Below are 144,179 nucleotides of genomic sequence, written 5' to 3' on the forward strand. Positions count from 1 at the left end.
CTATTCATATATTAATTATTATTTAAATAGCATTATTTGAAAAAGTATTTTTTTAAATATATAAATATAAAATAAAAATAATACATTTTGAGTTTTTAAATGCTCACCGCCCTCTTCCATCACTGGTAAGCTATTTTACCCTTTTCATTTCACAATATTGAGCCACAGTGGGTAAAATATACTAAATATGTCACTAAATAAATACTTTATTTATAAATAAATCACATCTGTAAAATATTTTAGATTAAGCAGATTTTGTTTTAAAAAATGAGAGGCGGTGATTTTTTGCAGTTCGCTGAAAAACCTCTAAAAGTAAAAGCAACATTTTTCAAACCTAAAAGTGTTTTCGTTTGAAAACAAGTTGCCATTACCGATATTGCCTCATAACCTCCTTGTAAAAAATATTTTTGAAACAACCAAACAATCTGGTTTTAATTTTAAAATCATAAAAATGTAAATGTATTAAATGTAAATGGTCCTTTAAAACAAACTGATGTCATGCAGGATTTTTTTTTTTTATGAACAATCCAATTTAGTATACTAGCCTCCCTTTTGAAAAGTTTGAAATATGTTCAAAACGGTTCACTGGGCGAAAGATTATGACGTGCTCATGATAATTGATTTAATGAATCTATTTCGAATTCATTTACAGGTCAGTTGTTAAGACCATGTGTTGGCTGACATTTAAATCTTATTTTAAGGGCGTCCATTTCATTTTTGAAACATGCAGGAAATATAACCTATAGCCTAACATTTGTCGTTTCTTCATAAATCTCATCCCTCGAAGAATGATCAACGCAAAATAATTCTGAATATATTTTTTATTATGTGAGCCTGAGATATTTTAATTGACCAGTGGAGTAAATGTTTTTGAATTTTATTCATGAAGTTGTTCTGTGCGCTTTAGAAAAGGCGAAAAGGGTCAGTTGTTCTTTCTAACCTCTTGGCATTGTTGGTTTTATACTCATGGCATAGCGGCGTCTCTCCGTCTGTGTATGTCACCAATTCAAGACTGGCCACGTAAATATGTGTCTAAAGGTTAGATATCCTCTGAAGAGGAACAATTCATCCACAATGGAGAGACTTCCCATCTCACCACCGTTGTCAGGACAACCCGAGCGGTATCCGAGCCCATAATAAGTTTCAGTTCAAAGCCGGTGACTTACCTCTTTACAACACTCTCATGTCTCTTCCTTCCTTCTCTTTGACTGCTCATTCTGAGACCTAAGGCTCGAGCCCTTGTCCAAATAAGCTATTGACAAAAGTGTTGGTTTTCGGAGACGCTGCAGAGGGACACTGTTTTTATATTATAGCTGATTCTGTTACAACAAGGTCGAATATAGCCTTAATAACTTCTTAAAATAGGTTAGATTAAGATCAAATATCAAATGTAATTAGGTTCCTGTGACCACTGCATGTGTAGGATTCGAATTAAAAATAATTTTCAGATGGCAATTTGCAATTAGTGTTAGCCTACTCTTTTAAAGGTGTTCTATTTAACACAGCTCAAAACGTGGCTTTACAATTTTGTGAAATTGTAAAAATAACTCCCACAGCTTGACACAAGAGACCGAAATAAAGACATTTTCGTTAAATATTTCATTTATAAAGATCACGTTTTATGCAGCTGTGCAATTTGGTGATGAACAAAATATAGGCTATAGCCTATAAAAACGAGGACGAAGTCAACACTTCGTTTTGCAGGTCACCATAACGCAATCGCGCGCACTGCAGTAATCTGCACCCAAACCGGTGATATATTTGAAACCTTTTTCACTGATGTGCATGCTGTAGAAGGAAAGACCGCGTTATAGTTTATAGTAAAAGCTTCAAATAGAATGAGCTCACAAATGAAACCTCCACTCTGGAAAAATTATTAAATGTCACAGTGAGCGATTTATCGAATCTGTTCATAGGTTTTACAGAAGTAGCTAAATAAGAGAGACCTACACGTTTAACTTATAACTTATTAAATAGATGTGTTAAATACAGAAACTGCATTCAAACCAAATAATGACCTAATAATAAATAATATTGTAATACAGTGTTTTGCATTTCATTCATTCCCCCTCCCCTCACATCCAGCACAGACTATTCCCTCGTAAACGCATAAAACTGGGCGGAGCCACAAGAACCGTCAGCCCTGATTACTCGCGGTGAGTAAACGTTTGATTGGACGAGTGAACAGGATTTGGGAGTTACACAGACCAATGACATTCTTAGATTTGGGAAACGGGGTTACTGTCGTGAGGGGGCGTGGGGTGCCCTGGAGAGACCCCAGAGATAAGCGCAGTCAGGAGCGCAAAAACACTCAGTTGGATACACGACGCACAGAGAACCTGCGCAACCGCAACTAGTTTCACTTTGGCGCACTAATTGTACCGATGTACAAATTGTATACATTTTTTGCAGCTTTTCCATCGTGTCAAAAGGATTTATTTGATTTGACTATAACTTCATCACTTGGTATGAGTTTTAGTTATAGCCGTATTACGAGCAATTAACAGCCACTCATTGTATTTATATCCTACTTTTGTTTTCCTTTTTAAACGCGGGTGTAGTCGCATCTTGTAATCAAAAACCGTGGTGATGTTACTGGATGCCGGCCACCAAATCTCTGGTTTAGGGGTTGGCACGTTCACAAGGCATCACTCGGCTGTGAGCGAGACGCAGGACAGAGATATGAGTTTCATGGAATCGGCACACATGGGCGCGTTCAAACTGAACCACCCCGATTTGTCCCCGGGCCAGAGCGCAGCTTTTGCGCCCCAAGCAACCAGCTATTCCGCGGCCGCTCTTGGAGCGCATGCGGCGGCACACGCTGCCTCGTATGCCAGTTCCACGTTTAACTCCACCAGGGAGTTTCTCTTGCGCAGCCGAGGCTTTGGGGATTCGACTCCGGGCAGCGGACAACACCCCATCTTCAGCTCCGCAGCAGGGCCTCTCCATCACTCTCACCCGGAAAGTCAGGGTCACCTACTTTTCCCTGGAATCCACGAGCAGCACGGGTCCCACCACGGCTCTCCAAACATGCTGAACGGGCGCCTTGGATTACCCGGTGAGGTTTTCGGGCGAACGGAGCAGTATCACCAAGTGCCCAATGCACGGGCCGATCCTTACGGTCAGTATGGCCTAAATATGGGTATGAACATGGCGCACCACCCCGGCGCATTCTTCCGCTACATGCGACAACAGTGCATCAAACAAGAGCTCATTTGTAAATGGATCGACCCGGAGCTTGGTGACCCAAAAAAATGCTGCAGCAAAACTTACAGCACCATGCACGACCTGGTCACGCATGTGTCCACGGAGCATATCGGCGGCCCAGAACAGTGTAACCACGTCTGCTTTTGGGAGGACTGTCCACGGGAGAGCAAGCCATTCAAGGCAAAATACAAACTGGTGAATCATATCCGAGTGCACACGGGAGAGAAACCATTCGCGTGCCCCTTCCCGGGATGTGGCAAGGTGTTCGCGCGCTCAGAGAATCTCAAAATACACAAACGGACACATACAGGTGATTATTTAGTGAAGTTCTTTTAAACATGGCTTTTTATTGAATCGCGCAGTACTTGAGTTTAAATGGCCATTTCAGTCTCAAAGCTAGAACTTTAACCTTGTTCTTCAGTAAAACTCGTTTTGCATACGTTTGTTACGAACTGGTGTCTCAACAATAGCAAGACAAGTTAGTTTAAGATATGAAATCCTATAGTGATGTTTTATAATTAAAAACGGATGCTTCTGTAAGTATGAATTGCTCTTGAATTTGAATGCGTAAATAGCTACGATTGCGCCATCACCCCTTTTGCAGCATCAGCCCACTTTTCTGAGAGGGTAGGCTACTTGTAGTGGCATTCACTGACTCTGTATGTAAAGTTCTAACCAGTGTGGTAAAACATACATCTAAATAGAAAATATTTTGTCTTTCAGGAGAAAAACCGTTCCAGTGTGATTTCGACGGCTGTGACAGACGTTTCGCCAACAGCAGTGACCGGAAGAAGCACATGCACGTTCACACGTCTGACAAGCCATATCTGTGCAAACTGTGCGACAAGTCTTACACTCATCCCAGCTCCTTAAGGAAACACATGAAGGTGAGAATTCAAACCACATGACAGATATTCTCTGTTCTCCAATCTATTACCGTGCACGTCATGGTTTAGTCAGAATGAACTGATTCTAAGTTTTTTTATTCCCTTTGTAGGTTCACGACGATCAAGTTCCAGTGGCCGACTCCTCTCCTGCCGGAAGCTCCGGGTACGAGTCCTCCACTCCCTCCAGCTTGATCTCTCCGTGTTCAGAAACGCACAGCACCATGTCGCCGGACTCTGCCGCGCTCAACAGCAGCGGTCACGGCAGCTTAGCGTCCAATTTTAGCGAGTGGTACGTTTAAGGACTCCGCCAAGAACTGCATATAAAAGAAAATATTATTTGTAAATAATAAATGAGGGTTTATGTTCTCAGCATGTCGAAGATTCAGTGTTGCACTGTGACTCAAGAAAAAGTATTATGTGACTAAAATGAAGGCTGTTTTCTTATATGAAAAATAAAATTTCCTTTGGTAATTTGCCAAAGACGAATGATGGATGTATTTTTCTGACTGTATAAATGTTTTACAGTAAGGTCGTGTCAAGTTACGATGTTTGAATACAATATTCCTGTCATTAGAATATAGAGTATTTGACGTTACATGATTGTCTTACCATAAAAGTATTAACGGGGATCCTAAGTGCCGAAGTCAAATGTTGTGCGTTAAAATGGACACAATTATGTGAATGTATGTTATTGTAAGAATTATTTCCATGTATGTTACAGATATCTGGAAATCATCCACTTCGAATAATTTTGAGAAAAGCCTCTTGTTTTTAAATTATGGTAGCCTATACTTGATTAAAAATACTAAATATTTATGAAAAACTCCTCGACTAAAATGTGTACAGAATTGTTACCTTTAAAGTGTTTGTACATTGTTATTCAGTTCAAGATGTAAATTCTTGCGATAACTAATGCCAAACCGTAAAATGAAGGAAAATATATAAAGACAATAAAAGGAAACAAAAAATAAAACCAAATGTTTCATTCGTTAATTCACAGACCCAGACTTTTCTCCTCTGTAGTGGACATTATTTTTGAGTGACTTTCTCTGAGATCTTTCATCACGTCACAGCACATAATTCAGGGCTTTTCAGAGATAACAAATGTTTGGAGGTTTGACTATGACCACGCCCTCTCCTTATTCTTTAAAAATGTCTGACGTCTATGATCAAATTTAACGCTCTGCATATGATAATATTTTATTATAATTTAAATCTGACTCATTTTTAAATTAATTGTAATAATATTTCTGTTAACATATGAAATATTAGATATTATTATGAAAATCTTGCCAGTTATTACTCCCATTATTACACTTGAAGATTCAGAAGCCAAGTGCCATCTGAAATTTTCTTCTAAAATTAGCATTTTTTCCCAGGCTCTCATGTGTAGGTTCAGAACATAAATAACTGACCATAAATATAGGAGCCTGAAAAAAAAAAGGAAAATTTTGAAGAAAATTTCAGATGGCACTTAGAGGCAGTTTGCATATGAACTCTTCACTTTTTTTTTTCTTTTCATGCTGCCCCACGAACACATTAATATGCAAATTAGATATGGTGTAGCCTGTAGATACAATGTATATAATGGGAAAAACTCTTATGGCCATTTTACACACATACTGCATAAAGCAAAATAGTACATCAAATCTTTCATAACATAGTTGAGAATCATCTTTGTACAAAGTTTGGTATAAAACAAAAATCCTGAAACCTAAAAATGTATTGGTGATTTAAAAAAAAAAGAAAGAAAAAAAAACATTGTTTTTGCCTATTCATGTCATTTAATTTATTTATTTGTTTGTTTATTGATTTATTAATTAAATTGAGTCCTGGTGTCATCTACAGAGGACAGCATAACATTTGCATACAATATCATTCTTCAAAGTTGTTATTTTTCCATTTTTTCTTATGCTCTAAAAATTGTAATGACATGAACAAATACTAAATTCACAAAAAAAAAATAAAAAAAAAAAAATAAATAAAAAAAAAAAAAAAAAAAAAAAAAAAAAAAAATTCCCCCAGGAGGATATGATACGAACAACTGTGATTCAAAATGACATAATGACCTATATATTATTCTTTGCGGTTATCTTTGGCTGTTTTTTTCCCCGCATCATACTAGCTAGACTACATTCACAAACACAAATGGTCTGAAAGTCCTCATACAAAAGTTTCAGGGAGTATAGCTGTATGATTGCCATTACATCTTCAACAAAATAGAAATTAGAAATACACTGTTATTGTCACCATCATTTGCAGCATTGGTTTTCTGGATGTTTACTTTCAGGAAAATGTTTCAATAAAAAACAAATAAATAAAAATTATAATGTGATGAATAATTGTACCTCCTTAATAGTTTAATCTGTTCCAAATTGAAAACATTTTAATACAAAATAGCCTACATGCCAAATAAAATAAATAAATTACCAAATAAATTAATAAAAAAATAAATACAAAAAAACTTTAACAACTGCCACCCATTTTAGTAAAATATTTAAAATAATGTTTAATGCATAGTCATAATTTAGAGATTCGTGCAGATGCAATAGAAAAGCCTTCAAGGTCACGGTTTTTCTCAGCAGCCTGTCGTGTCCCCCCGTCTCGGTCTCTGACACATCTGAGCACATCTGATTGGTCGAGAGGGCAAACACCCCCAAACTCTGTGTATTACGTCATAAGAGCGCGCCGCCCTACTCTCGGCAGCTGCGGTTATCATGGCGGCTTACAGAAGCGCTGCAGGTTTTCAAAGAGTTCTGCATGCTGTTAAGGTGAGCTTTTGATATTTTAAATCGCTTCTTGCAGGAAAATAATTCATTCAACGAATCTGCTGATTTGTGAGAATTGTAAACAAAGCATTGATTTGTTATCAGACCAAGCGCTCTGACTTGTCTTAAAAGATCCGCAAGAATGTTCACTTGACTCATCACGACACACGGACAGTTTGATTGATTCGTAACTGTCAAGTATTATTTATGAAACATCACTTGGTCCTTATAAGTGTATGGTGTGTCCTTCATTGTTGTCGTTGAAGAAATCACGACCAGATGTCTTTATCACTGATGATTGTGAACTCATGTCAATGTCAAAATGATTTCATGAAGAGTTTAGCAGATGCAGCTGTGCTGGACGTATTTAAAGACGTTTTGTCTGTGCAGAGAATATGTATTGAATATTTCATTAAAAGATTCCTAATAGCAACAACTTTGAAAACAGTTTATATTTTTGATTGGATCTAGTTTCCACTTTTGTCAAGGACAATCAGTCAGTCAGATAGTTTTTGCTGATTCAAACTGTAAATCACAAACCTTCATTGTCCATTTTGAGTCGTTATAAACCATGTTCTAATAGTAGATTTCATATGAATTAAACACAAATGCCATTTAGACAGTTTTATTACTGACTATATATATATGTATATATGTCTATATATGTGTGTGTGTATATATGTATGTCAAAAGTTGTATTTGTTAACATTAATTAATGCACTGTGACGTGAACAAACAACAAACAACTGTATTTTTATTAACTAACAAAGTTTAATAAATACTGTATCAAATGTATTGCTCATAGTTAATGTTAGTTAATACATCAGTGTCAACAAATGAAAACTTATTGTAAAGTGTTACCCTCGAAAACTATGTCTTGCCTGATAGAGAAAAATATCTAGTTGACAAAACCGCTAAATTATAAAATTTAAAAATTAGTCAGAAGAGTTTAGTAACCTTATGTTAAGTGACATAAGCAAACAGACAAGCTTTATCCACTAAAACATTTATTTAGCTTTCAGTTTCAGTCGCCAATTCAAGTAAAAACCAAATATATATATATATATATATATAATCTGTGTTGATGGTGGTGTCTTTCATGTTTCGTTACTGTACCTGAACACTATGCTAGTGGTCCTATAACACTGTCACTTGTTTTGAATGAAGTTATAAACCAGAGGTACCCAAACGTTTTACTATGAAGGGACAAACGGTTGTGGGTTGAGAGTAAATTCCCCATTATATCCATTTATATTCTACTAAAATATAAAATGTATAATTTTTGTAAAATCAAATTCACTTATATTTTTTACATTTCAATGCAAAAGGTAGATGGAGAATAAATAAAAATAACCAAATAAATACATAAATCCCAAAATGATTAATTAGACAAGAAGAAATGCTTCAATTGGATGTTTCTCCAATGGCAAAGGTCATCAAGTGTCACCGTTGGTCTGCTGGTCCTGGTTTGGACGCCTCTGTTTCATTCAGTCAGTGGTGGTGACAGAATCGTCTCTCTGTGTTTTAGCATGTCTGTTTTAGCAAGCAGAGGTGCGGTGTTATAATCTGCCGGTACTCTACAGTATATGACCCAACTGAGAAGGTAAGTCTGTTTATAAGAGTGTTTGATATTGATTGATGTTTCACTTTTCTTTACTTGTGCATTCTTGTTTCCTTTCCTACATCTTAGTGCATGAACACTACTGTGGTTCTATGCAGTTGTTGTCTGTCAGTTTGTATGATAGGACCCAAATGAGATCTTGGGTAAGAAAAAACTAACTAAAAAAACTTTGTACAGTATCAACTATCTTTTATGTCAGTTGAAATGTCCTTTGGGATGAATGAGGAAACCGTTGATTTCTATACATAAATGCCATATTAGCAGTGATTACTTGACTGCATTTGAAACCTAGTTATTCAAATGGACACTATTGGTCAAAAGACTTTTGCAATGTTTTTAAAAAAAGTATTTTTTTGTGCACTATAGTTGCATTTATTTGATCAAAACTACAATTAAAACAGTAATATTGTGAAATATTTCATTTTCTACAGCCATTACTCCAGTATCATGTCACATGATCCTTCAAAATCGTTATAGTACACTGATTATTTTTATTTTTTTGCATATTTATTTATTATTTTGCACTTTTTCTCCAGCAAAAATGCCCTAAATTATAATCATAATTTATAATTTTACACACATTCTATTTTAAATAAATTATTATTTTTATTTTATTAAAGGATCAGGAAAAATGTATCAGTCTCAAAAAAAAAATGTTGAGCAGCAAAAACAAAAGCAATGTTTTCAACATTGATAACAAGAAACTTTATTAATAATTGAGCACTGACACCAAAGATTTCTGAGGGATCACATGATACAGAAGACTGGACCAGTGGCTACTGAAAATTCAGGAACCGTAATAAATGACATCTTAACATATATTCACACTGAAAACAGTAATAATATTTCCCAATATTAGTGTATTTTAATCATATAAATACATCCTTGGTCAGCAGAAGAAACTTCTTTCAAAAAAATAAATTCTTTTGACTGATGGTGTATAAATATTTGTGTCAACAGTAATCTTTACAAGCTCATTTAATTTATCATTAGTGTTAGATTTTTCAACACAATTGTTGACCGTTAGAAAACTCTATCATAGATATCTATGCTTCCTGCAACCATAGGCTGCAAACTGTTGCAGCATTTCCAATAAAAATGAATGGTTTGGTTAGTGATGGTGATGAGTAGTCAAGATGATGGACATGTTGATGTGTCTGGAGCAGTAGAATGAGGTATCTACACATAGATATCCATACAAGAAATAAGGAAGCCTATTATTTGACACACACCCCGTATATCAAGGTCAAGATTCTCTTTGCATACTCTCTCAGCCTCTACACTCCCAAAAGCCTGTTGCATCCATGAAGCTTTGATGTTTTATTCTCCCACAATCAGCCTTTGCCTGGAGCTGTGTGTGTGTGTGTGTGTTTGTGTTTGTGTTGTGAGATTGGGGGTGTAGCAATATGAGCAAATGGGGAAATATGCTTTGAGTTTAAGAATGTGTTCTTGTATACACATGGCCCTAGGCTCATCTTGACACATGGTTTATAGGCAGACACTTCCTTCAGTTTTTCCATAAATTGTTTACACGTGGCAGACAACATTAGCAAAGCTTAATGCTTTGATCTTTAAGGCACACTTACATCCACCGTAACAGTCACAATCATCTAGATCTCCTTCGTTTTAAACTTGTGTATGTTTATAACACTTCATGGAATAGATAACTGTAGTTTAGTATATAAGTATATATAAATACCTGATACGGGTTTAATTATGATCATTATGTATATTCAGTTCTGCACTTAGAACTTGATCTCAAAGGTCTTTATCTCTTCTCTCTGTCTTCTGTCATCTAAAAAGCAGTGTGTGTTGTAAAGCTTTCACTTACAGCTAAATGAGTTGAGCTTTAGTGAGTGTTAGAGACACACACTGTGGACAAAACAAATGTCTTAATCGCCCTGTTCCCTTTTCCTTTCCACAGACCTTTGATAAAATCCTCATTGCAAACAGAGGCGAGATCGCCTGCAGGGTGAGTGAGTGTGTGTGTTCTTCACCAGGACGTTCCTTTCAGTGTGTTTAAGGCAAAACATTAGATTTGTCTTAAGGCCATTTTCATTTTAAATCAGGATGAAGTCCTAGATGTATATGTAACATTCGGTACATTTTTGCTACTATGAAATGAAAAACATTCATATTCATTCTTTGTTTCCATTCATAGGTGATTAAAACATGTAAGAAGATGGGCATCAAGACAGTCGCAGTTCACAGCGATGTGGACTCCAGTGCGGTAAGAGAAATGAATATTCAGATGTACTCTAAAAAAGGACAAAAACATTGAGGTTCAAAAGTCTGAAAGCACATTGATTGAAAAACTAATTTAAAGTTGAAAATCATTCACTTGTTAATTCTCACTAATTAAGACTCACTCGTATTTTGCTGAAAGGTAAAGAACCGCCATCATGTCATTTCAGTAGGACTCAGCAGATTTTACTTTCTTACCAGGAAGCAGTTTAGAATTTTGGCCATAAGAGTTTCTGATGTAAGAGTTTATTCATTGGTTGTCATTATGTTTGAAACTATTCTGTTCTTATAATGAAATTATCCTTTGGTGCTGTAATGGCATAAAAAATAAAAAGCAAAAGTTTTTGACATTTCAGACATATTTAATATATAATATATGTATGTGTGTATACAGTATATGTATATATAAAATATGCACACACCCATATACACATACCCTCATGTTGTTTCATAGCTGTATGTCCTATATGTTCTGAAGAATGCTGGTAAACTAAAAATTGGTTACCATTTATTTTCCATAGAGGCAAAAAAAAAGGTCAAACAGGTTTGGGATTTCTTGGAAGTGTTAACTATTAATTTTTTTTAATCTTCTTATTAAAATTGGTATGCTGTTAATATCATTTAATTAAAATTCTTGTATTAAATGAGAAAAATGCAAACTAGAAACATAATTTCCTTTTGGCCCCACTGTATATTATGTTTGATAATTCATTAAAAACTTCCACATATCAAAGCAGAGATTGTTATTACAACAGCTCGTATATACTGTACATCAAGACTGTGAAGCATTTGAAATGAGAAATAGATTGGGTGAAGCAGGTTAGTCATCTGGAGGCAGTCTAGAACTAATATCTAAATTAGACCCCACTACACTTTTACAAGCATTGCAAGATAAACCAAAGCTTTTGCTCCTGTCGCCTTTATCTTTCCATGGAGTGTAATCCTCTGTTGCCATGATTGATAGCTGTCAGTTTTCACCCCCTCCTATTCCATATGCATGAGAGTTTGATAGAGGCAGTGTTTTAAACTCAGCTCGTCCCCCTGCTGTGTTCTGTGCTGGATTGTGGGAATGATGGGGAGAGTGGGGGGAGGTTAGAGGTGGGGATCTTTCGCATTTGATTTGCAGCTTCCAAAGAGCATCTAAATGAAGATGTTTAAACAGAGCAGTGGGGGTAAGCTGGACTCTGTGTGGGGAAACAAATTGACATTAGAAGTCCATATACTGACCCCGGGATTGATGTGTTGAAATATTTCACAAACACACTCCTAATGCAGACTCTTTCTTTCAGCTCGACTTTTATATTTCCTAATGTCATTTTCTGAAACATCATGAAAGATAAATGTATTTATTTAGTAATTTAGCATTTACATTAAAGTGTTCCATTAAAAGCAAACAGGACCCACAGGCTGTCTCACGTACCCTCTAGTTAACAGGGTCGGTGCTGACAGAAAAAGAAGTTTATTAGGCTTCTGAAACAAATGGCAGGGAGCCGTCAAGTTATGCGCTGCATTAAAAGGCTCAGACAGCATACTCATTAAACTCAGTGTCAGTGAAAACACATCTAGATTTGTCTGTGCGATTCAAAACCAAGTGAGTTTATTTTAATTCATTTTATTTAATTTTAAGAAATTGTTTTGGTAGGTGATCCTTAAAGTTAGATGTTGCTGTGTTTGTCTGCGTCTGTCCTTTGGGCTCATTTGAGTGTCTTGCAAACTCCTCCACCTCTGTTTGCGTCACCCTCGTTAAACGTGAGGGAAAACGACTTTGTGTCTCCCTTTTTACACATGTGTGGAAAACATTAGCAGAGAAGCAGCAGTTGGCTAGCGAGTCTGTTTCAAGCCTCCCCTGTTGCTGCAGTTGTCAGTATTAATGCTTTCCCGTTGTGAAGTCTGTCACTCTGTCAGCTCAGTTGCTTCACATAAATCATAAGCAAACCAGTTTTTCAGACAGTTCAAAAAACGCAATGTGACATAAGGATTTCAACAATTTTCCTGTGTGTTTTTGTTCCCCCAGGTTCATGTGAAGATGGCTGACGAGGCTGTGTGTGTTGGCCCTGCCCCTACAAATAAAAGTTACCTGAACATGGATGCTATCATGAACGCCATCAAGCAGACTGGAGCTCAAGCTGTGAGTGTGTGTGTGTGTGTGTTTATGTGTAAGGTCAAACACAGGGGACTTAAGCACAGTTGAAGCCTAATCCATGTTGGTGTAAACAAGGTCATATATTATTAACACGGTGCCCTGGACAGTGTTATTATCTGTAAACGGAGTTGATGCAGTGAAGCTGTTAAATGTTGCTTGTATAGCATGAATTGTATGGATGCATGTAGGTAAATATTTTTTTTCTCTTTCTCTCACTTATAGGTTCATCCTGGCTATGGATTCCTGTCTGAAAATAAGCAGTTTGCCAAGAGACTGGTGAGTTTGCATTTTCCCTGAAAGAGAAAGAAATGTGGATAGTTAAAGAAAAGAAATATTTAAATGAGTTTGTGTTCGAAGTTGGGGGCAGAGTAGCCCCTTCACTTATTGTTCTACATTGGCCAGTGTCCCTCCCTCACACACACACACACACACACACACACACACACACACACACACAGTTTTTGTAATTAACAGCTCGGACCCCCCAGTAGTAATTTAATTAAAGGTGTGAGTTGTAAGGTGAGAAGATTATTTGCAACCCAAATGAAGGCAGAAAGGCCAAAAGGGTAATTTGATAAAGAGACTCATTCCACATTCACATTCGTTTCTTTTCTTTTTTTTTAAGGACAGTGCTGTATCTCTTAGAATTTAACCAGTTCTGATTGTATAAGTCCATTTACGTGATACTGAGTGAATTTACATTACCATTCAATAGTTTGGGGTCATACGATTTTTTTAATATCTCTAAAAGAAGTCTTTTCAGCTTACCAAGGCTGCATTTATTTGTGAAATATTACTATTATTTAAAATAACTGTTTTCTATTTGATTATATGCTAAAATGTATTTCATTCCTGTGATGCAAGGCTGTGTTTTCAGCAGTCACTCCAGTGATCCTTCAGAAATCATTTTAATATGCTGATTTGCTGCTCAACAAAAAATTCTTATTGATATCAGTTTTAATATCAGTATTTTTGGAGAAACCATGATACATTTTTCCATTTTATATTAATACATGATTATTTGATGAGTAGAAAGTTCAAAAGATTATTTGAAATAAATCTTTAGTAACATTATAAATGTCTTTACTGTCACTTTTGAGCAGATTAATGCAAGCTTTCAGAGTAAAGGTATTTCTTCCAAAAAAAAAAAAAAAAAAAATTGTACTGAGCCCAAACCTTTGAATGGTAGTGTAGGTGGTTGATCTGATTTTGTTATAATTCAGATCAAATCAACTGATTCATTAAAAAATGCTTGATTCTAAAAGTACGATTCATTTAAGAATTAGCCATTGCAAAGTCTCTCGTAATCCCTCATGGAAAGCTAGGGTGGATGTGGAGAATTTCGGAGGGTTTCTTATTAAAAAAAAAAACTGTTGTATGGCTTCAGAAGACTTTCATAAATAATGCTATGGACTTCTTTTGGGGGGTAAAAGAACATACAGAATATTATTCAAAAAATGTTTATTATGTTTTTCATGGAAGAAAGTAAAACTATTTTAAAACAACATTACAATGTACAAATGTTTAATAGAATTAATTTTTTTGGGTGAACTATCCCTTTAACCCTGTGCCCCAAAATAATTAAGCCAAGCTCTCCAGTACTGACAAGTGCATGTGCCAACATCCAGCTGTGCCTTAGTGTTGCCATGGCAACTAAACTCCAGCTACCATCTTTTTTTAACCCTTCAATCGATTCTGACTAAATAAGGACATGCTTGGTGTCACGGCAGGTCTCAAACACACACAGAGAGTTCGCATGGGGCCGTCACTCTCTTTTTTTTTTGATCTAGATATTTTCACTTTTTTTAGGATTCCAGATTTCTTCTGCCAGATATCTTCTTTTTGCTTGGTTTGCTGCATTGTAGAACAGAGAAAAGATGAACAAACAGAATTTTAGAATAGAGATGAGTGAAGACAACATGACTCTCTTTTTTTTTTTCTCTCTCGTTTCCTTGTTACTTTTGTCCACAGTAGTCAATCATGGTTATTTATTGTACAATATACACATCTCTGGTGCGTGTATCATGCGTTACGTGTCTTACTCTCTTTAGTGTAGTACGACGTGAGACTCTCCTGGCAGAGTTTCCGGCAGCAGCGCTGATGTGCTGCTAGATCTCCTTTGATATAAATCACATTCAGGCAGGAGGGAAACACACATGGGGCGTTGTCACAGCAACGGAGGGCTCACGTTGATAGGTTGCCTAGAAGTAGTTTCAGATAAAATTTTCAGCTAAAAATCTAAAATAAATGAGCTTTTTTGGTGCGGTTTCGAAGGCTTTTGGTAGAACATCATACTGGTAATCAACAGAGCCCGTTAAAAATTCATCAGCATGTCAGAAGTGTTAAATATTAAGCAGTCAGGGACCTGAATCAGCTCAGCTGAACCCAGATTTGTTTCATGTCTCTTCAAGGTTGTCGACTGCATTGATGTAAAGGACACCTTTTGATTTGACTGTTATCCTGCAGTGAATGAGACACAAACTACTTCTTTTTTCTTTTTAAAATCTACATCGACTTTATGAGGAAATTCTGCCTAGCAACTAATGAATAGAAGCCTTTTAGAGTTCTTTGGTGTGTTTGTTTTTTTTTCTATAATTTTTTGTTTTATTTTTCATTTTTGGCATTTTTGTTTTTGTTTTGTTTTTTATTTATAGTTTAATGTTTTTTGGTTTTGTTTTGGAGCTATGCATCTACTCCAGGAAATGCTTTCCAACTCATGTTTATTGATGTGATGTTTGATGTTATAGCAGAACTCTACTATAAATGAAAATATACTGAAAGTTGAAGTATGGAATTTCTGCATCACTAAGGGCACCAACCAATCCTTTGCTAAGTGTTGCATTGGTTGCATGGGCCGGAATGGACTGTGACTTTGCAAAATGTATTATCTGTTATTTTTCTTCAAAGCAGTTTTTAAATTAGGCAGATTTGAGGTTAATATTTTCCACAGCCAACCAAGGAGAATAAAGAAATTTGGCTACGTCCAAATATGCATATTTCCCTATATATTCCCTACAAACAACAGTATATGAAAAGAGTAGTATTCCTAAACATAAGGCCAAAAGCACCCAGTGACCTACTTATTTCCTGTAAGATACTGACGTGTGGATCCAGTGAATAGTTGGCAACTTATGCTGTAGGTCGCATGACAATGACACGACAGATGTAGTATTGCCAGATTAAATTCATACGACATTCTTGTATACTATCGAATGGATTTTTTAACATTTAAGAAGTACTTATTCAAAAGAGGTAGGTCCTATCTACTCTGAGATTTCAGATACAGCCAGTGAGAATCCTTACTTGACGGCTGATAGCAGTAGTGTAATGAACTAAATAGTTTAGTGTTTTTAAGCATCATTGCTGTGGTACACTTTAGTTGCTATCACGTCTATTGTGGCTTGAATCAATATGTAAATGCACAGACATTGGGAAAAGGGATACCTTTTGTTACTATGATTGCCCTACCAACAACAATTTCAGCTAAATTCGGTTAAAAAACTATTCAAACACAAAATACTTTCATAAAATTACATTTAAAAAGAGCAAAATTTCTTTATATAGAACTTTATTAAGGAACTTTATTTTCTATTTCAGTTTGACTGTCCATAACAGCGTTGTCTCGACCAGTGTTGTGAGTTTAGGATGAATACCTGTTTAACTTGAATAATTGCCAACCCTGGCTAATTGGAAATGCGTGCCTCTAAATACATTTCTGCAACACCGTTATTAAGTTCATTACTGAACGTTTCAAGGCAGAGTGGCACTAAAACGCAGGTTCAAGACATTACCTGGCATATTTTTATCACATTGGTACTGGCACGTATTGATGTGTTTTTATTACGTTGCTTCAGATATGTATTGCGGTGATTCATAATTCCAATATCCGAGGAGTGTTGCTCTATCATGTAGGAAATATCCCCTACACCAAACCCAATGCTAAACCTACCTGATAGCATTAACAAATACAAATCTTTCTTATATGCTGGTTTGAACAGTTTTTTTTGGAACCGTAGTTTCACAGGATTTTTACCCAAGCTCTTCACCTCTCAAGTCGATCTCTATACTGCGTGAGCTATACCGAACAAACCTAATGAATATAAAAACCCATAATATGAAGCTAGATATGCGACGCTAATGTTCAAAAGTATCAGTTTTCAATTGTTGCAGCATGTTAAAATTGTTTTGAATTCATAACATGATATTCCTCAAGTAACTGTGCGAAAATTAGGCTTTATTAATCGAAACTCTGGACCTGCAAATCATACTTTGTGTGAAAAGGAATAAAAGTTGTCAATTTTATAGCCTCTAGTGTTTTTCAACTGGAAACTGCAGCGATTTGTGTGTATAGGTATGTTTTTTCAGTTTTGTAGAAATATATTTAGAGACGCATATTTCCAATGAGCCTGTGTTGATAATGGCAGATGGTAGAGGAGTAAAACATGTCTGAAATAATTGAATCATTTGTTCATGGTTCTGTTTGCTGTTAGTGGCATAGAAATCGCACACTTCACCTTTAAATATGATTCAATTTTGTAGCATTAATACACTTTTAGCTAATAATAAAAGTACTTTCATCTCTTACAAACATATTTTGCTGGATTTAATCCCCCTAGAATTTTACCCTGATCAAATCCCACTAAATTTCCCCCTACATCAGTCCAGAAAAAAAGTGCAAAAATCATCAGATTGTGTGTGGGCTTACAAACAAGACAGAACTGTCATAGATTAGATTAGATTAGATTCAACTTTATTGTCACTGCACATGTAAGGTACAAGGCAGCGAAATGCAGTTAGCATCTAACCAGAAGTGCAATAAGCAGTAAGTACAGAATATACAAAGTCTACAATATGTACAATAACTATACAGATAAGTATTATGGACAAAATTTACAGATTTTAAATACTATCAGCATGATATACAGATAGGTGTACTATGAACATATTATACAGATGAATATGTGAAGTGTATGTACACTATAGGCAGAACTATGAACATATGAACAATTTAAACTATTGCAATGAAAAGTAAAGTGCATAGAAAATATTTCAGTGTGCAATGGATTATTCAGTGTAGACAGTAGTGCAAGTAATAGCAAGTTTGTTGTTTTGCTTGTTGTAAATAAATAAATAAATAAAATTAATGACTTGTGCAGTCAGATGTAGTGATGAAGTGGGGGGAGGAGTCTGTGTGTATGGTGTGGGGGGTGTCAGAGGGCAGAGTTCAGCAAGGAGACAGCTGTAATGAAAAAGCTGTTCCTGGATCTGCTGGTCCTTGTTCGGAGGCTCCTGAAGCGCCTCCCGGAGGGCAGGAGGTTAAACAGTCTATGGTCAGGGTGAGAGGAGTCCTTAAGAATGCTGCGAGCTCGACGTACACAGCGTTCTCCTCTGGATGTCCTCAATAGCAGGAAGTGGTGTCCCTGTGATGCGTTGGGCAGTTTTCACCACCCTCTGCAGTGCTTTGCGGTCAGCCACCGTTGCAGTTCCCATACCAGACTGTGATGCAGCTGGTCAGGATGCTCTCGATCGCACACCGGTAAAAGTTCACCACTATGGCTGAAGACAGCTGGTTCTTCTTCAGTGTTCTGAGGAAGAAGAGGCGTTGGTGAGCCTTCTTGACCAGGCTGGAGGTGTTTGTGGTCCAGGACAGGTCCTCCGAGATGGTGGTTCCCAGGAACTTGAAGCTGGAGACACGTTCAACAACCATCCTGTTAATGTGGATGGGGTCATGCGTGCTTCCTTTCTTCTTCCTGAAGTCCACAATGAGCTCCTTTGTTTTACTGGTGTTAAGGAGCAGGTTATTGTCAGCGCACCATGTGGCCAGGTGCTGTACCTCTTCCCTGTAGGCAGTCTCATCGTTGTCACTGATGAGGCCAATCACCGTGGTGTCATCTGCAAACTTAATGATGGAGTTGGATCCATGCACAGGCTTGCAGTCATGGGTGTAGAGGGAGTAGAGAAATGGGCTCAGCACACAGCCCTGTGGTACGCCAATGTTAAGTGTGATGGTGGAGGAGCAGGTGTGGCCAGACCTAACATGCTGAAGCCTGTTGGTCAGAAAGTCCATGATCCAGTTGCAGAGGGAGGTGTTAATGTCCAGGTCTCCAAGTTTTGTGGTCAGCTTGGAGGGAATGACGGTGTTAAATGCTGAACTGAAGTCAACAAACAACATCCGTACATATGTGTTGTTACTGTCCAGGTGTGTGAGTGCAGAGTGCAGCACTGTGCATACTGCATCCTCTGTGCTCCTGTTTCTGCGGTAGGCAAATTGATGTGGGTCCAGTGTGGGTGGGAGGCAGTCTTTGAGGTGTGCTAGGACCAATCGCTCAAAGCACTTCATAATGATGGGTGTGAGTGCTACAGGGCGGTAGTCATTTAAGCACATCGGGGAGGAGTGTTTCGGTACTGGCACAATGGATGTGGACTTAAAACATGTTGGCACAGTTGCTTGGGTGAGGGACAGGTTGAAAATGTCTGTGAAGACCCCTGCAAGCTGCTCTGCACATGCTCTAAGCACACGTCCAGGAATGCCATCCGGGCCGGCAGCCTTGTGTGCATTGATCCGGCTCAATGCAGTGTGGACATCTGAGGAGGATAGTTTGAGAGGTTGGTGGTCTGCTGAGTGTGTGGTTTTGGTGGCCGTCTCCTTGCTGTCGCTGTTGAAGCGAGCATAAAAGTCATTTAGCTCGTTAAGGAAGGAGACGTCCGTGACCGTTGGAGTGGAGTTGCTTGGCTTGTACTCACTGATGGCCTGGATGCCCTGCCACATGCGTCGGGGGTCAGAGTTGGAAAAGTGTTCCTCTACCTTCAGCTTGTAGCAGTACTTGGCCTTTTTGATGCCCCTTTTCAGGTTAGCCCTGGATTTACTGTAGGCCTGCACGTCATCTGACCTGAAGGCAGTGTTGCGGGCTTTCAGCAGAATTCGCACCTCCTTGTTCATCCATGGCTTCTGATTAGGGTATGTTGTGATCTGTTTTTCTGATGTAACACTGTCAATGGTGGTGTTTGATGTAAGTCAGTACAGAGGAGGTATAGGTATCAATGTCCGTGTGAGAGCCACAGGCAGCCTGAGAAGCAAACATACTCCAGTCCGTGTATGTTGAAACCTGTCCTGAAGTAAAGAGTCTGCTCCAATTGGCCACACTTTGATGGTCCTCACTGATGGCTTCACACGGTTGATGAGGGGTGAATACTTGGGGGTGAGAAACAAAGAAAGGTGATCAGACTGTCCGAGGTGGGGGAGGGGGGTCGCGGTGTAAGCTCCATCAATGTTTGTGTAAACATGATCCAAAGTTTTGTCTCCTCTGGTGTGGCAGGAAACATGCTGGTGAAATTTGGGGAGCACTGTCTTTAATTTGCAGTGATTAAAATCACCCGCGACAATAAAAGCAGCCTCCGGGTGAGCAGTCTGTTGTTTACTAATGGCTGCGTGAAGTTCGTTCAAAGCAAGCTTGGCATTAGCATCCGGTGGAATATAGACTGCAGTTATTATGGTGGAAGTGAACTCCCGCGGCAGATAAAAAGGTCTACATTTAACCATGAGAAACTCTAGGTTAGCTGAGCAGTGTCTCCCAACAATGACAGTGTTCGTACACCAAGCTTTGTTAACATAAATGCACACAATCCACCACCTCTTGTCTTGCCGGAGTCATCTGCTGTTCTATCTGCCCGGAGCGTGTAGCGTCCGGCTAGCTCAATAGCATTATCGGGTACGTCGTTGTGTAGCCATGTTCATATGAAAAAAACAACATTTAAGTCGTCAATACTCTTACTGTGGGTGATGCGAAGTCGTAACTCATCCATTTTGTTCACCAGTGACCGCACATTAGCGAGGAAAAATGCTCGGTAAAGAGAGCCGGAGCGGTGTTAGCTTTAGCTTAGCTCTTAGACCTCCGCGCTTCCCCCCCCACCTTTGTTTACGATCTCGACGCCGCCTGCGAGCACTTCCGCCCGGCCGGGTAGAGTGCGCAGCCTCGGGTGTTCTGGCGATCTCAGGGATGAGTCGAAGATTGGTGATAAAACTGTTGGAAAAGTCCTCACCGATATCCAAAAGCTCCCGTCGGGTGTATGATGTTAAATAAAACAAATTCAACAATAACACACACAAAAAAAACACAAAAACAAATGCAAAAATAATATATATACTTGGTCTTAGTAATGCATCGCTTACAGAAAATAGTAAATGCAATGATTCACACACTTACAGAAAGTGTACAAGCAATTAATTTAAACCATGTGTCAGCCTCATGTTGTTAAGTATTAAGCTATTATAGTTTTTGTTTTAATTGCTTTTAATCCTTTATTGTATTTTTTCCAGACATTTTTGTCCCACTTATCCTATGCTTTTGTTAAAAGTGTCTGCTTTGTGAATAAAGTGGGCCATCCACTGCCTTCTGTGTGTGTGTGGAAATGAAGATGTCATTACATTAGCAGCTGAATAGCAATACCCCCCACATGAATAAGAGTTGAATGAGCCCCCCATCCTGAATAGCTGCCCCCTCTGCCCGACTGTTAGTACAGTTTTACGCAGCACAAACGATTGGCCAGAGCCCCTGGGCATGCGCAAGTTCAGCCTAGAGAGCTCTGTTAGGATTACCTCTACAGCCTCTTTAGCATGTTAAAAGAGAAGCGCTTTTCAATAGCAGAGAGGAGATTGAGTTTGAGTGGAGTGTGCGTGTGTGTGTGTGTGTGTGTGTGTGTGTGTGTGTGTGTGTGTGTTTTCATGCCTTTTCACTCTCTGGATGTTGTCTTGTACAAGATGTTTTCATTATCCTAGTGTTCTCCTGCTCACATACACAGTTGTACACAAGTTCTTGACACTTCTAGAAGCTCACACTCTTTTTACTGTAGTTGTAGCCGGCTTGCTGGTTGTCTGTCCCTTTGAATGTCCCTCATGTGCATTTGTGCATGTGGTACTTATACAAATGAACAGGAGGAGGAGAGAGATTGAGTGACATCTGAAAGGCCCGAGCGTTTTATTGGATTTAATTTTCCAGAACTCTGCAGAGACACTGACAGGGGTTTGAGGGAAAGGTCTCTAGCGTGACTGGGGCCACCATAATTTGTCAGTGTATTTAAACCATGATATTGTGTCCCATTTATGTATTTCATTTCATATGACCCCTTTAGTTTAGTTAACTTTTGTGTATTTAGTTTTTCATTTATTTGTTTTTGTTTTGTTTATTTTGTTCTGTATTGGAGTTCTTTTTGTTTAGTTGAGTTGTTTTTGATGTGTTTTGCAGTGTTTTATTGTAATTTTTTTTTTATTCGTTTAGTGTTTTGTTTTCTGTGTTTGCTATGTTGGGAGGATATTTTTTTGTTATTTTGTTTCAAAGTTCTTTTTGTTTTGGGGTTATTTTTTATTTTGTTCTTTTTTGTTTAGTTTACTCTCCTGTGTTTTTTTTTTTTTTTTTTTTTTTTGCTTTCGATTTCTTTTCTTCTTTTTTATTTTGGTTTGTTTAGTGTGTTTGTGCTGTTTTGTTCAGTTGTTTTTGTTTTAGTGTTTTTGTTTTGTTTTTTTGCTCTGGAGTTCTTTTCTTTGAGATAATAAAACAGTTGTTAGTTGCAACAGTTTGCACACATTTGTTTCAATCAAGCAAATACATTATTTTATATTTTATATTGCATATTATCGTATTTGGCAATAAACAGAAGAGAGAATTGTGAATCTTTTAATTTTTTTGGGCTTGCAGACTTCTGATTCAATGAAAAATAAACTCCCCTATGGTATTTGTCCACTTTATTAGTTTTAGTGATTTGTAATTACTTTAGTTGATAACAGAAGTTGATTTTGTTGACACCTTAGTTTGTTTCTTTTCCCAAGCACTTGTCAAGAACAAACAGATCACTTTTTTGGCCTCATTTAGATTTATCCTTTATCTCATGACACCATGGGTCCGGTTGGAGCTGAAAGAGTCATGGGGTCAAATCCCTCTTTTAATTACAGAGCTCCGTGGGTTCTGCGCGCCTCAGGCATACTATCTGTAGTATATTAGCCAGGAAGCAATAGCCTCCCGATTCTCGAGACTAACAAAGAAAAGAACAGATCTCCTTTTTCCCATGCTTTTTTCTGGCTTCGTTATTTAGTATGTATGTTTCAGCAGGCATTACCTGAAGCTACCTTTCTTTACTTCACCAAAGTTTATACCCCGGGGGTCTTTTTTTTGTGTGTGAAGGGATTTGATTCCCCTGGCAACAAAATTATGGTCGTTTACCTCTTTGAGGATGAGAGATTTAGATTTTCAAAATGCTGTGCATGGCCAGTGCTTATAGTAAATATGTTTTATAAAGGTATGTTTTAAAAAAATAAATGTCAAATGAGTTAACCTGTATCTGCAGACATAATAATATATGGCGACGATAATTTTATAAATAAATTTACAGATTTGCAAATAAATAAGATTTATATTTGTCTACAAAACTAATTTTGAGTATTCTTTTCATAAAATGTAATTTATTCCTGTGACGCAAAGCTGAATTTTCAGGAGCCATTATGCCAGTCTTCAGTGTCACATGATCCTTCAGAAATCATTCTGACATGATTTGCAGCTCAGGAAACATTTATTTTAATTATCAATGTTGAAAACAGTTCTGCTACTTCATATTTTTGTGCAAACTGAGATATACAGTCCAAAAGAACAGCATTTATTTGAAATGTAAAGCATGCGTAGAGCATTGCGTTAGCCTTGCAAAAGGTTGTGGGTTCAATTCCCAGGGAACTCGCATACTGGTAAAAAAATTAAATAAAATGTATAGCCTGAATGCACTGTAAGTCGCTTTGGATAAAAGTGTCTGCTAAATGCATAAATGTAAATGTATAACTGTCTTTAATCTCACATTTGATCAATATAATGCATCCATGCTGAATGAAAGTATACATTTCTTTTAATAATAATAATAAACCTTACTGATTTAAGATCATAAGAGACATACATCAGTCATGCGTGTCCAAACTTTTGACTGGTGCTGTGAAGAAAAGTGGAGTCAGATCATCATTATACACAGCTGTTTGTTATGACCAGAAGAGTACAGCTGGATCACGTAATGTTGCAGGTGTGTTGGGGTTTGATGTGGGAATAAAACCTGTGGGTGTGTATTATGATGTACAGTAAGATTATCTCTGAGTCATGTGAGTTGTGCAGCGTGACGTGACATTTTCTGATGGTTGTCTTAATAGATTTGATGCATGTAGTCATGTGCATCTGCTCAGAATAAATAACTTTGATGACATAAAATATGCCGTATTATGAATTCCTTCTCTACAGGCGGCCGAGGGGGTGTCCTTCATTGGTCCTGACACGCATGCCATCCAGGCCATGGGGGATAAGATCGAGAGCAAACTCATCGCCAAAGCTGCCAAAGTCAACACCATCCCAGGATATGATGGGGTGGTCAAGGTCAGATCAACATTTGGGATGTTTTATTTATTTATCTATTTTTATTTTTGTCCTCAGTCTTTTCCCATCCATTACTTCTCACATACTTATGCGGTTTATCTTTAAAAGCATTTTCACAAACACTTTTTCTTTTGGCCAGCTTCATGATGGGTGCTTTATCAAAACCATTTTCTTTTACTCTTCTAGCTGAGCTAAACAAACAGCTTCTTGATAAAACACAGAAATACAGTACATATGTGGTGTGGATTTTATATATATATAACAAAAAGAAACATGATTATTTACATAAAATACTTTCAAATGTGGAGTGTCACAGAGAAATCTGGGAATATCAGTTTACAGTTTTTGACTGTAAATTGTATAATAATACCAGTTATAAGTTTTTGAAGAGTTTTAATGTTTTTTTCAAGAATTCTCTTCTGCTCACCAAGCCTGTATTTATTTGATCCAAAATACAGCAAAAACAGTAATATTGTGAAAAAAGTTAACTATTTAAAATAACTGCTTTCTATTTGAATATATTTATAAAATGTATTTTATTTCTGTGATCAAAGCTGAATTTTTAGCATTATTACTCCAGTCACATGATCCTTCGGAAATCATTCTAATATTCTGATTTCCTGTTCAAACAACAATTATTATTATTATCAATATTCAAAACAGTTGAGTACAATTTTTTTCTTTTTTTTTTTTTCCTTTTTTTTTCCTTTTTTTTTCTTTTCAGAAAGATCCAAAGATCAGCATTTATCTGAAATAAAAAAGCTTTTGTAACATTATGCACTATACCATTCAAAAATGTGGAATCGGTATCAATTTTTTGGGGAAAGAAATTATTGAAATTAATACTTTTATTTAACAAGGATGCTTTAAATTAAGGATGCACTGATTGACCGGCCATAAATTGGAACCGGACGGTTTTTGCTTAAAATACGCGATCGGCAATCGGCTGGTTTTTCCGGAAGTGCAGCCACGTGCACAGGCTGCATTGTAATCTTTCGCTATCATGTCATTTGTGTGGAAGTATTTCAAAATCTGTGCGCAGGACACGGGCAGCCGTTCAGCACTGGAAGTGCAGAGCTACATGTCTGAGGCACAGATAGCAGGAAGCGAACAGCCTACTGCACAAAATAAGAGCCCCTTTCCTGTGCTCACTGAAGCTGCGCGAGCGTACTGTACCTGTCCGCGCCCTGCACAAGCGTACTAGACAGTGAAGGGATGTTCAGCTAAACTTCTCGCGTGTTGGATGAGAAACGAAAAGGACTAAACTGTGACAAAACCGAAATTTCTTTTTTTATTTTATTTTTTGTAAAGTAGAACTTGCGTACAAGTTTGAAAAGCCAGAAGTAAATGTCAGTTCTGTATATGATTATTTTTATTTTACCTTAAAATTACACTGACTTAATTTGATTTAAAAATCACCTGCTGTAGCAAAATGAAAAAAAGTGTTTCATTCATCCAATTAAAAAAATTTAGGGCAAAAAATGTAAGTAAAATCATATAGATGTGAATCATTACCCTAATTTTTTTTTATTTATTTTTTATTGGATGAATGAAACACTTTGCATTTTTGTTTTATTCTCACCAACATTATTTGATTTTAACATTTTGGAATAATTTATTTATATAGCATACTTTATTTAGTCTCACTGGTAAAGACCTTTTTTATTATTTAAAACCAAATTTAAAAACTAAAACATACTGAATGCTGATTAAGAAACATCTTCTTGAATGTGTGTTGATTGTATTGTTGCCTTTAACTTCACATGGTTACAGTTAATGTTTTCATTTAAGGCCAGTTCTATGTAGTTTCAACCCAATTCAAAAACAAAAGCTAAATGCTGATGTCTGTACCATCTATGTTTGTATTGAATGTAGGCTACTTACCGTTAATTTCAGATGTTTACGGTTATTGTTTTCAATAGCCAAAAGCCAGTTTGGCCTATTAAATACCAAATAAACATCTTGTTTATGTATACTTTCTTTCTTTCTTGTTTGTTGCTTAAAGAAAAAAAAAATCGGAAATTGGAATCGGCCATGAAAAATCATGATCGGTGCATCCCTACTTTAAATTCATCATACGTGATGATAAAGACATTTATAATGTTACAAAATATTTATATTTCAGATAAATGCTGTTCTTTCTATTCTGAACTTTCTATTCAAAGAAAAAAAATTCTCCACTGATTCTCTTCTCAACACAACAACAACAACAACAACAATAATAATAAAAAATGAGTTTTTTGAGCAGCAAATCAGAATATTAGAATGATTTCTGGAGGATCAGGTGACTGGAGTAATGATGCTGGAATACAGCTTTGAAATCACATGAATAAATTACTTTTTAACATATTCAAATAGAAAAGTTATTTTAAATGGTAAAAATATTTAAATATTTTTTACTATTTTTGCTGTACTTTGGCTCAAATAAATTCAGGCTTGGTGATCTTCTTTAAAAATCTTACTGTTCAAATTTTTTTGACTGGAAGTGTATGTTGATTTGTTCTTTTTTACTTCTTAAAACTGTAAAATTAACAGCATTTTACTGTTAAATTACATGAAATATCTGATTCGATCTTTTACACTTTTTCCCCTGTATATAGTACAGGAACTAACCTAGTGTTAACCTATTCATTTTTATTTATTTTAATTTTTTTATTTTTTTACCCTTAGCATTTTTACAATATTTTACTGTTAAAATTACACTCTTTTTTTTACGATGTACAACAGATTGCTGTTTTGAATCAGTATTTCTTTTCATTAAATACTGGAAAAAAAAGTATTACACAGTTTCTACAAACATATTAACTATTTTCAATAACTAATACAAGGATTTTAATTTAATAATAATAAATGTTACCTGGAAAAAAGACTGGAGTAATGATTGCTGAAAATTAAGCTTTGCATCACAAGAATAAATTACATTTTTACTTTATATTCACATAGAACAGTTATTTTAAATTACAATAATATTTAAAAATATTAGTGTTATTACATTTTTTTTTATCAAATAAATGCAACCTTGGTGAGCAGAAGAGACTTCTTTCAAAAACCTTTCAAGTATCTTACGGACCCCACACTTTTTCAACAGTAGTGTGTTATACATATATGTGCTTGGTTGCAAAGCATATAAAAAAGCTCTTAACTACAGTAAAGCTACACATCAGTCCTGTAAAGCGTCTTTAAACTCAACTATCTCATCTCTATTCGTTTTCTCCCTCCCCCCTTCCATCCCCTCCTCTTGCATGCTGTTTAAATGGCTTTTAATGGCCGTGTGTAGTGGCCGTTTTGACACTTCCTGAGCTGATAGGGCTCTATAAAGCAAAGATGTGCCGCATGCCACTCTGATTGTATGGGCATTAGCATCTGTGAACCTCCTCAACGACCCTGATAACATCAGCACACTGATCACAGTCTGACTCTCACACACACGCCAACATCTCTCCTTTAGTCCCTTCTGCTGGATTTCTCACCTTAGCTTAACTTCATTTAATGCTAGTGTAGATCTCTGCTGTTAATGTATTTTGACATCTGGTGAGAAAGAACATTTCAACGGTTGTTTCACTTTCAGTAATTGTTTGTAAACAATTATTTTGTAATTTGTAAATTGTTTAAAGCGATTAAATATAACCTATTGTCACCAAACTTATTATTTATTTTTTAAACAAATTATTTATTTGATATTTTTTTTTTTTTTTTTGCATGCAAAAAACACATAACATAGTAATTGCCCATTGTTTTAGAGTAAATATGACAGTCTTCCAAGCATTTGAAATAATTTTTTTTATTCATTTCTAATATCCAACATTGTTTTTATTATTTTATTTTATTTTATTTTTCACAAGAAAATGGAAAAACTTGTGTCACAGAAATGATACAGTGGGCCTTAACACTCATCAATTTGTAATGTTATTTATACAACAAAGCACATTAAATAATTCCTAGATGAACTTTTCAAATGAATTGCCTTGAAGCATAGTGACACTTATGCTGTTTCAGGTATTATACAAGTATAAGATTTGAATTAGGGTTTCTTCAAGTCACTTCAGTCATTGTTGTCTCAGGTGTTGATTTATTATTATATCAATTAAAACAAACCAGATTCAGCTAATTTATTTTTGTTACACAGTGTTAAAACTTTAAAATCCAATTTCCAATTTTAAACTATTTTTTTTTTTTTTTTTTTACCCTTGTATTAATTTATTTTTTAAAAAGTCCTACTTTTGTAATTGCAGATTATATTGTTGAACTTTTGTCCTAGATCCAAGCTTTTAATTTTGAAACTGAAAATCCGTCATAAAATTATTACATTCAAAATCATAATAGTTGTTATTTAAAAAATGAACTCTGACCCTGAAGTGCTCATAGGTCGAGAAACACACACCAGTCTTTTGGATCATCAATGTGATTTGCTAATCAGGTGACTTTTGGTCAAATCTGAACATTTAACCTTCAATCACAAAAACTGTCTACAGTAGGTAATAAAAACTACTATGCTATGTTGCTCCCCCTGCTGGACAAGATGAGGAACTGAATTATCTTATGTGCTGCCGGCCATAATTCACAAACAGATATGCATTTACTAAGCAAGGTGATGTTTTTTTTTATTATTATTATTTCAGGATGCGGAAGAGGCTGTGAAAATTGCAGGAGAAATTGGTAAGAGTCATTAAAATGTATGACTAATTTTATAGTAGTTTTCATCTATCAAGAATAAGGTGATGTGATAAATCAAACTGAGAATTCGTGTCCGTCTGTTAGGCTACCCTGTCATGATAAAGGCGTCCGCTGGTGGAGGCGGGAAAGGGATGAGGATTGCCTGGAATGATGAGGAAACCAGGTGAGACGTGAGAAAAGCAGATTTAGGGATGTTTTTAAGCAGTTATCAGAACCTGAGACCCTGTGTAATAAGAACTCTAATGTTTTTATTTGAGTAGTTCTAAGCTTTATGAGACTAATTAGTTAATGAATTAAATGAATTGGTTTTAGGTCACTGGTATGAGGAATCAGGAATGGAAACAAACTAAGTGACCAGAGTGTTGTCATTTTTCATTTTGTAATCCACGTTTATATTTAGAAAACTAAGAGACAGACTGTACATATTGCCATTTACAAATCAAGCTCTTAGATTCTCTCTGTGTGTCTCTCTCTGCCTCCCTCCTTATCTTCCTCGGTTCTTGAGACTATTAATAAAAACTTCAGTGGAACATGTTGCTGTTAATTGTGTCTTTTGTTGCCGTAAGCTGACGCCAGGCTTTTGTTTAAGCTTCATGCAATTCAGTGGAGACAGAGACAGAGAGAGAGTGAGAGTCCTCAGGCAAATAGATGCTTATCTGCTAAAGAGGAAGCCTCTTGCCACAAATGTCAAGTTCTCCTACAACAGCCACTTGACCTGAGATCCACACTGTTTAGCCAATTGGAGTAAGATCTGGTAGTTCACAGTCAGTCATTCGTCTCACAGTCATTTCTCTATAACCAGACAGAAATGGTAGTTAATGTTAATAATAATAATAATAATAAAAAAAAACCTAAACTAACAATAAACAGAAGTTAATAATGCACAAGTAGTTGATGAATAATCAAATCTGACTATAAGAACATGCAATTATGTGGATTCTTTTAGGATTCTGAACTAAAAATGTTGATTAATTTTATAAAGCGATGAAGTCTTATGAAGTTTTGATATTTTGTTTCAGGGAAGGCTTTCGTTTTTCCTCTCAGGAAGCAGCATCAAGTTTTGGAGATGACCGTTTACTGATTGAGAAGTTCATAGATAACCCCAGACATATTGAGATTCAGGTATTTATTGGATAATCGCCACCTTACTTGTGTAAACATTAACTTTTTTCTGAATGCTTTTATAGTATTAGAATAGTAGTGTAGTCATCATGTATTTAAAGACTTACATTCAAATGTTGTTTTATTTCCTATTTCAAAATATCATGCCTAGATTCCGCCCAGATTCCACTCTTTCAGCTAGGCTAATGAGAGATCCTCCTTAGAAGCTTTTTCATTAGTCTTGAAAGAATTTAAAAATAAATTTGGGAGCAGAAAGATTTTTTAAATGTTTCTTTTATGCCCCCCAAGACTGCATTTAATTAATCAAAAATATAGTAAAACAACAATAATGTGAAATATTGTTACAATTTAAAATAATTTTTACTGACCACAAACTTTTGAGTGGTAGTGTATCTGCTGGACACATGTAGTTATAAATAGTCTCAGCCTGGCTTATGAATATTAATTAGATTAAAACAGTTCGGCCACCCATAGTCATAACTGATTACTGAAAAGCAATTAAATGGGCACTAGCTGTATTAAGACCAGTTCATTCAGTTTAAATGTGACCCTAAACCACAAAACCAGTCATAAGGGTCAATTAAAAAAAAAAAAAAAAATAAATAAGCTTTCCATTGATCTATGGTTTGTTAGGATAGCGCAATATTTGGCTGAGAAACAACTATTTTAAAATCTGAAATATACTGAGAAAATCACCTTTAAAGTTGTAATAATGAAGTGCTTAGCAATGCACATTACTATTCAAAAATGAAGTTTTGATATATTTACTGTAGAAAATTAACAAAATATCTTCATGGAACATGATCTTTCCTTAATATCCTAATGATTTTTGGCATAAAAGAAAAAACGGTCATTTTCACCCATACAATGTGTTGTTGGCTATTGCCACAAATATATCTGTGCTACTTATGACTGGTTTTGTGGTCCAGAGTCACAAATCGAAATTCATTCTATTGAGTGGCAACTAAAACTAAGCATCTAAAATATAATGATTGTTGCCCAAAATGTGGAATAGAATAGAACAGCGCACAATATAGTAATTTTACATTTCTCATCTTTATAACCGTTTACAATTTAAGTTAATTTTCAGCCACACTTTTGCATGTGTGTGTCTGGTAGACACTTTTATCCAAAGTGACTTACATTGCATACACATTTTTATTAATTCTTGCTTTCCCTGGAAATCGAAACCCATGACCTTGGTGTTGCTAGCGCCATGCTCTAATGTTTGAGCTTCAGGAAAGTCCACAAAATCATTCTGTTTATCTTTGACTAAAGAGCTTTACCTTGAGTTGCACATTCTACTCAACTAATTATCAATAAAACCTCTAGATTCAGTAACATTCCTGTAGCGCAGACAGTAATGCATGGCACTAGCAATGCAAAGGTCATTTGTTTGATTCCCAGAGAATGAATAAATGGATAATGAATGCATAATGGATTTTGTTCTCTACAGAGAACATTTTTCTGAGTGGCCTCATTTTGGATATTTGTGCTAATGGATTCTGTTGTTGTTTGCAGGTGTTGGCAGACAAACACGGCAATGCTCTGTGGTTGAACGAGAGAGAGTGCTCCATCCAGAGAAGAAACCAGAAGGTGGTAGAGGAGGCCCCCAGGTTTGAGCAGTTTTTTTTTCTTTAAATTTGAAGTCAACCTGACAATTACAAGACAGTCATTGCGAAAGAACAGGGAAAAATATGGTATACACATATGACTACACCATGTTTCATAAAAATGAATTTAAAGGGATAGTTCACCCAAAAATTACAATTCTGTCATTAATTACTCACCCTCATGTCGTTCCAAACCTGTAAGACCTCTGTTTGTCTTCGGAACAAATTAAGATATTTTTGATGAAATCTGAAAGCTCTCTGACCCTCACATAGACAGCAAGGTCCAGAAACGTAGTAAGGACATCATTAAAATAATCCAGTTGACATCAGGGGTTCAACCGTAATTTTACGAAGCTACGAAAATACTTTTTGTTTACTTTATTCAACAATTTGTCTCCTCCATGTCACCTTGGCGCCATTTTGGAGAGTATTCACTGAACAGAAACAACGTATGCAACGTATGGATGCATATACGTTCAGATCAAAGTGTAAACACCAAACAATCAGTAATTTATGACAGCATTTTCATTTTTGGGTGAACTATCCCTTTAGTTAAAGGGTTACTTCACCCCAAAATGAAAATTCTGTCATTAATTACTCACCCTTTTGTCGTTTCAAACCTGTAAGACCTTCGTTCATTTTCAGAGCACAAATTAAGATTTTTTTTGATGAAATCCGAGAGCTCTCTGACCCTCACATAGACAGCAAGGGTCCTAATAGATCAAGGTCCAGAAACGTAGCAAGGACATCGGTAAAATAGCTCGTAAAATGCATGTGCGTGTTATGTAAGCAGCAGCACCATGTGCAGGCATCGTTAACATGATGTGGAAGCAGCTGTATGCGTTGTGGTATTCTCCACAATGGCGGCGCACAATTGTCAGCAAAAATTTGAAACACAAAGTAGGCAGTGAATTCTGTTGAGAGCTGTGTGCAGACAGTACACTACCAACCTTATGCAACTACCTAAATTGCTATATGTTTGTGTTTGTATGTCTGGTTAGTACCTTTCTGGACCCAGACACCCGGAGAGCAATGGGAGAGCAGGCTGTGTCTCTGGCCAAAGCAGTGAAATACTCCTCAGCTGGCACTGTGGAGTTTCTTGTCGACTCCAAGAAGAACTTCTACTTCCTGGAGATGAACACACGTCTACAGGTTTGTATGTGCAGGAGTAGGTTTGAAACGCACCATTTTTGCTCTGTTGAGATATGGGTTTTTGAAATTAGGAAAATCACAGCACATACACTAGTATCTAGGAAGTGTAGTATGTCGAACTTCATCATCATTTCACTTGCCACCTCACTAGAACCCAGAGCCACAGAGGACATCAAAGTGTCTATAAAGCTCATTAGTGTGGACCTCCCAAAGGAAAACACGCAGAATGAGGAGGGGTGGCATGGGCAGGAAAAAGGTTTAATATTTCCGCTCAGGGTTAATGACTAGTTGTTAGAGGCGCTGTCTGGTTAACAAGACTCTCGAACACCTATGTTAGTGTTTGAGTGCGTTTGGTGGGAGGTAATTTGTGGCCTTTTAATTCTGGTGATAGATTCCCATTTTTGCATATTTTGGTAAAATGAGATTGATGCAGCATGTAGTTACATTTGTGCGCAGTAATTCATGTTGTGAGTATGTCTTTCTCTCTCAGGTGGAGCATCCCATCACTGAGTGTATCACAGGACTGGATCTGGTGCAGCAGATGATCCGCATTGCAATGGGCTACAAACTCCAGCACAAACAGTCTGACATACCCATAAATGGCTGGGCCATCGAGAGCAGAGTCTATGCTGAGGTAAACCAACAGTTAATACAGTGACTAAAGGTCTTCGTATTTCTGAGATCAGTCATAGGCCAATTGAGTTATTATTGTGCAAAATATAGTTTTAGCAATTTTGTACATTGCTCATTTGTGATTATTATTTTTTTTTTAAATGTATAATTGTTTTTGTCATATGTGAATCTTTTAAATATTCCCTCCCATTCAAATGTTAGAATAAAATAATAATGCTTTTAGAAAAAGAATAATAATGCTTTTAATTAGCAAAAAAAAAAATACTTAAAAAGAGACAAAGACATTTTGTAATGGTACAAAAAAATAATATTTTAAATGAATGCTGTTTTTTAAACTCTCTATTATCAAACATATTCAAATAAAATGTTTCAAAAAACAAAATGTATCAGTTTCCTCAAAACAATTTAGCAGCACAACTGTTTCTAAGATTGATAATGAAAAAAAAATTCTTAAGCAGCAAATCAGCATATTAGAATGATTTCTGAACGGTTTAATTTTTCTGTACTTTTGATTAACTAAATGCAGCCTTGATCATAAGAATAAAATCCTACTGATCCCAAACACTGGAACAGTAGTGTACACAAAGTCAAAAATATTCTATGCACATTATGTGCTTCTCAAAAACATTTGTTTTTAGACGGCTATTTACATTTTTTTGTGCGCTAGTACAAAAAAGAAATTGTACTTGTCTAAATATATATATATATATATATATATATATATATATATATATATATATATATATATATATATATATATATACATCCAAAATAAAATATATATATATATAAAAAAATATATATTAGTGCTGTCAAACGATTAATCACATCCAAAATAAAAGTTTTTGTTTACATAATATATGTGTGTGAACTGTGTATATTTATTATGAATATATAAATACACACACATACAACATATATTTTGAAAATATTTAAATGTATTTACATGTATATATTTATATTCATAATATAATTTATATAATATATAAATATTTTTAATATATAAATCTAACATATTTTTCTTAAATGTATACATGAATGGGTGTGTGTTTATATATACTTAATAAATATACACAGCACACATACATATATTATGTAAACAAAAACTATTATTTTGGATGCGATTAATCACGATTAATTGTTTGACAGTGCTTATATATATATATATATATATATATATATATATATAAGTACTGTCAAACATTTATTGCATCCAAAATAAGTTTTTGTTTACATAATATATTTGTGTACTTTGTATATTTATTATGTATATATAAATACAAACACATGCATGTATATATTTAAGAAAAAGATGTTGTTTAAATGTACAAAAAATTAATATAAAATAAAAAAAATAAAAATACAAAAATATATAAATGTATAAACATTTAAATATTTTCAAGATATATACTGTGTGTGTGTGTATTTCTATATATGTAATATACACCGTACACATACATATTAATAATTAATCATTTGACAGCACTAATTTGTGTGTGTGTATATGTGTGTGTGTGTGTATATTATTGTTAAAAATTATATGTGTGTGTGTGTGTATATATATATGTATATATATATATATATATATATATATATATATATATATATATATATATATAATATAGACATTACCACAGTTCATTCGTTATAGTTTAGAAAATGGTAATAAAATATTACAAACTCAGAGTTAAACTGTGTCAGAACAAATTCATCTTGATGATCTCCGATAACCTTGATAGAAAGGTGTGTAACAAAACATGGCCAGGTCAAAGTGTCAAATCAAATTTTTGCATATATACAAGATACACTTGCATATATATAAATTAATCTTCATACTGATGCATCTATCTGTTCTCTAGCTATCACCCATATCTGGGATTTCAGAGCATTTGTTTGGTACATAGAATAATCTGATGAATCCTGTAAATAACATACCCAGGTGACATTTCACCCCAGAAAAAATAAGGAAAAGCTACATTGTTTTACATTAGCGATCCTAAATTAATTGAATTGACTTTGTGTGCCATTATAATCATGACCATTAAGTTTCAGACATTTGTTTCTATTTTTGGGGTGAAACCTCATGATCTGGACATGTTATTGACAGATTTGCCAACATAATTGTGTATGATCTTCAGTAGCTTTAGATGATGGATTATCCTGCCATATAATGCCATTGAATGCTTTAACGTTCAGTTTTAAGATGATTTTCTGTTATTTTTTAGTTAAAAAATAGATTAGGTGGGATGCATAGCATTTTTACTCCTTCAACAGATCTGCTTAATCCTGGACTCACCTTAATCCGTGTCTAAAGCATGAACTTTAAAGACAGACACTTGACCACTTGTTTCCTGTGTTTTATTTGAGAAGTAATGTTTCCTCTCTTTATCTCTCTATTTTTTTCTAGGATCCATACAAATCATTTGGTCTCCCCTCCATCGGCCGACTGTCACAGTACCAGGAGCCGCTCGACCTGCGCAATGTTAGTACTCAGATCTGTTTGGACAATTTTTTTTTCTGTTTTCTTGTGTGTGAGTGTGTTGTGGAGAATAGGAACATGTTAAATCACAACCAAGCCAGAGTAATGACACTTATTCAAAACATTACATTTTTCTCTGCCTGAGGAAAAGAAGTGTATTTGCTTCACATGAAGTGAACTGTAATTGGTATAATATGAGGTATGTTTGCTTCTTTTTAATCCTTTAAATTTGTATCTATTTCATTTTTTGTTTTATAAGTTAACATGGATATTTATTTACAATGATAATGACATATATTTAAGGATCTAGGTTGCAAGATTGGGGATAATTGTAACATTATATTCTAGTTATTTTGCCATAAAGCCATAAATGTGTTTGTGTGTGAGATTCACACATCAGTCAATAAAGGACAAACAGGAAGACACATCCTCTTCAGTGAAAGATGGCTGCTTTCCGGGAGCTGCTCAGGACAGGATGAGCAAAATGTTTTTATTTCAGAAACACACGCACAGACAAACACGGATGAGGTTTAAATGTCTAAAGAAAGCAAACATCACTGAGGATATTTACAAATGATTCTTTCATTTATAGGCAGGGCCAAAAAGATAACATTGTGTGATGTGTTCAGTGGTTATTTGTAGTTTTGTTCTGCTGATTTTTTTTTTTCTTTAAAGATGATTTTGTTTTGAAAAATCAAATGTAATGCAGTCAGTATGAAAATGATATTTTTTAAATGCGTTTAGTAATACCGCTAAAGCTCTTCATGCAGGCCAGTTCATGCATGATGTTTTTGGGAATTAGATTTTTGAATGATAATTGTTATTTTGCTTTTCTCTTAAAGGTTCGAGTAGACAGTGGAATTGAAGAAGGAAGTGACATCAGTATCTACTATGATCCCATGATTTCGAAGGTAATAGAATAGTAATGTAAGACCATCTTGGCAGTCTCATTTCATTTAAACTGTCAGACTAGTCCACTGATTTATTATTGTTTACATTGGCTAGCTGGTCACATATGGTAAAACACGTGAAGAAGCTCTGAAGAAAATGGAAGAAGCACTTGATAATTATGTCATCAGAGGTACATTGCATAAATAACTTTTAAATGACAAAATCTTTCAAATGCACAACATTTCTTACATTTCCAGTTTTCTCATTCGCACAGGTGTGACCCATAACATTCCTTTACTGAGAGAGATCATTGTTCACCCTCGGTTTGTGTCTGGTGATATCAGCACTAAGTTTCTCCCGGAGGTGTATCCTGATGGGTTCAAAGGTCACATGTTAACAGCAGGAGAGCGACGGGAGCTGCTGGCTACGGCTGCGGCTCTTTATGTAGCAGCACAGCTCCGATCTCAGAAGTTCCTGGGAGATCTGAGGTGAGAGACAGATGGGGCATCTGGATTACACACACCGACACACTTGTCATTTAGTTAAGCGGTCACATTACCATTTCCAAGTTCTCTATGACCATTAGAGGAGTAGTTGACCCAAAAATTATTTTTCTATTTTTACTTTATTTTTATGGGACATTTTGTAAGAAAACATTTTTTACATCAAAAAGAAATGACAGAAAACAAACAAAACAATACAATACACACTTTTTAACAAGTGTGTAAATATATATTTACAAATGTACAATATCTATAATCAATGATTATTTACATTACAGTATTCAATCCATTTCTTCCAGTATTTTAGAAATAAGTCATTTTTAAGTCTCAAAATATGTCAGTTCTTCCATGTTGTATATTTCTTTAAGGATTTCTATCCATTCACTAAGTGAGGGGGTGTCCTGCTTATACCAATGCCTGATAATGCTCTTTTTTACATGCTACACTTAATATATTTACAAGATATAAATCCTCCTTCAACACAATGCCTGTAAAATTTTAAAGATACAATGTTGTGAAATCTCTTGGTATTTTATATCCTACAATCTTTTTAAACTCCAACAAGACCATGTTCCAAAAAGGTAACATTTGTGCAGAATATATGAAGGTGGCCAACATCAAACTGACCACACATCCTCCAGCATACTTGTGGTGTGGATATTACTTTTCATTTTAGGAGTAATGAAAAACCAAATTTTTCCATGCAAACATGAAATGAAAAATGAAAACTCGCCCTCGGGCCATCCAAGATGTTATGAGCTTGTTTGTTCTTTGGAAAAGATTTGGAGAAATTTAGCATTCCTACACTCACTCACCAATGTATCCTCTGTAGTGAATAGGTGCCGTCAGATTGTCCAAGCAGCTTATAAAAACATCAAGTAATCCACACGACTCCAGTCCATTAATTAACATGTGTAGACATTGTAAATGTTCAAACTGCTACTTCTGGGCAAAAATGAGTCCATAATCCATAATAATGCTTCCTCCACAATGACAACACATTGACAACAATCTTAATTTCATGCACACGTGTTGTTCTGCTGCTGCAAGTAGGTAACTGTGTAGCTAGTTCACATAAATGATGATGTTTTGGCAAAATTGTGAGTATAACTAATGGTAGTCTTAGTAGCATCAGAAACTTCGAAACAATTTACAATACTTTGCACCATATGGCATCATGTTTCAAAAGTGTTTATCACATTAGTTACATTGTAACTGTATAGTCAAGCAATTATTGCAAAGGAAAAATAAAAGGATTTTTGAAGGTAACAATATATAACAAAAAATATAAATAGAGTTGTCTGTCAAAAATGGTGAAAAAAGACCAGTTTTGTGTTGGAGAAATGTTGGAAAATGTGTGAAAGGTGTTGAAAGTGCCAGCAAACAAAATCCTTATTGGTTAACCTTTTGTATTGATGAATAATCTAGCAGGATCTTTTTCTCCATCCAGTTCTATTAAACACAGTTCCAAACATCTGCAGCAGTCCAGTATCTCACTGTGTTTGTAAAAGAAAGCTCATGCTTCAGGGGCACCATGTTCTAAATGTCTCCTTATATTTCTGTGTAAATCCCCCCTTCTACTTTTCCAGGCATTAACACACTAACCCAGGTTAAATACAAGGTTCAGACAACACAAACAAAAAGGAAATGCGCTTGGCAGTAATCTGCTTACAGTTGAAGCCCAGCAGGCAAGTGTACAGCACTGGGAATAAACATTTAGTACATTCATCAAACTGCTTTCAAAGTATAACCACAAAACAGAACTTGTATTTAATGTAACAGTTTTTTATTTGTAAATTCATTGGTTGCCGATGTACCCCTCGAACTCGGCTTATGCAACAGTCATAATTATTCTTACATCTGAAAAAGGCGACCAATTTACACTTGAAAAAAAGATGCAGAGAGGCCATCTGTCTAAACATCTCTCCAGCTTCCCCCTCCACTGTCTCTTTCTTTTCTTTTCTTTTTTTTGTGTTCCAAAAGTTATTGGTGGGGGGTGGGCTTTCTCTTTGTAGTGAATGCAGCCCACCACAGTGGAAAAACATTGCATTCCTCCTAATACATTTACTTTAGGTCTCCTAGCTGTCAGTCAAACAGCCGGTAACCAGGTGGCTTGTGTGTGTGCTGGTTGGGGTTTAATTCATCTGTGAAGAAAAGAAACTTTATAGTGTGGTTACAGAGAGATTTGTGATTGACTTAAATAGAGAGAAGGACAGTGTATTTGAAGCACCCATTATGACTAATGATAAACATTCTGCGTCTGTGTGTGTGTTCCAGGGTGTCCGTTGTTCCTGCAGAGAGCAGACAGTGGGAGTTGTGTGTGGAACTTGATAAAGGCGTTCACATGCTGGGAGTGTCTCGGTCTGGAAACAACTATACAGTGAGTGAAATTGTTGAAAATATTACATCTCTTGTCACATCTTAGTAGGAGCTGTGGTGCAAGACTTCATACATTAGCTCATGTGAGTTCTGGGATGTAGTGTCCTGATCCTGTTCCTTCTCTCTCTCTTTCTTCAATAATTTCCTGTCGCCCCTGTCAAAGCCTAAAAATAATAAAATAATTGTCATGTCCCATTTACATCATTATCCTAAGCTAGGGATCAAGCTTTAGGCTTAGACAGGTTCCACACAGTAAGTGGGAAGTCGTGGCCTAATGGTTAGAGAGTCGGACTCCCAATCGAAGGGTTGTGAGTTCGAGTCTCGGGCCGGCAGGAATTGTAGGTGCGGGGAGTGCATGTACAGTTCTCTCTCCACCTTCAACACCATGACTTAGGTGCCCTTGAGCAAGGCATCGAACCCCCAACTGCTCCCTGGGCGCCACAGCATAAAATGGCTGCCCACTGCTCCGGGTGTGTGTTCACAGTGTGTGTGTGTGTGTGTTCACTGCTCTGTGTGTGTGCACCTCAGATGGGTTAAATGCAGAGCACGAATTCTGAGTATGGGTCACCATACTTGGCTGAATGTCACGTCACTTTCACTTTTTTAAACCGTCTGGACCTTATCTTTCCAGTACGACCATTCAAATGTAGATGTGTAAAAAGTGTATTTAAGGTCTTGATTAGTTGTTTTGGTTTTGGTTTGGGTTGGTTTTGTTTTATTTAATTTTTTTTTTATTAGTGTTTGTATATTATATTATTTTACTTTTTATTTCTATCTATTCTCCAAACCACTTGTCCTGTGTATGGTCATGGGAGATTGGCCAGTATTTCTATTTTATCTAATTTAATTACATTTAATTTGAAAGTGCTCTTGCCAGCTTTATTTTATTTCATTTCATTTTAAAGCCATTTTTCTGTGGCTCAGGTGGTTGACTTACAAACTTTTGTGATTCCAATAAGCAAAGATGTCAGATTTCACACAATTTCAACAAATATTGTGCTCATTAAGTCATAACTCAATCTGTTATTCAGTTGATTTCTGTGAGAAGGTATGTTCTCTGCTTCTGTTATAGTACTCCCAGTGAGTGCTTCTGCTCCCTCGCTAATGCCCATGTTCTTTGTGGTGATATTTGCATTGAAATCAATCCCTTGACTCTTGAGTCTAAATCACTTTAGGATCTGTGTGTCTTCCTCTTCTGTTACTGAAAGACCCTCACAGAGCGGCCGCTCTCACACTTTCCCTAAGACGTCACTCACTAACTGTGTGTTTAGACACCTGTGGCCCTTCAGTCAGGGATAAAAGGAGCCTCGGGGGTTCAGGGGCCTCACCTGATCTCTGTGGACCCCTCTCTCTCTTTCTCTTACAGCTGAAGGCTGGATGTGTGTTTCTCTCCCAGAACTGCACATCAAACTGGACCCCCTGCTCCAGAGAGGGCCCTGGAGGTTCCAGTGTCCCAGCATGCTTTGGGAATGGAACTGATTATTCAGAACTGTTGTTTAGACAAGTGTTTGAGGGCTGAGGGTAATCTGTTTGACCAGAGACACTGGTTTAAAGGAAAGACTAACATGAAACCCCCCACCTCCCCTAAAAGGCATCAGGTGGATTTGGGTGCAGAAACTACTGACTGACCTTACATGAGTTCAGAAACTTGCATTTGATTTCTTTGTCTTACTGTATCTTTTTCCTTTTCTCTCACACACAGAGTAACTCCATTATAACATGGACTTTTGTTGTCCTCCATCTAACTCCTACCTTGTGTGTGTGTGTGTGTTTGTTGGTTTAGGTGGAGATCGATGGAGAGAAGGTTGAAGTGTCTGGAGAATGGAACTTGGCCTCAGCATTGCTGCCCCTCACCATCAACGGCAAACACAGGACTCTCCAGGTTTACAAACATGCATATGCATATATAGGGAATAGTTGACTCTGGTCCTTTATTGAAAAGTTATGATGAATTATTGATAAGTAATGCACCTGAGGTGGTAATATTTACACATGCATTTTTGCAACTGTCCAATCACTCCAGCTGTCCAGATGCCACATAAGGGCCAGGGTGATTCTGGCCCACCCAGATTGCTGATCGGTCCACTCAATCAATCAAAGCTGCCAGAATATACCAATGGTGTGGAAATAAAAATGCAAATTAACCACATCTGTTGTGTATACATTGGAAAGTGTATTTTTATAAATGCGTATATACAAGATTTTATTTTTTATTTTTATTTTTTGCTGATCCGCTCACAAGAGTGTGCAGAATTATTATTTGGTTATCGCAAAGATTGACTGTTAAATGTCACGTTTTTATTACTTTCATGCCAAGTGAATGGAGGTAAACAACCACTCTGTTGCACTTGCTTGTATGTAGCACTGTTAATAAATCGATTAGTCGCAAATGCTGATCCTTCTGTCATATTTAGCTTTAGAAAGTTGGATTCTAGTGAATTTTCTTGTTCTAAACAGACTTCTGTCATATGCAGTAAAGTCTGATTCATTCTACCTAACTAGTTTGACCCCTTGTAGTCTTGGAAAGCCTGATTCATTCTGGTGAATTGGTTTGTTCGAATGGTTCTTTTAAATGTCCAAAAACGCATTTGAAGTCCCAATTTCGGATTTTATGTCGTTTTTATTATAATTATTGTCTTAAACTATGAAGTTTTTTTTAAATGTATATTTAGTATAAATGTATTCTTTTGACTTTGATGTTGTAACCCTAATTGGGATTGTTCATTCATTATATATACAGCAAACATTTCTCAACTTGGAGAATATTTGGCCTCGCCACTGATCCAGAGTCAATAATTCAACCTATTAAGCGTCTCTTTGGAGTATTTGTTTCTGATTGTTCAACTGTATTAAATTATTTATTTATTGTCTCTGAATGCAGTGCCTGTTGCGGACAGCGGCTGGAGAAATCACCCTGCAGTATCTGGGCACTTCAGTAAGTCTACAAGCACCTCATAGTAGCATGAACTTTATGTCAGTGGTTCAAGACCCAGATTACAGATGAAGTGATGACCTAGCACAGAAGCACAATGGGTCATATTAATCCAAATGTTTGGTCTTCATAGACCGTTCTACTCTCAGATGTTTTTGTTTGTTATATGTCTGTAGTTCATCCTTAAGTTTTGTTTGGGTGAATTATTCAGTAGTTGCTTTTTTAATTATACAACAATGACTGATGTCACACCGAGTACAAAAAATATAGTTTTAATAATCATTCTTAATCATTAATAATCATTCCCAATTCAGTGGGAATAGTGAAGTCCACACCACAGCTATAATAATAATGACAGAGAAACAATAGCGTTGGAATCACTTTCAGAACATTTTTTTGTAAAGTATTTCATAATAATACATTTAATTTATATAATATTGATAGTAATAATAAAAAAGTATTAATTGGTTATAGTTATTGTTTTTGCCGTGGACATGACTTAACACTACTATATGTTTGTGTTCATGAGCACTCTGTGGTGTTTTTCTGTGCACCTCATGCTGGGTGATATATGCTATATAATGTCGCTCACAAAGCCATGTATCCTGTCTTTACACTCGAGTCGATCTGCCAAACACGCAAACACACAGACTCTCACACTCTGTGTGGTCAAAGCAACGCACAGGTGTCTCAACCCAACTACAAATCAACTCAAGCCATCCCCTCTTTATTTACTCAAAGCCACCTAAACAATCAGCATCAACGTTTCACCAGCTTAAACAAACAAACAGGGTTAAAAACACAGTAACTCTGTAAAAGAAGAGGAAATGCCGGCTTCCAGGCTGCACACGCGTGTGCTTCATGGGGGGTCTCTGCTTCAAAGATCTTCTGAAGGGGTTCGTTTCAAAGTTTTCCTGGGGTCACGGCTATTATGGGATGCCTTCCGTTCATTCTGTGTTAACAGGTCAGTGGGGCTGTGGTCGTCAGCGCTTGTCTGTTTCTCCATCAGGTCCAGCAGAAACCAGAGTTTAACGGTTTCCTCTTGTCAGAAAAGTAATATAGATGTTTCTTCTCAGGAATGCCGCTCAGAAATGCTGTGAGACCATTAGGAGAGCACCTCATGCCGCAAACCGCCTTCCCTAACCTATTTCATGCTGAGTAAAAAGTCCCAGAAACAGTACTTTACAATAATCAAAACTTAAGCTTGATCTTATAGGCTGCATCCCAAATGAGCATATTGTCCATCTTAAATGGCATGCGAGATTAATATTAGTGTGTCCCAAATCACAGTGCATTGAAAACTATGTCAGTGGTGCCTGCATGGTATAATGTTTCTGGTAGATTTTTTTTGACGTGTGCATATTTGCATGCTTTATGGGTTATTGTCACCCACAACCCCTTGCTCTAGAATGGAGTATGATTTCGTGACAGTTTGCTTTACATTTCTTCAGTGTGTGTAGAAAGCCTCCATGTGACAGCTGTGCAGACCTTGTGCATTCTATTAAAATATTCAGGTGCAGTTTCATTACATGTTTTTTTGCAGCACTTCCCATATGTGTGATAGGCTTGTAGGGCACTTCGTGAACCTTGCAGATGAACACCTCATACTGAGATTCATCTGTCCTTTATTATTCCTATACTTTCTTTGAAACTCTTCACTGTTTTGCAGATTGTATTTGGAATAGCCTTAGTCTCCCAAAACAGCAATAGCGTATGGACTGATGGGTTTCTAAAGGGGTTTCTTTTTGGTCATTTTTAAAATCAAAATTTGATTCACAAGTGTACAAGGACTTCAGTGCACTCAGTGCTTTAGCAGTTGAAAAAAGACACTGTCTTGTGGTCTCCACATCATTATGCAGTGCAACTATGTTCAGCTGTGCTGATAATAAGAATGTGTCTTGAATACCAATTCAATAATGATTTCTTAAGGATTATTTAACAGTGTTTTGTATGTTGTAAATAGGGCTTTGCTATCACAGATTACAGATCTGCCGTATCTAAAGACTGCTGTTTAAAATTCATGTTTTTTTTTATTCACCTTTTTACTCAAATTTTTATACTGCTAATATGTCATATGCTCGGGAACATTAAAATAAAATATTCACCATGGATGCATTTAATTGCTCAAAAGTGGAAGAGATTTTAAATAAATGCTAGATGACAACTTTGTTCATGAAAAAAAAAAAACCTGGTTACCTGTTGAACTTTTTTCAATACTGATAATAGGAAATGTTTCTTGAGTAGCAAATCAGCATATTAAAATGATTTCTGAAGGATCATGTGACACTGAAGACTGGAGTAATTATGCTTCAGCCTTGCATGGCAGCAATAAATTATATTTTATAATTAATGTGACCCTGGACCACAAAATATCTTCACGGAACATGATCTTTACTTAACATCCGATTTTTAGCATTAAAGAAAAATCGATAATTTTGACCCATACAATGTATACAATGTACAATTTTCTTTACATACAATATAAAGAAAAAAAATCTGGAAAGTATGTTCATTTACTGTACATGTACTCAATACTTGGTAGGGGCCCCTTTTGCTTTAATTACTGCCTCAATTCGGCATGGCATTGAGGTGATCAGTTTGTGGCACTGCTGAGGTGGGATGGAAGCCCAGGTTTCTTTGACGGTGACCTTCAGCTCATGTGCATTTTTTGGTCTGTTGTTTCTCATTTTCCTCTTGACAGTACTTGATAGATTCTCTATGGGGTTCAGGTCTGGTGAGTTTGCTGGCCAGTCAAGCACACCAACACCATGGTCATTTAACCAACTTTTGGTACTTTTGGCAGTGTGGGCAGGTGCGAAATCTTGCTGGAAAATGAAATCAGCATCTTCAAAAAGCTGGTCAGCAGAAGGAAGAATGAAGTGCTCCAAAATTTCTTGGTAAACGGGTGCAGTGACTTTGGTTTTTACAAAAAACAATAGACCAACACCAGCAGATGACATTGCACCCCAAATCATCACAGACTGTGGAAACTTAACACTGGACTTCAAGCAACTTGGGCTATGAGCTTCTCCACCCTTCCTCCAGACTCTATGACCTTGGTTTCCAAATGAAAAAAAAAAAAACTTGCTCTCATCTGAAAAGAGGACTTTGGACCACTGGGCAACAGTCCAGTTCTTCTTCTCCTTAGCCCAGGTAAGATGACTCCGGAGTGGCTTAACAAGAGGAATACGACAACTGTAGCCAAATTCCTTGACACATCTGTGTGTGGTGGCTCTTGATGCCTTGACCCCAGCCTCAGTCCATTCCTTGTGAAGTTCACTCAAATTCTTGAATCGATTTTGCTAGACAATCCTCATAAGGCTGCGGTTCTCTCGGTTGGTTGTGCATCTTTTTCTTCCACACCTTTTCCTTCTACTCAACTTTCTGTTAACATGCTTGGATACAGCACTCTGTGAACAGCCAGCTTCTTTGGCCATGAATGTTTTTGGCTTACCCTCCTTGTGAAGGGTGTCAATGATTGTCTTCTGGACAACTGTCAGATCAGTAGTCTTCCCCATGATTGTGTAGCCTAGTGAATCAAACTGAGAGACCATTTTGAAGGCCCAGGAAAGCTTTGCAGGTGTTTTGAGTTGATTAGTAGATTGGCGTGCCACCATATTCTAATTTGTTGAGATTGAGAGTGAATTGGTGGGTTTTTGTCAAATGTGAGCCAAAATCACCACAATTAAAAGAACCAAAGACTTAAACTACTTCAGTCTGTGTGCATTGAATTTATTTAATACACAAGTTCCACAATTTGAGTTGAATTACTGAAATAAATGAACTTTTCACCTGTATTACATTAGAAAACATAAAAAAATATATATATTTATAGTTATTTAAGCTAAGTTATTTAAAATAATTAAAACAATTATATTTTACATTATTCCTGTCTTTACTGTATTTTTTGATAAAAAAAACGTAGCTTTGGTAAGCATGGAAAATCAAAAGATTAAAAAAAATCTGTCGTAAATTGGTCATATAATTTGTAAAGATAATTGAAAAATAGTTGAAGTAATTCCAGTCTTTGTCTTTATACATTTTAAATTCAAGTGCACAACTATGTTGTGGTACTTCTCCTAAGCACATGCTGGCAGCCACTAAATAATTCAGTTCTGACTTCACCTTTTTGCTCGGAGATTTAGTGATTTGACCCCGGTCACAGAATCAACACCCTTCATTAGCCCGTCTGACCTGACTGTAGCACAATGATGTAAGGCTTCCTTTGTTGAATTCCTGGAAAGCAGACATATTCCCTTCAGAGAGCTACCCAGTGATTAATGAGTGAGCCACCTTTTCCTTTCTGCTAAATATAGTGCAGAAATGACATCACTAAAATACAAGGGGGTCTTCACAATGACGTGCTGGTTAGGAAGTGCCACTGAGGGTGAGAAACTTGTAGGGTTTGTTTACACTTGTAGTTTTCTCAACAAATTCACAAAAAAAATCCATCCATTTACTCCTTCACTTAGCGTTTACCACCCCATCATTAAAAAAAACAGAACCTAAAGATGTAAAATAAAAGGCACAAGGATACAGCCACAACCTGACTGGACAGCTTTTATGAGGTTTATTTTGAAACCGAGCTAAACATCCAAAACAATGCTGTGTCCTGGGCTAAATGTGTTCGCTGGATGTGTGTACATATGTGGGTATTTTTACCAGCCTATAACCCACAAAGAGCTTATAAAAGAAATCAACACAGTGGCAGAAATGGGCAGAATTGCTGCACAAATGGAGATCCGCTGCAAGGAGACAGCGATGCCTGTACTAAACCGTAATGGCGACGAGTTATGAGTTACAATGTTGAGAAGAAAATGTTTTTAGATCGTTTGAACTGCAATTCAAAATTTGGGAGCAGTAAGATTTTTAATGTTTTTTTTTAAGGAAGTTTCTTATGCTAATCAAGGCTGTATCTGTTGGATCAAAAATACAGAAGAAAACTGTCATTTTGTCAATTTGAAAAAACAGTTTTCTATTCGAATATACTTTAAAATATAATTTATTCCTGTGAAGCAAAGCTGAATTTTCAGCATCATTATCATCTCCAGTCTTCAGTGTAACATGACCCTTCAGAAATCATTAATATGCTGATTTATAATCCATGCTGGAAATGGTTGTGCTGCTTAATATTTTTGGGGAACCTGTGATACTTTTTTTAGGATTCTTTGATACATAAAAAGTTAAAAAGAACAGTGTTATTCAAAATAGAAATTTTTTGTTACAATATACAACAAAGTAAATTTCTTTTTTCTTTCTTTAGAGAAATGTATAAGTGTATTCAGTAGATAGTAAAGACGTATATTGTTAGATAAGATTTCTATTTTGAATAAATGCTGTTCTTTTTACTTATTCTTTAAAGAATCAAAAAAAAAGTATAACAGGTTCCAAAAAATATTACGCAGCACAACAGTTTCAACAATGATAATAAATCAGCATATTAGAATGATTTCTAAAGGATCATGTGACACTGAGTTTTCAGCAGCAATTACTCCAGTCTTCAAAGAAATAAATTAGATTTTAAAGTATATTAAAATAAGGAACCAATATTAGAAATCGCAATAATATTTCACAATATTACTGGTTTTTTTTGTGTTTTTTTTTTATTTTTTTTTATTTAGTAATTTATTTAGTAATATTTAGTAATTTTTTATTACTAAATATTACATCAAAAACCTTACTGATTCCAAACTTTTGAAAAGCAGTGTAGATGTCTTTGGTCCACGTTGCGTTCATGTTTCAGTTGAACTTCACGAGTTTGTTTGGAAGTGGAAAATATGAGCGTCGGTCTGCTTGTTTGGTGTGCACCAAGGTTCAGATGGCAGCATTGGGACCGTCAGAGCATTGAAACTTTTTATATATCATTTATGAAGCTATTTTCCAAGCATTTGAGTTTTGTAATTGATGCTGTGAAAACGGCCCTGGAGGTATGACCCCCCCCCCCCCCCCCCCCATCCTGGTAGTGTCAGTGCCCTGTTCTTTATGTGACTGTATTTAATTAGCTCTTCATTTGCTCTGCACGCTGTTATGAGCTAATGGCTCTCCATTAGTGTCTGTATGGAGAGCAGGGGGCGGATGCTCTTGGCATTCTGCTGCTGCTGTGAGAGGGAGAGAGAGCTTGTGTGTGTTTGCGTTGATAATCATTAAATTGACAAAACTGCTTAACATTCATTGAGCAGTGCAGAGGACCAGGCTTCACTCGTCTGTTAATTGAATTAGACTGGGCAGTGACAGAGCGTTTCATCTGTCTGAGACACAGAGAAAAATAAACTGTTAGCTGCCCAGCATGTGATTGGATGCAGATTTGTGCTGCCATCTAAAGGTGAAGATGGGAAGCTCTGAAGAAAATCGTGAGGTTTTGCATGAGTAAAATGCAATCTCAAACCATTTCTTAGCATTTTTTTTTTTTTTTTTTTTTTTTTTTTTTGAGCTGTGACATTAAAAAAAAAGACCTGGGAACTGGTGAAACGCATGTTATAGTAAAATGAAATGTTGGTGATACTGTTCAGAAGTTTGGAGTCAGTAAGATATATTTTTTAATTTTTTTTTAAGAAACTTAATACTTTTATTCAGAAAATACACATCAAATATATCAAAAATTTATTTTAAATTAAAATACTTTTCTTTTGAAATTTATATTCATCAAAGAATCCTAAAAAAATCTATCAAATTATTATACATTTTCAACATTAGTAATAAAAATAAAAGTTTCTTGAGCAGCAAATCATTGTATTAGAATGATTTATTTGAAGGATCATGTGACACTGAAGACTGGAGTAATGGCTGCTGAAAATTCAGCTTTGCATCACAGCATTAAATTACATTTTACAGTATATTTACATAGAAAATAGTTATTTTAAATTGTAATAATGCTTCACAATATAACTGTTTTTACTGTATTTCGATAAAATAAATACAGCCTTGGTGAACAGAAAAGACCTCTTTCAAAAACATTTTAAAAATCTTACAGCCCCAAACTTTTGGGGTTTCTTGTAAAACTGCATTCAGAATACACTAATAATTTTGAATGGCCATCAATGAAAAGATTCAGTTATAGGATCTAACAATGGGGTCTAATGGGGTCATTATAACCAAATAAACCATCACACATTGTCTGATACATACTACACACTAAAATGACGAGAACTGGTGAAAATCAGCCGTTTCAAACATAAGGATGGCTGATGAGTCTGGAAGCAAGTCATGTTTCAGAAGATTAATTACACTTGTGGAATTACCAAAATTTATGAGATTTTAATAATTGTTTAAAGGTAGTTAAAGCAAGAGAATGAAATCTACATGGGCACAATGCATGAGTACGTTCTGCAGCATTTCCAAGTTTCCAAAAGCCCTGCAAGCAAGTCATTTTTTACATAATTTTCTTGGATGTGCCATCTTTCTAGGCTTCTGTGGTATTATTTAAATGAGCATACAGTGCTGTTATTAAATTATCATTGATCTTGGTCTGAATAAGTTATAATGCGCACTAGACATTATACTGCAAAAAATAAATAAATAAATTCAATCTAAAAGAAAAAATGGGTGAAATGTGTTTGTGTGTGGGTTTGATGGTAGTCTTTTGGAGTGTCTGTCATTCAGTTGGTTGTCTGTATTATCATCGTGTTCTTTCTTTAATTTGAGGTATCTGTTTAACCATTTCTCTGTGTTTCCTGTGTTCAGTTTAAGCTGCGTGTGCTGAGTAAACTGGCAGCATCTCTCAGTAAGCACATGCCAGAGAAGGTTCCAGAAGACACCAGTAGTATCCTCCGCTCTCCCATGCCAGGATCTGTGGTGGCTGTGTCCGTTAAACCAGGAGATAATGTAAGACACTTTCTGGAAATACCGCAAATGCACTGCACAATCAGTAGAACTATAGTTCTCCCCAATTCCCAGTTTAACATGGATTCACATTTAATGAAAGTGAAAAAAGTGAAAGTGACGTGACATACAGCCAAGTATGGTAACCCATACTCGGAATTCGTGCTCTGCATATAACCCATCCAAAGTGCACACACACACACTGTGAACACACACCCGGAGCATTGGGCAGCCATTTATGCTGCGGTGCCCGGGAAGCAGTTGGGGGTTCGGTGCCTTGCTCAAGGGCACCTCAGTCGTGGTATTGAAGGTGGAGAGAGCACTGTACATGCACTCCCCCACACCTACAATTCCTGCCGGCCCGAGACTCGAACTCACAACCCTTGGATTGCAAGTCCGACTCTCTAACCATTAGGCCACAACTTCCCCCGAAAAATTTGGATTGTTCAGAGGTCGCTGGGTAATTCTTTTAAGAAAGCTGATAGTAGTCAAATGCCAGGCACTTAGAAACAAGATGAAAAGGGTTAGCTTGATATTAACAATACACATAGTATGTAAGTACACTTTACCTTGTGTTAGTTCACAGAGTGATAGTTCACTGAGAAATGAAAATGCTGTCGTCATTTAATCATTATCTTCATGCAGCAAAAAAAAAAAAGCATAAAACATATTGCTGATATATAATTTTACATGTTTTCTGAATAATTTTGCTTGAAGAAAAATATTGACTAAAAATGCAGCCTGATATTGTAGCAGATGGACAGTAAAAATGCCCCTTTTATATTAGTTTAAAAAAAAAAATCTGACGAAAATCTGAAATGGCGCATTTCTGCCACCCCCTGGACTGGAGTATAAAGCACTAGATGGCACACAAATATGTATGGACCAATGGCGAAAGTTTGCAGTTTACACTGAAATCTGCCTGGACAATTCTAAAATAAAATTAATTATTATAGGCTTACTATTGTGATTCAGGATAAGGCAAAAACACAGTTTGGAAGATGGATGTATGTTGTACTCACTCATTTTTTAAAGGAATAGTTCCCCCAAAAATGAACATTTCCAGGAAATGTACTGACCCTCAGGCCATCTGAGATCAGAAACACATTTGGAGAAATTAAGCATTCCATTACTTGTCCACCAATGGATCCTTTGCAGTGAATGGTTACCGCCAGAATGAGAGTACAAAACAGCGGATAAAAACATCACTATAATCCAGAGTCTAGTCCATCAGTTAATATCTTGTGAAGTGAAAAGCTATTTTTGTAAGAAACAAACTCATCATTAAAGGTGCTGTATATAAGATTTTGACTACCAAAGCAAAAAAAAAAAAAAAACAAAATGTTTGCACATATTGAAGAAACATGCTGAATTAACATACTTGTTTATCTGAAAAACAAGGCTACAGTCAGTTATTCTCCTTTTGAAAATGTGTGTTCAGGGCTGGCATGTTGATCTTTGTTTTGGTTTGTGAAACCCGCCAGTTGGTGGAAAACAGCGCATTTCATTTCATTCATCGTCAAGTGTGCTCGTTCCTGTTTGTGTCGTCAATCTGGCAACCTGCGTGTGTGTCTGAGGAGGAGGACCGGGTGAAAAAACCTATTGTCCTCATTTTTGAGTCGCTTTGGATTAAAGCGTCTGCTAAATGACTAAATGTAATGTAATATTTTGAATTTTGACTGCAATACCTAGTTCAACCACTCGGTGTCAATCCTACATACAGCACCTTTAAGACGTTTTAACTGTAAATAATTACTTCCAGCTAATTTTAACCAAAAAACATTAACATGGTAAAGCTTTAAATACTGGGTTGTTTTTCGAACTTAAAGGGATAGTTCAACCAAAAATGAAAATTATATCATTAATTACTCACCCTCATGTCGTTCCAAACCCATAAGAGGACATATTAAGATTAAGATATTTTTGATGAAATCCAAGAGCTTTTTGACCCTGCATAGGCAGCAACGACACGTTCAAGGCCCAGAAAGGTAGTAAGGACATCCATAAAATAGTCCATGTGACATCAGTGGTTCAAGCTTAGTTTTATGAAGCTACGAGAATACACAAAAAGTATTCTCGTAGCTTCATAAAATTAAGGTTGAACCCCTGATGTCACATGGACTGTTTTAACAATGTCCTTACTACCTTTCTGGGTCTTGTATGTGTCAGATGCGTTGCTGTCTATTTAGGGTCAGAAAGCTCTCGGATTTCTTCAAAAATATCTTTGTGTTCTGTAGATAAACGAAGGTCTTATGGGATTGGAATGACACAGGGGTGAGTAATTAATGACAGAATTTTCATTTTTGGCTTAACCATCCCTTTAACAATTTAAGCATTTCCAACAAGCCACTTTGTGCAGTTGCTTAAGTGAGTCGTAATGTGCTGTCATTGTGTTAAATTCACCCAAGCAGGTGTTCATTAAATGATCTCCTTTTGTGTTTCACAGAACAAAGAAAGTCATACAGGTTTAAAATGATGTTTAAATGAGGACAGAATTTTCTGTTTCGAATGAACTATTGCTTTAAATAACGTGATTTGCATTAGGATGACATAATTTGTAAAGCTGACAGTGTATGCTGTCAGTATGACAAAATGTCTGCGTGTGTGTGTGCGTGTTGCTGTCAACTTGAATTGAATGTGTCCTGACTCAGTCTCTTAATGACTTATAAAATGCTATATATATATATATATATATATGTAATGATATATATAAAATGCACAGACCGACTGGCTCCGGCTAATACATCTGAGCCCTTCCAGTAAAACATCTCATTCACTCAGCAACGTCACATACACAAGAGCACTGCAATGAAGAGCTCTCACACTGATTAGTCACCACACACACACACACACACAGCAGTGACGTTCACACCACCTGATTTCGGCACTTCTGTATCGATAAGACAGAAATGAGACCTTGTAGATGGAGGGAAACAGCAATTCCTCAGCGCTCGCTTATTTCCATAATCCATTTCCCTAATGGAGAGTTTGATAGATAGAAACAGAGGTTTATTTATTGATTTTGCGCTTGCGTTACAGTGAGCTTTGTGTGTTTGTTAACGGTTACGACTCTTCTAATGCATGCGCCTTTATGAAATTATATTACAGTATTCCCCTGCTCTTTGTGCTGAGGTCGTTTTATGTACTAGACCTGCACGAGTCTATGAAATTAATAAATATATGGAGGGAAGATGCTCTGTGAGTCATGTGCTTCAAGAAGTTATTAGAAAGTATTCATTGTGGAATAGCTGTTGAGGTTTATTCATTCATTGGTGTTCTGAAGTTGCAGAGGGGCAGGAGATCTGTGTGATTGAAGCCATGAAGATGCAGAACAGCATGACCGCAGCAAAGGCAGCCAAGGTGAGCTCACTCACACACATACATAAGTTGATACATAATCCTCCTCGCTACTCTGTGCATCATAAATCGATATGACATAAGAACACACTCTTGCACATAGCTACTTTACAATACCCAACACCATGAGGGAGAGACAGCGAGGGGGGCGGGCCATTATCCACACTTGTATTCTGACCAGACCACTTAGCTACTGTAAAAAGTCTGACTAGAAACCAGATTATGGTTTATGGTTCATTTGATGGTTGGCAGGATATTTTATTGTACTTCATGTCAGGGTTGTTATATATTAACTAAAACCATTAAAAAAAATTTTTTATCGAAAACATTTTTACATATTATTATTTATTTTTTTAGCTAGTTGCCAAGACATTTCTCATTTCTCATCAAACTAATGATAAAAATAAATTTAAAAATCTATAAAAAAAACTATATGACATAAAAAATAAATTAAAACTAAGGTAAAAATGCAAAATATAGAAATATAGCATTAAAAATATTACTGAAAACTCTATAAAGTTCTTTGCACACTTTACAAAAATTCTCGTCCGAAATTTTCGCATGTTAAAAAATAAATATGACCTCGCGTTGTCAATCACGTTTACACACTGCCTCCGAAACTTTCGTCCGTCATAACAAAGAATTCGGATCAGTTTCGATTTTCTGCGTTTTTGCATCCATAGCAAGCATTTTGATGTGAAAGGATGACGAATACGAAAAAAAAAAAAAAAAAAAACAGATTTTGGACTCAAAGACCTTAGTATTATCTCAGTAGTTTGTAGAATCACTAAGTTGTATCCAAAAAGTCTTAAAATTATTAAAATCTAAATATCAATTATAGAAAAAGTATAAATAAATAATTACTTTAAAATTACCCTAAGGGCCCAAATATGGAATATTTATGGAAGCATTAGTTAGTTTAAATAGTTTTTTTCCATTGTTTCTCTGCAAAGCTTCCTGTGTCCAGTGTGTTTGACTGACATTACGGACTTCAACACAAATAACTTTTTCAGATGCAGAAATGTTGGACTTTCCTGATTAAATGTGTGTTAATGTTCAGGTGAAGAGTGTGCACTGTAAAGCTGGAGATACAGTCGGAGAGGGAGATCTACTGGTGGAACTGGAGTAGCAGATCATCTGCACGTCACTGTGGATAAGCACTCAAAGACATTAGAAGAGTAGATGGAACATTCCTCATGGTTTTACTGATTTTTTACATGATCACTATAATGTATCCATCTCCCTGGAATCTAGCTGGATTCCAGTGAAGGGAATGTCAAAACACTTACACTCTCTCGTGCCTTGGGCCTCCGTTGAAGGTGTTTTCATTTCACATGGAACAAACCACAATTTGACATCAGCAACAGTGAATGAGTTTGAACGCATCTTCAAATGCAGTTGACACTCTCTCTGTGAATGTTTTGTATTGCTACAACTCATTTTTAATTATAAGGTTATATTATGCAATGATTTTTCTGCTCCATGATTGTTCAAGCATAATATATATTCACTCTTCATCTACAAATCACCAATCCCACACTCATCTATTTAAGTGTTTTCATAGAACTTGTACCTAATTTCTGTCATCAAATGCATTAAACTCAATTTGTGCTTATTTCTGCACTTAGGTCTGTAGGTGCACTGTTCAAACACTTCATTTGCTTGGGCTTTAATTGTTCAGTCTTTTCCTTTCTTTCTAAAATTGTGAATCCGGAAGGAGTGGACCATTAACAGAAGGAGAAAGCAGATATGATTACTCCAAAACAGACAGCTGTGGTCAGGTTTGGAGGAGGCACTGGTGCTGTGTCCATTTTTTTTTTTTTTTTTTTACCACCGAGACACTTAGATCCACTTTCTGTCTGTACTTGTTTTGAGAAAACATAAAGTGTTATAATAAAAATGGGATTAATGTAAACATTCCAAGTGCTCATGATTGCTTGAAGCCCTAGGCTTGGGTGAAATACATGAAATGCATTACTGAAATGAATGATTTGACTGAATGCTGTGTGGCAGCAGCTATTTCCAGAAGAGAAACAGACGCATAAAACAGTTAAACCAGTTTGATTTGTCTTTTTTTAATGTAGCAACCTTTTTCTCTCACAAGTTTAATAAATGTAAACAAAGTCAGTTGACCAAGAATTTTCCTCAGATTAGGCCACTTTTTTGTATGTTATTATTAGCAGTGTTCGATTGCTGCGAGTTGTGTCCACTGTAACGTGGTTTCCTGTTATTGATGTACAAGACTGTCAAAACCAGAGAGGATTGATTTCACTAAAAAACATACTGCCTGTGAGTGCAAACACATAGTTTGCTGCTTCAATACCACATTTGGTTTGTTAGGAAACAGATTTAGACTTGCTTATTCTCGCAAGTAACATTAATAATAGGATTTTATCTGAAAATACAACATGTAGCAATCATAAAAGTAGTGTGATGTTGCATGTTTTCCATACAAACGGGTTTGTTCTTCACTCTTGCATTGCATTGTTACGCTTGTGCTTCAGAACGATCACAGCTCTGACTGTGGCCTTGAGCTGACGATAAACTCATTACACACGCGAGGACACACTCAGAGACCCCACCCCACCCCACTGACCTTTGACCTTCCTCAGTTGCTCACATTTGAAACCTAAAGGCCAGAATCTTTCCTGTAACCACTGTGAGAGAAACTGCTTCCTCCTTGTTTTATTCAGTACTGTAAAAAATAGAAAAACAAACGCCTTAAACCCGGACAGCACTGCACTGGGTCTTCGGGTAACACTGTTCAATTCTCATCAGTGACTCCTTTCTTGTAAATACGTTGCATGCAGAGATTGAACTGTAAACTAGGCCTCATGGAAGGCCTCACACTGTAGTGACTCGCATGACCAGTTCGCGGTTGCTGTTGCTGGTCTGTCCGCGTGGCTCCTGGGGCCTCAGGTGGTGGCTGAGGAGATGAAGGATGTTGTAAGCACAGTGGTGGTCTGGCAGCGAAGGCTGCCCGTTGCTGGGCTCAGACGAGTCCTGCGGATCTGTCGTGGCACCTGCTGCCAACGGGACGGAGTTTGTGGTGGGGGTTGCGGTGCCCGCCGCGGCCGCTGCAGCCATAGCCATGAGGGAGGATGTGGAGGTGGAGGCTTCACCTTCCGTGCCGGTCGGCCCCATCCGGTGCGTCAGCGGCAGAGAGAAGGTCCGGAATGCAGCACCGGTCTTCTGATGCTCCTCATTGTCTTTGACCTTGTCGTAGTTTAAGACTTTCCACTGCTGATTGACAGCCTGCCAGCGGTTAAAGATGCGAAATACGGAGGGACCTTCGTGGACAATCAAAGCTAAAAGAGAAGGAAAGATGGATTTGCTAAGTGAGGGATAATGTACAGTCAGGCAGTGTCATGAACAAATGGATTCCATTTGCTGAAAGACTTTTTAATGGGTACTTAAAGGAAATAAATACTTTTATTCAGCAAGGGTGCATTCATTTGATCAGTAAAGACATTGCGAATAAATGCTGTTTTTGAGCTTTATATTTGTGCTGAAAACAAGTATCACAGTTTCCACAAAAATAGGAAACAGCACTGTTTTCAACATTGATATTTATAAGAAATGTTTTTTTTTTTTTTTGGCAAGTTAGCATATTCAAATTATTACTGAAGGATCATATGAGTAAAAGCTGCTGCAAATTCAGCTTTGCATTTCAGGAATATATTACATTTTACTTGCAGTATACCCGCGTAGAAAAAAATGCAGCCTTGGTGAACAGACGAAACTTCTTTCAAAAACATTAAAATAATCTTATTAAACTCTCAGTTTGGACAGTAGACTTTTCAAATAACAATTAATGTCTTTTTTTTTTTCACAGAAAAACAATGTAGTGTATTGCATTTTTTTTTTTGATAGGCAACTGGATACTTTAAACTTTAGAGTCCATGATGTGATATGAGAGACATAAAAAGCAGGGCTGGTTTCAGATGTCTGGATAACCCGAATTACCACACTATTTAATGGGAAGATTGACTTATCAGAATCTTGTGTTCACAATACATGGAGTTCTACTTTATTTTATTTAAAAACACTGAGAGTGAATACTTGTAGTTTTACTCAATTACATTTCCCAGGCTAAATAATTACACTTTTTACTCCTCACATTTAATTTAGCTTTCCAAAGTGCATATTTCACAGGTCATCTTGACATTTTACAAGCCAACTGACTTAACATTTAAGTAATACTTAATCACATGCTTATTCAAAATAACTACTTCAGCGAACAGTGCACAATTTTTGTATTTAATTTTGGCATTTCATAACCTCTTGAATCCAGTGTAATTACACTATTAGCAAACAGTGTGTGTCTTGAGGCTACAAGGTTAATACAGACATTTTCCCCACACTTACAGAAAACAGTTTACTTCAGCATTTTAACTGCAACATTTGAAATCTCAGTGACCTCATGGATCATGAAAATTTGCAGTGCACACTGCACAGTGAAGAACAATTGTTTTGGAAAGTGTGAAGGTGTTGTCAGTGTGATTTCTTTGTACTTTTATACCATCTGGCTTGGTTTAACTCACACCATTGTATTTGTTTCTTGAGAGGTCCAAATAGAAAGACAACAGTTATCTGCATTAATATTTTATGTGATACTGGGTTCCCCTCTGAATGTCTCTACTCTTCTTTTTTCACAGGCACCAGACAATTTTTTCCCTCTTTCAATTTTCACTCTCTGAGCTCTTATGACAGTTAAGCTCCCTTTTTTATTTTACAAACCAGCTCTCTGTAAATGTTAGATTACGAAGGCTTGATTCTAGTGGAGTTGAAAGCGATCTCGGATGGCTGTGAAAGGCTAGTGTCCTCCCTAGAGCCCTGAGGTTCTCCTCTAACTCTAGCTGCTCCAGAATCAATGAGACAGACCACTAACCGACGTTATCACTGTACACTGCAGACCACTAAATCAAGCAGTGTGTGAAAAGGTAATATTAACCCACAGTTTTCAATTGACTTTTCTACAAGAGTCTAAACCAAAGCCCCAACGTTGAGAAAACTATACATGCACTGAATTTGTTTCAACATTTATATCACATCAGTCACAGTTGTTCGATTAAATGTGGGGAACAGCGCTAATCCTGGAGTTGATGATGTAGTGGTTACTATTATTAGCTTTATTGGAACAGATAACTGAAGTTTCAGTACACAGGGCAGAATTAATGTATCCACAGTGGCACTTATATGGAGCAAATGTGTACAAGTTGAAATTAGGTTGCGGAGGAGTTTATTAGTGTTTCAGTATCATGAAGATGCCTATTGCTGCTGCAACCTGATTTTCCAGACTCTCTTTCTCTCAGTCACTCTTCCCCAGTTGGACCGCACATCCTCTCATTACAAGGAGAGAATGTGAGACGTGTATTGATTTAACACACACACACATTTTCCTTGAGCTGAGAGGATAGCTGAAGGAAATTCTCAGGGCAAAGCTTGAATTTTTATCAGCAGTTTTTCTGCTGTAGTGTGGGATTTTTTTTTGGCTCCCAACCAGTCCCACAGTGGATGGGAACAGGACTCGGCTGTGAAAAGCCACTTAGCCACCTGTCTCTTCTCTTAGCTTCACTCTAAATTTTGTTCTCGTTCTCCTTTCTTTTTTTTCCCCTTTCCTTTCAGATGAATCTATGTTATGGGAGATGATTTTAAACCAATGACTATAATTAGGAACAAAATTCTGTCATATTTTAATATTAAACCGATCACTGTATGAGCAAGATCTCATCCCACCTAAGCAATATTAAAACAAATCACTAATGGGTGATAAATCATAAATTGCAAATTTGTAATGAGACTCCTTTAAACGCTTATTTATTTATTTATTTATTGCATTCAGGCTTGTAGTCAGCTATGAGGTCACCGGACCTCTGTAAATTTGTCATGTTAAAAAATAACATTTGTTCTCTGAATAACTAATTTGCTGTTTAAAACTCATCTTATGAATGTTTGCATGTATAATTCAGCTTGTACAGTTTGCAAGAATGTTTAGCGTCCGTGGTATGAAAATGTTCGCTGCGAGACACTGGCGGAGTGAACAAGTCTTTAGAGACTTGTGAGTGAGGGTGTGGGTGCAGTTGCCAGATCTAGATATTATAAGCGTTTTTGGACTTGTCTTTTCCACTCAAAGGAATACTCCACTTCCAAAATAAAAATTTCTTGATAATTTACTCACTCCCATGTTATTCAACATGTTCATGTCTTTCTTTCTTCAGTCACAAAGAAATTAAGTTTTTTGAGAAAAAACATTCTGGGATTTTTCTCCATATAATGGACTTTAGTGGTGCTCAACAGACTGAGGTTAAAAATACAGTTTCAGTGCAGCTTCAAAGTGCTCTAAATGATCCCAGCCGAGGAATAAGGGTCTTTTCTAGTGAAATTATTTTCTAAAAAAAATGTACAATTTATATACTTTTTAACCTCAAATGCTCATCTTGTCAAGCTCTGCAATGCATATGCATACTCTGTGAACTCCAGTTCGAAACAGGGTAGGTCAAAAAACAAATTTTCTCCTCCAACTTATTTTCTTCTCCAAAATCGTCCTACTTCGGTGCAGAAGTACCGACCTGGTGTTTACAACGTGATCAGGTAAAAAAGGTCAAATGCCCTATACAAAAAAGGCTAAAACAGCAATGTAGGAATGTTTTTAAAGTTGGAGGAGAAAATGAGATGGGAGTTTTTTGACCTACCCTTAACTGTCTTGAACCGGAGTGCACAGAGTACACTTATGCATCTCAGAGCTACACAAGATGAGCATTTGAGGTTAAAAAGTATATATATATTTTTTTTTAGAAAATAACAGATCGTTTCGCTAGATAAGACTCTTATTCCTCAGCAAGGATCATTTACAGCCCTTTGAAGCTGCACTGAAACTGCATTTTTAACTTTAATGCCAAAAACAGTACCATTTAATACTAGTACACAGATCTGTAGAAGTAGGTTACAGAATGAAATAAAATAGCCTACTCAAATACTAGCCATGAATAATTCTGTTATGTCATTCAGTATAGTTACATTTTCAAAAACATTCATAAGAGCACTAGACAAAGTTATCATCTTTAAAGCAATGATTATTAATGAAAACTAAAACAGTACAGTATATTTATTGTTGCATGATTAATAAACAACTGATAAAATTATTCACCCCTGACATATAGTTAACTATTAACAAATTTTGATGCAATAAATATGGTATAATTTAACAGTGTTCATCCCTCCAAAACAGAGAAAACATCTTTCACAAACATATACATGTCTGTCTCTTTTAAAGTGTTAGTGTATATAATGAGTTGTATTTGTAGGGGTTATTATAGCACAATTCTGATTTTCAAACCCTGGCTATGCCCATGATTACACTGTCACAAGAAGTGACAGATATGGAGATCTAACTTTGTTTGTGAACCCTATTAATATATTACTTTGGATAAAGCAGCTGAACTATCTTAGATGATGACACTCTCCTTACAAAACTTATTGACCATATAAAAACTATATTATATAACTATAATGTTGTTGAAACAAATGTTGGCAGCAAATTTATTGAATCCATGCATTCTAGAAAAATATAAAAGAGGATGGATGGATAGATAACACTTTAATCTCTGTTGTAGCTTGTATTTTTATGTATTTATTGTATTTTTATGAGGAATTTTTAAACTTTGCACTGTGCCACTTCTCTTGGTACTGCCAGCTTAAGATGTATTATATATTTTATAATATTATTTATGCTATATTGTATTACTTATTTGTAACCCCAGACACAATCTGTGGACTTATCTTGCATTTTTCACAATGATTGTTGACGCAAATATGCAGAATTCTGTGAAATAGATTTTAAACTTGGTAAAAAAAAATACTTAAAAAGAGATGATAGTTCAGTTTAATTGTAACTGAAATCATCAGCAATTTTCCAAAATACTTTATAAACACAAACTTTGGATAAAAGCATACATTGATACAAAAGCATACCTTGTGATGCATTGCTTGTAATATTCTTAGAGGACCTGATGCCCCCTCTCTGTCGGGAGGGGAAATAATAAAGGCTAATGCTATTAGTGTTCTCAATGAAACGATCGCCTTTAGGCATTATCTCCATTCTCTCCACCTAATCAGACAGAATGGACTCTTGTTTCCTCTCCTTCCCAGTCTGGCTGCTTATTGAGACAGAGCGATACATCACGGTGAGAAACTCTTGAGGAGCTCTGCCATTGATCTACAGCACACGCACGCACAAACGGATGAGCCACTAAAACAATCCCGACATCACTATTGTTCAGCTCTGTCCCATTCACCTTCTCTCTTTTTTCTTGCAGTAACGCTTACCCAAGATAGCTCTGCTCTGAGAAAACCTCATTATTCCCTCTGAGCCACTATAGAGACGAAACAGTCATTCCACTTCAGGTTCTACAGCTTTGTGATGCCCATTTATACAGCAGGCACTAGGCGGCAGTAATTTTACATTGCAACTGTCATTTGTGGATGACTGCAGTTGTTGACGCTCTTGCTGTAATTTCCATTTGACTTTATGTCTGATCTGTGAGCTGTCTAAACCTCGTACATCACACTAAGGTTTTAGTGCCATGTGTTTTGTCCAATACCTGTGCATTTATTCAGATGGTTACATTCATACATCAGCAGGATAGTTATTATTGGTGAGTATAGTTGTTCATATGCATTTTTGCTTTGAGACAGACTTAAGATGCAGTCACATTAGGAACGGTTAAGCAAGGTTTTGCGAGCAAAAATGTCAGTTTTCTATTATCAATAGATTTTTCAACCAAGGAGCTTTCTTTTGGTCACTGCAGCAAATTTGATAGACCACATAAGCCCGATGCAAAATCTGCATGTGGATCTTTAGCTCTCATGCAAAATTCCAGATTCAAATGATTCCTATTGGATTTTGTTGACAAAAGATGCCTGAACAGTGGTAAATGTGACTGGCTTTAATATATTCACATACTTAAGGGCTTTTTCAAATGTAGGTTCAGTTCAAATCAATAACAGTGTTAAGTTCATCAATCTGCAATTAGTTCAGTTCAGCAACTATAAGCAGTTCTGCAAAAGGCAGCAATGCCATTATTTTGTTCAAGTCAGTTCATTGTTGATTCAGTTCAGTTCAGTACCAGTGGTTTAAGCTCAATTTTTAAGCTACAAGAATGCTTTTTGTGCGCAAAGAAAACAAAAATAACTTTATTTAAAAAAACATTTCTCTTCTGTGTCAGTCTTCGATGCATTTTCACAACAGTCCAATGACGCATGCTTGTGTATTCCTCTGCTTGTAAACAAGACTATTCTCATAGCTTCAGAAAATTAAGTTTGAACCACTGATGTCACATGTCCTTACTACCTTTCTGGGCCTTGAACGTGTCAGTTGTGTTGCTGTCTATGGAGGAGCAGAAAGCTTTTGGATTTCATCAAAAATATCTTAATTTGTGTTCTGAAAATGAACAGAGGTCTTATGGGTTTGGAACGACAAGAGGGTGAATACTTTTTGGCATTTTAAGCATTTAAGCACAATAAGCATCCTGTTGATAAAACCTTGCAAAAGCTGCAGCTGGTCCTGGAATGACGCAATAATAGCTGGCCATAGGGTTCTGGACTGGGCGGTTATCTGAGGTCTTCACTGAGGATCTGTTCTGAGAGCTCATCTCATCAGCGTACAATATGCTGATATGAATGTAATCATTTTAATTCCTGGAAGTAAATCGCTGAATGACATAATTTTGTCAAATTTTGCATGCATGTTTGGAACATTTGCACTACATTCACAGCAGAAAGATGCAAGTGCCATTTAGTGTTGACACTTCGCAAACAAAGCCCAAAGTTTCAAAAGCCTGAAGCACAAAAGTGAGTCAAGTAACACTATTTATTTTGATACAAACACAACCGTGGTTCTGACCCAAAAATACAGTGTGAACAGAATTCATTTTAGCCGAAGTCTGGCTTGGGCCAAGGATTTGAACCAAGTGTGAAGGCAAGTGTGTGACTATCCAATGATCCTGTTCATACCATAGACTATACAAAAACATTGGCATCTTGGCAGTGCATCAATGCGCGTCACACCACAGCCACCTAGCTCGACGGCGGTGACAGCAGCGGCAATCCACCTGTCGCTGGCCACAGCCTTAATTATGCAGAACTTTAAGGCTTAATATAATTTAAACAGATGAGTTATAAAGAAATTCACCCCCCTCACAGTTGTTATGAAGGGCAAAATTAGCTACAGTATATAAACCAAAACCACTTTTTGTACCAGTCTGTAAACACATTTTTTTTCTGTTGTAAATTTGGGCAGTTTAATATGGGGAGTCTATGGGTCTGACTCTCTTTTGGAGCCAGCCTCTAGCGGCCGGTCGATGAATTGCAGTTTTAGTCACTTCCGTGATGGTTTCACGAGAGAGATCGGAAGGTTGCCACACGGTTCATACACAGCTTACATAAGCAGTTTGAATGTGTAAACGTTCTGAATGTATACAAAGTAATAGCTAATGTTAAGGCCCTTTTCTGTTCTTGCAATAGCTGTGAATAATGCCTCTAACAGTGATAATAAATATCAAAAATAGTGACTTCCATAATGCTGGAAAGTCTCATTACAGTTAACATGATGTTATTTGATACAAAGCTCAACAGAGACACAAATTCATCCATTATCCAACAGTGGCTTCGAATTCTTAAGTGTAGAGAAAAGCATTCAGCAGGGACCCAGGCCACAAAACTGATAAAGGCTCCGATGGAAGACAGTTACTGGAATAACTCATACCCCACTGGAATATGTGAAATACACACGTCTAGTGTGTAAGCAGTGTAGACTGGTTATAAAGTAGCACTGTATGATGTAAACAAATTTTTTACAGTGTGATTCCTTTTACCCAGCACAGCTTAACCAAAATATTAAATTCAGGTGTGAGCAAAGAAAATTTAAGTCAATTTCTCTATACAACAAATTTGTTACTCTCGTTTTTAACTGAACATACTCTAAAATGTGACTGACTTCTATATTCTGCAGCTGTGTGAATAGTTCCCTGGTTATTGGCATCTCTAATGAGCCCCTTTCGCACCGGAGGAACCTTTTCATAGTTCCTAGAACTACTGGCGGAAGTACCTGGATGCTTGTGTGTTCGCACTGCAGGAACTTGGAATGATTATTATAGTTCTGGGAACTCCTTTTATGGGAACTAAATTAGCTCATAACTCAGAGTAGGGTCTAAACCCGGGCTATAGGAACTACCACTGACGTAAGTGTAATGTACGTTGATTGGCCGAACGCATGTGCGAAAACACCAGCACCGCCATTTTTAAAAAGCTGGATAAACACACAACAGTTTATTATCCACAGAGCAGTTTAGAGTAGGCTACAAGATGGAAAATAGCGACTCGAGAAATGCAAGTTGCCATAGTAGATTTCATCTCTTAGTCCTCTGATTTGCTCTTAGTGTCGCATACTTCTACGTATACATTTTATCTCCATTATCACGAAACCCAGTATATACATAAAAAACACAGCTCTGATCACGGTGTCCTCCATCTTTTTGTTGTTTACGTTGTTGAATGCTGTGCTAAATTGACGTTGGTGTCCGCCAGGTTACGTCACGTCTGAGCTCCTGTTGGTGGTGCGAATGCAACCAGGAAAATGACCCGACTGGCTAGTTCCTAGAACTTGGTTCCTAGAACTATGCGGTGTGAAAGGGGCTATAGTTTGAGTTATCAGAAAGACAGAGCTAAATGTTTGGACAAAAGAGAACAGAAAAAGAACAAAGTGGGTTAGTTAAAGAACTTAAAGGGTTAGTTCACCCAAAAATGAAAATTAGGCTGCGTTTTACTCACCCCCGAGGCATCCTAGGTGTATATGACTTTCTTCTTTCAGACGAATCCAGTTGGAGTTATATTAAAAACTATCTTTGAACTTTAAAGCTCTACCATTGCAGTCACCGGGTGTTTCATTCCTTCAGTCCAAAAGAAGTGAAATAAAAAGCACCCTTCCATAGAAAAAGTGTCTCACAAGGCTCCGGGGGGTGGGGGTGAACAAAGCTGACCTCATATGTAAGTCCCCCGGAACTGCTTCCGTTTACAACAGTAAGCGCAAACTAGATTCACGTGATTATTACATTTTGAATATGGATATTTTTCTTGCAAAAATACATTGATTCGCTACAGGAGGCCTTTTATTTATGGAAGGGTGCTTTTTATTTCATTTCTTTTGGACTGAAGGAATGCAACACCCCCTGACTGCAATGATAGAGCTTGAAAGCTCAAAGATGATTTTTAATATAACTCCGACTGGATTCGTCTGAAAGAAAGTCTTATACACCTAGGATTCCTCGGGGGTGAGTTAAATGCAGCCTAATTTTCATTTTTGGGTGAACTAACCCTTTAAAATCATCTAGTGTGTGGTCAGCCTTAAGTAAACAGTCTCTCTGAGAGTTTTAAATGTTAAACCTCATTAGCATTTAAAGGAAAATGCTTTGAAAAGAGCTGTTTTTGACAGGATAAAAAAGGTGTTGTTTTATACTACCATTGAGAAATTTTTACCCTAACTATGTTACAGACTTTTCATTAAGATCCTAAAGAATCATATCAACTTGTGGAAAATGGGCATCCGATGAACCCATCTGTTCATCATAAAGTGATAATTTCTCTTCAGAAGACTTGAACTAAACAGCTTGATTCTTATGAATTACTTTTACAATGTTTTTATGTATTTTTTGAAATGCAGACTTTTAATGCATTGACAAAAATATTAAAATATAGTATATTAAAAATATCTTCATTTGTGTTCCAAAAATAAAAAAAAGTCTAATTGGTTTGGAATGACATGAGGGTGAGAAAATGATGACAGAATCTCATTTTTGAGTGAACTAACCCACCATTAATTTCAGATTTCTGTTTTTCTCCCACATAGTTTTTATCTTTGTTGTTCTCTAATACTTCAGGAAAAGCATTAGTGAACTATTTTTTGATAAGTGATGCTCTAGTTTTTGCTGCGGCATTCACAACCTCCCATCTTCCCTGAAAGTGGTTTTGTTACAGCAATCCAACTCTAAGCTGTTCAGCTGATGCTTAATTGAAACACAATTTTATCATTTAATTAGGAGCATATTTCCTCTGAGAGACAAAAAGACAGAGACAATGTGTGTGCGTGTGTTATTTACTGCCTCAATTGTATCCAGATCGTGAGGGAGCAGTGTGTTTTCTCTTATAGCGATCACTCCTTAAGCTGGCCTCATTAGACTCCCTCTCATTGTCTTGCCTTTCCTCCAGAGATCAAACTCAGCATATCCTTGCCTTTAATGCTTTGGACCAGTGACAACATATTACATACCACGGAAAGTCCTAAATATTTGGTCTGTCCATTTCCAAATTACATATCACAATCATTATATCTTTCTCAGAAATGTTTGAACTGCAAACAAGGTGAATTTCAATCAAAAATGCATCCTACTCCCTCTGAAGGGCAAAGCACTTGAAATGAGGGGCCATTACTATCATATGTATCAACCTTCATTTTAAATGGAAATATTAATGTATCACTTTCAGCTGTTAAGATTGTTGTGGAAAATACATCTTTGCATCAAATTTTGGGTCTGTGCAACTCTAATTCTTCTGAAAGTCTATGGGTGCATGAGAATAATTGAGCATTTTAAAATGCATGGTTAAATCATGTAAATTGAAGGCATGATTGTCTGTAAACTCTAATAGCCTTATTAAGAGCCCTTTGTGAAGTAATTCACTTGGAGGCTTGTTCCAAACGAGAGTGAGCAAGTAATGAAAGTACCATTTAGAACAGAGAGCAACAATGGGATACTGGAAGTAAAAAATCCATTATTTTCTCAGTAGAGAAATAGATTTTTCTACATAAAGCTTTCAAGACAGGCAGATCAATATATGGTTTATGCATCTGTTAAGCCCTCACTTATAAGTATTGTTTTAGTTTCATAAAAACATAATTCCAGGCTAATAAATTCTAAAGAAAGAAATCTGACATTTAGAGAACTACAATGAACAAATCAGTTGCTGCTTAATATTTCTGTGGGAGCTGTGACAGCCAGTGTATTGTGACCATTTTGAATCGGAAGTGGCTTTGAATCACATCTATGCAGGAATCAATTTCAAATTTTCAGTCTTTCACTTGCTAGGCATTTTATTCAGTAGATACTGTACATAAAAAGCTGGATATTAAGTGAAATGAAGCAGTTACTCATGGCTCCCTGTGGCTTGCCTGAAAAATACAATCCTCTCAGTTCTGCTTGTACATTCTTCTGTGTTTTAAAAGGAAAGTGGGCTTGTAATTCAACATGTCTTGTTCACTTTCAGCTGGTTCCAACATATGTCGGTTGCCAGGGAGGCCACCATGTACTCAAAGGTTTTTTTTTCTTCCTTCAGACATTGTCTGACACTCTCAGACCGGTAAACAAGCAAACATAAAAAACACAGCATTGGATGACCTACCGATGCACACCAGGTCCATGAAGCCGTACATGGCGTAACAGATCTGGAAGAGCAGGTCCTGCCGTTGCCATTTGGCCGATGGGCTGAGAGAGGACCAGACCAGCCAGGAGATACTGGCTATCAGGAACAGGGAACCCAGAACAGCTGCAGCTATCTGTACTTTCTCTATCACCGTCAAAGAGATGGCCTGCCACTGGAGACACAAAAATGTGAACTAACAGACAGTACAGTACCAGCACCACATTTCAGCACACATGAAAAAAAAACAAGAAGACACTGCTAAACATTTCTACATTAAACAAGTAATATAAGTGACTTATCAGTCAGAATTATAGAGAATGATAATATAAAAAGTTGCACTATGGCTCAAAAGTTTGGGCTCAGTAATTTTTTTTAAATGAATACTTCAGCAAGTATGCATTAAATTGATCAAAAGTGACAGTAAAGACAATAGGTGCATTTCCATTACAGAATTGTGCTAAACTAGGGTGATATTTTATAAATGTCGATAAAAAAGTATTGCGAAATGACGGCGTTTCCATTAACCAATGTTACGTGACTAAAACGAGACTTTTGCCTCTCGTGATAAGTCATGGCAATGGGTTTTGGTGGGATTTTGATGCATTTTGGCTATATTTATTCAAAGGAGGCATATGCCCGTATCTTTACAGAAGCAGCAGAGAGAGCCGCTTCAGAAATGTGCATGGTGTGGCTGGAATAAACACAAGCATTGACTAGAATGGCCGCAATCAGCGGTGATACATATTTTTTCATATATACTACATGTCATGTAGACATTCTTCTAGCTGTCACTGGATCTTGGTATAGAATGACAGATCTAATCATAGGCAAATCAAACAGAGAAAAGCACAACTAAACAAATCTGTGAGTAATTTGTAATTATATGTTTCAACCACAGATGGCAATATAGAGACCAAAGTTCTGTGGTGCACCTTTAAAATAACTAAAACAAAGAAAAAATAGCTTATTTATCATCTGAAGGTCAGATCAAAAGAAAATAAAAAAGACAGAAAGTAAAATCAGTGAGAGCAGAAGCTTTGAACCCAGAGAAGCATATAAACTACTTGAGCTCACACAGTATGAAAAGAATAAGATAAACACACCACTACTGCTCTGAGTATTGTGGTGGTACAATGGCACAGTGATCGGATGGCTATATTCATGGTTCTGAATGACTACCATATTCATATCTCATACATGGTAACCCAAGATGCACTACATGGCCAAAGTCAAGCATACAGTCATGTAATATCCGAAAAATGGGAGATACTATTTTCTTTCCCAACATAACAGTGCTCTCTGCACAAAGCAGGATCCATGAGGAAAAGATTTCCTGACTCTAGTATAGAAGAACTTGGCTGGACTTCACAAAACGCCAACCTGAAATTCACTGAACACCTTTGGGATGACTGTGAGCCAGGCCCCATCATATAAAATCAGTGCCTGACCTCACTGATGCTCTGGTGTCTGAACGAGAGCAATGTTCCCTGCAGCCGCGTTCCACTGCCTAGCCTTGCCAGAAGAGTGGAAGAGAGGACTGATGGCTTATTAATGTCCCTGCTTTTGAAATGAATTGCATGGTTTGCTCAATAAACACATGTGGGTGTCATGTTCAGGTGTCCACACACTTTTGGCCATGCAGTGTACTTCAAAGAATACCAATAATGGACAGAAATGAAACCAACGCTATCACACGACCAATTCGTATGTATTTTACGAGGTGGCTAATTCGTACGACCTCACTCGTACGATTTTGTACCATTTGTCTAGACCCCAGTGACAGGTAGGTTTAGGGGCGGGGTTAGGTGTAGGTCATTCATACAAATTCATACGAATTGTGCAACTTGTAAAATACGTACAATTTAGCACAAATTATATGAATTTGTACGAGTGGGATTGTACAAATTCTTACGAATTAGCCACCTCGTGAAATATGTATGAATTGCTGTGAGATCGCGCTGAATGAAACGTAAACTGTTCCAGTTTCTAATAGGGTTAAAAAAAACTGACTTCATGTGACAATATAATCAATATATGGACATTTAATGTATACACACAGTATTTCACACCTGCGTATGGGTACCTCCAATTTTTTTTTTAAGTAAATAATTTGAGACCTCCTCTGAGACCTTATAACAATGTCTGATTGGGGAACAAATAATTCTTTAGAGCCAATTTTCAATTAACTGATTCTTAAATCACATGTAATGATTCATTGATTCATCAATTCGACTGCAGCAGTTCACAACTCACTGATTCAGTGATCCGGACTGATCAAGTCTCAAATCACTGAATTGGTCTTGTCTGACTCAAAATGAGCCAACCAGGAGTAATATGATCCTCAGAGCTCAAGTATTCAGACTTGTAAAAATTATCAATAATGTCAGACCAAGCTCTAACCTATTTAAACTCTATCCTATCTGTGTAACTGGTGCAATAGACCCCTATAGTAAGACAATCAGGGATATGAAATAAAATAATAAATAATAAGGAACTCATAGATCAGTGCTTTTACTTTTAACACATAAGCCCAGGCAGGCAGTGAGTTACCTGTAGTGGGTTCTTGGTGCTGATGGCGATGACCTGGTATTTGTAGTAGCAGAGTTCACAGCTCCAGGATCCTCTTTCACTAATCCACTTAATAAGACAGGGCTCATGAGTGCAGCGAACAGAACCACTACAGCGACACGGGCTTAGCAGCTCTCCCTGCAAGACACAACACATGCTTACATTAGCAGAAGCTAATCTCCCCCGAAATGATCCCGAAACCACTGTACATAAACACCCAGCTCAATGATAAATAAGATAAGATACAAAACATTCCTTACAATCTGAATAAATGTGAGTGTATGAATACTTGTTTCCAGTATGAGATTAAAACAAAACGTTGATTGCGACTTTTAATGTCAAAATTTTGACCTTTTTCTTGCAATTTTGTAAAAAAGGTCAAAATGGCGAGATATAAACGTGCAATTCTGAGAAAAAATTCAGAATTCTAAGATATAAACTCAGAATTCAGACTTTTTCTTACAGTATTAACCTTTTTTTCTCTAAATTCTGAATTAACATATTGCAGTTTAGAAAATTTTAATTTCATGCTCACTTAAAGATATGGAAGCTTGTTTCCACCACAGAAAAAAAAAATAAAAAAGGGAATTTTGACTTTTCATCTCACAGTTCTTTTTCTTCTCAAAATTCTCAAAATTGCATGTTTATATCTCATAGTTCTTATTTCATGTCTTGCGTTTCTGACTTTTTGTCTTTTTGTGAGAAAAAGGTTATAAGCAATTTTATTTCAATTAAAGATTCAAAATCTTTAAGTGAGGATGAAATTAAAAATTTCTAAATGTTTGCTATTGATCTTGTGCATATGATTTGTGCATATGTTTCCTTTAGTTTCTTTCTTTTCTGACCCTCTTGGAATTTCTCCATTTACTGACCTTGTAATTTTTAATGGTGACATATGCAGGACTCCAATCATTTCATTTTCTTAAACCCCGCCCCTGCAAACTTACGCTCATCTCAAAATCCAACCAACCAATGTACAGAACCAAATCCCCACCCTTTTTCAATAATCCATTATACTCTGTCGTAAATCACAGTGTGGAAGAAATAAAGTTCACCTTACAGATTTTGATCACCTTAAAGATTTTCATCACATTTACAAAATAAAGTATTTTTAAAGGAAATTCACACCACTGGGAGTTAAAAAAAAGTTCACCTTACAGATTTTGATTGTTTTTAAGTTTGTCAATTCGCTGAGCTGGCCAACAGAAAGCTGCTTGGCTTGAAAGTGATTTCTGTGTGAGTTGTGCTTTATACGGCTACACTACTGAAAAATCACAGTGGACTTTCTTTAATCGCTATTTAAAAATGTATTTAAAATATTTATTAAGGTAAGTTTTTTATTTTTATTTTATTTTACAAATATATTGAATTATAAATTCATAAATATTAAATTTTTGGAGAGTCTTACCAGGTGACATTTCACAACCTAAGCTAACCTTGCTTTGTCACAACACAAAAGGTCAAATTGTCTGATATTTCCTGGCAAGTTTTTTCAAATAATAAGCAGTGAAGCAGTTCCAACATCATTATTATGGCAGGACAGTGTTGTATCAGCCTAACAATATTCCCCACCAAAAATATTAAAATTCATTTTAATTGAGACTTCAAAAACATGCTCATCATAGAAGAGGTATATTCAAGCCATTTTATGTATGAATTGCATTATTAATGTATTTTTATACAAATTAATAGATCCAGTCCAAAACATGAGCATCACATCATTGACCCATCCATTAGTTGTACAAATTATTAATGAGGACCACTTAAGAGTTACTTGGGACAAACCCCAGTGACCTTCACAAAAACTGTACCCATGGGGCATTCATTTGGGAAAGATGGTTTAACAGTGTTGCACATCTTGTTAAAAAACTGTGACCAGTTTGACTTCAATAGATAATAAAAACTCCAGATTCTCCTTTTCAGCAGCAAAGGGACATAATTTGATTGATTACTGCTTTGCGGTTCATGTGAATCATGCATAAACCAACCCACTGTCTCAAAATCACACATCTTACTGCAGGCTTAAACATTTCAAGTGCTGCATGTCAAAACATCCTCACAGAAGCCTCACAGCAGTATTTACGATGTTTCACAACAGCACACGTTTCAAACGTGCCTCTAGTGAGATTTGTGTGGGTGACAAATAGTTGCCTAATCCAGCGTGTTTATTTTGAGCTCATTAAACCAGTGTGAAGTATATCTATACATCCGTCCAGTACTATTTACACTAGAGCGAACATTAATCAGACACAAACCAGACACAATGACGGCATCTATCATTTGGTCTTAAACACACATACACATACACACACCATAATGAGAGATGATCAGATAAAAGCATCTGTTTGGTCCCTGGCAACAGTGTGTTGTGACTTGCTCACTGATTGGAGCTGCGTCAAACTGATCCCTATGGCACTGATAGAAATGACCTTCCTGTGCTGATCAGATTTGCTGCACCATCTTTTTTAGATTGCTTCAGTTTATCACCTATATAAGGGGTACTGAATTTCCATCAGCATAAAGTATGAATTATTTACCCACAGCGTTCTCAGAAGGAGATACTTAGGGAGAGATCAGGATGGCAACTCAAATTCCCTTCAAGTTAAGCATTGTAAGAAAACGCAGATCACTACTTTGCCCTGGAGCTCTGAGGAGCGGTGCTAATGAGCATAGTTTCCAGCAGTCGGCTTGATGTCCCTCACTGAACTGACACACTCATTTAGCTCTACATGCACAGGGTTATGTCCAACTCTTTACCATGAGGCTCATTGACAAACTGCTGAAAACACAGTCCCGATCTTGCTCACATTCAAGCAGCTCCAGGTACAAACTGCTGCAGTTTACAGTTTTACTCTTATTGACACAAATCAAGTCTAAGTGAGAAAGTAAATCTTATATTTTTTTGTCTGTTCCTTTATAAGTGTATTGTATGGTTTTTGAACATGTCAAATATAGTGTAAAAGTTAAATAATTTGATATTTTAATGCATAGCTTTTCTAAGTGAGCATGGCACTAGTAATTACAATGCTAAGGTCATGGGTTCAACTTCCATATACTAATAAATTAATAAAATAAAAAAGTGAGTGACGTGACATACAGCCAAGTATGGTGACCCATACTCAGAATTCGTGCTCTGCATTTAACCCATCCAAAGTGCACACACACAGCAGTGAACACACACACACACACCATGAACACACACCCAGAGCAGTTGGTAGCCTGCGGTGCCCGGGGAGCAGTTGGGGTTCAGTGCCTTGCTCAAGGACACCTCAGTCGTGGTATTGCCAGCCCGAGACTCGAACCCACAACCTTAGGGTTAGGAGATAAACTCTCTAACCATTTGGCCACGACTTCCCCAATGTAGCTTGAATTCCCTGTAAGTGACTATAAGTAAGGGCCGTTTTACTAAACAGGGCAAAGTAGCGCGATAGTGCAATTCCAAAATAGCGCCATTGGGCTTGGAAATTTTTGTGGGTAATTTACTGACAATATGCAAATTAAAGAACACAGATGAAAGAACTGGTTTCAGGAAACATCTAATTTCCATAATGACCACAATCTACCAAGCACTGCGTGAATTAACGTAAGGATATATTCGGATTCGGATAATGTGTTCTTCTGGCATTCCAAATAAATTAATACTGTACGTGTGGAAAAAATTCCTTTCCTTCTACCACACGCTCTCTGTTCACTGCGGTACCTCCTCCTAGCAACATTTCAAGTGCAAAATCATTTAAGACATGCTTTTTTTGGGCATTAAATAATAGTGCAAATACCTTTAATTTGAGGAGCGCAAATGTTAGTAAATTGCATTGCGTGATTCATTTTAATACTCTCCTCCCATAAGTTTTGCATCTGAAAGGGAAACTTCTGCAAATGCATATTCAATAAGGTCAGGTGTAAAAATAACTATCCATGCCTTTTCAGCACTAATTCTTCACTGCGTGTCTTTGGTAACTCCTAGCTGTACTATTTTAATGCCATAAGACAGTTTGCGCTGGCTGTTAGTAAATCTGCCCTTAAGGATGAATTTTGGATTTGTAATTAAATTTAAGATCTAGGTAGGGATACATGACCCCACCTCTGTGTGTGTATGTGTTTCACTTCGCATTCTCATTTTAAAAGCTGCGCTCTCCGGAGGTCGCATTACTTGGCTGCATACGTCATCAAAGCTGCCTCATTTGAGAAAAGTAACAATTATATTCCAAAGTAAGAAAGAAATTATAAAAATTTACATGTCACAAGGAATAACATTCAGTTTTATAATGGTTAGTTTTCTGAAATGAGACATCCTCAATGACATATGCAGCCAACAGATGCGACCTCTGGAGGGTGCAGCCTTCAAAAGAGACAGCTATTATTTTCAAGAAAACAAAACTCTTGTAAGGTGCAGAAACACCTAGTAGAAAGTCGATCATTTTTATGTCTCTCCAATTGATTTCGATGATATTGCTGTGCTGCTCAATACATCAGAGAACTCAGCGGTGAGTTCAACAGCATGCTGAGGTCATCAATTAGCAATCTGTGGTCCAGATCCAGACTGGAGTGAGTGTGTTCAAGACTTGTCTGGCAACAGTCCAGATACACTAGTTTTCTCAAATACATTTAGGCCTACATATTTGATTGAATCTCATTGCCTGTATATGCAAATGATTAAGCTGTAGACAAATACTCAGACAAAAATGGGATGAGACAGCAGTTTGCCAGCTCCTGTGGACAAGGACAAAGTGTCATTCAAAAGAAAATGATGATGAGAACTTAACCATCAAAGAAGAATGAACACAAGAATGTGCTTTTATTGTCCCTGATCAAAGAGTGAAACGTGTCTCATTTGCTCTCATTTGTTCAATTAATTTCTTGTTAAGTAATAATATGTGTGTTTGTAGGAAACAAATCCATCATTTTGTGGAGGAATGTTATTATGGATTATGGACTGGTATTTTGGTCAGCAGCAAGGGTTTGAAGTTAAAATCATCTTAATGATGGATTTGTTTCTTACAAACATGAAGCTTTTTTACTTCCCAATATGTTAATTGATGGAGTGGAGTCATGTGGATTACTTGTGAATTACTGTGATGTTTTTATCAGCTGTATGTTTTATCATCTAGCGGCACCCGTTCACCGCAACAGATCAATTGGTGAGCAAGTGATGTAATGATAAATTTCCATGAAGAAACAAACTCATCTACATCTTGGATGGCCTAAGGGTGAGAACATTTTCAGCCAATTTTCATTTTTGAGTGAACTATTCCTTTAACAAGTTACAATGCAAGAGTTAGAATGGAATTATTCATCAGAAAATGTTTGTTCCCATGCAAGTTTTCTGGTCCCTGCAAGAAACCTGTTGAAGAGCCTGGTGTCTAAGGTCATAACAGTATTTCTGCAGACCTCTTTATAAAAACCAGACTGTTTTCCAGTCTAGACTTGGGCCAGACTATTCAAGGCTGGTGTAAATGTAAAGAGGACCTGTTCAGAACATTTATCTTTGTGTTCTCCCAGATTGACCTTTATCACGGTTTCAAAGTGCATTTTAAAGTCCATTTAGGTAGTTACAGAAACAAAAGGGAACATAGTTTTCCGTACTTTCAGAGCTTTGAATAAGCTTGCATTTATAAAATAAATAAATAAATAAAATATTGATTAGTTGAATAGAGTTTTATATTTTCTCGCTATTTAATTATTTTGGTGCCCTTGCAGCCCGATTGCTCACAACCCATGATGGTTTTGGTCAGTGGATCTTGTTTCAGGACCCAGATATAACATTGACAAATGCTGATACTCTTGTGACTTTTGTGAATTTTAGAGTTTGACAAAATCGCATGCTCTTTTGACATCAACATGTAAAGCACCCCCCTCTCCCCTCCAGTTAATGAAACTATTTATCCATCCATCATCATATCAACCTTACATTTCATTTTATTCCTTTCCCATTCCTATTGCTTTTTTGTTTTTTTTTACTGCTGTCTGCATCAGAACAGACCTACAACACATTTCTGGGTTGCAACACACTAGTGCTCATCCACTGGTTTCAGGTTATCATTCATGAATATTTCTGCATAATAGTTGATTTATTTACTCCCTCTGACAACTGATGCAAATTTGAAATGCTCATCTATTCTTAATCTCCTGTACAGGCACATAATGGCTCATAACACACACATGCATGCCCACACATGCTCACACATTCACTCACACATCACTTCCCTGCTCACACTGTAACACCTACTGCAATTCAGTGTGGCAAATGATCCAGGTATAATTTGAAAAGAAAACTACAGAAAGCAGAACTACTGGCAAACTACCCACATTTAATCTCACTGTACCATGCCAGTATGTAGTTTTATCAGCGTATCAGAAAAAATTATTTCTCACAATTCAAGATCAGAATCATTAAATATTAGTGAGGTCAATATATTATCATTCATTTATTTAATATTAATAGCTGATGTGAAATATCTAGTGTGTGGCCTAAAGGAAGTCCATGTAAAATTTGAGTAAAATGTATAAATTTTCAATAGTTTGTTTTGGCTTTAGTAAAATGACAATATAAATTAAATCTGTAACACTTTACAATAAGGATTAATTTGTTATAATTAGTTAACATTAACAAAGAATGAACAATACTTCTAAAGCTTTTATTAATCTTAGTTATGGTAATCTTAACATTTAATAATACATTTTTAAGATTAACAGTTGTCTCTGTTAGCATTAATTAATGCACTGTGAACAAACTTGAATATAAACATTTTGTAAATTTGAATATATTTACTCATTGTTAGTTCATGTGTAGTGAATTTGCTTTTGCCAACCTAGGGAGACGAAATAGTGTAGTGATGGGTACCCACATAACCAATGACGTTATGATTTTTTGGATCACGTGTCACTTAAGGTGTGGTTATGAGTACATCACATAAGAAAGATTGGTGGGATCTCTTACTTGTAGAACCTCTTTCTGTATCATCAACACAAGTTTAATAAAATAGATTTTATTAAAGGGGTCATATGATGCTTTTTTTTAAAGATCATTATTTTGTGTATTTGGAGTAACAGAATATGTTGACATGCTTTGGTGTTAAAAAATCACATTATTTTTCAAATACTGTACATTATTATAGGTCCTCTATGCCCCGCCTTTGTCAAACGCGTCAACAAAGTCCCTCTTTCTGACAAGTGCAGTCTGCTCTGATTGGCCAACTGACCCAGTGCATTGTGATTGGCCGAACAACGCAAGCACTCGTTGGAAATGTAACGCCCCCTTTCCCTAATCGAAAGCTTAATTTTTCAAAATAAAGACAATTAATAATGTACTTAGTTTACCATTAGTTCAAGCCCAAAAGGGGAACAGAGTCGCGTGACAGACACAGTGATGAATCTCGTATGTGATTGCAGTACACAAGCCACGGACGGTTAAGACAGCTGACTCCACTGTGTGACCCTGTCTCTCTCTCTCTCTTACACACACATTCAAAAACAAACACACAAAACACACACACACGCACAAACACACACACACACACACACACACACACACACACGTGCAAAACTCTGCATTTGAACAGTCAATAGCAAATACTTAAACTAATAAGTCTTGTCGCAGCAAAGTCAGAATGACCGCCTCTCCTAGGTTCACAAAACGGTTGTCCATAAAATGCATTGCTGTTCTGTTATAAGTAATCTTAAAGATTCCTGAATGCATCTACTGGAAGGCCAAATAAAGTGCTTTTGCTTTCGCCTAGATACACACAGAATCTCCCTGACATGAATGTGGTTACTGAAACCATGCCTTCTTTCTTTGTGTGAACATTTGCGGCATTACGCAAATATTTCCACATAGTGACGTAGAGATGTGGGTGCGTGTTTGAATGAGCCATTTTAGGGGAGCGTGGCAGAGTCTTAACTTTTATAAAGAATATCTCTTTGTATTTGAGACTTTAGTCTTTGCAACTTTACAGATCTTCTTCGTGCACCAAGAGCTACACTAAGGCTAACACTCCAAAGAGAAAGGAAAAACTGAAATCACATCATATGACCCCTTTAACAAAAGATAGACAAGAGTAATCAACAACTACTAAAAAGAATGCCATGAATGAAAAAGGAATAAAATGCATAAGATGCATAAAATGCAAGTGAGTTGGGTGTTACTACTTCAGAACTATGTTATCTGGAAAGATAAACTGTTGCTACTCTGAAACAAATAAGGTGAAGAACGTTATTATGCATCAAACAAATATGTGAAAGATTATTTGTTATCAACTGCAATCAGCTATATAACATCTAATGTAAATTAGGAAAAATCATATACTGATAATACACAACAATGCCAAGGTCTTTGGAAGAGGTTTGGAGAAGTGATAGTTACAATGCAGTGGGAAAAGGAGCAGGAATCCCATTCAACAATCTTGAACTCAAAGCAATGTTGGTTGCAGATGTGGCCCTGGAGTAGGTGCAGAAGGTTCTTGCCTGGAACACGCAAGCAAAAGTACCTTGAAGTGAAGGTTTGCTCCCTGGAGCTAAACCTTGTTGCAATTGTCTGTGTGTTTTCTCCCTCTCTGGGCTAGAGATTCAGAACTTGGTCAATCCACTATGTCTCTCTAGGATGGAGACTCAGAATGTGCAGCATCTGTTGTTGTCTCGCTGGACAAAGACTATAAACGTAGATTATCTCTTTCTTCGCAGACTGGAGGCTCAGAACATGGCTGCATCTGTTGCTGCCTTACAAGTTGTGGGCCAAAGGCTCCAAACGGGTATCTGTTACAGTCTCTCTGGATGAAAGACTCAGAACTTGTTGATCTGTTAGTGTCTCTTCTTTTGCAGGACTCAGACTCAGAAGGAATTTATAGGATGCTGTCTCCCCATAACAGGACTCAGACTCAGAACATGAATGATATGTTTCTATCTCCTACCACGCAGGCCGGAAACTCAGAACTTGCTCTATTAAAGTCCTTTCCCTGACAGGACTCATACTCAGAATGGAGGTAGATCTGCTATTGTCTCACCCATGTGGTGCTCAGACTCTGAACAGTTGTGGCTGTTACAGTCTCACCTTCGTAGGCCGGAGACTCAGAACAAGGAATGTCTTTTAGGAAGGTACCTTTATCTCTTTCTGATGAGGAGGAGATTGCAGTCTGGTGCTTCTCCATTTCCATGCTGTGATTGGCTGTTTCCATCGGAGTGGGTGGGTGGGGGTGATGGTGTTGCGGACTATGCAAATAAGTTTCTCTTGTGGAACTTATATGCAGAGTCCAAACACACATTTAGAAAAGTGTCACGGAAGTTTTACCAGTGCCAAACCACAACCAGAATACATTTGCCAATGTTACGAACACATTAAGTCCAAACATGATGTAAAAAGACTGAACTGTTATGTATGCATTCATTTGTCCATTAACAGCTGAGTTTGTGTAAGATGTTGCACGACAAGTCGCTGTCCCTGAGAATACTTATTTCTCTGAATAAATGTTAAAATGTTACCATTAAATACATTCTTTAATTTTTAAACAACATGTCATCTTATCATTACGTTTTTTGTTATAAATGAATTTTAAAATATAGCTGCCTTTACATTTTACAAATGACAAAATTGCTGAAATAAACATTGCAGCAACATACTAAGGTGTGCAATTAGTTTTCAGGAAATGCACAGTCAACGTAGTAGCAGGCAGGTTCTGACCGCCGTACAGTTCCACATCAATTCGCCAAATGATTTCAGTTATTTCAAAGGTCCTTATAACCTTAAAACTGCAAAAGATCCAAAACCCACAAAGGCATTGACCAAGCCAACAATAGGATAAAAATGACTAGGGCTGCAAAACGATTAATCACAATTAATCGCATTCAAAATAAAAGTTTATGTTTACATACTGTATATGTGTGTGTACTGTGTATATTTATTATAAATACACATACATACATGTATATATCAAGGAAAAATCTATTAGATTTATATATAAAATATTTGTTATATATAATATAAATTAAATATAAATATATGTGTGTCTTTATATACATAATAAATATACACATTACACACAAATTTAGTAGGCTATGTAATCGTTTTGCAGCCCTAAAAATGACAAACTATTTCCATGTTTTTCCCCATAAATTTATGTTTTGTTTTTAATGGAAAGCAGACACACATGTAAACACCCAGACAGAAACTTATCAGCACTGCCCTGCAACTTTGTCAATAAAATAGTTTTTCAGCTGAAAAGCTCCATGACATTTCTCACTAGCAAAGTGGTAACGTCACTGTTCTTGAAGAAGTTAAACTATTAGTAGAGATGCTGTTTCTGAACACTATTGAGAAACACACACTCAGGTAATTCACAGACGCAAGAGTGTTTATTGGACAAAAACCTGACAAATGAAATACATCATCGGAACAGTGTCTTGAGGTGTGGTAACCATAGTATAACCACAGTATACGTTTTTTGTACATAAGTGACAAATGTAACATTTAATCGACCAAGCGGATATATGAAAATCTCAAAATAGTTATATGTAACGTATATCTGTCTATCACTTCTCTGCATTAACATCAAGATTCAAGATTAAATCAGAAACATTTATTCTCTAGAATAAAAGAGTAGAGTGTTTCCACATCCTCTCCTTGTCAAGGTTCCACCTCTCACCTCCTCTCTGTCAGCCTTTGCTATCTCTGACACACTGGCAATGTGTGAACATTTAAACCCCAGCTTCTGTAATGTGTTTCTATCCGTCCTGACAGTCTAGGCACTCTGAGCTATTGCTGCTACTGTCATTCATTTCCGTATGTGTTTTGAAGCTGTTTATACTTCCATCAAATAATGATACAGGCCTGGTATGATAGGGTGATATCTCACACGCTCATTACAGCTGTCTACCTTCATGAAGAAGAGTCAAGTTTCTCGCTATGCTGAAGCACATATGTAGCATACTTGAAGGAAGGGGTTAATAAGAGTGTGATATGCTTTGGGGTTTTTATTTAGCCAGCATCATCTGAGTGATCATTCACAGACATGGACACAACCAGTGTTGAAGAGTAATTAGTTACATGTAACAGCATTATGCAATTTAATGACACAATAAATTAACTGTAATCAGTTACTGAGAAAAAAGGGTAATTACAGTAAATTACAGTTACTTATGAAAATGTTAACGATTACAAAGGGGGTTATATCTGAATATTTTCACACACACATACAGATTTAATTGATTTCTTTCCCAAATTTCATTCACTGCATTGAGACACCAATGTTTCAAGAGTTTAGGACACAGAATATGCTTATTTGATAACTGATTTATTTCCTATTAGGTTTATGTGCTTTATTTTCTAAACTTAACTGTTTTTTCCAAGGCACTGTTAGATGCCAGTACTTCCCGCCATATCTGTGCAAAGATTTGATTTAAAAAACAGTATCATAGCTATTAAACTATTTCTTGTTATATAAATAATCTGTATTTGATCTCAAATTAAAAATAGGTGTTAAAGTTTGATTTTAGTCTGATGCTTTAAAATGTAATTTTTATAATCTAAACTGATGAAGGATTTTGAAAGTCATAATCAGTGCTACTGTAAAGTTAGCCCTGCCTGGCTAAAATGTTTGAAAATGATTAACAGTTGAAAACGTGTTAGAATTGAGAAAAGTAATCAAAAAGTAATCAAACGTTATCAGTTACTTTAATAAAGTAATTGAAATAGGTACACTACTTATTACATTTGAAATAGGGTAATTTATAATCTGTAACCTATTATATTTCCAGAGTAACCTTCCCAACACAGGTCACAACTAGAGTATTGCTAAATGTAAAGTGTATCTTTATTTCTTTTCTAGATCTACTTGGGGATTCTCTTCCTGGCTACTGCCACCTATTGGAAACCCATTTCAGCTGTAGGAATACTACAAATATAAATTAATTAATTAATAAATTATACATAAATTGATTAGTCAGTATATTCTATATTTCCCCACATGTTCACATATTAGGAATATGTCGTATGCATCCAAAGAACACTTTTTTAAATGTACAGTAGTCATCAGACTACATACTGTGGTCTGTAACACTGCTGATGTTGTTGCTGAACTTACTGTGTGTGGGTGTATGTTTGTGTCATTCCAGGAAAAGATGACCATTTCTGACTATAAACCTCTGATGCATTCTACTAAACACAAGCTTTGCTATTAAGTTCTTAAACATATTTATTATAAATGAACTATTTATGACAAATGAATAACTTCGCATGGTGTAAATTTTATACATATTTTACAATTATATGCATTTTTTTAATTACTGGCTTTTTTGCCTTGTTATATAGGACAGTGGAGAAATGGGGGGGGGACTTGATCTTTGTTCCCCATGAGCACCACAGCTCCTTATGAGTGCCCTACACCCGTGCTTCAACCATATATGCATCTTTACAAGTCTGTATAGCTAGCCATAGAGATTCTGCTTAAATTAATATTCTGGGTGCAGTTGACAGCATTTGTAGCACATTACTTACCACAACAAATCATTTTATTGATTTATTTTTTTACGCAAAAATCGAGGTTACAGAGAATCACTTATAATGGATGGGTCAATTTTGGGAGGATTTAAAAGCATAAATGTGAAGTTTGTAATTTTATAAAAATTCTTCTGCTAAACATTGTCATTGTAGATAAATACTGGCTGTAGAAACCATATAGCTAGTTCATGCATTCATGACCTCTAGACTGGACTATTGTAATGCACTGCTAGGTGGTTGTCCTGATCTGTATCGTAAAAAGCGCTATACAAATAAACTTGAATTGAATTGAATTGAATATAAAAGATTACTAAAATCAAATTAACATGCATACTGTTTATGTCTTGTGATTCTCCTTTAAAACAGTAAGGTGTTTTTTTTACATTTATTGATTGACCTCATTTACATATTAACTGCTTCACTGTAACACAAAGTTTTACTTTTTGTGAAGGAAAAAAGGTACATATTAATTTTGTGATAATCAACATAATGAAACATGTATTCATTCAGTGAAACCTGGAATAATAATTGAAAATGTATTAAAAAGAAACTCATGGCCAAATCTTTGCTATGATAAAATACTAGCCAGACTTACACTATCATTCAAACATTTGGGGTCAGTAATTTTTTTGTTTTGTTTTTGAAACAAGTCTCTTCTGCACTACAAGAGAACAGTAATATTGTGAAATATTATTAAAATTAAAAATAAGTGTGTTCTACATGAATATACATTGAAAAATGTAATATATTCCTGTGATGCAAAGCTCAATTTTCAGCATCATTACTCAAGTCTTCAGTGTCACATGACCATTCAGAAATCATTCTAATATCCTGATTTGCTACTCAAGTAACATTTCTTAGTATTATCAATGATGAAAACTGTTTCATATACTGTGAAATATATCATAAGGATTCTTTAAATAGAAAGTTCAACATTACATATATTTACTGTCACTTTAGATCCGTTTAATGTGTCCTCGCTGAATAAAAGTATTAATTACAAAAATAAAAAACATTTGAATATTACTGTTTCAAACATCCTAAACATGAAAAGATATGTTATGTGCAAAAGTCAAAGTCCATGAATAAAAAGGATTTCTAAAGTTTACATAAACCAGTTTTAATGAGAACACACCTCTAGGTTGTAAGTATGCATTCACATTCATGCAACAAATTGTTTTACAGTGGAAAAACAGCTGGATTTTGCTTAAAAAGCCACACTCTTCTGGTTATTGGCCCACTTATCCAACCACTGCTATGCTTATACTGTATGTGTATTGTGTGTTCTGTGTCAAGGCCATTTTCACTGCTGGCTCTGTCACTTCCTCTCTCTTTGAGAGGATTAGATTTTCTTACGAGACTCCAGGTTGACAAACACAGTATGAATGTGTGTGTAATTTCATTCGTCATGAACAAACTTCTGAACAAACTGAACAAAATTAACATGATTACCATGTTAGGCCTTAATCTCAGCACTAGTCTCTGCTCTAAACAGATTACATTAGCTTTGGGTAAATCTGTGTCTTTGATGCAGTTTAGTTACACAGTTATGAAACCTGTATCAAACGCAGACGCTGCTATTCAGATTCACTCGACTGATTCGTCAGTGATCAAATATCCATACTGCAGAGCATTAAAAACTGAATGTGGCTAATTCCCAGCATAAAGTCCAACTGATTTCATTTGACATTATTATAATGAATCTAATCCGAGGACGTGGAGATTTTGGAATTGAATGTACATTCATTTTGTCAAGTAAATTCAGATTCACTTGATTTGTTCTACAGTAATTATACAAAACCTTGGATGGTTTGGGGTTGTAATAATACGTTGTGCAGCAGAGATGTGTGATGGGAGATCAGAAGAGGCCACTTTATCTAATTGTGGTATTAAAGCAGAACTATCAATACAATCTGAATGGCTGATCCTTTATACACAACCCCTAACAGCCTTCAGTGGTGAGCGCAGCCTCAATTTATTGCGCTGGATGTTAGGTCATCATTACACAGCAGCTGATTCATGGAAGCAGAAAGAAACAAGCACTCGGTAAGAACCGAGCATGGTGTTTTATAATGAGAAGGATGCACTACATATCCACGACTTTGTGAGTTAAAGAGAGGCACGAAGGGACAGAAAATAAGGAGAGAAACAGGAAAAGAGACAGCAAGCCTAGGTCAGTGTGAGAAGGAGAGAAATGAAAGAGAGAATCTTTGTAAACAGCCCTGAGCAGTGATAAAATAAATCATATATCCTGTCATTAGCATACTTGAAGGGTAGGAAGGTTTTTTTTTTTTGCATTGGACTGTGTGTAATGTGCTTTCTAAAAGTGTACTGCAATGCAAATTTTAAGTGATTCTTTTTAGCCTAGATCTTTTTCTATTAAATACACACACACACACACACACACACACACACACACACACACACACACACACACACACACACACACCCTGCTAAGGATGCAGTGTTGGTAGTTGGTAAAAGTGGCTGCAGTCAAGGATGGACTGGGACTAAAAAACAGCCTGAGATGTTTACCGGTACAGAACAACCCCCAGTAGAAACTGTTTGCATATAATACAAATGTGCCTTTCGTTTTACAGTGTCCTCCAAAAGTTTATAAACTCCCAAGGTAAAGTAGGATTTTGTAAATTATGACTGTAGGGAGTGAAATTAAAGGTTAAAATTAATGTTCTATAACTTTAAATAAGATCTAGAGATAATATCGCGAGAACAGATTAGGATTGTGGGAGAGAATGGTCTGTGCGGAGTTGTGAGAGGTAGAGAGAGAGAGAGATGATGTACACTGTGTAATCGGATGTGGCTAATTCCTGATGTTCACCTCTTCATGTTTAATAAATCAAGTGTTATGATCTGCAGTGCTCCCCTTCGGTGTCCTTCTTGCAACAAAGCCAAGAACCCATGAGCCAGCAAGCGGTAAGAACTGTAAAGTGTAAAGAAACTACGCACATTACATAACTAAGCATTGATAAGGAACACAAACTATAAAAAATATTCAACACTAAAAATTATGAATTCTGAATACAGAACATAACTATTTATAAACAGACTATAAACTGTATGTTGTGTGGCCTACCGTACCAACTCTAAGTAAACAACAGTTAATTCAAGTCATCAAACTTGATTGGATTGACAGTGTATTTAAAAGTTGCTCAACAGATTAATTCAAAACCACCAATAATTAATTCAGGAACAAATCAAGTACAGCAACTGTTAAAATCATTCAAAAACACTGATTCGATCAGGAATGAATCATCTATCTTATTTTAAGAGCAAATCATTGAATCATTCACTCAGTCAAGTCATTCAGAAACACTGATTCATTCATGCAGAATGCACAAAGATGCTGAATGGTAATTCTGCTGTGGTTTTTAAACTAGTTTTACTGGGAGAGCATAAGAAGCCCGCATGTGAGAGAAAAAAAGAAATTTGTTCCCATGACTTATTCATTTGTGGCCCAGTTTTATTGACTCTGTCCCTCATTTTAGTAATACTGTCATTATTGGAACAAATTCTTATTTCATGGCCAAAATATCTTGTTTCCCCTCACATCATGTGCAGAGAGCCATATAAATAAACAAAGTAACTGGCAATATTCTGTGTAAATGAAAAGTTTCTTCATCAACTTCTTGTTTATTATATAACTGTTGTTACTGCATGTTTGTGATTGCCTATGGTCATGTAATAATTATAGAACCTCAGATACTTTGATCTTCTGAGATGGACAATACACACATAGTGTATTCAAATACAGACATCTGTTTCCACATCTCACAGAGAAGATGTGAGTGAATTTCCTTCTCATCCATCCACTTTCTTTACTCACTCTTCCCCCTCTCCCCTCATTTCCATCTAAACACAGGACACTACAGAGATCACCGAAACCACTATTCTTAATCAAAGTTTATAACAATGCAGCTGTTCATGGTTGATGTTGTTTGAAAGGTCTCTGTGTGTCTGGTAAAGAGGTCTCATTCTCTTTACAATAGGACAGACAGCCATAAAAAGGTAATACAGTGCCTTTCATGCAAATTACCTTCTGTCCCAAAAGGTGTTAATTCGCCTTAATCAATACAAATTCAAATTGTTAGTTCTTGTCTCCATTTTAGAGGATGTGTGGCTTGATCTGAGGTTACTTAAGGAAATGTGGCAGGAGGATCGGGCGATTCTGTAGCCAGAAGCCCGTAGCGTGGTGTGTCTCAACACTCGTATCTTTCTAAAGTCAGGTATGCATTTCTTACTTTTAGATTTATCTTTGAGATTTGTGTTGATTTGATATTCTGAATTGACTAAGTAATTGGCATAATACATATTTACCTGACTGATAATAAATTGTTACATTTGAATTTATTCTGTCTTACTCTGAGATTATTGACTGTAATTAATTATGTTAAGTCTATAACACTGCAAATCTGTGCTCAGGTTAGTAACAGACTAAAACGACTTAGCTCTGGCTAACACATTGGCTCTAGTTATGTATACTTAGACTGTAGAGGCTATTGGGTTTTTCTGTTTAGAACAACAGTGTGTTGTTGACCAACCTAAATTCAAGTCAGCCTCAACTTCTGATTACTGTAACATTATTCTAACCAAGTGTACATGAGAAATCAAGGCATGATTATATAAAGTTATATAAAGAAGAAGTTAAGTTGGTCAATTTGGTTCTATAGTCTTGCCTTAATAAAGTATCTATGGATCTCTGGTGACTAATAAAATATTCTAGAATGAGCTAAGTATTGTACGAGCCATCCAGAATATTAGTCAAATGCCTCTGTCTAATGACCAAGCCTGACGAGTTTGTGAATATAAGATCTGTACACGGCCAGTACGAGATTCAAATTGTTATAGGAATAAGATTAATGAGATTCAATACGATTAAAGAGCGAAAGAGAATAATCAAATGTCTGAATAATAATAATAATTATAATAAGTAGAAATGAACAAACAACGATTGGCATTTCAGCTTTAAATTTCAGTTCATAATAAAATGGAGTCAGATTTAAAATTAAACCTAAATTGAATAACTTTGTGCGCTGAAAAGACTGAACAAGCAAAGAACCTTCAGCCATCACTGGATACCTTCCTTGGGCCAAATGCGTGATCTCCCAGCTCAGGCGAGTACCATCTTTTCAGTGGAATATTGGGATTTGCAACAACCAAGAGGTTTGATCTTCTTCTTTTCAGCTATGTTTATAAGTCAATTCTTTTTTGTTTTTTAGAAGTGTTGAGGGAAAGTCAGACACATCCCATATAGACACATTTTTAGAATGGGTCAGTATACCCATTGTTTTAGACCGGAGACCGAAACCCGGTGGGGCTTGTGAATTAGGCAAAACCACATTGCTTATCAGGGACATGATAGCGGCAGCATAGATCAGAAAAGACATTGTTTGCTATAAATTTTAAGATCTCCTTGTTTGCCTAAGCAACAAGAGATGAAACTTAAAATTGGAATACCATCATCCAAATTACTTTCTGGTACTCAACAGAGTCGTAAATTAGAACCTAAAGTTTTAATCTGCAAGCTACTTTATTTGTTTTGTCTTACTCATTGTAACAAATGAGAAATATTTTAATGATAATGAAGAAACATAATATAAATTTGGAATTTCTAATCAATTGGAAAACTTGGATAAATGGATGTCAATTTCACTTAATGCATTTGAATATGAATAGCAAGTTGGGCAAAACAGAGTGATGTCATCACAACAGATAAAAAGAGCTATAAAAAGCTTCATTTAGTACAGAATTATATCTCAGCTCTTGATGCCTACTGCCACAAAGCAGTGTAAACATGACAGCAAAGAAATAATACGGATAAACATTATGTTCAGACAGCCATAAATCGGAGAAATAAGAAGTGAAACTATACGTTTTAAGATGGTTTTAAGTCATGTAGGGATGAGAGGTCACGGATGTGTTTGAGAATAGAATTCCAGGCCACGTTCACACAGCAGCAGAATACGGTTGTCAGGCTTGTTTTTGAGTCCTTAAAGGGGTCATATGATGCTGCTAAAAAAACATTAATTTTTGTATTTGGTGTAATGAAATGTGTTTATGTGGTTTTAAGGTTAAAAAAACACAATATTTTCCACATACTGTACATTATTGTTTCTCTTCTATGCCCTGCCTTTCTGAAATGCATCGTTTTTTACAAAGCTCATCCGTCTGAAAAGCGAGATGTGCTCTGATTGGCCAGCTCTCTAGTACTTTGTGACTAGCCGAATGCCTCAAGCCTGAGATGGAAATGTTACTCCTCTTGCCATACTATGATGCGTGCCCCAGTCAGAACACCAGCGCTACAAGACAAAACTAATAACACCAATTACAAACAAGCCAATTGTTGCATCCAGTGGGGACATAATTACGGATTATAATGACTTATACTGTGTTTTTACGCATTGTGTTGCATCATGCTGCATAAACATAAAACCATGTCTGCATTTGTGATCGGAGAAACGACAAACAACAAACGCTACTTACACTGCTCAAAACTCACGTTTGAAACATCAGTGGCAAATCCTTTACATAAACGTACCTACAAACTGTGAGTCAGAACAGCCGGCATTGTAGTCTACTCTCCCATGATCAGGAAACAGACCTCCATAAAATGTGCTGGACACATCTGAATATTTGGGTTGGACTGTTCTGGAACAGTGTTGTAAATACAACTTAACCATTGATTTTTAGTTGTGTCCTCTTTTGGAAGGCCAAACAAAGTATTTTCGCTTTCACAACGAAACAGCGTCTCCACAACATGGAGCCGGCGGCAAGAGCGAGAATCAAAGGTTACGCCTTCTTTCTTTGCGTGAACATTTGGGCGGCATTATGCAAATCTTCCCACCTCATGACTGTTACGTTCCACGTATGTTTTGTGTATATTGTGTCTTTTCTTTCGCTCTCCGGCCCTTTTTGTGTTGTTGCTCCGCTTCTAGGTCGTGACTGGCTGATGTGACTGCCAATCATCATTATGACGTCATAGTGTCCTGCCAATCTGCTGATGTGCCAGCTTTATTCGAGGACCCGAGCTGATTGTGTGGGTGTGTACCATGCCAGCATACCTCGTGCTCCAACACGATCTGCTGATGCTACATGTATCTTGTTTTAGGGGGTCTTATTTTGTGTTGTGGGGTTTGCTCTATTTATAGATTTGTTTCTTAGCCATTGACCTGTATTGAATTCTTAGTAAAAGATATCGCGGATGTCGGTTTCAGAGTTCCAGCCTGATTATGTGTCAAGTTCAAAGTTAAAAATGCATGTTGGTGTATCCAGCTATTTAGTTGTATTTCTGTGATGATTCGAATACTTAGTCGGTCGTTGTTATAATACTGTTAGTTTTTTTGTTTTATTTATGTTAGTTTGTACTCTGTTAAATTAGGATTGCGAGTTTTACGCCACTCTTGTAATTTTGTTTGTAGTTTATGAGAGGTTTAGTTCGGGCATCGCATACACTGAAGATTACAGTTTTATTTTCATATTTCTTTATTTTTGTACTTAGTTTAGAAGTTAGTTATAAGAATTGTTTTGTTTTAGTTTATTTGGGTGACACTCCTGTTTTTGTTTTCTTTTCTATCGTTAGACTTTGTTAAACTTAAACCACATGTATTTTCTTCTGAGACATTCAGTAAAGTCTTTCTGAAATACATTTTAGTATCATTTTTGATCCACACCACATCCAGTAACGCTTGTACCAATTAAATGTTACGGCATCATCCCTATTTAACATCAAGCTCATAACAGTGACGTAGACATGTGGGGGTGTGTTAGAACGAGCCGTTTTAGGAGGGCGTGGACGAGTCTTAACTTTTATAAAGAATGGGTTTGAGACTTTGGTCTTTGCAACTTTACAGATCTTCTTTATGCACCAAGCGCTCGTAACACCCCAAAGAGAAAGGAAAACTTGAAATCTCATCATATGACACCTTTAATACGGTTACGTTCACACACAGTTCAGTAATTTATGGGAATGACAACCACATTCTGTAACCAAACTCATACCTGTAAATTTTCAGGACTCAACCGCATTCTCGGAACACATGCACTGTGTGAACGGAATTGGACTGGACAACTTGTTTTCTGTCAAGTCATACAGTGCGAGAGGGTGCCGCTCTGCCACACAAATGCATGTCTACCGTGTGTTACATGTTTTCATGTGTGTTTTCGGTAACTTACAGTGATGGAGAAATTAGCTGCGTGTCATCTGAACATTTTAAATCCTGTCAGTTTTCCACCAGAGCCGCTCCCATCAGTTTTGTATTCTGCGTGCGATTCAAATGCTCCACTCTCCAACCAAATATAAAAGCTGCTGTCGATTAATGAAGATTTGATGAAAGGAATGCGGCTTGATTGGACTCTTGTCATGTCAAAAAGTGATAACACTTTCAGTTTTATGCACATCGCCATCTTCTTTGGTCACTTTAGTTATGGTTACTAATAAGGAATACGGGCTTGACTTCCATTGCAGGTTCATACAGACAGTATTTTAAACACAACTGTAAGCTGCTGTGTGAACGGAACATTTTGATGTAAAGAAAATGCCGTTGTCAATCCCAGAAGCTGACTATGTGAATGTATCCCCAGAGGAATCAGGTCAGAGAAACAGGAATCAGAGAAACAATATGTTTTAAGATGGTTTAAAATCATGTAGGGATGAGAGGTCATGTATGTGTTTGGGAATAGTGTTCCAGAATGTAGGGATGTAAAATGCCTGTCCACCAAATGATGTTAATATCTAAGTGTGTGAACTGGGGAGTAAGTATGAATGAGATAACAGGGTTTCAGAATGTAAGGACAGAGATTAAAAAAAAAAGGCTGTCCACTAAACGAGGCTAGTTTGTGCTGTAGAGGTCTTTAAGATTTTGAAGTTGGCCAAATAGTATACCACAGCTTACATATCAACAAGATAGTCACGGTACTTTCATCTAGTCTTTAAATAGACTAAATGAACTAAGGCCTTTGAAATATAAAAGCAATGATTTTGCATTGCACCAGCCCTGAGCTTGCCCAGCTCCTCAACACCTTTTTATATTCAAATGAATTAACAACGTGAATGCAACTTAGACCTTATTGCAGATGGAAAATTTCTCACATGAGTAGTGATTTGACCATGTACTCCAAATGTGCTTGCAGTCATTGGATGTTAAGAACTACAGAGTCTCTCATTGGCTTTAAGCCTGACCTGTTGTTATACATCCAATATACATGTGTGCTGTGACTACAGGGCGAAATCACAAGAAGGCCTTGTCCAAAATGAACACATTGACAACCCTGTTATTCCAAAGACTCTGCAGAGACCAGAAATAATATTATTTTAATTTATACTATTTTAATTTAATATAATTGTATTATACATCAAATTATAATGTACATTATATTATAATCACCAAGCATGGCATTACATGAAGAAAGGTGATAACCCTTATCATTAACGTTCATTGATAGACTACCCAGTACCAAAAGGGAGGAGGTGTAGGTGTGTTTTCATTTCAATAGTGTGGCACAAGTGATAGCGAACCAGTTCATCCTTTGCTGGGGTGCACCAACTAAAAAAAAAATCTAATCAGAAAAAAAAGACTGCATTAAAAAAAAAAACAAACAAAAAAAAATCAATGAATTATTCAACTTATCTTGGTCCTTAAAAAAAAATTGGTCCTTAACAAAAAACATTGATGTGGAAGTATTTTGAGCCAGATCTCACCTCATGCTCACATTCTCAGGCTGGCTCCCCGTTACAGCAACAGGACCAAATTTACATCACAATTGTAAAATTTCCTTTCCTTTTTTTAGAGCATGACTGTATTTACACATAGCCTAAGTTAAAAGTAGCCACATAACACCATTTGATCTTCTTATTTTACTAGAAAAATAATAAAAGGGGGGTGAAAAATATTAAGCATCAGACCAAAATACCACTAGTCTTCATGTGCCACTGAGATCTGCATCTGTAGACAACAGCTGCCAAACAGACAATTCAGAAACAGGTGAACAAATTTCTGCCCACAGATCTGACTGTAATAAGAGCAACTGAAGGTAAAGCCAAGCCAAAACAGTTTTTTTTTTCTACAGTGTAAACTGCACACACTCACAGCCTAAACCTTCTTATCTAACTACTTATTAAAAACATACGTTTTCAAAAATGAACACAGCTGCTTCAAAATTTGTATTTTGGGTATGGATGTGTGTAATTTACGTTGTACAACAAAACGTGAAAGCATCGTCAGGTTCTGTTTATCACAGGCTTTATTTTAACTGAAAAACCCTATTATAAAACCCCACAGGAAAATCTAGAAGGAACACACGGCAAATTACTCTTCCGGGTTCTGACATTATAGTTCCCCCACTCTATTGGCAGTAAATATAATGTTTACTTTTAGTCTCTGAAGTTAAGTTCTACCCTCTGTGCTTATTCCAGGAGGAATTGGGTGAGCCAGACATCACTGACACAAACACCTCTCCTGCTGATTTTGTTATCATGGACAATGAAACCACTACAAGTCCTGCAAGCACTGCAGTTGTGACGAGATGATCTTCCAGTGTTTGACATTCAGAAATACACAGTTCACACAGTTTAAAAAAACTCAATTGTATAGCCACAGTTGTGCATGTGTTTTTATGCATAAGTGTATTTTTTGAGTTAGTATTTGTATTTAATAAAGCACCACTGCATCAAAATAATTGGTAAATAAAAAAAAACATTATGTATGGTAAACAATAATTTTAAGTACACTGCACTTATACATTAAGCAAAAACAAATTTAAGCTTTTTAGTTTGACTTAATTGTTATTTATAATTAATGTTAACTTAAAAATATTGAGAAGGCACACCTTCGGCTGACTTCAATTTTTTTGAGGTAATCGGTGTCCACAAAAAATTTCGAGTATACTGAACATATCGGGTTTTACAATGTAAGTGTATGTGAGAAATCACCGCATGATTATATAAAGTTACCATTAGAGGGAGTTAAGTTGGTCAACTTGGTTCTATATGGTCATTACCTCTAGTTAGATATAGTCTTACCTTAATTAATTGTGTACAGATCTATGGTAACTAAATAATGTATTCTAGAATGAATAATAAAATGACCAAAACTGACAAATATAAAATTATGAGAAATATATAAACAACAACCAGAATCAAAGTGTTATAATAATTGCCATTCTAACCTTAATTTGAGGTAATAATAAAATGGGAGAAAGAATAATGGCAAGTTAACGTGTTATTATCGTGGTAACACATTAGTTAGTTAATGCTGACAATTATTTTATCGCGTGTTAACGCAGTTTTTCACTCGACCAAAGATTTTTCTGGTCAACCAGAAGTCGTTCATGTTAAGCGGTTAGTTGACTAATCGCATGTTTATATTAATAAACCATAAATCATAGTAATGAGCGTTTAATAGCCTATGTAGCCTAATCAGCGCTCAAGCACACGAATAAGGTTTGCCACACAGCGCACTGGCAGAAGTAATGGAAAAAACAGGAAAAACTGCAAGGAGACTGCCTTCAAATTTTAAGAATTCATTGATAAACCAGTGTTTGCTGTATATTCGGCTGCAGTGATGAATTGACGATCTCCTTCTCAGTAGTGAATGCGCCTATATAAATGTTTCATACAGATATAGTATGTAGACATAATCTGAGAATAGTTGTATTCCATCTGAATTGGTTAGTTTTAAAAGCAGATATTTCTCTTTCTATAGATAGGCCTATATTTCTTATGCCTGAGGCAAGTATAAAACCCCCACATATCTGTGTCACTGTGATCTATGACACTCAAATCAATACACCACACCTTCCTAAAACACCTGATTTACATGCCCCCACATATCTGTGTCACTGTGTTTGATGATTTGCATAACACCACCCAAATGTTTACACAAAGAAAGAAGTAACTTTTATTCTCGCTGTAGTATTGTTGCTGCTGCCACCATGTCCAGGAGATGTCGTGTGTTTCCAAATATGGAAAGGGCGTAACATTTCCATCACATGCTTGAGGTATTCAGCCAATCACAACACATTGGATAGCTGGCCAATCAGAGGACACAGCGCTTTTCAGAATGATGAGCTTTGTAAAAATTAACACATTTCAGAAAGATGGGCCAGAGAGGAGCAACAATAATGTATGGTATGTGGAAAATGATGTGTTTTGTGAACCTTAAACCACGTAAACACAATGTATTTCACCAAATACTCAAAATAATGTTATTTTTTAGCATTGTCATATGGCCCCTTTAACACTGTTGCCAGTGTGATATTATTTAAAAGTGTGCTGACTCTTAAAAAATGAAACACGGTCCAAGTTTAATCCACTAATCAGGCATCACAGCTGTCTGAGGGGCATTTCCCACTGTATTGCCATTATTATGAAGGGTACAGCTGTACCAGAGTACAGTTGTAGAACTGTAAATATTTCTCATGCAGGCTCAAACTGTCATCATCCATGTGCACATTTACATCAGCCTCTACGCTGAAAACCTGGAAAAAAAAAATTCTTGCTAGAGATGTTTATTCTGGTCACTTTTTCTGCAGTAAAAGGTAAAAAAAACTGTAGGCCTACTCATTCTACACTAATCAGAAAGAAGATCTACAATGATAATTAAAATATATTTGGATGCATTTACTCCAAAAATAATGATTTTTAAGTGATACTGTCCAACAATACCCCACTTTGTCTAGTGTTTTCCAGACTTCTGAAGGGAACTGAATCTAGTTGATATTTAGGCCTATTGACTATATTTTTTCTGTTTTACACTGTAAAGAAAAGACTTAAATTACAGCATCACTTGTGGCTAAAAGTCAGCATGAATTTGGCATATTTCCAAATACAAGATATATATATCTATACGTCTTATTGTGAATGATTTTTCTGTACACACACACACACACACGTCATGAATGCCAGAACTATTCCTCCTTTGTGTAATGATTGTATGTTTAAATTGGTTTCGACAACTGACCCACAAGCTGACTGGCACACTGAGAATAGTCCCGGTGTTCCCTATGGCCAGACCACTAGGTGCAGATACGTAATGGGTTTATTCTGGCACAGAGACTGACTCTCATTTTGGGGTGACAAAAAGGCTCAGCATGGCCACACTATTCTACATTGACTGTTGTGCATTCAGTTCTTTAAAAGGAATTTGAGTCATGCTGACTATGTCAGTTTCAGCTATTTTTCACTATTGATGTATAATAACAACACTTTCAAAATACTGTAAATTAAAGCTTTTATATTTCTTCTGGTAAGTGACCATGCTTCATATGAATGACATATTAATGTGGGATACACAGGGATTTTACATCGTCAGCATTCTATAGCACCAGTGCACAGAACGGTATTTTTTAAAAAGCGAGAGAAAGAGCAAATGGAATAGAAGGAAAGAATGTGCGAACGTTTAGAAGAGGTTGGGTATGGAAGACAAAAAGAAGAAAATATTTCTGTATAAAGCCAAAGAAGCCACATGCCCACTTCATACAGTTTAATAATGCTACATTAGATACAGTGTTGTATCCAATAATATGGGCATGTTGCCCAATTATTCTCTCTGATGAAGGTGAAATGATGTCCATGTAAGTGGCTTCTCACAACAGGGTGCAAGAGTTAGGCTACTCAGATCACCTCCAGCATCTGTGACAATCCATTTCTTGTTTTCACACTGATTAAAATGAGACCATAGGAGGTCCAGGGCATTTTTCCTCAGTGGTTCTGTGGGTGAGAGAGAGCAAGAGGACAGGTGGAGAAAGAGAAAACTATTATTTCTTTTCCCAAGCCTGTAATTGTTCCTGCATGTTTTGTGTACACAAGAGATTAACTTACACAACACACCAACATTTCTCAACCTAAAAAATGAGACCATCCAAAAAAGAAGACCTTCCTTATATATTACTTGGGGTTCTGAAAGTGAAAGAAAAAGGGAGAGGAAGCTGGAGAAAGTCGAAACATACAGTGGAGAGGAGAGTGAGAAAGAGAGGGAGTGTGTGTCTGGATTGGAGACATATACACAGCTCAGTCAGAGCGAAGAGAATCTCCTCAGTCCCATCTGCTCTCTACACAGCTCTCATTACACTCACAGGCCCATCCATCAGCCCGCAGCCACACAACTCTGCCACAGCCCACATTAATGGAAAGAGGGAAGAGAAAGAGATGTGGGGAAAGTGGAAAGGAGAGAGACAGGAAACAACTGAGAGAGAGAGAGAGAGAGAGAATGATGGGACGTGGGGGAGAGAAAGAAAAAATAAAACAATTTCACAAGCATTTATGGGCTAAATTGGCCTGTGAAGAGGACAGAGCGATAAACTCTCTGCTGATAAAAACGCAAAACTATCCTACAGCATATGATCTCAAAACAAACAGCTGAAACAAGGCCAAACATCAAACGTGTCCATATGCCAGTCATATAGCCTAATGTTCTGCTCAATATTTGATCAATGTTTTGTGTTCAAACCCTTGACCTTTCAGTCATGTGGTGCATTCCATTAGAACAAATCACCTAGCTGTGGATAAATGCCACTGTCACAAAACCACTGGGGCAGAGTAACAGTTAGATTTATGGAACAAATCACTTCAAGAACAGCAGCAATGATGTGGAATCTCAATTGCAGTATCCAGACACATTTGGATAACAAAATATCAAGTGTAATGGGAAGAAATTCATTGCTAAACTGGAGTGCTTTTCTCAAAACTACCTTCACTTTTCATTTTCCCCATTACTTTTGCAAACTGCACTTTTGGTGATTATGAAGTCAGATTGTTATTTATGATGTAAAATCTGACCTTTTTCCTTCTGTTGGAAAAAAATGAATATATTTTTGAAAATGTGAGTGCTTTTTTATTCATTCAATGAATAAAATTGGATCAATCAAGTCAATTGGATCCAATGTTTTGACTTTTTTGATTGGACAAAAACAGTTATTTGAAATATAAGTCAAACAATAAGTGATACAGATTTGGAACATCATGAGATTTAGAACTGTATGAGAAAATAAATATGGAATATTTGCTTTTGGGTGAACTAGCCTACCCCTTTAACTACAGTATGAACATTTTCAACTAGCGTCCACTAAGAAAGTATCCAAAAGCATTTGCATTAGTTTTGAACAGTATTATCTACTTTTCTCTGTGCTTTAAAATGTGCTTGTGCTACCTTTTTGCTAAATAAATGCCACTGATTTTAATATTAGATTATGTAATCTGGTCACATTTATACATTTTTTTGACAAGTGTTTCTTTGTCTTCGTTTTGAACAGTATATCTTTTATAATGAAATGTTACTTGAAAAGCTTGTGCTTTCTGTTTTGAAAATAAATGTCACTTCGCGTTCATACATTGTTAATTCTGATTTAAGTAACACTTTAAGTAATTTTGAATATTAACTGATTTTTTTTTTGTGTGTGTGTGTGCAAAGTGCACTTCTTTTTTAAAAATACTTGGCTCTTGTTTTGACATTTCATCACTCAATGCAGCTACATTTATCTCAAGTGTCCAAATACTTTTTGAGTCCATTGTATATGCAGAGACATTCATACAGTGCAATTGTGTGTGAAAATGTTCTATTATAGCAAAATCTTTGTTTTTATCCATTTAATGCGACACAATAATTGCTGTCAGAGTTTCAGCTCGATTTTCTTCATCAGTAATTAACTTATATTTTTAAGTGGTCTTAAGAGTGCAGTGAACTTATCACTGGGTGTCACTTTGGCACCACCAGAACCTAGACATCTTAATTACAGCAGGTGGAATTGTCCAAGTGTAGTATACTGTATGAGCAAATAGGTGCAACAAACAATCCCCATACACTGAGCACTCACAAAATGTGTAGCTGCATGTGGACACTTTACCTGCTCTGGGCCCTGAAAACAGATCCGACACAAAGGAGTCCTGACTCCACTGTCCGTGCAGCTGTTCAGAGATAACCTCTCGTCCAGCTTCTCCTTAGAGCAATCCTCGGATGAGCTGCAGCAGTCCAGAGTCCTCGGCGAATCCACCCCGCTATGAGTCCAGTCTTCGCTCCCTCGTGTGTCCACAGCCTCACCTGCTACCGGCTGGTAAAGTCCGTTGGCTAAAGAGTGGCTCTCCGTGGCGCTGCTCGTCGCATTGCCCTCCGCGTTTAGTTCGTTCATGGGTGTGAAGGCAGGTGGCGATGCCGACGGTGCCGGTGGCCTGAGTAGGAAAACCTTCAGGTCACTGAACAAGACGCAACAGCGGCCTTTCTGCTTGCCCTGGCGGCGCAGCATCGGTCTGCGACTCAACAATCCCCAACACCATACAATGACACCGATAGCCAACAACATGTGCCCGTCTTATGAATAATGGAAAGGCGGTCTATGCTTTTAAACGGCCTATAATGCTAAGGCTATCTGTTACTGGACTCCAGCAGGTCACATAACAAAACTTACTGTTTGGTTTCCAACCAGGAAAGACACCTGTGCAGCCGCTTCAGTCTCGTGAGCAACTCCGCTTTCTGCTCGCCTCACTCAAACTGGCCGTTTGAACGTGGAGAAGGTGTTTATTTTCAACAGTTATTATTCTAATAAGAGCTACATCATCGCGTTAGTGTTTGCATTGAGAAGCTGACGATCGTACGCACATGTTATAGTAACTGTCAAAAGTGGTAACCCTTTAGTATCCCTGTTCATAACCCAATGGTGATTCAGTCATCTCGAGTACCTCAAGAAAACTAGTTCATTCAGATGTTACCACGTGAAGCATATTTCAGGTTAGCTGACAAAACATTAATTATAGGGCGTTCACAACAACAGGCCATATAACGTTACTTACAAATACTCAAATCGAACATTTGCGGACAAATAACCCGATTTGAATTAAAAATATCGGGGATTCCAGCGAACAGCTTCTGACAAAGGAGCTCCTACCCTGAGGTACCCTTGCCAGTGGCATCTATCTATTCATCAAAAGCAGGAAAACAGGCTATTCGTCAGCAGAGCCATACAAACGGCAGCCTTTGTTTGTTTAATATTTAAACAATTTGAAGTCTACCATATATACACACACAGTTCACAATTTCTGTTCTCCAGTTCACACCGTCCTCGCTTATTAGCCATCATCCAAAATCGACTACCGTGTAATGGTGTTAATGTAAACACAAAGTGTGTTGCGTGAAATAAAATCCAGCCACAATCATGCCAATTATCCAGCAATTGTCTTTGTCGTTCATCTCATGTTTCAGGTATGACCGCTTACAAATGCATCCTGCACAAGTCCCCTTCTGAAAGATGTAAGGTGCCAACGTCTCGTTAGTGCAGGCAGCCTATCTCCTTAAACACCCAGCCCTTGTTGCAGAAATCCTAAGGCAGTTTAGCTCACTGTCCCGTGTAATTTTAAACATGTCTTTCGAAAATCAGTCCCGAGAATAAACAGATTTTCTTTCGACGATGAGGAAATATTTTTGCCATCCACAGTCCGTCGTTTTGTCACATCCAGCGCCTTTCCTTTGAATCAAATTGCTGGGAAAATACTGAAGTGGATGCTGCGTGGTAATCCAAAGCGTTGCGGTTCACGTGACGATATGCGTTGTGCAGATCTATCTAACACGAGTTGTTATGATGATGACCATCAGTAAAGCCGGAGGATGCTGCTCTCGCTGCGGCTTCAGCACCATGTTGCCTGGGACAGCTCCCAGGCGCGGGCCCGTCTCCCTCCGAGAGTGTGATGCAAGCAAATCACGTCCTTACAATTTGCGCTACGTAATAAATAAAGATCTCAGTTTCATCCCCCCGGGAATACAGTGGGATTCAAATCCAGCTTTTGAAACGTGAAGTTTTCTAATTCGAACCTGAGGAGATCGTTCTTGTAGTCTGCATTTCTCATGCATCCGAGCCACAAACGGATTTGGTTTCAGCTCTCATCATGTGAGACCTGCTCACAAGCATGTGTTTCTAGGTCAGTGTCACCAGTGTTCCCCTCGTCGCCCCTCTGAGACGATAAACCCGATGAACTCCACCGCTAAAGATATCAAGTAAACGTTGGGCAGACATGAACTTTAAAGTTCACAGCTACAATTGCTGCATGACATTTTCCGGCATAAATTTCCGCTGTAGGAATCAGTCTTTGGAATGATTGAGACTGATTGCAGCTCTGAGTTTTCACTGGGAAAAGTACATTGTTAAACTTAAAGTGAAAAATGTGGTGACCTTCAGTTGTTATCTTAAAGAGCTGATTTAACCCATAAAATGTGACCCTGGACCACAAAATCAGTCATAAGGGTGAGTTTTTATTTTTATTTTAATTTTTTATACATAACATGAAAGCTGAATAAATAAGCTTTCCATTGATGTATGGATTGTTAGGATAGGACGATATTTGGCGGGATACAACTATCTGAAAATCTGGAATCTTGAGTGTGCAAAAAATCTAAATATTGAGAAAATCACCCTTTAAAGTTTTCCAAATGAAGTCAATGCATATTACTAATCGAAAATTAAACTTTGATATATTTACAGTAGGTAATTAAAAAAAGTATTTTCATGGAACATTAATATCCTAATGATTTTTGGCATAAAAGAAAAATCTATAATTTTGACTATTGTATTGTATTGTTGGCTATTGCTACAAATATACCTCTGCTACTTATGACTGGTTTTATGGTCCAGGGTCACAAATGTACTTTTGTTGGCATAAGTTAATGCATATAGGCTGGTTCTGTCATGTTAAATAATATTTTTGAATGAATAAAACCAGACTTGAATAAAACATTCAATTCATGAGACCTTTTTTAGGTTACCTTTTTTTTTAATTATATAATAAATATAATTATATATATATTTACCAACCTATAAATTCTGTTTGTTATTGTAAAATGCACTGATAATGATGCAGGTGGTGTAACAGATGGCCACATGATGACTTAAAGTTCATCAAAATTTGTTTTTCCAGTAACTGTGATAATAACATAAAGACAGAATGCAGTGTTGCCCACACACACAGACACAAACACCATCAGGATTTACAAAGAGATGTAGGCTACTAATTAAAAAATATACACATATACATACAGTATAACAATATTGTAATGTAAAGTAGGCCTATACGTACAGTAAATATACATTTCTTTCTAATTATAATGCATTTGATATCTTTCGAAAATCCAGGAAAGGAGCAAATTCGCTTTCAACGATAAGGAAATGTTTTTGCCATTCACAATATGCCATTTTGTGACATTTAGCGTATTTGCTTTTATTCAAATTGCTGCCAAAATACCGAAGAACATTGAATTTTATACTTTAACCATCTGGTGTACATTTGTACAATCTACAAATCAGGTACAATGCAGAAAAAAAGTTAACATCAATGAAGGGGTGACAAAACTTAAGCAATTATGCCTGAAAACATTGCTCAGAAACTAAGGAATACACGGCACTAAATACATGCTATATGGCTATACAGGCATCTAGTGGCTACACCCTGGTATAACAGATGATTTTCTTTATTTTATTCAACAAGGTGGAACAAATCTGCCTCAATTCAATGGATTTTGAAAACTTTTGCTTTACTTTTAAACTTATCTATTGCATTAATTGAAAAATTATATAAAATTATTTTATAGAATTTTTTTTTTACATTTTATACATTAAATAGTCCATAATTTGGATATGAATATTAGTAACATGAAATACACTCAAAATGCAAAATATTAAATAAGAAACATTATTATTATGGCCTTCAGTCAGATTTTACCATAAACAATGCAAACAGTGTGACTCCCAAATGAACAATATCAGAGGGGTAAACAATATTTTACATTAAAATTGAATTTACCGCCTTTTAAAGAACAATATCATTTTTACCATAAGTTAACTTACAGTCAAACAATACTTTTTCCATTAAAATTACTAACTACTTTTCTACAATGCACTGAAAGTTTTGCCAGATATGTCATTCATCAAGCAATATCCAGTTTTATTCAGGTCAATAATATGATTTTACATCATTAAAACAACCTGAAAACATTAGGTTACACCAACAAAAGTAATTTTAAGGGTTTAAATCATGTAGTTCCTTAAGGTAACAGCTGCCTATTATTTTTTTTAATTGACAGAAAATCTGTTATAAATATTATACTGACCAAATGATAAAATAAACACGCTCGGTCAAGTAAATTCTACTTATCAAGAAAAGAAGAATATAGATTTTTCCTGTAGGGCAAATAATTCCCCAAGCAGTGCAAAGTATAAATTCCTCGACAGGTTGAGACAACTGAGGGAAATACACAGAATAGATAGAGACATTTGTCTTGCAGAAACACTAACCGTCCCTGACAGACTGGCCTGTATCTTTCACTGGCTGTGAGCCATTTCACCCGTGATGTGAAGGAGAAATTCAACTTGGAAATCTCAGCATTTCTGCTGTACATGCCAAGAAGTTTCCCTTACTCTTCTGCTCAAAAAGACCAAACAAAAAATTGTCCCTTGGGTTTCAGGAATTTTAATTGGTTATTTATCTTAACAAAAGGCACAGGCATTTTAAATAAAATCATAGATTTAAATATCCCATGAGATTCCTGAGCTAACTGGCTTCGGGATACTACTGGCATTCATTAACACAACATTGAAAAAATGCTTTGAACAGCATTCAACAAAGTAGCTAAAATATGAACGTGTCATATTTACAGTATCTAGTATCATTTTGTTGAGACAATATTGTTTCGCAGTTAATTTGGTTTTGTTTTATTAACTAGTTTAATAGTTTAAATTGAAAATTTACTAAAAATCTACTCACTCTGTTTCTTCATTGGAACAGATTTGGAGATGTGATGATGATTTTTTTTAGTGAATGGGTGCCTTCAATGAGAGTCCAAACAGCTCACAATATTCCATAATCAATTACTGTGATTTCTACTGTGACTTCTGAAGTAAAAAAAAAAAAAAAAAAAAAACCTTGTGAACTGAAAAGCTGCATGTTTGTCATTGTTGTCATTTGTCATTGAACTGTCATTATTGTTGTCTCTGACCAAAACATGAGTCCTCTATCATGCTATACATGCTGTTCTCGTCTGATTTAAGAGAACAATATGCACAGATCAAACACTGTTTACAACTGAAAACAGTCCAAAACAGTTCTAAACAAATATGTTGGTGGATTTTGATGTGGGAAGTCAATGTAGGATTCACTTTTTCATTGGAAGACTCGTTTTTTTTGGCCAGAAGCAACAGTTTAAAGTTAATGATGGATTTATCTTTTACAAACATGCAGCTTTCTGCTTAAGACATTAACTGATAGACTGGAGTCATGTAGATTATATGTAGATTATTATGATGATTTGGACTCTCATTGTGACGGCACCCATTCACCACAGAGGATTCATTAGTAGGCTAAGTGAGGCAAAATTTCTAAAAATCTGGTCCCATGAAGAAACAAATTTATCTACATCTTTGATGACCTAAGGGTGAGTAAATGTTCAGCAAATTCTGTCATTAATTGTTAAAACAGAAGCTGTGCAAGATTTTAAAATATGGTCAAAATCCTCTTACAACTTTTAATTAATTTGTCTCACTGTCCAGGTCACACTCACATGCACATACATAGCAACTACATCTAGAGCTCTAGCAGATTTCACTGAAAGCCATGAATCGTAACAAATGGCTTCGTGCATGTTCTATAGGAGGAGCTGCAGTGGCTCACAGCCTCTTCCACACTCCTGTGAAGATAAGCCATGGAGACTGAAGAAGGTAAACCAGGGATAAAGAGCCACGCAAACCCAAACCAAGGCTAAGAGAGCTAGTCATGTGTGAACCGATGGCTCAGTTTGACTGGCTGTTGTTAGCAGAGTGAGAAGTTCACAAATAATTGACAAAGAGCGAGAGCAATTCATGACTGAATGGAGAAGAGTATGATAAAAAAAAAAAAAAAAACACAATGATAATTTTTGAATGCAAGCAGTCATTTAGCATTTAGACATATGCATCTTCTCATGGAAGTTTTGTGCACACAGCTCTCTGATTACCAGCCTAGATCTTTGTTCAATACACCACCTTTCACATGAAAAATCTAAATAACTGTATCTATTACAGTTTCATATTTGTTAATTTCTCTATTGCCTTTGTGCTAGTGATGAATGGGGGAAGATTGACGAATATGCTCCCATTAAAAACATGTGCATTAACTAACTTGTAGCATATTTAGATATTAGCTAATCATGTACTGATATGATACAGTACTAAGTGAAATACCAACAGCCACAATTTAGTTGTTATAGCACAAAAATTATGATGATAAAAATTATGAATTAAGATGTCATCGGATTTTTGCAGATTATATAAAATACATCTCATATCATTTTTAATAAAAATACAAATACTTACAAATAGTTCTTTTATGCATTAAATTGTTGTTGTTATCATTATTATTATATAATTAAAGGGGCTTAATATTCAGCAAATCCTATCAGTTTAAGTGTGCTTGACATGATCAAATAACAGATTTGAATTTAGCTGAATAATGACACTATACTGAAGAGCTGTTTTATAGTTGAAATTGAAATTGTAATTATAACTGAATTTATTGTTTCCTAATTTCCTAAAATCAACACTGTTTGTCCTATTTATTGTTGTTGTTGTTGTCATTTATGCATGTCATGAACTACAAAAAATAATAAATTAACAATAATACCAGCAATGACAACATGACTTTACAATAAAAATGTTTTAATCTCAGTCTAAATGAATTATTGTGTCCACAGACTTCTTCAATAACAACCAGATATAAATCTTCTAATATTCAAATAAGAAGCAAAATAAATAAAAAAACAACAACAAAAACTTTAACCTCAAGACTGTTCTGATGAAATAAATCTAAAAAAAAAGATGATGATGAAAACAAAAATTATAAGAGCATGTTGAGATGTAATTTAGTGAGATCTATACTAGTTCTGTTTACACAGTAATCACATTTTAGGTACAAAGGGAAGGCAATGATGATATTTAGTACATTAAGGGAGGTTATGTTGTGTTAAAGCTCTTTTTCTGTAAGCAGTTGCAAACACTCATAGACATTTTCTATCTTCGCTAATCAGCAATGAGACAAGTGTGAAACAATAAAGACATATAGGCTTTAGTCATTGCAGCTTGGGAGAGTATCCCAGCTCATATGTAAAGAGGCTTCCAGCTGTGAGCACTGATGTGCAGACAGGTTTCTTTGACAAGCTGAGCCGTGAAGGAGAGAGACGCATTCAGCTGGAAAGGTATTTTGAAGGAGGATTATCTCAGATCTAACCGAGGAGCTGCTCTACACTCATACATGTCTACTGAATATTTGAGCACAAACATACTGTATGTACACACAAACACACATTCTTAGAAAGATACAAAAGAGATCAGGTCTCTGGATTTAATGGTCTGCGCGGCTCAGGAACTGTTGGCTGATGGTATTTTTGTTTCTCTGAAGTCTTATAGGAAAAAGCTTAAGTTCAGTCATGTGACTGACAGATTCTTAGAGTTCTGGAGAAATGGTGCTCTCTTTCAGCTTAAAGAAACACACTTCTCTAAGAAGTGACAAATGGATCTGGATGTCGTCTGCTTTTAGTAGAATCAGAAATCAGAGCAGAGTGATGCTCAGTATCATGGTTTAGTATTAAAACAACTGGTTTCATTTTAAGACTGTAACAAGATACATGATAAAAAATTGATCATGTTTACTTTACAAATCAGGTCTATATTTGGTTAATCCTTTAGTCTAAAATGTTTATATGCTCTAGAGTTATTGAAATACTAATCTAAGCATATTCATAATAAACTAAGATATAGATGTTCTTTTCCTGTACTATATAAAAAAGTTAATCATTCAGATGCCTTTATATTTTTAGGTTCTCTCAGTTTTATATGATCTTAAAAATGGTCCTAAATAACACTCTTTGAATTTGTTTGTTCATTAAATGCAGAAAGCTCTGTTCAGCCAATAAATTCATCAAGGTACCTACAGATTCAATTAGTAGCACAATAAATAAATCTATTTATATAAAGCTATGTGAATATACATATGGGAAGTGAATTATTTAGAAGTGGATTATTTAATTATATAGGATTAAATAATGGGATTTAAAAACCGATTTTACTCACACATGCATTCATGACGTATTTTATTTTTCTTACTGTGGTGTAAAGGAAATAATTAAATCATTTGGGTAATGAAAAATGGGTGTTACATATTAGATGGTGCCAGGCAGTCTCTGTATCTGAATATGCACATCCCTACCATACAGGAAAAATAAGTCACATGAAAATGCTAGCATGGTGGATGTAGCATGTCTGGATTGCATTCATACTACAGAACAGGGATTCCCTTCCTGCAGCGTTCAGCTCCAACTCTGCTCAAACACACCTGCTTGTAATTTAATTAGATTGTTCAGGTGAAGGTTTGAACAGTAAGTGATTTTGCATTAGTAATAGTACTGTTATACTGTTATAGCAATAGTACTGTTTTTCTTTTTTCACAATGTGCTGTTCTCTTTGAGAAAGACTGGAGATCAGCTCACTTGGGCCATTTGTCATGCTGCATTTAATTCTGCACAGTATAACACTGTGAATTCTTATTCGGGTCCTTGACAGACAAGAGTGCAATGAATTACAGAATGTAGGTCATGATGTTTTTTTATTCTTCATTTTTTAAATCAGTTTTGATGCTTTGTATGGTTGTCAGTGTAAAATAAATTCAGTCTTCTCCTTACTACTAAAATGTATTTTGTTTTACTTTAACAATTAACATGAGCCTAAATGATTATGTTAGCTATTTAAGTCAGATTTTTAGAAATCTGAGTATTTGGCTTAATTGAGTAATGATCATGTTTACTTGATGCTTAATGAATAATTAATAATAGTAAGTTTTGTTCATTTAAACACAATAATATAGTTAACAATACAGTAATTGTGATGTGATGACTGCAGACTTTTGCAGACAAAATAATTAATTTAAAAAAATTATTGGGCCCTGATATGGACATACTGACATCTTGCTGATTAAAAATGTATTGTTTGCTATTTGCACTACACTAACACTTTTCTTGTGAAACACATTATATTATGCATTGCATCATATAAAAAGTATATTGCACAAACATCAATATCTTATGAACTTGTGAAGACCTTAAACCAGGTTTTTGAGCAAGCATATCTCCTTTTTGAAGGAGAATGAATCAATGGGTTTGCCTGCTTCAGCCTTTGGCTAAAAATTATAATGCGTTTGCTCTTTCTATCTTTCCCTCTGTTGCTTTCTTTATGACTCACACTTACTTATAAACACACACACACACACACACACACACACACACACACACACACACACACACACACACACACACACACACACACACACACACACACCTTATTCCTTCTGTTCCTCTAGGGACATTGGGAGGCCAATTAGTACTGCTAGTATCGTGGGTCCTGTGTGAAAAACTGGCCCTGCTCAATTAACAATCTACGAGAGAATTCTTCATAAATTATACAGCTCTCTTCGTTCAGCCAGATAAAATGATATCTGATTCCCTTGGGGGTTTCTCCGTTCTACATGACATTTAGTGAGTTATTCTGTCTTGATGAGTTTTGATTGGAAATGTATGTTTCCTACCCCTCTCCTATGGTGTTTTGTCTTGAAGTGAAATGAGATAATGATGTTGACATTTGCCATGCCATAAGACATGTTTTGTTGCACACCCCCCGCAGTAAATCTATATTATGAACTTTTGCTTTATGCCTTAAAGGAACAGTTTACCCAGATATTAAATTTTGCTTAAGATTTACTCTCCTCAGGCCATCCAATATGTAGATGAAATAGTTTTTTAATGGTAATGGATTTATAGAAATTTAGCATTACATCACTCGCTCACCAATGGATTCTCTGCAGTGAATGGGTGCCATCAGAATGAGAGTCCTCCACAAAAGTAATCCAGTCCATTACAGTTTTTCTCCATTGCTAACACACTATAAATGATTCATTTGGCCCAATTTTCCAAACCATTCATTCAGTTTTCGAAACAAAGACACATTTCTCAAAACATTTAACACATTTCAACTGTTTTCACACACGTTTCAGTTTGCTCAATGTTTTCTTCTACAGCAGTCAGAAGCTCGAGATGATATAAAAAGGAGCACAGGTGATTATGTGATTTGGAAAATAAATCCTACTAGTGGGAGACAAAGAGGAAGAGGAGGGAAAAAGAAAACTGAAGGGGACAGGGTAAAAGTACATTTATTCCTGATGAAATACACAGCCCTGTAGTTGATCATGTTCTTGTGCAGGAGGACAGCTGGCTTACAGGCTCATCTACAGGCTTTCAATACTACTTACAGATAAAATATAATGGCAGAACAGTAGCAGTACTTCAGATGAGAGAACTTTTATTTTTATATACAGGTGCATCTCAATAAATTAGAATGTTGTGGAAAAGTTCATTTATTTCAGTAATTCAACTCATATTGTGAAACTTGTGTATTAAATAAATTCAGTGCACACAGACTGAAGTAGTTTAAGTCTTTGGTTCTTTAATTGTGATGATTTTGGCTCACATTTATCAAAAATTGAGTAATTCTCAATTGAATTACTGAAATAAATTAACTTTTCCATGATGTTCTAATTTATTGAGATGCACCTGTATATGTACAGTAAATACTGAAGCACAAGTTGTATACCCTCAAACTCACACTGTAACTGCTGAACTGATTTGTAGCCGAGTACTTCTTACATGTACTGTATTTTTGCAGAACTACAGTAAGAGATGACTCTATATTCGGTTGTGTGTTCATATGCAATTCTTTGGTATTTGACCTTTTCCTTTCTAGTGCTTTTCATCTACTGTACTGTAAGATCTCTTTACAGCCGTGTAATGAAAATAATATTTTCTTACTGTAAAGCTTATTGTTGAATTTCACTGTATCTGCTATATTTACTGTATACTATAAATAGACATTGAGCTGTAAAATGATACCAAAAGGTTTTTGCCACAGTGTTATGAATCGATCTCATTAGTGTGTAAGACTATGTTGTAGTGTATGTGTTTCTAAGGGCTTGTGTGTCATGTCTGAGGGCAACATTTGTTTTTTTCAGCAAGATTGAATAGTTTTGAGTGGAGAGCTTCATTTTGACCTGAATATAGGAAATACGGGGAATTGGGTGAGAAGTTATGGATTTGTGTTTAGAGTTCCGAGAAAAGGAGTCGCATTTTCAAGAAATGTGTTTAAGCAATCGAGAAAAACTGTAATTAATGTCTTAATTACTTACTAATTACTAATTAATGTCTTAAATATAATTGTCTTAATGTGAAGTGAAAAGCTGCATGTTTGTAAGAAACAAATCCATCAAGACTTTTTAACTTTAAACTGTTGCTTCATTCTGACGGCACCCATTCACTGCAGAGAATCCATAGGTGAACATGCAATAAAAAACTTCCCACCAAGAAAAAAAACAAACCCACATACATCATGGACTGACTGAGAATAAATACACAAACAAACAAACTTCCTTTTTGGGTTAACTGGGTTCATTTTTGAGAGATTTATTACAGATATCATTTTCTTTATAAACTGAACACATACAGTGAGGTTCACTGTAGTCTATAGAAAAAGGTTTTTTTTTCTTTTCATTTTTGTCTAGTTACAAATTATATATGATTAACATTTTTAGCAAAAAGGCGAAAAACAGAGAAATAAACATGCATTTCTGTAATTTTGAGTATTTGGTATGTTCCCTTTTCAGTAATATCAGAGCAAGCATCTTTATGTGCTTCAGTGGAGTCAAAGAAATCTTACTGTGTCACATCAACTTTCCTTGATGTGACACAGTATGATTTCTTTCTGTTAAACGTGCCTCTGTCCCAACTTTTTTGGAATGTGTTGCAGCCATCAAAATAAAAATGTGTTTATATTTACAAAATACATTTACGTTGGTCATTGAAAACTTTGGAAATCTTTTCTTTGTATTTTTGTCAATTAAATAAAAGTTAAAGAGAATGAACAGATCACAGATTCTTGATTTTACTGCATTTTTACAAAACGTCTGTGGTAATAATATGTCCTTTAATCACTCACTGTGGCTGTAATCACTCATTGTTTTCTAGCTCTAATCAGCGCTGCTTTTATTGAATAGCCCTTTGACTCTGAGTCACTCTTTCTCCCACAGTCCCGTCTGCTCGCCTCTATTTTTATCAGCTCATCCTCTGATCAGCGTTTCTGCCTCACTCATCTCTATACTTTCTTTAATGCTGCTCTCACTTTTAGATCTCAGGCTCATTTCAGGCTTTTCAGATTACACCTTGCATGGCCAGTCATCACCTTATTATACAGCAGCCGAGCTAAAGGGCCACTTTCTTCCACCGGGATGAACAGTTCCTGTTCTGTCAGATGATCTACAGGTTTTGGCGAATTCTGCTGAGACTCTGAACTGAATCATGAATAATAGATTGACTCAGCTGGCTTGATCTACAGCCAGTGAGAATAACCTTGGATGTGAATCATGAATCATGGCCAGGATACTTGTATGTGTCACCATGGAGATATTCCCACTTTCAATTTCTGATGTACCATTGACAGACTCACCTTCTCTTCCTGCTGCAATGATGGCTACATCTGAAGCCCAATCTTCTCTCTTGAATGTCTAATGTGCAAAAATCTCAGGTGCATGTTGAATGCAGAGCAGCAGCTCCAATTTGTCTCTCTTCAATTACGTGCAGCTGGATTTCTGAAGAGGTTGATGATGTTTTTAATAAACCCTAACCATAACCCTGCCTCCTCATAATTACAATTATGTTCAAATGAGCTTTTCAAATAAAATAATTGCCTTGGTTGATGTGGGTGGCTTTAAAGATCTTGCATTTGAAAACTTCTGCATACATCTTGGACATATTTAAAGACAATTAATGTAATTTATTGCTGCAGATGTTTTGAAGATCACTGAGAGCGGGAGAAAGAGAGAAATAGAGAAAGTAATATAAAATTGTGCAACTGAAATTGCTTTGTATGCATCATGTCATTATTATGATTTCTGAACTTGTAAGTAGAAATTTCCGGTTACACTTTATTTTAAGGTGTCCTTTTTACAGTGTAATTATACATTTAAGTAGTGAGTAATATTAATTAACTACATGTACTGGTTAGGTTTAGGATTAGGGATTTGCTTCGGATTACTTACATGTAATTATGCATAATTAATTGTTATTACATGTAAGTACATGTAATATGTGTAACAAGGACACCTTAAAACAAAGGTTTACCCTTACCAATGTAGCATTATGCTAAGCATTCATTGCTGGTGTTGGCAAGAGGACATGTCAGAATCACAATTAAAAGAAAAATAAAACAAATAAAATTTGAAATTAGAACCAATACACAAAACAAAAATCAAAAACAGTATATGACATTGTCCATCATAAATACCCATATAGCCATATATATATAAATATAAAAAATTCACATACTCACATAACATAAAAACATAAATATATACAACATATTAAAATACAAAATACCAATATTTAATTTGTGTATTTATATGTGTCATCACCATTTCCTTTCAAGCATGTCTTATTAGATCCTTCATAAATCCAAATCAAGCAAGCATGCAGATCTTCCCAAATACAGCACAACAAGGGTACATTTTCCTTCATCCATGCATATCAAGGTTAACTCATCCTCTTCCTACACCAGAACAGGTACCTTACCAATATAATTGAGGTTTGTCCTACTGCAGTCTTGTGTATGGAGTCTTTAAAATAAAACTAAAACAAGAAATAAAATATTAGGAAGATGAAATAATTTAAAGAAAAAGTATAAATTTAAAAATTAGAAATTTAACTTTTTTTAACAATTAAATGTATTAAATGACTGATTAATTAATTAGTTAATTAATTGATGACACACTGATTGTTCCGTTCCAAAGAACCACAAAATCACTTTTCACAGACTTTTACATTAACTGTTCCCTCCTGGTGGAATGACCTGCCCAACTCAATCCAAGCAACTGAGTCTTTAGCCATCTTCAAGAATCGGCTAAAAACACATCTCTTCCATCTTTATTTGAACCTCTAACTCTAGCACTCTCTAATAAACAAAAAAACTAAAAACAAAAAACAAATTGTCCCTTTTAGACTTGCACTCTATTCATTTGCTGCTTGTTTTCTTAAAAAAAAACAACTAACACTTGCTTTCTAATCTTTTTGCATTCTATCTATTTTCTTTTCATTTACTGTAAAATTAACAAAAGCAAAAAGACCTCTAACACTAGCTTGCTCTATTTTTTTCTACTATTCTTTCTTCTTTCTTCATTAATAAAATATAAAAAAAACCACCTACAATGTGTAAAACTAAAAACAAACTTATACTTATATATCATTGCTCTTTTGTTGATTTTGATTGCTTCCACTGTCCTCATTTGTAAGTCGCTATAAATGACTAAAATGTAAATGTAAAATATAAATTAAATGTATTAAATGAAGAGTCCTTATACACTGCAATACAACACAGACCTACAATGCAATTGCATAGAACAGAAATCTGGTCTTAAAGTGATTTTGGATCAGGCTTGGTCTTTTCTATTTGGAAAGCATTTGGAGATGCTGGTTCTAAATATATGTACGATGGTGACCGTGAACCTGAGCCAGAAACACCACCCTGTCTTTGGATTCCTCTCCAGATCTTCTCTCAGCCAAACAGAGAGCTGTGTACGATCACCCATCTGTGACTAGCAATCAAATACTTCTCCTGGAACCCCGAGAAATGAAATATGCTTTCTCTAAATGAGAAATAGTACAATATCTCATTAACTTTACTACTCCAGACAACAAATGAACCTTCTGATTGTTTAGCATTATCATATACAGTAACTACACCTGCTGGAATTCTATTTTCACATCTCTCCCACATTTCAGAAAGGAAGTGAACAGAGCAGTCTGTCATTACATACCAGTGTCCATTTTTTTCAGAGCAACGAAGTGACGAGGTTGACATTTGCCTGCTGTCTCTGGTGTATCTCTGCCAGCAGATGAAAAGAGGAAAAGGTCTCTCATTAACAAAGGATGGGTTAGTGTACCATATCTAGCTCATGCATTATACACTATGGTGGCCTATAATTACTCCACTGTTTCATAAGCAGTTAGGTTGTTTTTTAAAAGCGCTGTCACTGCAATTTAGCCTGATGTGATAGTAAATCTAACCTGACCCAATCAATTTATAGGCCTAACCATTATTTAGATGGAGTGCATTGTGCAAATTTGTGCGTTAAAAGCAGCATGTAAGCATTACCTTGTATTGTTGTGAGGAACGGCTGGCATAGAAATGAACAGAAATAGTAGGCTTTTTGATTTTATATCCAAGTAGGCCTACTAATTATAAGTGAAGATGGTTAAATTGTAACAAAGCATACAAACTATTTCACAGTGCTACTGTTCGTAAAATTGGGCAAACATTTTACTGAAATAATGTTTTTCCTTCAGTCTGGATAAAAAAACAGCACCATGTTCAATCAACCATTTCTCTCAGAAATGCCTAATCATAAACGCAAGGGGGCAGCAAACCCCTACAATGAGATGACAGCCCGAAAAAAAAAAAAAAAAAAAAAAAAAAAAAAAAATATATATAATATATATATATATATATATATATATATATATATATATATATATATAATATATTATATATATATATATAATATATATAAGTAAATTTTCTATTATTTGTGGCCTTCTTAAAAATGTAACTTTAATTTAAATGGTACAATATCAATATTAATATAAAATTATTTTAATATCTATGTTTTTAGAGTAAATTTTCTTTTATTTGTTATTTTTTTACTTTCCACTACCTATTATTTAAACGCATTTAAACAAGAATATATACGTCTATTTATACAAACACATTTATTTATTTATTTGCGTATTTATTTATTTATTTATACACACATTTATTTATTTATTTATTATTTCTGCAGGTTTGGTCCCCCATAAGCTATGTATCAAAGCGGTAAATATGGCCTGATATGAAACTGTAAATAATTTATTTCTTACTTAGAAAGAACTATTAATTCTATTTAAATTAATATTATAATATTAAAAACAATCCAGTTTTTATAACAATATAAATTTTAATGAAATAATAAATCAATAATAATAATATAATAATAATAATAATTAACATTATTAACATTATTATTATTATTATGATTATTATTCGGAACATAGAACATTAAATCGAACTTTACATGTTTCACCATAAAGCCAGCAAAAATGCGAAATTGAGCACAGAAGGTAACGTTAGTGAAAAGTAAAAGTAAAAACAAAATACAAACCTGTATAAAAATTAAAATTAACTAAAAACAAAATACAAACCTGTATAAAAATTATAATTATAGATAAATATATTGCACTATTTGAATGAAAATTTTATTTTAAGGATAACGATTTATAAACAGGAAGTGGAATGGTTACGTATGCCGGTAGGTCCCGCCCACTGATCTATAATATAGAATATATCAGAGCCAGTCTATGGCTCTGGAATATATATAGATCAGTGGTCCCGCCTCTTCCGACACTATCAGGGATGTAAACTGCTGCTGCAGAGCATAATGAATACAGCTGATAAACATACAATATCAGTGTTATGACACTTGACAGCTAATCTCTATATAATGGCTGAATCTCCGGACAGTCGCAGTCTTGTTTCTGCGTCCTCACAGCTCAATTTAATGGAAATAGAGGCGGTAAGACTGAGATTGACTGCTTCAGTTTTTGTCTGTATGGTTTTGTTTCATTTGGTTCATTACAAACTTCGTGTTGTTCTTAGTGACATTTTACTAATGCTGCGTTAAGATCAGTGCGTTAAATATGTGCTTGTTTGTCATAGTCAGTGAGTTCGTCATTTGTGTAATATGTTTTGTACATGTGAATGGTTTGTGCATGTAAAGAATTGTACATTATTTTGTATGTACCTTCAGTATTCACCGCGAAAAACGGCAGTCATTGCGAACAGAGTGCTACTTTGATACATGTATTATTTAATATGAAGGACGTATTTATCTCTTAGATTGATGATAAAGAGTTTGACATCCCTCAAGTGGACACGCCTCCGACCCTAGAGAGCATCCTGAATGAGGTCAGTATGTTATCATACTTCCACAGTCATCTTACAGCATACTAGAGATATATTAAATCTGCAGATATACCAGTTATCCTGCTTAGTATTTATTACGAGTATTTTCTACAGTTCAGAATAGTAGTAAGAGTCATAAAACTATGAAATAACATGAATGGAAGTTGTAGAATTATATTATAAACTAGCCTAAATATCATCTGCTCATCCATTAAAACGATTTATAATGAAATTCATATGTAGACACATGAAGACTTGTTAAAAAATTGGGGTTGGGTCAGTTTTTGAAAGTCTCTTGTGCACCAAGTCTGCATTTATGTTATCAGAAATACAGCAAAAACAGTAATATTGTGATATATTGTTATTATTAGAGTTTAAAACAAGCATTTTTTTTTGTGTGTGTGAATATACTGTAAAATGTAATTCATTCCTTCATTCTAATCATTCTAATATGCTGATTTGCTGCTTGAGAAATTTCTTATTATCATCAACGTTGAAAACCGTTGTGCTGCTTCTTATTTCTGTGGAAACAATTATACATTTTGTTTTCAGGATTATTTGATGAATTGAAAATTCAAAAGAAAAAAAAATTAAAATAGATTTTTAACATTAACAGAGTAACATTTTACATTTATTTACGGTCACTTTTGGTCAATTTAAAGCATCCATGATGAATAAAAGTATTAATTTCTTTAAAAAAAATACTCACTGACCACAAAATTGATAATGTGTTTATCTACAAAACTAATGACAAGCATTTAAGCACAAGTCTTTAGTCCATGATTATCTAAACTCAGAGAGTTTGATTCCTAACCCTAAGGTTATGGGTTCGAGTCTCGGGCCGGCAATACCACGACTGAGGTGCCCTTGAGCAAGGCACTGAACCCCCAACTACTCCCCGGGCGCCGCAGCATAAATGGCTGCCCACTGCTTTGGATGGGTTAAATGCAGAGCACGAATTCTGAGTATGGGTCATCATACTTGGCTGTATGTCATGTCACACACTATATGGTAATCTTTAAATACCATGGTACTATCACAGTAGTCTTTTTGTAAGAACAGAGATAATAATAAACAGCTTTTCATATTGTTTGAATGGTAATTTTTACAAATGATCTTTTCTTTTAACATCTCTTAATTCAGCAGACATTTAATTTATTCATTTATTCAAGATGCTTTTATACAAATGAGGTACACGACGAGCAATATATCATAAAAGCAAATTATTTTTTCTTATACACAATACCAAGTTTCAAGTACAAGCTAGATTACTAACTAGAGCAGAAGTGAATGAGAGAGAGAGAGAAAACTAAAAAAAAAAACGGAATTATTATAGAAAGTGTTTATAACTGTAACTATTTTGGTTTTCAACACTCTTGTTTGCAGCCTGAAGATGAAGATGAGCCATTCATTCTGGAGGACACTTGTATTTTGAACACAGAGAACATTGATGCCCACTCGTGTGAAACCTCGTCTCTGGCCAGCTCTGACAGTGGAGACCGCACACATTTAAAGAGGAATGGACACTTTCTTGACCTGGCTACACATTAACAGCGCTTGCTCTGTATTGCTGTTGTGATAAATGTTTGGTGATTGAATGAAGTCTTTTCTTTTCAGTAATTAGTCTGTGTATGTTCACTTCAGGAGGAGGAAAGCAGTGGAAACTAATGCTACAGTACATGGATCTGTTCTTAGACGCAATGTGCTGAAAGGCATCTCAGCTCAGATGGTATCAGCTGCGGTAAGACCAATAATACTTCATCTATTGCTTGTGCTATAGTATGCAAAGCTATAATAAGTATGCTATGTGTAAATGTGTTATGTATATGATAATGTTTGTGGGTAATGTAAAATACATTATATTATGAAAAGCTACACTTACAGCAGTTATATAATAATACAAAAAAAAAAAATCATAATTAATTCAATTCTTTTCTGTATTTAATTGATTTTACTTTTCTTTCCTCAGATAAAATTCAGACATTGTCAGTTCATTTGGCAATGGTGCACAATCCTGTTTTAATAATTCAGAGCTATAAATAACACCTATAAAGTGAGAGCTATAAATAAGAGACTCTTCAAACAGAAATTTCTTCTATTCCAATGAAATTGTGTTGCTCAATTTATAATTTGGTGCTTTTACTCTTTCCATCTCTCTTCAGGATAAAGTTGATGCTGGCTTGCCAACGGCAATAGTGAGTATTTGACTTTCTTGTGATTTTTAATTAATGAAAAAAAAAAAAACCTTTCATGTCTGAAGTGCTTTTGTGTTTGCAGACTGTTTCAAATGTGATCGCTGTAGGGACGTCACATGGTCTGGCCTTAGTATTTGGTAAGCATGTTTCAGTTCTTTGTGCTGTTGTGTTAAAGTTGATAAAGATTTTTGGAAGGGATGTTTTATGTTTATAATCATAACAGTCTGTATAGAACTTTGTTTATCACAGTGTTTTATTAATATGTAAGGAAAATATGCCGTATTAGAACTCTTTATGTGCACAACTTTAAAAGTATTTGTCAATGAGTGTATTTTAAACGACTTTGGGACTATCTCTGTGCCTTGGCTTGTCTTGGGTGGAATATTCAGGAAAAGGTAATGTATTAATATAGTGCAAAATCTGGTAATACATCAATTTTTTCCATTGCATCATGTTTAGCATTACACATCAATGCCTATTTCACACTGGACATGTAAACAGAGCAAAAGCAGCATTCATTGCGCTTTCACACTGGCAGTGTTTCTAGTGACAGCTGATTGTGTTGACCCCCAGCTATCATCAGTATGTCATTGTGTCCTCCCTCCCCCACACACATCATAACCATATAAGATGTTAAATCATGTTGCATGCTGTGTACTGTAGTGTAGTTCATAAAGTATGATAACAATTTAAAAAATATATATTTCTATTTAAAATCTTTGGTAATACTTTATTTTAAGGACCAATTCTCAATATTATCTAGTTGCTTATTAGAATGCATATTACTAGCATGTTGGCTGTTTATTAATACTTACAAAACACATATTAATGCCTTATTCTGCCTGACCATATTTTCGATCCCTTAATGCTACCCCATATCTAGGCTAACTCCGTCTTTCCACTGCAGAGGAAACACTGAAGCTCCATCGAAAGTGCCATTTAGATGTATTTACACAGACTGTTTAATGAAGATAAGAAGTTTCATAAATGCATTCACATAATAAAATTACAAATGCATAAATGATGTTATAAGAATAAACGTTTCACTTTTTTAAACATTCGAAATGTTGGAAAAATTTAATGATAGGCCTACTTTTAAATATGAAACCAAACCACCAGTAGGTACCACTGTCTTAATGAGTGAGTCATTGGTTGATTCAATAAATAAAGCAAGTGACTGTCTTTATGAATGGCTCACTGAATCATTGACTCACCCGATTCGTTTAAAAATGCTGAATCATTTAGTAAATGTTCGGCCGTGGCTTTGCTTAGAACTATTTTCGTTAGCAAAAATGGTCAATAATGTGTCTAAAATGTAAGTCAGTTAATATTAACTACTTGTTTATTGAACTACTGTTGTATAAAATCAATGTCACATTTGCAATCATGCTAGTGCTTGGTCGTGTGATGTTGCTTAACCTATATCATATGTTATATAGAATATTTAGATTTTTTTTTCTACCGCAGTATGTTTGTTTATGTTTGTTTCTTTGTGTGTGCTGTTGCACCTATTAGTTTTGATTTCTCTGCGAGTCAGACTTTATCCGTCATCAGTCACCATTTACACTGATGATGGTCAGGCAAGTAAAATTCTATTTCAATTGCCCCTTCACAAAATCCACTTGTCCCGGACAAGCGTTTAATGTTGAGTCCTGCATACATACATCAAGTTTTGTCTTATTTTAAAAACTTTGTCATCTTGAGGCCCTTGGAAGTTTGCAGAGGCACCCTACTGGACCCAGGACCCCATTTTTGAGAGCACTGCAGTAGACAGTAGACTTACATGCTTTTATGCTTCTTTTTTCATGTTAATGGATTAGTATTTTGGCCAGGAACAGTGCAGTGTCACTTTAATTCAGTTTGAACAGCATAGCAAGAATAGGAAGGATCACAGCACTGCTTCTGCTACATAGTGCTGTGCTGTCTCACCTTTCAGTGTGAATGCTCTAACCTGTTAACATGGGTGCAGAAAAAAAGAAGTGTCTATTTATCTGCTTATGTGTCTAGTGTGAAATGTCCTAAGAGCATGCTAAATCATTTAAAGCATAGTTTTTTTTCTAATGGAAGGATATGAGCTGAGAAGTTTGCCATGGCTGTTTGCACGCCTTTCGTGTGTTTGTGTTTTGCTTTCGGCTGCATTTGGAAGTATTGTTACAAAAACAAACCACTGTGTGTGTAATTTTTTTTGATTATGTTGTTGATGAAGCTTAAAGGACCTAATTGGTCCATAATCTGCACTTAAGTGCTGTTTTGTCTAATTGGTATATTTTGATTTCAGATCAGAACCAGGCTCTGCGTCTCTGTCTTGGCACCACAGCGACAGGAGCGGAGTATGGGGCAGTGTCAGCTCTCAGTATTAATCACGATTGCACACGACTGCTTTGTGGCTTTGCCAAAGGACAGGTGAGCCGCAGCAAACCCTTAAACTCACAGGCAATCTTGATGGCAAATAGCTTTTTCATAATGATCAGGTCAGGTCAATGTATGTAAAGTGTCATTTTATTCCTAATGCAGATCACCATGTGGGATCTGGCCAATGGGAAGCTGCTCCGCACTATCACTGATGCCCATCCACCTGGCACTGCCATACTACATGTGAAGGTTATGCACTGTACTTATGTATGTACATTACATGCTTTGTTGTTCATTGGCATTGAATAAAGAACTTTGCTCTCTTGCTTTCTACAGTTCACTGACCACCCGGCACTAGCTGTGTGTAATGACAGTGGCGGATCTGTGTTTGAGCTGTCATTTAGGTGAGATGTACTTCAACTTAAACGTATCTTGAATTGTATAAAGCACATTTCTAACAATGTACTGTAGTACAGCTAACTGGTGTGTAGGGGCCAGTAGAGCCTCATGCATCTGACCAGGGATCCTCAAATCTGGCTTGCGAGATCCACTTTCCTGCAGAGTTTAGCTCTAACCCTGATAAAACTCAACTACCTGTGATTTTTTTTTTTAGCGTTCCTGAAGACATTGAATAGCATGCTTAGTTGTGTTTAATTATGGTTAGAGCCAAACTCTGCAGGAAAGTGGATTTAGTTGATTTACTTTAAATAAAATAAACTTTAACTGAAATAAAATAATATTAAAATGTTAACTTATTTTCTTTCATAAAATTAAATTAACTTAAACTAAAATGTAAAATTGTACAGACATTACAAACACAACAAAATGACTAATAATAATAAAGAAGTAAGATCTAATTCAAAATAATAACATTTTCAGTGATAATGAAACAACACTAGACACAACATAAAGAAGCCTCATGCTGCTTAAAAAATATTCAACAAACTTCTCACCCCCCCAAACAAAATAGAAAGCAACCTATAAGTGAGCTAAAATAGCTTTAGTATTTTTTTAATTACATAAATGATTAAAACTAACATACAGATAAAATTATCTACTTATTAAATTAAATTTTTCAGTTCTACTTCAAATATCTTTGATTTAAGGGTAAACATTTTCCTATATTCTAGTATTGCTCCATTCATTCTTTCTGTTGACTACAAAAAAAACAATATATATATATATACTTTAGTGCTGTCAAATGATTAATTGCATCCAAAATAAAAGTTTTTGTTTACGTAATATATGTATGTGTACTGTGTTTATTTATTATGTATATATAAATACACACACATTAAGTATATATATTGAAAATGTTTACATGTATATACATTTATATATTTATATTATTATATATTTTATATTCTATATAGATATATTTCATACATAAACATATTTTTCTTAAATATATTTATGCATGTATTTGTATTTATATATACATTATAAATATATACCGTGCGCACACATACATTATGTAAACAAAAATGTAATCGATTAATCACCATAATATTATATATATATATATATATATATATATATATATATATATATTCTTGCTTCTGTTCTTAACCATCTTTTTACTGTTCTTTCACTTTCTTTCCTGCGTTAATTTTTTGACATTCCACACTGTAAATGTTATGCACTGCACTACACTGTCATATTATTGCTGTATCGTTAATATCATGACTTGATATGCTGTCCCACTTTGCCAATATGTTATACCCACTCTATTTTAACATTATAAATTATTATATTGAACAATTACTAGCATTCACTTTTTTTGTGTCATATTTTACCTGACATTTCTCATTCATTTTTCTTACTATTGCTTCTATGGCAGAGAATAGAGCTCTGTCACATCCCTCAACTTAGAGATTCCAACAGAAACCTAATTATCTGAATCTGTATCAACTGATGAATTCTCTTATAACTCTAGTCTTATTGAAGAAGGAAATTGTCATTCATTTCCCACTAAATGCTTTTGTTGAGTGAAAAAAACATTCATTCTTATTAACCTGACGGGTATCTATCATTCACTGCTGTAATTCTGGGACTCTATTACAGAGGTTCTGGATTATGAATGTGCTCACATTCTCTTTCTCTGTCTAGGAGGGTAATGGGGATGAGGACATGTGAATCCAGGTGTTTGTTCAGTGGTTCTAAAGGTGAGGTTTGCTGTGTTGAGCCTCTACATGCTGGACCTGAACTGAAAGATCATCCCATTACCCACTACTCCCTGCTGGCCATGGCCTCACTCACCAAGGTACACTCATACATTCAGTACCTTTTACTGCTGACTACTCACTCCCTAAATTCTAGGGGTGTCACAATATCACTGTTTTTGTTCAGACCAATTATATATAACATACATAATCTTTTATTAGGCTCAAATATGGGGTTTATCGTTTAAAGGGGTTTATATGATGCGATTTCAATTTTTCCTTTCTCTTTAGAAAGCTCTTGGTGCATAAAGAAGAGCTGTGAAGTTGCAAAGACTAAAGTCTCAAATCCAAAGAGATATTCTTTATAAAAGTTAAGACTCGTCCACACCCCACTAAAACGGCTCGTTCTAACACGCCCCCGCATATCTATGTCAGTATGTGGGAAGATTTGCATAACGCCGCCCAGATGTTCACGCAAAGAAAGAAGGCGTACCTTTTATTCTCATTGTAGTATTGTTGTTGCAGCTGCCGCCATGACGTATAGACGCTGTGTGTTTTACTGTGAAAGCGAAACTACTTTGTTTGGCCTTCCAAAAGAGGACGAAATCCGCTTTGTCATGCCTGGAGCTGATCCGTGCTGGTCGCTGAGGAAATACATCAACTTTGCACTGTGGATCGCTGGATCGGCTTTCACTGTGGATGAAGCGTAGTCCAGCCCGGGGTCGTCACATGTAGTTGCCGCAAGCACTGCCGGACTCTCCTTCATAGAATCCACCGGCTGCGCTGTTCTCAAGCTACAGGCCTCTGCTCACTCAAGGCATGTGTGTGACACTGTTTCGTTGAGAAAGTGAAACTACATTGTTTGGCCTTCCAAAATAGGACACGACTAGAAATCATGTTTATATCACGTTTATAATGGGTTTTATGTTGATGTCTCGTCACTCCGGCCGGACAGGGTATCACAAAATGTTAAGAGGCATAACATTTCCTTCACACGCTTGAGGTATTCGGCCAATCACAATGCACTGGATAGCTGGCCAATTACAGCACACCTCGCTTTTCAGAGCGATGAGCTTTGTAAAAATCTACACGTTTCAAAAGGTGGGGAATAGAGGAGAAACAATAATGTACAGTATGTGGAAAATAATGTGGTTTTTGAACCTTAAACCGCATAAACACATTTCATTACACCAAATACACAAAATAATGTTCTTTTTAGCAGCATCATATGACCCCTTTAATAAAATGTTTTGTGTGTGTGTATGTGAAAACATCTTTATTATTAAAACTGTAAAGATTTTTGCTGATTTTATTATATACATTGTTGTTGTTTCAAAAGATTTTGTGAAATGTTTGGATTTTTGGCTTCAGGTGGTTCCCACAAAAGCAGCAAATAATCAAAAATGCTTTTGTAATCACACCAGTGCAACTAAAATGTAGTTGCACAGGAGAATTTGCAAAATTGGACCATTTAGTTACAGTGTGTGCTGGCCTGGTTCATTTACAGTGAGAATAAACATGTTTTGTGCCAAATTAAATCGATAAATTGTGCACTTAATGACTAGGCATTTCTCATATTCAGCGCACTGATACATTTTTTGGCCCAGTGTTTGTTTCATGTGTTCGATTGTCAAAATAATAGCTCTGCTGCTCTACAGTTCAGAAATAGTCAATTTTCCTTTTCAGCCTGAAATAGCATCTTGATAACTCTATGCAATTCAGGGCAAAATTGATACATTTCAGACTTTGGTTTTTGCTTGTTTTTGTATACTAAACATGTTTTGCAGTGTTGGGTTTTCAGTTAATGTAACATTTGTGTTTTTGAGAACATGCTTTAAAATGAAAGGATTTTGAATGGTTGTTAATGTCTTTTCGTTCATTAGCTAGAAGAATATCACTCTAAAAAATTAATTGCAAAGATATTATTCCTCTGTGTCAATTCTGTTATAGTTGTGGTGTGGATTCTGTTATTATCTTAGAGTTGTAGCTTTTTATTTTTTTATAGCTTTTTAATGTTCAGAGTGGTCATTCTTCATGTGAATCGGCCTTAAAGGCCTATTTCCAATGGACTTCTTAACAGTTTCTCTTTTAACTTCATTCAGCTTAAAACTCATGTGTCTATAACAGCCATTCCACATTGGCCTCAGAGAACAAGTAGCATAAAACGTGCAACAACAGTGACAAGCTGACCTAATAAAGTATTATAAAAAGCAGCTGCTGGCATAATAAGTATGTTTGATATATTTATACATTTTAATATCATGTGATGCTGAAGACTGGAGTAATGGCTGCCTTAAATTCAGTTTTGCATTACCGGAATAAATTGCATTTTAAAATATATTTAAACAGAAGAGTTATTTTAAATGATAATAATATTTCACAGTTTTACTGTTTTACTGTATTTTTCATTAAATAATTGCAGCCTTCGTGAGCACAAGAGACATAGAGATCTTACTAACTCCAAACTTTTGAGCGGTGATATATATATGTCACTGTATCTGCATTAAATGGGGTGAAATTTATATTTCACATTACTTCTATTTTGGTTTTATGTGTGTAAACTAACAGTATTGTCATATCTTGTGAATTGCTTGTTTGTTTGAGGCACCACTCAGCTACTAGCATCCAAACACACTGGATTTGTTTCTGTTTGACTGCAATTTTATTTAGCCACGGAACTCTTTATTTTGACAGATTCTGCTGATAGGACTGAAGCCTTCGCTCAAAGTGTGGATGACTTTTCCCTACGGCAAGGTGCAGTGCACACTTTCATTCTCTGTGTTCTTGTGTGTGTATCTGTTTGCTTTTCCAACAGCCATCAACATGGCATCTAACAGATAAACTTATAACCTCTGTATTCAAGATTTATGTTAGCATTTGTTTTCACAGCACGTACACGATTGACTGCATCTCTAGTGTTTTCCTCTCTTCAACTGTAAATATCATATACAAGTTCAAACATTTATATATCTTATACCTTACATTACTCAGCCCTGATCTCAGTGTCACCATGCATAAAGGGATTTGCCCAAAACTCAAAATTCTGTCATCATTTACTCACTGTCATGTCATTCCAAACCCATTAGACTTTCATTTATCCTCAGAATCATAACTGCACTTTCAGTGCATCGAGTAATCATCATGCTTTTTAGCTGTATTAAAAAGAAAAGTTTTGTTGCATTTAGTTATTTGCAGACATGACAGTGGGTTTTTAATTTAAAGTGGTCATGAATTCATAATTTGATCTTATTTATTCCCTTAATTCATATTAATGGTATTATTGTGAATAATTGACCATTGCACATATATTTGCATTTTCCATGAAAATACATCACAATGCAGAAGTCAATTCTAACTTTTGTTTTATGCTGACTTTAGAGCAGAATATCTGTAAATAATTATTCACAATTATTGTAAAAAAATAAATGCTTTTATTTTTTGGAAGTTGCATTTAAAATACACACAAATCACACATTAGAGCTTTATAGTGAGATGCCATTAAAACCTGCTAAGATTTCTGTAAACCTCTAAACAAAAGTTCTGAAATGACTGTTGAACTGGATTCATCTTCTGGTCTATTGTCTCCTTTATGCCTGTGTCGAGGTTGTTCTCTTCAATTAAATTTCGCTAAATTGGATTCATTTAGCACAGAGCAGATGGACCAGCTGCCTATTAGCACGCAAATATCACTCAATTCTGCCTCACATGATTGATTTGGCTTATGAAGGAGTTCTGAGGTTCCTGCAAACATTTGCATGGCATCTTCTCACAGGAAAAGTCGCTGCTGGTAGGAAAAGATGCCAATTAAGTGCGAGGTCCGAAAAGCACCAGCAAGTGTGACAATAAGAACTTGCAGTGTGAACAAGGAAGTAGCAGGATACTTGCGTCTTTGGTTCGGACTCATTGCCATTCTAAATATCTCATACATTTGAAATGTTTTTGAATGCAGACGGATCCTGCGAGTGTTCCCTTGTTGGCTTGGCAGTTTGTGGCAGCACAGAAAACAATCAACCCCGTCCTGGCCTTCTGTAGAGGAAACACCATCCACTTCCTGCTGGTCTGTTTGAGCAAAACTGTTTTCAAAGTGATAAAAAGAATATAGACTTGAAGGTGAAGTGTGGCATTTCTGTTCTGTTTGAACATCCCTAGTGGACAGACAAACCAATAATGTCAGTTCAATGAGGGATAACTGTTTGAGACATTTAAAAGTAGTTAGAAAATAAGTCATAAATATGTTTAGTTCTGCTAGTGGAACAGAAATGACATACTTCACCTGTTAATAAGGTCATTCAGTAATCAACCCACTCTGTTGTTTTGGTGCTCAGGTTAAAAAGGATGAGTCTGGCACCATCCATGTCATCAAACAGAGACAGCTTCAACTCAACTGTGACTTCATCAGTCTGAGCGTGAGTCAGACCCTCACTAACAATCATATGAGTTTGATTACCTTTATGACAGTGTGCATTGTTTCATGTTGTCTCTCGTCTCTTGGCAGTGGATAAACCCCCGCACGCTTGTGTTAATGGACAGCACAGAGAAGCTGCGAGTGGTGGACAGGCCCAGTCAGGAGGAACTGGAGACGGTGGACATGGCCGAGCTGCAGCTGGTTTATAACAGCAGCCATTTTAAATTGCTTGCTACCGGATGAAATGTCAGCCAAGCACTGGTAAACACCAGGATCTTGATATGCCAGAGTTCTCACCATTTAGTCGGGTGCATGTTGTACTTTATAGTGTGAAACAGTGAATGCCCCCTTTTCCCCATGACCTAGGTTTTGGAAGTATTTTTCCCCATTTATTTTGTTCATAAGGATTAAAACATATGAAGAATAAAGTATTTGTGGCCTTCGATCAAACAGCTTGATGAGCAACCATGAATCACTGCAGCTGAGATATATCATGACATTACAGTTTATTGAGTATTAAAATATTGAAAGTATTAAAAAATGAGAGAAATCTTCTTAAAGAATACTTAAAGAATCAATTCAAGTATGCACTATGTCATTAAATGTAAATAAATAAATACAATTAAAATAATTTTCATCAATTGAAATTAAGCTGAAGTAAAGTAAAATATGAATATTCGATAAACTTTAACTTAAAAGAAATCTATGAAAATTAGACGTTGCCTGGACAACTAACTGAAATAAAGTAAGTTTAAGCACTAAAATGAATCAAAATTAAGCAAAATAAATTAAAGCTAAATATTAAAAGCAAAAACTAAAGAGAAAAGCACATAACAAAATCAAAATGACAATTGAATATGTATATATATAAAAATAAGTTAAATAAAAAATATTAACAAAATCTATAATGGTATATAAATAATGCTAAAATAGCACTTATAAAAATATAGTACATTAAGTTCTGCTACTAAGCACAATTTAGTAAATGATCATTCTGTAAAATCACAATGGCTTGTGACTTTTACAGAAGCATGTATACTCCCATTTAACCATCTCAGAATGCATGGTAGGTCTGTCTTGAAAAGGCAAAAATCTCTGACAAAAAAATAAATAAAATCTCTATTGTAAGAATTTCTGTATGAAGAAAATGAATACAAATATTACCTGCATGTAGACAGGAGGAATCATTTGAGGCCAGCCAGTATACAATTTTCATATAATACACAATGTAGATGAGGCTGAGATCAGGTTGTAAAGAGCATAGATTAAAGATTCAGAAGTCATTGTTAAGACCATTTACCAAATGTCATATTCATAAACACACGAAGAACCCAATGGCCAATTCATGAGATGTAAAGGAACTATAGAAGGAAGCTTCACATTGACTGTCTGGCATATAAAGACCTTTTTTTCCCCTTGTATATAAAGGTGAAGACATTTAATCACTTTTCCTCTGTATATCTTTAGGCTCTAGTTGGAGAGAAGACATGTTATCAGTCTGTTTGCAGCTATGCAGGCCAGATCATGTATCTGGGAACAAAGGTAAAGCCACTCATGATAGCACTGAACACAAGCACAAAACAGCACATAAGAATGGACTTTCTACATTGCTAAAAGTTCAGTTCTGTGCGAGCTTCCAGTATAGTATTCTCCCATAGCACACTGGTTGTAACAAAGTCCTTTAATTAGAGTACACTGTGCTGTGGGCAGCTACATCATTAAACAAATTCATGTACTTTGCTCTGAATTTGTATCTAATTTGACAAAATTGCAAAAATAAGGGTACTACAGAATCTGGCACAGTCCCAGCAGTCAGCATGTGACATCATAAGAGCCTGCGGCAATGCAAGGACTAGAGCAACAGAAAGGGGATGTAATTCTGAATGTTTACTCTGAGAATCATGAGGTCATGTCAGTTACTTTGTTTAGTTTTGTTTACTTTTACTATATAGAGTACTGTACAAAAATATAATTAAAATTGCCATTAAAGATCTACGAGTTTAATGTCAACATCCAGTCTATGTTTTATAATATAGATGTTTTAGCAACAGTATAGGACTTCATACATTTATTATGAAACAGTGAAACGAATCCAATCCATCACACTTGGGTGAGTTGTCCATCACAAGTAACAATTTACCGGGGAAAAACATTTTTGTCCACAAACATGTAAACTTTTAGAAATGTTGATATATTCTCAACTGTTTACATCAGATTTTGTCTGAAAGATTTACCCTCCATCATGTTTCTCCAAGAAATGATGCAATCTGCATTCATGTTGTAGAACTGTACGTGATATTACTCTCTCACAAACAAAATGAGCTTGTAGCAGGACCAAACCTCTCCCCCCACACTTGACTAGGAGGGAGTAAAAGATCCCCATCTCCCTAATCCCTCATTTAAGACAAAACTATGTTCTAAGCATGAGCGTGCAATTGGTTATCTTACATTTGATTATTATTATTTCCAGCATTAGTTTTATGTTCATTCCTTAGGTTTTTCAATTTGATCATTACTGCACTAAATGCTCCTTCTGGAGCAGTATTATTGGTATCTCAATACAGCATTGTTCCCCAAATATAATACATACCTTTTTTAGTTAATAATATAAAGCTATTCTATTTTGCTCTGTCATTCTGCTTGTTGTGTCCAATTGCTCTCCTAGACGTGATAAGGCCTCATCAGTATAATTAATAAATCTTTGCTGATTGTACATTATGTACTTTAATTAATCCTTTCTGTAATTTTATTTATTAACATAACAGTGATACAGCTGGGATGAAAAAATTTTTATCAAAATTTACAGTAAATATAATTATTATTGTAATTAAAATTAATATTGATTCAAACACTAATTTAACTTTATCTCTTGTATTAAATTCGTTAAGTATGCCTTTAGGTTGACCAGTTGAATTTATATAATCTGTAGGGACTTTTTCATCTGCTCTTTTGGTACTATTTTTTTTTTCTTAATTTGTTGTTTCCTCTTCTAGAGAGATATTACTCATTTTATGTGTCAGCATAACCCTAGTAATCCTGACCAATTTTCTGGTAATGTTGGCAAGAGGCCATATTTTTCCGCACATCCACCGTATGTCTGCCAATGCAATATTGATTTAATCAAATATAGGTGGTGGGTCATCCTTTTATTACTAAATAGTCATCTTTACATTGTGGAATTTTTCATATTTTGCTGCATTTCCTTTCAAATCTTCCTACATCAATATTACCCTTCTTTTCATAATATTCACATTTTTGATCTGCCATTAATTGTATTTTCCCTTGTGGTTTTTGTATTTTTCCCATATACTGTTGGCCATTTATGGATTCGTATGCACTGCAACTCAGTTGCTTCTCTAGTTTGTTGTAGATTGGAGAAACTGTCACCAATATGGGCAAAATGGCATTTTTTGGGTACAGTTTCTAAAGGTATTTATTTCTCTAGATCTTTCTTTTAAGCATTTACCTCCCAGTTTTATTACTAATCCCATTTTAACTAGATAGTCCTGGAAATTAATTTAATAATTTCAAAAGTAAATTTCTGGCTAAAATTAATTTTTCATCTTGGTTTGTTTAGGCCTATTTAAAATGATACACATCGGTTCATTATTTTTTACAATTATTTCACAATTATTTTAATCTCCAAACTGTTTTAGATAGTTCTGCTTCATTTCTTATGCTTTGCTAAATAAAAAATGTTGGGTTGTGCTTCTGCTTTCCCGTTCACACATGGATGGATCATGAGAGCATTTTCTGTGCTTAACCCCATGATGTGTTTAACAACACTTGCAGCGCGGATTACAGTTAATATCTGCACCGGAGTGAGCTTGAGTTTTTATGGACATATTTCATAGACTTATTAACATATGTAAATGAAAAAATTAAAACATAAGTGAATAATATTATAAATAATCCTAAAAAAAAAAAACAAATTTAAATAATTAAATTCTGGCATATTAAACTTTTTTATTAAGTTTAATCTTACAGTAATGTCAATAATCTAAAACAATGAGGTGGAATGGAAAAGTTTGAGAACTCTTGTCTTAAAAGGTGGAATGGAAAAGTTTGAGAACCCTTGTCTTAAACCATTCATCATGAAATATTCTACAACTTGAACTGTGTATGAGTATTGGTAAAATATATAATACTGGTCTTGCTTTAAAGCAAACTATGCAGTTTCTCCATTTTTCTTTTTTTGCTGTATAATTTACCCATTTATACCAATTATTTTCTTCTACCTTTTTCCATAAAACATTTGAATTGCTAATTGTCTTATAACTAATATTATGGTTGTCATTTACAATGTGTCTATTTTGTCTAGATACTTTTCCCTCCTTTTCTAGTTCTTGTTCTTTTTGGATTAAGTCAAAGCCACTGCTAGATTGATTCTGAAGTCTGCTGTTGTTGGCTACCGCTTGAGCTTGTATAATTAGATGCATTAGGCATGTGATGATCATCAGATATCTTTTCACTTTTCTGCTTTGTTGGCCCACGTCTGCTCCCAAGTATTTTGATCATCTCGTTAGCCATCCCATCACTCATTCCATCTTCACTAGGGTGACTCTTTGCGAGTCGTTGCAATGGTCTTTCCCTTGTTGGCAAGGGAGGGCCGTTACAAGCATGCCCTTCATCCCTCACTTCATGCTGTGTGGAGTTGTTGAAGTGGTTCTTATTGGTGGAGCAAACCATTCCCGGTCCTTGATAGCACTGCTGTCACCAGTAAATAGAAACTTTCAGAGGCTACTGTTAGTTTTATCAAGCAGCTCATTTGCTCATCTGGCCAGTCGTCCTTCTTGGTGTGACCTGTGGAAATTTCATGTGGGTGGAGGGCTGTCCTGGCCCCTTTTTTGAGCTCTCACAAATCCATTACTGTCAATACAATGAGTAAAGGGCTAATACCCACTTTCTATAATAAAAAGCTTTAATTAATTATTTGCATTCTTACTATGTTTTAATTAATTTCAAATTTATTCCCAACAAATTGCTAATTCAGTTATCTCTTTGTTTTATAAATAGTTCCATTATATCACTGGATAATTTCCTAGGCCTATCTTGCTCAGTAGCATAGACCTTTTGACTTGGAAAACACTCAACCCACTTTATTTATGTTAAAAGTCAGAAAGACAATATTTTATCCTTTTGACACAGAATCAGCTCCATCATTATATGATGAAAAGAAAGTTAGATGTGGGGTGGACAGAGCAAACTTGCATTGCTCTGCCTTCCCATGTTGTATGCTGCGCAAGTGTGGCACTGCTTTTCTTTCTGCCACATCAATGACCTAGGTACTGACCAGGAAATTTTACCAAATTCATCCATGGTCATTATTTTACTGGGCATAATTTGCCCTGTGGGCCCACATATTAAAATTTGCATACAGCTGTTTTGGCAAATTGATTGATTTGCCTCAGTGTCTCGTCAGACACCCTCTTTTCACTCCATACAACACCATCATTCATACTTTTTCACACCCTTTCACACTCCCCTTTTGGCCAAAAACATGTTTTTTTTTTCTTGAGATTTCAGCTGATTATGAGCTAAATGTGGAACGGCATGTATTCTGTGTAGGATAACATGAACCTTTTCTCCGTTAGAGCGTAGATCTTGTATCATTCCACATGGTTTCTAGATGTCATGCAACTGGGCAACGTCAGTCACCATGAAGTTTAATTTAACACTGCTGTATAAAGGCTGTATTTTTTTTCTTTTCATCAAAATCTAATAGATTAAATTGTATAATTTCTCAAATGTCACTTGTTTGTCTACAAACCCGATTCCAAAAAAGTTGGGACACTGTACAAATTGTGAGCAAAAAAAGGAATGGAATAATTTACAAATCTCATAAACTTATATTTTATTCACAATAGAATATAGATAACATATCAAATGTTGAAAGTGAGATATTTTGAAATGCCATGCCAAATATTGGCTCATTTTGGATTTCATGAGAACTACACATTCCAAAAAAGTTGGGAAAGGTAGCAATAAGAGGCCGGAAAAGTTAAATGTACATATAAGGAACAGCTGGAGGACCAATTTGCAACTTATTAGGTCAGTTGGCAACATGACTGGGTATAAAAAGAGCCTCTCAGAGTGGCAGTGTCCTTCAGAATTCAAGATGGGCAGAGGATCACCAATTCCCCCAATGCTGCGGAGAAAAATAGTGGAGCAATATCAGAAAGGAGTTTCTCAGAGAAAAATTGCAAAGAGTTTGAAGTTATCATCATCTACAGTGCATAATATCATCCAAAGATTCAGAGAATCTGGAACAATCTCTGTGCATAAGGGTCAAGGCCAGAAAACCATACTGGATGCCCGTGATCTTTGGGCCCTTAGACAGCACTGCATCACATACAGGAATGCTACTGTAATGGAAATCACAACATGGGCTCAGGAATACTTCCTGAAAACATTGTTGGTGAACACAATCCAACGTGCCATTCGCTGTTGCGCAAGTTGTTATCAGCACTCAGTTCAGAAGCCTGCATCTCTGATGGTATGGGGTTGCATGAGTGCGTGTGGCATGGGCAGCTAACACATCTGGAAAGGCACCATCAATGCTGAAAGGTATATCCAAGTTCTATAACAACATATGCTCCCATCCAGACGTCGTCTCTTTCAGGGAAGACCTTGCATTTTTCCCACATGACAATGCCAGACCACATACTGCATCAATTACAACATCATGGCTACGTAGAAGAAGGATCCGGGTTCTGAAATGGCCAGCCTGCAGTCCAGATCTTTCACCCATAGAAAACATTTGGCACATCATAAAGAGGAAGATGCGACAAAAAAGACCCCCCCCCCCGACCTAAGACAGCTGAGCAACTAGAAGCCTGTATTAGACAAGAATGGGACAACATTCCTATTCCTAAACTTGAGCAACTTGTCTCCTCAGTCCCCAGATGTTTGCAGACTGTTATAAAAAGAAGAGGGGATTCCACACAGTGGTAAACATGGCCTTGTCCCAACTTTTTTGAGATGTGTTGATGCAATGAAATATAAAATCAACTTATTTTTCCCTTAAAATTATAAATTTTCTCAGTTTAAACATTTGATATGTCATCTATGTTGTATTCTGAATAAAATATTGAAATTTGAAACTTACACATCATTGCATTCTGTTTTTATTCACAATTTGTACAGTGTCCCAACTTTTTTGGAATCAGGTTTGTAATTTTAAAGTTTAGTCAAATAATTTTTGTTATTGCTCATGAGCTTCTTTGAGAAAAGTATTGGATATCTCTGCATAATCTAGGATCCATGGCCATCAACATTTCCATCTTGTTATCCCCAGTGATGACCGCATATGTGATTTCATGATTTTGGATCTTTGGAGTAATTTTTATTATTATTTTATAGTTGTTTAAATGAAATTGCCCTTACTATGCCAAATCCAGCTCCATTTTTATCTTATTGGTGAGACAAGCACTGACTTCTATCTGTCTAAATTACTTTTTTTCTTTAAGACATAAGGTTGGACTGGTACCTATTGAAAAGCATATTGAGAATGTTAGTTAAAACACAGAATTCAAAGAAGTGCTGTGAGACCAGTGAATAATCAAGATTAATAAAGTTAATTAAATAATTAAAATTTGAAGCAGTCTATAGTGAGTGATCATTAAATATGCAGCACCTGTGCACGCAATGGGAATGGATGGAATTCCTTCTGGTTAGATCTTCAGCCTGTTGAAGCTGTATGGCTGTTGCACTGGGTCGGTCAGTATGTGATGGCACTCAAATGCCTGATTTCATGGTATTCGGTCTTCGTTGTTTCTCTGCCTCTCCACAGTCTGGCTTTTGATTGATCCTGCCAAAGTTTGGCATTTCAGGATGTTATCTTCATCCTCAGGAAAAGTCACAAGTTAAAGAATCCCCTTTCCCTGCTTTAAATCAGCATTTCTCCATGCTGAAGTTTAAACTTCTCTTTCAGGAGGGAAATTGCAAGTCCATCAGCCCTCTCTCTTCTTCTCTCTGCAGCTGTCTTTGCCTCTTCACCACTTCTGGACAAACTCCAGTTCATTGCTTCCCTTTTTCAAGGCACTGTTCCAGAAGTCATCTGAAATTTGAACACTCAGAGACTGCATTAATCAAATTGAACCTCTCTAAACCCAATACCAAATCATTTCTTATCAATCAAATCTTTATCTAATTTTCACTTTTCAACCATCTCTTTCAATGGTCTCTTAATAAAAAGAATCTCATCTGGTTGAAAACAGCAGTTCTCTTATTCTGTGTTAGTAAAGCAAGTTCTTCATTGCAGAAAAACAGCAAGCAGTTTTTTCTTTGCAAAATGCAGAAAGCATCTACCTTTATTATCTAAGCATACTACAATAAGACAAAATATATATATTTTTTTTTACAACAACATGATGTGCATATAATAATAATAATAAAGACTTCAATCATAATTTTTCTTCTATATTTGCATACATGATTCAGAATAATCTGGTAATGGTATAATCTGTTATAAAGTCCCTTTATTGTTTTTAGGGCTCATACACTCATCCTTTGTCCCTTTTTTAGATAGGGCTCAAACACTCATTCACTCTTTTCCAGCATAACACCAGCTGTGTCCGTCTCTGTGACCTGATCACACTCAAGTGATGGTCCAGGAGGGGCACACACCTTTTGCTCCACCAGATATAGAGTTTATTTTCTCATACGACCACAAGTTACAAATAGACTCAGACAGACACATACATTTACACAGACTACACTACACTCTTCCTGAGTGACCTGTCAGTTACTCGCTTTTTCACTAATACACTTCCTCAACACAGTAAAAACTGTACTCTGCTGGATTTTTGCCTAGGACTTTGCGTGCTATACTTTATCTGCTTAACGTTTATTGATTTCTATCAAGGCCCACTAATCAATAAACACAGACCATTGGATGCAATGTGTATCTGCTTAACGTCTACTGATTTCCATCAAGGCCCACTAATCAGTAAACACAGATCCTTGCATGCACAAACTGCCCTCATTTACTATTACAGTAAAACAGATCAGTGCATGCAATTATTTCTTCTGGAATCAAAACCCTTTTTCTTTTTGTTCTTTACATTTGGAGGAGCATTTTCGAGTGTCTATACCACCACCGGCTGACTCTGGCAAACAACACTTATTATATAAGCAAAAAACTGCCTACCTTATTGTTTAGTGGCAACTTTGTTAGTGTTGTTCATCAAGCCAGCCCAAAGTGGTCCTTCACCCTCTGCTCCTTTCCAGCCCCCCGTTGGGCGCCAAAATGGGGTGGCTTCTACCGTGTCTATGAAGAATCACTCTTGAAGTCTTGGGGTTTTGATGCCAAAAGATAGATTTTATTCTTGAGGTGAAATAAAGCCGAGAAAACTCTGCAGAGCCATCTCCCGAATATTTATTTAAAATAAGGGCCCTACTCAGTGGTGGACGAAGTACAAAAACAAATCACCACATTCCATTCTCAAACAGATTTCCATACGTGCAATACACATGATTACAATAGTAGAATAATGTAACACATAAATGGCTAAATTCCCATTGATTATACTTGAATAATTTATATTTTGATTAATAAAAATCTACCACAGCCTCCAAGCAGTTCAGTCTTGAGATATATAGCCTATTTTGTCTGTAAACCGCCAGCTTTTAGCTTTGTGATAAATTTTTGACAGACAAAACTTTTAACCAATGAGAAGGTGATTTTAACAATGTGTTGGATGTTTATCTGCCATGTGAAAAACAGGCATAGAAAAAATGTTGAGTGAATTGAACTATCCAGTACTTTTCACCTTCTTATGTATTCATCTTCTCATGAAGATTTGCAATGATGAATACATGGGATTTGCAAGGGTATCTTGTAAACTCTCAGTCTGGTAGCACATGTTGGGTGGCTTGTGTTCAGCTGTAAGTTTGGCTGACTCCTCCAGCGCCCCTCTGACTGAGTTATGGCACACTCAAGTGCTATTATGCTAATCACACATCACACATACCCTGAATATTCATTGAGGTCTGCTCTCCCTGATGTCCTCACTGAACTTCCTGTTACCTGCAGCCAGAGGGAGGGAAGGGAAGAGAAATGAAGGAGAGAGGGGCAGCTGGAGGGAGGGGGAGAAAGAAGGATTGCATTAAAATTGCCTTTGGGTTATCCATTAGACATGGTAGTGGGCCAGCTCTGGGAGGTTACATTAATTCCTGTGGCCTATATCACTTCCCCCAAGTGCTGCTTATTTAATAACTCAGCAAGTGCTTGAATAAACATCTAATGTGACCTTACTTTTATGAATGGTTCTAATTTTATGCTCTATTAATACATTTAATGACAAATACTTGTATATATACCTCACTGGGCTTTGTACATTTTCACTGGTCCATCCAGTTGTAACCCGAAGGTCGCAGGTTCGAGTCTCAGGTCTGGCAGGAATAGTATGTGGGGGGAGTGAATAACCAGCGCTCTCTCCACCTTCAATACCACGACTGAGGCGAGACCCTTGAGCAAGGCACCGAAACCCCAACTGCTCCCCAGGCGCCGCAGCATTGGCTGCCCACTGCAGCGTGTGTGTTCACGGTGTGTGTGTGTTCACTGCTGTGTGTGTGTCCACTGCTGTGTGTTTGCACACTTGGATGGTTTAAATGCAGAGCACAGGTTCTGAGTATGGGACACCATACTTGGCCACACTTCACTTCACTTATTAATATTATTATTATTTAAAAATTTGGGGTCATTAAGGTGTTTAATGTGAAAAATGGGTTAAAAAGTAATGTTGTAAAATAAAAAAAAAAAATAAAATAACTATAATAAAATTAACTAAAATATCATAAAACAAAACAGCTGCTCAACATAATATTTTAAACCAAAACAAATACATATATTTATTTTTATTTTTTTTCAGGATTCTTTATTGAGTAGAACATTCAAAAGAGCAGCATTTATTTGAATGATAGTGTATATATATTTTTCTGTTCTTTTTTTCCCTACCAAATGTGCCACTTGTTTAAAATTCCACCATTCCAACATCAGCCATATAGAATATTTGGTAATGTATTTAAATCAGCACAAATTGCAATTTGTTTAATACAGACAAACAAATGTGTAATTTTTGAAGATATGAATGCATTTATGTGATGAGCAATTGAAGATATAGCAACAGTGCAACATCCATCTGGTAAAATTGACAGTTCTATCATTTCTGTCAGGCCTTCCTTATTGTTCAGCCCTGTTTCAGATTTGTTAATTGATCACAATTTTTTTTTTTTTTTGTAGTCTGTGCACATCATGACCCTGAGGAACTGGCATGAGGTATATATATTTTATAGCACATCACAAATGTTATATCTGAATCACAATAATGAATCTGATGGTAATGGGACTTCTGACATCCTGCAGCGTGTGGACCATCTGTTGAAGCAGGAGAAGTTCATGGAGGCTCTGTCTCTTGCCTGGTCCTTCCACGAGGGCACCGCCAAAGCTGTGCTAGGTCAGTCCTTCTGTTCACATCCACTCTAAAATCTACGCTTCTGTAGAACCAAATGACTGTAATTTTCTCAGTTTCTGTGAAAATGATTACAGCTTTCAGACCTCAAGCTTTTATTTTGTAATTATGTAAGTTACAAATTATATAGTCTTTTATTTTCCAAGAACTTCAGAATTTTTGTACAAAAGTTAATCACAAAATAAAAAGGATTTAGAATGCTGTTTGATAGAATTAAGATTCAAATGCTCTAATGATACCACAAAATGCAGATAGTAATGCAGACTTAATGGGATGTGTTTATGTTACAGGTCTATTTGCAGAGCCTGCTAAGAGAAAAGGTGTGGTTGCAGAGAAGGTAAGATTCTTGTTAATGCAGTGACACTGCTGTACATACATCTTTAATTCAGTTTTTTTTTGTTGGATCCAGTGTTACCAACCTTAGCCAAAAAACAAAAAAACAAAATGCAGCACCCTCTGGTTAACTTCATCTTAGTAAGGGGTTCATCTTTCAACAGGATAATGGCCTAAGGATTATATTGGGGTCCCACTTCTTTATACTGTGAATTATTTTTTTTCTTATTGAGACAGTATTTGATTTTCCTGTATAACAGATTTCAAAATGAATTTATCTATCTGTAGCACTGTAAATGAGAGTTATGATGGCTAAATTTACTTCTTGGTGTGCAAATAAACGACACCTTTCTCTGATGATTTTCTCTCTTCACAGATGGTGGAAATTTTGTTACAGTATGTGGATCGCTCTCTGAAAAAATGTCCAGAGCAAGGGAAAATCCAGGTGATGGAGCAACACTTCCAGTTAATGGGTCACCAATAGAATCGCTCTCAGTTGAGCCTCAAATGGTGTTATCTTATCAATTTTCCATATTGTTATTATTTAAAGATGTAGGTATTATTTAAGACAGAGCTGAAGAGTTTTTAGCATTAAAGAGGCTTTTTAGAGAGGTGAGAGTGAGGAGAGCAGACTGAGAGAGCGATGCAGACAGTCTCCTTCATGACAGTCTTTAGGCCCGCAGCATTCATTTTTAAACCACATTTCATCAAAAGGCGGAAACCACATACAATAATGGCCTACTAATGTCATCTCTCCCCTGCCTCTGGGTCTCGCTTGCTCTCCGATTTCTTTTTGCCATTAAGAAGCACTCTGTCATCACAAAAATAAGGCACTCACCATGGCCAAATGGCAGATTTAGCTCTGTATATCTAGGGCAATGTGGAATGTTATGCTGCTCTAACTGCCTGTCTGTCAGACACACTTTCACAGTCAGTTTTACCACAAAAGAAACATGCATATTTAATTACTTCACCCATATTCATTGGACCGTGGTTCTATAGTAATTAGGGATATATATCAGATAGATGAGATTCATAATATTTTTAACATTATTTGTTGCTTATTTATCTACAAACACAGATTTCTTACTCATTTTTGTTCTTCTATTCCTTCAAACCCAATCACTCCATCTTTTTTTGCTCCTGCTTGTTCTTTTTCTAGTTTACTTTGGTAGCCCTGATGTTATTAATACATTTTATTATCATGAATTTTCTTGTTCTTCTATTCCTTCAAGCCCAATCACTCCACCTTTTTTTGCTCCTGCTTGTTCTTTCTCTCTTCTCCTCTGCAGGACATGGTTCCTATCATGGTGGATTATTGTCTCCTTCTGCAAAGAAAGTGAGTTTATACACACTCCTTTTCCTGGACAAATACAGTACACACACTATATAGAATGCTTTTGTATGTGTGTACTCTGAACCTGTTGTTTTTCTGGGAATCATTCCAGAGTTTGCAAAACAAGCCTGAAGCATTAATTAAATGTTATGTTTTCAATATAATTTTAGCATTGCATCAAGTATCACTGAAAATAATTTCAGACCCTTAGTAAAAAAAAAAAAAAAAAAACGGATACATAAACAAACAAACAAATAACAGCTAAAAAAAAAAAAAAAAATTCAAAAGTTTGGGGTTGGTAGGATTTTTTTGGATCTGTTCACCAAGGCTGCTTTTATTTGATAAAAACACAGTAAAAACAGTAGTGTTTTGAAATATTATTAAAGTAATTGTAATTTAAAATAACTGTATATTGTCTGTTGTAATATTGTAAAATGTAATTTATTCCTGTGATGTCAAAGCTGAATTTTGTAGTGGCCAGCACTGCAGTCTTCAGTGTCACATGATCCTTCAGGAATTCATTCTAATATGCTGATTTGTTGATACCAATACCAAACGGTATTGTGACAAGGTACATTTGCTTTATATAATTAACAGATTTCATTTAGGCTTTTATTTACAAGTCTTTAATGAATGGAATGAATGATTTTACAAGTAATGTTGTTGTATTTAAATGTCAATCATTTTAAAGGTTCGATGTACAAAACAGCTTATAGAAAAAAAGTTTAAATTTATTTACGCAACTTTCACAGACTGCTTTATGTAACAAAATATTTAGATGTTATACCATGTATAAACAAGTTATATAAATTTGTGTAATGAGTGATAGAAATGAGTTATAGAAATTTTCATCATTTTCAGGTGTAGTGTTTTTAATTTATTTATTTATTTTTTAGGTTTATGGTTTAGAATATAATTGTTTGGCTAATTCTGTTATGTTTCATATATGTGACATCCATTGACATTTCCAAAGTGCACCTGAAGGCAGCATATGCTGCAGGGTAAATAAGAGGAAAAAATGATCACACCTCTGGAGAGATAAGGCAGACCAATCTTTTCATAGCACTTGGGACATATATGTTGCACAGAACAGCTCTACCTCTTCAGTTCTGCTACTGTCAGATATATTTTGCTTTGTGTGTGTGGGAGTTCTAATGAGAATCTGAAGATGGTGAGTGTTTGTATGTGCATGTACTGTATGTGCTTGGTCTTAACTCTTCTAATAATGTATTGCACAGGGTTTAGCATGTGTATGTCTTTGTTTTTACACTCACACTAGTAACCCAGCAGAGAAGAGCTTGTTAACTTGAGGAAGAAGTGTGATGAAGAGCAGATCTTTGCACCTCGATTATCCTGGCTAAAACTCCCTATCATGTTAGCTCCACCCCCTCAGCACAATTTCAGCAGCAGCTCTCAGATCAGCTTGATGCGACACCGCTGATCACCCTTCCCTCAACCTCCAGCTGTTCCTATATTAGTCTAACCACTTTATTCAGCCACACAGAATTTATAGCAGTTTTGCCAAAAGATAATCTTCCTGTTAATCATATTGAACAACACACATTCTGAGGTGGTACTTTGATGGTATATTGTGATAATACCACAGTGCTTTGTTCTATACCATACTGAATAATATACTCAGTGGAATTGCTTTGGAATGGTCAATAGTCATCCCACAACCGACCGATGATTAGATGATTTTACATTGGACATTTAGTTGGTGAGCCAGGAAATGAGATAGAGGTGATTAAAATAATGAGAGAAGTTCAATTTTTGGTTGAACTTTTCTTGCATAGTTTTGTTTAAGGTTTTTAAGAATGAGAGTTCAGGACAGTTTCAGGACAGTTTTCAGGACGGTTAGTTTCAGAACAGTTATTTGTTGAATACCTATTGTCCTGTGAATAATCCTGTTCAAGAGCTGCACTTAGTATCTTCAGCAGTGGTTCTCAGGATTTTTCACTCAAAGATCCTCCTGTGTCCACAATATTCATGCCCCCCTCTCAGTATAGGCTAAAAGTAGATCCAATATATTCTGCAGTTATGACAAAACAGCTTTTCAAACCTTTTTTTATTAGCAGAAGAGAGCATTATGCCTAAATATATGTATTAACTACAATTTGTTCTGTGATTCTAGACATTTTAGTAACCATATGATTTTTAGCTATGAAATGCATGCTCAGTCAGGTTGAAATCAGGAGATTGACTTGGCTGTTGCAGAATATTCCACTTTTTTCCCTCTTTTTTTAACTCCTGGGTTGCTTTTGCTATATGTTTTTTTTTTTGTCATCATCCATTTTTACTATGAAGCACCATCCAATCAACTTTGCTCCATTTTGCTTAATCTGGTCAGAGAGTATCTCTCTCTCTACACACTTAGAGACAATATCTCTAGATTTTTTTTGGCAAAGTCTAATCTGGCCTAATTTTCACCTTGTGGTGACCCCTGTGTATTTGCTCTGGTGAAGTCTTCTCTTGATTGTAGACTTTGACAGTGACACGCTTACCTCCTGGAGAGTGTTCTTCACATGGCTAGATGTTGTGAAAGGGTTTTTCTTTACCATGTAGATGATCCTCCGATCATCCACAACTTTTGTCCTCCATGGACATCCAGGCCTTTTTATGTTGTTGTTGACTAGAGCATTCTTTTTTTTCTCAGAATGTAACAAACTGTTGATTTGGCCACTTTTAATATTCCTGCTATCTCTCTGATAGATTTGTTTTGTTTTTGAAGCCTAACAATTGTCTGTTTCACCAGCATGGAGAGATCCTTTGACCACATGATGTGGTTCACAGCAACATCTTCCAAATGCAAATGACACATTTAGAATCAACTCCAGACCCTTAAAGAATAGCTCACATCCGTCATGAAACAGCTTTTGAGTCAACTGTCCAATTACTTGTGGTCCCTTGAAAAAGGGTGTAGGTAAGTACATATTAAAGAGCTGCAATTGCTTAACCTTTCCTTCAATTTTGATGAATTGAGAATGTTCACTCAAGTATTTTACATAAAAAAAAAAAAAAAAACGAACGAACAAACAAACAAAAATACTCTGGTAACCCATCAATTCATCAGTTTTGAAAATACATAGATTGCCATATCCCTATACTGAATGATGAACATATTCATAGACCATGGTATTTATGTGGTATTTCAAAAGAATCATGGAATTACCATAGTACTTATTCAAATAATCAACATATGAACATTGTGCTATTTATTGGTGATTTGTTCTTTGTTCTTCTAAAGACTATAAATGAATTTCATGGTTGGATAAACAAACTTAGATGTACGCACACACACACATTATTCCAGACTAATTAACATCTAATGATAAACCTATCCTCACATGAGACCACTAACTTAAAAATCGGTATTGGAAAATAATATAACTTTTCCTGTTTTGTAGGAAATGATTACTGAATTCAGAACATCTTTGGAAACAGCACATAGTTCCTAAATATTTTTTTTTTCTCTTTCCG

At 35.9% G+C, this 144,179-nt stretch overlaps 4 protein-coding genes across 5 annotated transcripts in view; 3 read left to right on the plus strand and 1 right to left on the minus strand.

Annotated features, from left to right (window-relative positions):
• The first annotated feature begins 2,286 nt into the window (after positions 1–2,286).
• LOC109061652 (zinc finger protein ZIC 2-like) lies at positions 2,287–5,073 on the plus strand. Its single transcript, XM_019078757.2, has 3 exons — positions 2,287–3,517; positions 3,931–4,094; positions 4,205–5,073. Exons 1-3 carry the CDS (start codon positions 2,590–2,592, stop codon positions 4,391–4,393), a joined length of 1,281 nt encoding a protein of 426 aa, XP_018934302.2. The 5' UTR covers positions 2,287–2,589; the 3' UTR covers positions 4,394–5,073.
• Positions 5,074–6,725: 1,652 nt separating this feature from the next.
• pcca (propionyl-CoA carboxylase subunit alpha) lies at positions 6,726–55,734 on the plus strand. Its single transcript, XM_042716365.1, has 23 exons — positions 6,726–6,865; positions 8,391–8,465; positions 10,408–10,455; positions 10,645–10,713; positions 12,742–12,855; positions 13,093–13,146; positions 24,135–24,266; positions 28,886–28,922; positions 29,025–29,103; positions 29,960–30,062; positions 31,584–31,678; positions 32,677–32,827; positions 33,318–33,461; positions 35,868–35,942; positions 36,782–36,850; positions 36,945–37,020; positions 37,105–37,318; positions 39,611–39,713; positions 41,496–41,594; positions 42,594–42,647; positions 50,325–50,465; positions 53,745–53,822; positions 54,880–55,734. The coding sequence occupies exons 1-23, from the start codon at positions 6,812–6,814 to the stop codon at positions 54,946–54,948; spliced, it is 2,133 nt and encodes a 710-aa protein (XP_042572299.1). The 5' UTR covers positions 6,726–6,811; the 3' UTR covers positions 54,949–55,734.
• A 135-nt stretch (positions 55,735–55,869) lies between these two features.
• LOC109109439 (E3 ubiquitin-protein ligase MARCHF4-like) lies at positions 55,870–101,246 on the minus strand. 2 transcript variants are annotated; one of them, XM_042716368.1, is made up of 5 exons: positions 99,757–101,246; positions 99,199–99,520; positions 70,842–70,997; positions 68,271–68,463; positions 55,870–57,127 (listed from the first exon to the last, which is right to left on the minus strand). In XM_042716368.1, exons 2-5 carry the CDS (start codon positions 99,478–99,480, stop codon positions 56,664–56,666), a joined length of 1,095 nt encoding a protein of 364 aa, XP_042572302.1. In that variant the 5' UTR covers positions 99,481–99,520; positions 99,757–101,246; the 3' UTR covers positions 55,870–56,663. The 2 variants fall into 2 exon arrangements, with proteins under 2 accessions (XP_042572302.1, XP_042572301.1); XM_042716367.1 differs by having other exon boundaries at positions 99,199–101,246.
• Positions 101,247–115,829: 14,583 nt separating this feature from the next.
• Positions 115,830–144,179, plus strand: part of vps8 (VPS8 subunit of CORVET complex) — a 134,863-nt gene continuing 106,513 nt past the window's right edge. Inside the window, 21 exon segments of the mRNA XM_042716369.1 lie at positions 115,830–116,053; positions 116,377–116,445; positions 117,829–117,959; positions 118,087–118,183; positions 118,605–118,637; positions 118,720–118,774; positions 119,027–119,032; positions 120,916–121,040; positions 121,152–121,238; positions 121,326–121,393; positions 123,099–123,252; positions 125,846–125,905; positions 127,101–127,208; positions 127,477–127,557; positions 127,647–127,817; positions 129,024–129,098; positions 138,802–138,837; positions 138,925–139,015; positions 139,321–139,367; positions 139,740–139,829; positions 140,656–140,702. Coding sequence (XP_042572303.1) covers positions 115,982–116,053; positions 116,377–116,445; positions 117,829–117,959; positions 118,087–118,183; positions 118,605–118,637; positions 118,720–118,774; positions 119,027–119,032; positions 120,916–121,040; positions 121,152–121,238; positions 121,326–121,393; positions 123,099–123,252; positions 125,846–125,905; positions 127,101–127,208; positions 127,477–127,557; positions 127,647–127,817; positions 129,024–129,098; positions 138,802–138,837; positions 138,925–139,015; positions 139,321–139,367; positions 139,740–139,829; positions 140,656–140,702 — 1,703 coding nt within the window. The 5' untranslated portion in view covers positions 115,830–115,981.

The sequence above is a fragment of the Cyprinus carpio genome, chromosome B1, assembly GCF_018340385.1.
Source record: "Cyprinus carpio isolate SPL01 chromosome B1, ASM1834038v1, whole genome shotgun sequence".
Lineage (NCBI taxonomy): Eukaryota > Metazoa > Chordata > Actinopteri > Cypriniformes > Cyprinidae > Cyprinus > Cyprinus carpio.

Bases quoted from the DNA above. Each gene is read 5' to 3' on its own strand.
- LOC109109439 (XM_042716367.1), bottom strand. From the start codon at position 99,651: ATGTTGTTGGCTATCGGTGTCATTGTATGGTGTTGGGGATTGTTGAGT. The intron at 70,998-99,198 runs GTAAAGTGTCCA...TGTGTCTTGCAG, and splicing joins GTTTTCAGGGCCCAGAGCAG to GGAGAGCTGCTAAGCCCGTG. The intron at 68,464-70,841 runs GTAACTCACTGC...TTGTGTCTCCAG, and splicing joins GCACCAAGAACCCACTACAG to TGGCAGGCCATCTCTTTGAC.
- pcca (XM_042716365.1), top strand. From the start codon at position 6,812: ATGGCGGCTTACAGAAGCGCTGCAGGTTTTCAAAGAGTTCTGCATGCT. The intron at 6,866-8,390 runs GTGAGCTTTTGA...TCTGTGTTTTAG, and splicing joins GAGTTCTGCATGCTGTTAAG to CATGTCTGTTTTAGCAAGCA. The intron at 31,679-32,676 runs GTTTGAGCAGTT...ATGTCTGGTTAG, and splicing joins GTGGTAGAGGAGGCCCCCAG to TACCTTTCTGGACCCAGACA.
- LOC109061652 (XM_019078757.2), top strand. From the start codon at position 2,590: ATGTTACTGGATGCCGGCCACCAAATCTCTGGTTTAGGGGTTGGCACG. The intron at 3,518-3,930 runs GTGATTATTTAG...TTTGTCTTTCAG, and splicing joins ACACAAACGGACACATACAG to GAGAAAAACCGTTCCAGTGT. The intron at 4,095-4,204 runs GTGAGAATTCAA...TTCCCTTTGTAG, and splicing joins CCTTAAGGAAACACATGAAG to GTTCACGACGATCAAGTTCC.